The sequence below is a fragment of the Phoca vitulina genome, unplaced genomic scaffold, assembly GCF_004348235.1.
Source record: "Phoca vitulina isolate PV1807 unplaced genomic scaffold, GSC_HSeal_1.0 scaffold13, whole genome shotgun sequence".
NCBI lineage: Eukaryota > Metazoa > Chordata > Mammalia > Carnivora > Phocidae > Phoca > Phoca vitulina.
This window is the reverse complement of record NW_022589716.1, coordinates 43,872,958-44,016,608: the sequence shown is the minus strand read 5'-3', so window position 1 is coordinate 44,016,608 and position 143,651 is coordinate 43,872,958. Positions and strand designations below refer to the sequence as shown.

The 143,651-nt window shown below is 44.7% G+C and overlaps 4 protein-coding genes and 1 pseudogene across 4 annotated transcripts; 2 read left to right on the top strand and 3 right to left on the bottom strand.

Annotated features, from left to right (window-relative positions):
- Window positions 1-31,978: 31,978 nt before the first annotated feature.
- Window positions 31,979-46,298, bottom strand: CHCHD4 (coiled-coil-helix-coiled-coil-helix domain containing 4). The gene is made up of 3 exons (XM_032412233.1): window positions 46,091-46,298; window positions 39,037-39,135; window positions 31,979-33,095 (listed from the first exon to the last, which is right to left on the bottom strand). Exons 1-3 carry the CDS (start codon window positions 46,110-46,112, stop codon window positions 32,791-32,793), a joined length of 426 nt encoding a protein of 141 aa, XP_032268124.1. The 5' UTR covers window positions 46,113-46,298; the 3' UTR covers window positions 31,979-32,790.
- A 178-nt stretch (window positions 46,299-46,476) lies between these two features.
- On the top strand, window positions 46,477-64,329 carry TMEM43 (transmembrane protein 43). Its single transcript, XM_032412007.1, has 12 exons — window positions 46,477-46,674; window positions 50,893-51,042; window positions 51,938-52,072; window positions 52,730-52,824; window positions 53,637-53,686; window positions 53,959-54,028; window positions 54,847-54,917; window positions 55,773-55,894; window positions 56,178-56,252; window positions 56,752-56,853; window positions 59,812-59,929; window positions 62,244-64,329. Exons 1-12 carry the CDS (start codon window positions 46,663-46,665, stop codon window positions 62,444-62,446), a joined length of 1,203 nt encoding a protein of 400 aa, XP_032267898.1. The 5' UTR covers window positions 46,477-46,662; the 3' UTR covers window positions 62,447-64,329.
- A 102-nt stretch (window positions 64,330-64,431) lies between these two features.
- On the bottom strand, window positions 64,432-100,594 carry XPC (XPC complex subunit, DNA damage recognition and repair factor). The gene is made up of 14 exons (XM_032412157.1): window positions 100,404-100,594; window positions 94,763-94,946; window positions 92,284-92,402; window positions 82,288-82,411; window positions 81,213-81,297; window positions 79,532-79,689; window positions 78,923-79,043; window positions 75,963-76,052; window positions 74,182-75,081; window positions 72,737-72,897; window positions 69,105-69,371; window positions 68,077-68,542; window positions 67,437-67,526; window positions 64,432-66,356 (listed from the first exon to the last, which is right to left on the bottom strand). Exons 1-14 carry the CDS (start codon window positions 100,504-100,506, stop codon window positions 66,141-66,143), a joined length of 3,084 nt encoding a protein of 1,027 aa, XP_032268048.1. The 5' UTR covers window positions 100,507-100,594; the 3' UTR covers window positions 64,432-66,140.
- A 46-nt stretch (window positions 100,595-100,640) lies between these two features.
- LSM3 (LSM3 homolog, U6 small nuclear RNA and mRNA degradation associated) lies at window positions 100,641-113,617 on the top strand. The gene is made up of 4 exons (XM_032412006.1): window positions 100,641-100,818; window positions 102,225-102,335; window positions 104,992-105,087; window positions 113,307-113,617. The coding sequence occupies exons 1-4, from the start codon at window positions 100,798-100,800 to the stop codon at window positions 113,385-113,387; spliced, it is 309 nt and encodes a 102-aa protein (XP_032267897.1). The 5' UTR covers window positions 100,641-100,797; the 3' UTR covers window positions 113,388-113,617.
- Window positions 113,618-119,132: 5,515 nt separating this feature from the next.
- Window positions 119,133-119,745, bottom strand: LOC116637039 (annotated as a pseudogene).
- Window positions 119,746-143,651: the final 23,906 nt, after the last annotated feature.

Here is a 143,651-nt window from a genome sequence, read left to right as displayed (position 1 = left end):
GCCCCTCCCCACCACTTGTTCTCTCTCTCTCTCTTTCTCAAATAAATAAATAAAATCTTTATAAAAAATTGAATAGGTTTAATGGTAAGAGCATACCTCCATGTAATTTAATTAACTGAGCATATCATGTATACCATGAATATTTATTTGGAAGCCAGTGAATTCACTTATCTTAAGAGAAGTTATTCATCACTCAATAATTAAACAATTATTTTCCTTCCCAAAATGATTTTAAGAACATGATTATTCGTTTTTCAGTGCTGATTAGCACAAAAGGACTGATGGTGGCATAGCCATTGGCCACAAGAATCCGGACATAAAGATGAGAACCAGGTCTTGTACCACACCGTTCTTGAGGAAGACACAATGCAGTCCAAAAAGTACATGACCACAAAGAAACCCATGAGCAATAGAATGGTTTTGGTGGCCCCTTTTTCTGGGGATGCTTTTGGAGAAAGGTTGGTGCTCTGAAGATGCTGAGTCTGCCTCTTATGTCTATACAAGAGAATCACCATGTACCCACTTGAGAGGGCCATGAGCCCCATAAAGGTGATATCCTGGAAGGTGGACAGTGTGAAAAATACTTGCTTGAGGAAGTAATCTTGGGGCCAAAGAGAACAGGATCCAGTTACAAACAGAAGAGGGGCAGAGGTCACATTAGGGGTGGCAACAGTGGATATTATGGAGTGACTACTAACAAATATATTGTAGACCCATAGGGAAATAAAGGAACACTGGTTCTGATGTGAGGATTTATGTTTGAACTTTGCCAAACAGGAGCTTCTGGGGCTGAGGATGATGGCCTGGAGGACACTCAACAGAGAGGTGGCACAAATGCAGAGGCCCCTTATCAATTTATACAAGTACGTAAATGACTTACAATTGAAGTCATTCCAAAACCTTAGAGACCCAAAAATGTCTGTAGCTGCAAAACCCATGGTTATCAGCATCACTATATGAGTTAAGGCTAACTGAATGATAGGTAGTGGGCTTTGGCTTGTTTTCAAGAAAGAATGGGAGGATGTGGAAGAGAAGAAAGACAGTGTTGGCTGAGATCCCAATGCCAGCTTCCAAGAAAAAGACATTTCTTATGGCAATAACATCATGAAATTTGTTGTTTTCACCCATATTTATGGGGAAAAGAAGTATATGGTTAATAACTGAAGAGAAAAACAAGAAAAACGATCTTTCTCACAAATCATTACCTTCATCAATCTCAAGCAACACTACTGCTGCCATCAAAATAAGTGGGTTAATCCTGATGCTTTCTTTTTCCCCTTCAATATTCAAGTTCACCATCATACCCTTCTGGAAGCCATCCCCACCCTCTCCCACCACGGGAAGTCCCACGACTTCCCAACCATGCCTGGATTATGTATATCATCGCTGGGCTTCCACAGTGTTAGAGTTTTCCTCTACATTAAAAGTTGCCATAACTATACCTTGCCTAATTGAACTTAAGTTAAAAAAAAAAAAGAATAAACCTTGGAATAATATGCAAATAAGAAAACAAAACAAAATAACAAAATAACAAAAGTTGCCATAAAACTGAATGGGAAGAAATCAGAGAGGGAGACAAACCATGAGAGACTCTTGACTCTGGGAAACAAACTGAGGGTTGTGGAAAGGGTGGTGGGTAGGGGGATGGGGTAACTGGGTGATGGGCATTAACGAGGGCACGTGATGTGATGAGCATTGGGTGTTATACGCAACTAATGAGTCATTGATCATTACATCAAAAACTAATATGTTGCCTAATTGAATTTGAATTAAAAAAATAAAAGTTGCCATATATTGTGGAAAGCATTTCTTTATTTTTACCTTATTTTTCAGTTTTTCAAAGGGAAGGGACAATGTCTTGTGTCTGCTCTTGTGTCTGCATCATCTTGATCAAGTACTGAATACATAGTAAGAGCTCTATCATTTTGGGTGAATTTGAATGAGGATGATTGCAGAAAAGTGGAAATATGACCTTCCCAAAGAGTATCAGCTGGATAGCCTACCACATACTTGTTATCTCAGTGCTATCTCCATTCTGCTGTTTTTTTAATTGCCAAACAATTATTCTTAATACATAACAGACCAAATGCTGGTAAGTGTGGGTTCTGATGTCAGACTGTTTCCATTTCCATCCTTGATCTGCCAGTTACTTAAAGTGTATCTTGAGCAGTCAACACATCTGAGCTCCATTTACCTCCTCTGTAATATATGGACAATCCTATTGCCCTCACCTTAGAGATGTTATGAATATAAAAAAGATTAAAGTACCAAGCATGGAAGCATTTCTGGCATATAATGATCCCCATAAAAATATTAACTATTATTTTTATGATTATGTAGTTCTTTGTACATATGTCATGAGATTATTAACTCCGTTCTCTTAAGGATTTCTTAAGATTGTCCCTGCCAAAAGGAGAGAGGAGACATAACTACCAAAATAGTAAATTCATTTAACAATCTCTGTTCACAGGGCTCTGATGAAATTTTAAGTCTTCACGGAGTCCCCAAAGATAATTATATAACTTACAGATTTCAGTTCTCATGCAAGAAAAAAACTAGTTTGAACAGAGTCAAATTACTGATCATTAGCTGGAATGCATCCAAAATTTCTCTTCTCTCCATTCTTGGTCATGTGGTACCATGTGGTAAATATAATCACAACTTAACTAGATTTCAAGTCATTTCTTTTTAAGGTTTTAATTAGAAAATAGGTATCCATCCCCACCCTGAAAGACAGTTTTCCTAGATGTCCAAGATTTCATGTCTCCTTCAAGTGAGCAATGATATTTCTCTAAAGTCATGGGGCTCATGAGTAAAATTTTACTAGAAAATTTTGTGAGGAAGTGCACATGGACTATTTCCCTGTGGAATGCAGGTATGTGCCTTAATTCAAGCCTTATAAATAGGAGATACATAACATTGTGAAATGGGTCCAGGTACATTCTTGCATATTTGTCATCTGAAAACCAAGGATGTAAGGCTAACTTTTCACAGCTACTCAGAGCATTGTAGTTGGTTCTATAAGGTAAATGATTAAGGGGAATCAGAAATGTTAAGAAGCCATGAACATGGGATAGCATTTATGAATTGAGGGCCTAGGTAGATACTTGATTTGAAACATTTGGAAAATTTGGATTTTCTAAAATGAAAATGGCATAGTAGCATTAGAAATAGTTAATCTAGGGGTGCCTGGGTGGCTCAGTTGGTTAAGCGTGTGACTCTTGATTTTGGCTCAGGTCATGATCTTAACTGACTGGGCCACCCCGGTGCCCCTGAGCTAAATAAACTCTATTAGTGGGTCCTCTCTCAGCCATGCTTCATGATGCTCACCATCTAAATTGCACACCACTGGATGACAGAATAGAAACTCTGCCATCTGCAAGATGATCTAAGAGACCTTCCTCAAATAAGTCTCTGAGACATGGTTGATAGTGAGATGGTACCTGAATCACCTAATATAGCAAGCAAAAAATCTCATTTTATACCCTGGAGAAAACAAGGTGCACTCAGGGAGACTAGAGGTTCTGAGTATAATGAGATAGATCACAGAGAAAATAACAGGCAAGAAAATGCTGAAATAAGTCCCATTTGGAGATGCCACATTGTGAAAGAGGAGGGAAAGACCACATGAGCAAGTTAGGAAAAAAGAAAACATAAATGGAGTTAGAAATGTCAAAAGGAAATGTGAGCATTCATTTTGAAAATTCACCACCAGGAGCTCTTCTAGTTAATAGTGAAGGCTGGGGTACCCTCAGGGAACTAGTAACACAATTAAGATTTTCTTTAATACTCTGATCAAGGAAGCATTCGCTTTAGACGTTGTGTCATCCTGCAATTACCTAAATCATGGATATTCATGTGATACATATATCATTAAATGGACCACGAACTAGTGAAGGTTGCTAAAGTCAATGCAGTGGAGCCAATGGTCAGAAGAGAAGTGGAGAGTGTAATGGAAGGAGGAAACCCCTCCCCAGAGCCCATTGCTAGTTTGGGCATCTATGGCCTTGTAGGTGGGACAGATTACAGGGTGAAGGGAAGGGAAGGAAGAGTACATCTGTTTTCTCCTCTGCAACAAGAGCATGATAATGCATACCTCTTAGGTAGAGGTGAAATGTAAACGATAGGATTTATGTCCAGCACTTTGCAAAGTGCCTTAGATATACAAAGAGCATACTTTGCTTTGTCGTTATCATACGGGTCAACTTCACCATCATTGTCATCACTGTCATCATTTTCTACCAATTAAAGTAAAAAAGAGACAAAAAGGATCTGGATGTTGATATTGATCATGCACCATGGGCATGGGTTTGGGCTGTGGATATATTGGGCAACACGCTCTACCAATTCTAGCTGGAAAACCAAGAGAACTGTAGAGAAACAGCTGTCAGTCAGGAAAGGTAAAATTGTCGCCAGGTGGATGTCAGTGCTGTGTACTAAGATATTTGTGAAATGGACAAGTTCCAGGAGAATGAAGAAGGAAAACATGAAGAACACCGGGGCAATGGATGGCAGCTATTCTTCAACATCTAGTGAGAATTATCTGTTGTTTGAAAATTGAAATGTATAAGACCACTCACAGTGCTCACTTGCACACGGGAAATTTATAGTGCCAGGACTTTTAAATCTATTTTGAGAAAAATCAGAAGAAAAAGTATTTTTCCAAAGTATCAAAACCAGAGCCCCTTTGAGTGCTTCATCATACTTGACTGTCAGTCCTGGCAAGTCCTGTATGTGAATCTGTTTTCTAGTCAACCCAATAATGAAACAAGAGCCAAGTCTGGCTTTCTTGCTAAATAGATTTTACTTTATTTTTTAATACCATTCTTCGTTTCTTAGTAAGAAGAGAGTATAATTGATTCATATTTATCTGTTCACCATAAGTGCATAAGATATAGGCTGGGAAAAATATTCTAAAACCTACACAAAGATATCAGAGCCAGAGATGGTTCACCTGGTCCTAAATTCTGCCCCCAACGAAATGGGTTCTTGCACATCCATTGTCAATGAAAAGAAAAAGACTATCTTACAATGAATAATATACAAAAAATAATAGACAGAAATACTCTTTCTCCTTGCCAGTTTCCATGAGATTATATTCTTATGTCCTAGGTGCCAGGCAGAAAATTCACTCACTTTGTTTTACTTTTAGTGTAATTACAGACTCATTGTCAATGTCCTCTTTAAAAATTTCTTATTAGAAGCTTAAGTGCTGACATCATTAATGTGAAATTTTTGAAATTAAAGCCCTGACAAGAAAGGTCTTCATGAGAAAATACTTTTAGATATTTTTGGAATGTAGGATTAAACTCCTTTTTAAGGTGATCTTATGAAAAAAAAAAAACCCTCATTTCTTTGTAAACAGAAGTTGTTTGTATTAATTTATTTTTTAATTACACAAAGTACTAAAAGACACTTTAAAATTAATAGTTCTAATTATTTTTTGAAGATGAAACAAGCAACACTGAGTATATTTCTTTTTTTTAATTTAAATTCAATTAGCCAACTGATAGTACATCATTAGTTTCAGGTGTAGTGTTCAATAAATTACCAGTTGTGTATAACACCCAGTGCTCATCACATCACATGCCCTCCTTAAGGCCCATCACTGAGTATATTTTATTAAAACTTGGAGTTAAAACTTATTATCCAATCTGATGAATATGAGTGTGAATACAAATTGGTAAAGTTTTAGTCTAAATAACTAGATAATATAACATGTACTTAAGAATGAAATTCATTTTATTCAGAGAAATGAACAGGAACCTAAAATTAATTATTTCACATAAAAAATTAATATTTTTTTTAAAGATTTATTTATTTATTTATTTGACAGAGAGAGAGACAGCGAGAGAGGGAACACAAGCAGGGGGAGTGGGAGAGGGAGAAGCAGGCTTCCCGCGGAGCAGGGAGCCCGATGCGGGGCTCGATCCCAGGACCCCAGGATCATGACCTGAGCCAAAGGCAGATGCCCAACGACTGAGCCACCCAGGCGCCCTAAAAAAATTAATATTTTATCTTATTTATTTATTTATCAGATAGAGAGAGAGAGCACAAGCAGGTGGAGTGGCAGGCAGAGGCAGAGGGAGAAGCAAGCTCCCCACTAAGCAAGGAGCCTGATGCGGGACTCAATCCCAGGACCCTAGATCATGACCTGAGCCAAAGGCAGACGCTTAACCAACTGAGTCACCCAGGGGTCCCAAAAATCAACTAATTTTTTAAGAAAATTTCCCATTGCACGGTAGAGAAAACAATCCTCTGAGCTGTGGGAGATGGTTAGAGTTGGATGGCTCATCAGAAGCTACCAAAAACTTAACTTAGACCCAATTTGCCTGCTTCCACCACCTACCTAGGACTCTGTCCATGCACTGATTCTAAGTCTGAGGAACAAAGAGGCACTTACCCGGGTGGAGGTGTAGGGCAATCCGTGCAAGCCAGAAGAACCTGCACAGTTTAAAGGCAAGGATGTAATTAGCTTATCTCTCTGCAGGCCTGTAATTTTAGTGTCTGTAGAAAGGTGACAGGGACAAGCTGGGGAGGGCAGAACCACTAGGTCCCCAATGGGAGCATTTTACCTGTCTCTTAACTTTACTTGATTCTCTCCTGGAAAATAACAATCTGGAAAGAGCTGAGCTGAAAACTTTCTGAGTTCCCTTGCCACATCTGCATGAAGGGATCAGAAGGGTCACAATCATGGTAGAAGTTACTAAGTTCTCTTACTTCGATCCTAAAATCGAATGAGTACAATCCCATTTCAGACTTTGTAATGCCACTATACTGGAGTGAGAGATTCCTGGCGCATGATGTGAGTTCAGTGTGGCTCTGAGTGTCTTCCCTCTATAGTATGTGATAGGCACCCTCATCCCTAGATCAATTCTCCGATGGAGCATGTGGTTTCCAGGTATTATTAGTCATATATTCCATGATTTACAAGCTCACATGTTCAAGCTCTCTTTCAGTTAAATAAGATTTAAAATATCCCTTACTGACATAGGTGAAGGCAGAAAAATCCATTTGAAGCCAGTTTCTTTTCATTTTCCAGGAGTCCTTAGAGTGGCCCTAAATCTGATATAAATATGTACCCCACGCATACTGATGACCCCCAGGTCCTTTCTGAGATGGAATACAAATGTGTGCAAAGAGCTGGGAACCTTTTGCATTCCCTGCCTGAGGTACTGGGAAATCCAATCCTTGAGCCCTCCAAGGCAATAAATGAGAAATGCATCATAATGGACCAGTGTGGTGCTGACCAAAAGGATTTCCTGCAATAGAGGAACCAAATGTCAACATTCTATGAAAGGAAAAATGTCACATATCTTGATGTTGAGCAACTCTCAACTTTTGGTTTATTAAATTCGTTAAGAAGGGAACCTGAAAGGAGACAAAAATTTCTGCCCATTCAAAGAATTAAACAGAAATTAAGAGACATTTCCTGATTTAAATGATCAAGAAAATAAATCTTTACATACCTAGCTAGGCTAAATATCGACCACTAAGAATATTGGCTTAACAAAAAGTGCCATAAATCATCATGTTCCTAGTGGGCCAGGAATTGACTTTCTACACAGAAGGTAAGACTCTATAGGCCACAGAGTTGCTGTCCTACATTTCACAATTTGAATAATTATCAAGTGTTGGTTACTTATACAAAATATAGTCTTGGTATCTCAAGGATGAAGCTATGATACCTGAATAGATGGTATTTTCTATATAAACATTTTATTTAGTTCATCATAGATTCACACGCAGTTGTAAAAAAGTAGTACAGAGGGATCCCATGTACCATTTATCCAGATTCCCCCAATGGTAACATCTAGCAAACAACAGAACATCACAACCAGGGTACTGACAAGACTCTGTCAAGATACAGAACATTTCCATCACCATAAGGGTCCCTCATGTTGCCATTTTATAGCCAAATTCACTTACCTTCTTCCCTCTGCACACTCCATATCCTTGGGAATCACTAATCTCTTCTCCATTTCTCAAATTTTCTCATTTCAAAAGTATTATATAAAGGGAGTCATATAGTATGTCACCTTTTGAGATCGGCTTTCTTCACTCAGCATAATTTTCTAGAGATGCATTCAAGTTATCTGTGTGTCAAAAAATCATTCTTTTTCATTGCTGAGTAGTATTCCAAAGCATGAATGTACCACAGTTTGTTTCACTATCCATCTTTTAAATCATGTCTTGGTTACTTTTGGCTTGGGCCTATTGCAAATAAGGGTACTATAAACACTTGGGTATAGGTTTTTGTGTGAAGCTATTTTCATTTCACTGGGATGAATGACCAGGAGTGCAATTTCTGGGTCTATGGTAGTTTGTTATTGTATGTTTAATTTTTTTATAAAACTGCCAAACTGGGGCACCTGCGTTAAGCATCTGCCTTCGGCTCAGGTTGTGATCTCAGGGTCCTGGGATCCAGCCCCATGTAGGGCTTCCTTCCCGGCTGGGAACCTGCTTCTCCTTCTCCCTCTGCCCCTCCACCCCCACCCTGCTTGTGTTCTCTCTCTCATCTCTCTCTCTTTCTCAAATAAATAAATAAAACCTAAAAAAACCCTGCCAAACTGTTTTTCAGGAGTGGCTATAACATTTTATATTCCCACCAGTAATGTATGAGTGATTCAATTTTTCTGCATCCTCCTGAACATCTGGTATTTCCAGTATTATTTAGTTTAACCATTGTGAAAGATGTGTAATAAATCTCATTGTGGTTTTAATTAGCATTTCCCAAATAGCCAGTGATGATGACCATCTCCTCATGTGCGTATTTGCCATCTATATCCTCTGCAGTGAAATGTCTTTTCATGTCTTTTGTCCATTTTCAGTTTGGGTTTTAAATTTTTTTCTTTTGAGTTTTTAGAGTTTGTTTATATATTCTAATATCAGTCCTTTGTTGGATATGTACTTTGAAAATATCTTCCCACTCTGTAGCTTGTCTTTTAATCCTCTTATCTTTCACAGAGCAAAAGGTGTTTTTTCTTTTTCTTTTTTAATTTTGGAAAAATATAAAATAAAAATTTCCATTTTAACCATTTTTAGGTATACGATTCAGTGGCATTATATTCATAATATTGTGCAATTATCACCACTATTTATTTCCAAAATTTTTCCTCACCCCAACAGAAATTCTGTGCCCAATAAGCAATCACTCCCCATCCCCTCTCTTCATAGACCCTAATAACCTCTAACATACACTCTGTCTGCATCCGTTTTATTTGTTCCAGATATTCCATACAGGTGGATTCATACAACACTTGTCCTTTAGTGTCTGGCTAATTTAACTTAGCAGAATATTTTCACGATTCATCCATGTATCAGAACTTTATTCCTTTTTATGATTCAATAATATTTCTTTGTGTAGTATATACATAAAACAGAATATTATTTATGCATTCATCTGTTCATGGATTCTTGGGCTGTTTTCACCTATGGGCTATCATAAAAAATGCTGCAATGAAAATTCATATACATGTATCTGTTTGAGTCTCTGTTTTCAATTCTTTATATTCTGGGGTCTATACCTAGGAGTGGAACTTCTGGGTCATACGGTAGTTCTATGTTTATTTTTTTGAGGAACCACCAAACCGTTTTTTCAGCAGTTGCACCAATTTACATCCCCACTAGCAATATGAAGTTCCAATTTCCTGTTTCCTCACCAACACTTGTTCCTTTTTTTTTTTTTTTTTTTTAATTATAGCCATCCTAGTAGGTTTAAAGTGGTGTCTTATTGTGGTTTTGATTTGCATTTCTCTAATGACTAAAGACATTGTGATGGTTAATTTTATGTGTCAACTTGGCTAGGTACAGTGACCAGATATTTGCTCAAACATTATTCTGATGCTTCTGTGCATGGGGTTTTGGATGGGATTTACACTTAAATCAGTGGACTTTTTTTTTTTTAATCTATTTAAATTAAATTAGCCAACATATAGTACATCATTAGTTTTTGAGGTACTGTTCAATGATTCATAAGTTGTGTAACACCCAGTGCTCATCACATCACATGCCCTCCTTAATGCCCATCACCCAGTTACCCCATTCCCCTACCCCCCTTCCTTCTGCAACCCTCAGTTTGTTTCCCGGAGTCAAGAGTCTCTCATGGTTTGTCTCCCTAATTTCTTCCCATTCAGTGTTCCCTCCCTTCCCCTATGGTCCTCTGCGTTATTCCTTATATTCCACATATGAGTGAAACCATATGATAATTGTCTTTCTCTGACTTATTTCACTTAGCATAATACCCTCCAGTTCCATCCATGTCGATGCAAATGGTAGGTATTCATCCTTTCTGATAGCTGAGTAATATTCCATTGTATATATGAACCACATCTTCTTTATCCATTCATTTGTTGAAGGGCAACTCCTTCCACAGTTTGGCTATTGTGGACATTGCTGCTATGAACATTGGGGTGCAGGTGCCCCTTCTTTTCACTACATCTGTATCTTTGGGGTAAATACCTAGTAGTGTAATTGCTGGGTCATAGGGTAGCTCTATTTTTAACGTCTTGAGGAACCTCCATACTCTTTTCCAAAGTGGCTGTACCAGCTTGCATTCCCACCAACAGTGATAAGTTCTTAATAGATTTTGGATACTAACCGTTTGTCAGATATGTCTGCAAATATCTTCTCCCATTCCGTAGGCTGCCTTTTAGTTTTGTTGATTGCTTCCTTTGCTGTGCAAAAGCTTTTTATCTTGATGAAGTCCCAAAAGTTCATTTTTGCTTTTGTTTCTCTTGCCTCTGGTGATGTGTCTAATAAGAACTTGCTATGGCTGAGGTCAAAGAGGTTTCTTCCTGTGTTCTCTAGGATTTTGATGGTTTCTTGTCTCACATTTAGGTCTTTAATCCATTTTGAATTTATTTTTGTGTATGGTATAAGAAAGTGGTCCAGTTTCATTCTTCTGCATGTTGCTGTCCAGTTTTCCTAACACATTTTGATGAAGACACTGTCCTTTTTCTATTGTATATTCTTTCCTGCTTTGTCCAAGATTAGTTGACCATATAGCTCTGGGTCCATTTCTGGGTTCTCTATTCTGTTCCATTCATCTATGTGTCTGTTTTTGTTATAGTACCATATTGTCTCGATGACCACAGCCTTGTAATATAGCTTGAAATCCAGAATTGAATCCAGAATTGTGATGCCCCAGTTTTTGTTTTGTTTTGTTTTCAGAATTGCTTTGGCTATTTGGGGTCTTTTGTGGTTCCATACACATTTTACGATTGTTTGTTCTAGTTTTGTGAAAAATACTGTGGTATTTTGATAGGGATTGCATTAAATGTGTAGATTGCTTTGGGTAATATAGACATTTTAACAATATTTGTTATTCCAATCCATGAGCATGGAATGCTTTTCTATTTCTTTGTGTCATCTTCAATTTCTTTCATAAGTATTCCATAGTTTTCAGAGTACAGATCTTTTACCTCAGTTTATTCCTAGATATCTTATTATTTTTGGTGTAATTTGCAAATGGGATCGATTCCTTGATTTCTTTCTCTGCTTCATTATTGGTGTGTAGAAATGCAATAGATGTCTGCACGTTGATTCTATATCCTGCAACTTTCCTGAATTCCTGTATCAGTTCTAGCAATTTTTGGTGGAGTCTTTTGGGTTTTCTACATAGAGTATCATGTCATCCACAAATAGTGAAAATTTGACTTCTTCCTTGCCAATTTAGATGCCTTTCATTTCTTTTTGTTGTCTGATTGCTGAGGCTAAGACTTCCAGTACTATGCTAAATAGTAATGGTGAGAGTGGACATCCTTGTCTTGTTCCTGACTGTAGGGTAAAGGCTCTCAGTTTTTCCCCATTGAGGATATTAGCTGTGAGTTTTTTGTAAATGGCCTTTATGATGTTGAGGTATGTTCCATCTATCTCTACTTTGTTGAGGGTCTTTATCAAGAAAGGATGCTGTATTTTGTTAAATGGTTTTTCTGCATCTATTGAGAGGATCATATGGTTCTTATCCTTTCTTTTATTAATGTGAGGTATCACATTGATTGATTTGTGAATGTTGAACCACCCCTGCAACCCCAGAATAAATCCCACTTGATCATGGTGAATAATTCTTTTAATGTACTGTTGAATTCAATTTGCTAGTATTTAACTGAGAATTTTTGCATCCATGTTTATCAGGGATATTGGCCTATAATTCTCCTTTTTAGTGGGGTCTTTGGTTTTGGAATCAAGGTAATGCTAGCTTCGTAGAATGAGTTTGGAAGTTTTCCTTTCATTTCTATTTTTGGGAACAGTTTGAGAAGACTAGGTATTAGCTTTTCTTTAAATGTCTGGTAGAATTCCCCTGGGAAGCCATCTGGACCTGGACTTTTGTTTGTTGGGAGATTATTGATTATTGAATCAATTTCTTTGCTGGTTATGGGTCTCTTCAAATTTTCTATTTCTTCCTGTTTCAGCTTTGGTAGTTTGTAAGTTTCTAGGAATTTATCCATTTCTTCCAGGTTGCCCAGTTTGTTGGCATATAATTTTTCATAGTATTCTCTTATAACTGTTTGTATTTCTGTGGTGTTGGTTGTGATCGCTCCTCTTTCATTCATGATTTTATCTATTTGGGTCCTTTCTCTTTTCTTTTTGCTAAGTCTGGGCTAGGGGCTTATCAATTTTATTAATTCTTTCAAAGAACCAGCTCTTATTTGTTCTACTGGGTTTTTTGTTTGTTTGTTTCTATATCATTTATTTCTGCTCTAATCTTTATTATTTCCCTTCTTTTGCTGGCTTTAGGCTTTATTTGCTCTTCCTTTTCTAGCTCCTTTAGGTGTAAGGTTAGGTTGTGTATTTGAGACTTTTGTTGCTTCTTGAAGTAGGTCTCTATTGCTATATACTTCCCTTTTAGGACTGTCTTTGCTGCATCCCAAAGGTTTTGGACTGTCCTGCTTTCATTTTCATTTGCTTCCATGTATTTTTAAATTTCTTCTTTGATTTCCTGGTTAACCCATTAATTCCTTAGTAGGATATTCTTTAACCTCCATGTATTTGAGGTCTTTCCAAATTTTTTCTTGTGATTGACTTCAAGTTTCATAGCATTGTGGTCTGAAAATATGCATGGTATGATCTCGATCTTTCTGTACTTGTTGAAGGCTGATCTGTGACCTACTATGTGATCTATTCTAGAAAATGTTCCATGTGCATTCAAAAAGAATGTGTATTCTGTTGCTTTAGGATGAAATGTTCTGAATATATCTATTAAGTCCATCTAGTCCAGTGTGTCATTCATAGCCAGTGTTTCCTTGTTGATTTTCTGCTTAGCTGATCTGTAATTGGGGTGTTAAAGTCCCATACTATTATTGTATTATTATCAATGAGTTTCTTTATGTTAATTATTAATTGATTTATATATTTGGGTACTCCCAAGTTGGGGGCATAAATATTTACAATTGTTAGATCTTCTTGATGGATAGACCTTTTAATTATGATATAATACCATTCTTCATCTCTTGTTACAGTCTTTCTTTTAAAAATCTAGTTTGTCTGATATAAGTATGGCTACTCCGGCTTTCTTTTGATGTCCATTGGCATGATAAATGGTTCTTCACCCCCTCACTTTCAATTTGGAGGTGTCTTTGGGTCTAAAATGAGTCTCATGTAAGCAGCATATTGATGGGTATTTTTTAACCCGTGTTTACCCTTTCTTTTGTTTGGATCATTTAGTCCATTTACATTCAGAGTAATTATTGAATTATATGAATTTAATGCCAGAAGGATACCTCCAGGGTGCAGGTGGGACAGAGCTAGGTGTAAGTGGCTCTGGCCTGGCCTCCACGAGGTGGTGAGGTGGCTCAGTTTTGCTCCCTGAAGGCTTCCAGTGCTGATGGGCATGGCAAATATGGCTGTGCTCCTCTCTCCAGCCCCTCACTCTTCAGTGAGACCTCACAGAAGAGCAATCAATCACCCTTCTTGTGTCCTCAGTTTCCATCTGAACCCTGTGTTCACCCTGCTTTTATATCTCAGCTTTTATATCTCAGGTGCAAGACTGAGTTTCAAAACTCCAAATTTTAGGGACTCCCATGGCGTAGACCCATGCTGTTCCACTGGGGGAGGGTCTCACCATGCTTTTGCTGTTTGCTGGCCAGTCCCAGGAAAGCAGTCCCACAACCACACAGCAGTTCGCAGTTTATGGCACAACAGAGTAGAAAGCTGGTACCAAGACTGGGTGTTCTCAGCCAGCTTCCCCACTCCTATGTCTGAGAATAATGCAGCACTTCAGCACCAGTGGCTCTTCTTGCGACCCTGGGGATCCTCAGACCATCCTGTCATTCCTGGGATTCCACCCCACTTCACTACCTGAGCACCTTTAAGCCAGGCACATCCCCCACAGTAGCAAACTTCTAAAAGTTCAGATTTTGCACCTGCTGCTTATAATACTTTGCAGTAGCCTGCATAAGCAGGCTCCCTTCCTGCCATCTTACCCACAGCTATATCTCCTCCAAGAAAACTCTGTACTTCCTACCTTCCTAAAGGTGGTCACTTTCCTACTTGTATACTTGCAGTTTTTATTCTCTCAGACCTCCGATAAATTTCTTGGGTGTTCAGAATGATTTGATAATTATCTAGCTGTGTTTGTGGGACAAGCTTAGGGTCCCCCTACTTCTCTGCCATCTTAAACACCAGCATCTGGATTATAGATTTTAAATACTTGGTTTTCCTAGAAATTGACCCCTTCATTCATTTTTTATGAGAATGTGTATGTAACCTATTCCCTTCCACTATCTGCTGAGATACAAAAGAATTGGCAGGTTGTATAATGAATGTCCCACTTTGTTCTTTGCTACAAAAACATCTCCAGGGGGTGCCTGGGTGGCTCAGTCGGTTAAGCGTCTGCCTTCGGATCAGGTCATGGTCCCAGGGTCCTGGGATTGAGCCCTGTGTCAGGCTCCCTGCTCAGCAGGAAGCCTGCTTCTCCCTCTCCCACTCCCCCTGCTTGTGTTCTCTCTCTCACTGGCTCTCTCTCTGTCAAATAAATAAATAAAAAATCTTAAACAAAACAAAACAAAACAAAACATCTCCAGATTCAGTGTTTAGGCTTCTAGCTAAATTTAGCATTGTATTTGTGACAGAGCTCCTCCTCTTTTCCCATCTCCTAAGTCTACAGTACCATTTTCTGTCCTCCTACCTCTTCACAGAACACATATCAATGCCTTGCGCTAGTAAATTCCAGTAGCAAGGAAGATTATTTGCTCCACCTCTTATTAGAGTCAGCTTCATTTGTTTAACCCAGAAGTGTTTCTCTCTCTTCTTAATATAAAGATATATTCCAAAGAAGAGTCTGACAGTCAAAGAAAAGCATCACACTTCCTGAAGACATAAGCATTCCTCTTCTCCTAGTCACATGGCATTTGTATATTCCACAGAGGGGATATTTGGCCTCCCTTAACTGTGCCAGTTGTTTCTCTGTATTTCTCTCAATGGTTTTGGCATTGATTTCATGAGCATTATGTCAAGGGCATGGATTCTTATTACCCTTGGCTTCCATTAGAAATGTATATTGATAAAATTATGGGGCACCTGGGTGGCTCAGTTGGTTAAGCGTCTGCCTTTGGCTCAGGTCATGATCTTGGGGTTCTGGGATTGAGCCCTGTGTCGGGCTCCCTGCTTTAGAGGGGAGTCTGCTTCTCCCTCTCCCTCTTCCCCTTCCCTTTCTGCTTGTACGCTCTCTCTCTCTCTGTCAAATAAACAAATAAATAAATAAAATATTTTTTAAAAAAGAAATGTATATTGATAAAATTAGATGGTTATAATAGATCTTTAGAATCATTTAGTCTACCATTCTTACTGTTCACATGGAGATTCCAAGGAGAAATATATATATATGTTACATATATCATATATGCATATATATGTCATTATACATATATACAACATATATATATATATATATATATATATATATATATATATATATATATCATTATACATATATACAACTCTCTGGAGCCAAAGTTAGGTGGTGATAAATAAAAAGTCAATTGTTAAGTTTATAGTGCTTCATATATGTCATGCATTTTCCAAATACTTTTCATATATTTACTTATATATTCCTCCAACAATACTATGATGAAAGTACTATTATCATCCCCCTTTTACTCATGATGTTAATAGAAACAAAATTAGTTAAGTGAGCGAACAATGCTCACCCAGCTAGTCAGGGGTGGAATCTGGGTTTAAACAGAGGCCATCTGGATCTAGGGTACAAACTAGATCCTTCATAATTTTGCACTTCTATAATCCTTCATAATTTTGCACTTCTATAAATAAATGGTAAGAATGGTCCTGTTGGGATTGCTTACCTGGAAGATTCTTATTTCCCCTTGTCCACAATTTACATAAACAGGTTTTAGTGAATAATTGTTATGTAAGCATCAGTGTTCCAGATGCTGTGAATCCAAAGACAAATAAATCTCTGCCTTTGAGGAATTTGCAGGGGAGATAGAAAAGTAAACAAAAGCTCCCATTAAATAGGTTAATGTGTGCTATAAATAAGAGTATACGAACTATAGATTCACAGAGAAGGGTGTGATGTTAGTGCCACCATGAGGTGAAGGGGAGATACACAAAAATGATTTCCTTGGAGGCCTGAGTGAGTTGAAACTCAAATGCTGAATAAGAGCAAGTCATATTTATGTAGAATTATTGTGGTTAAAATGTTGATTCTAGAGATTGAAAAGGATGATGTGATGATTCATAGAATAATGAAAACACTACTGTTGTCAGAATCTCTTATTTTTCTTTCCAGAAATAACATTGTTTGCTTTAACATTCACATGGAACAAATGTTCCAGTTATGTTATCATTAGAAAATGCCTTTTATCTTTACGCTGGTATAGGGATCTCAGAAAACACCTCACTTCTTTTCCTCCACATTTTAGTTTTCTTTGTGGGATCCAAGCCCAAGCTCATTGACCTGACCATTACCCACTTAGCTATAATCCATATGATGATACTCCTCACCATGGGGTTCTTGGTGTCTACCGACGTTTGGGGACATGGGATATCCCAAGTGACTTCAACTGTAGAGTGATTGTCTTCCTTAACAAAGTACTGAGGGGACTCTCTATTTGTACCACCTGCCTCTTGAGTGTGCTTCAGGCTATCACCATCAGCCCCAGCAGCTCCTGGTTGGCTAAATTCAAATTTAAATCTCCAAATTCCATTTCTCTTCTTGTGGGTCCTGAACATATCCATCTGTAGCAACCTGCTCCTTTGTACTGTGGCCACACCCAATGAGACCCAGGCTAATTTTTGTTCCTTACTGAGCACTGTTCCTTTTTGCCCATGAGCTAAACAGGGGCCTGTTCTTCACACTGATGGCATTCAGAGATGTCTTCTTCATGGGTCTTATGCTCCTCTCAAGTGGATACATGATAATTCTCTTGAGCAGACATAGGCAGCACTCATAGCATCTTCACGGCAAGAGTCTCTCTCCAAGAAGCTGCCCAGAGAAAAGGGCTACTCAGACAATTATGCTGCTGATGAGTTGTTTTGTGATCATATATTGTGTGGACTTCATCATTTCATTTTCCATGGGCAAGACATGAACAAATGACCCAATCTTGGTATATATCCAGATGCTCATGGCCAATGGCCGTGGCATAGTCAGTCCTTTGGTGCTAATCAGCGGTCAGAAACAAATAATAAAAATTATGCATCCATGTTGGGGAGGAAAGGTCAAAATACAAAAAGTATTTTTGTTTAACAAAACAGCAATAGAAATATTTTAAGAGAAAAATGTTTCCACTCTCATTAGAGCAATCTTATGTTTCACAGAATTTTCTCTCTGAAAAAATTGATTAAATATGGCATTATAAATTTTCTGTCATAACATGGTAATCTTAATATATATTTGGCTAAAAAATACATTGTAGATAATTTGAGCAGTCTTTTTCTGAGAATTATGTTGTCTTTATGAAAATTCTTTTTAGGAAAGATTGTTTCTTTATCTTTTTCTTTTTAGGAAAATTCCCTCCACTCTTGGTAGTTTTAATTTCCTGTATTAAAGTATTCTGTATTTTTGCTAAAATGTATCTACATGTGGATATTCTTTCTATATTTGTTATATGTCTTATTAAGCCTCAATCCATGTAAGTGATTATCCTTCCTGGGAAGTTCTGTCTTTGTTGCTTCAAATACTTGTTCTCCTTTTCCCCAGTATTTGTGAAGTTCCAATTCAGTGTGTGTCAAACCTTATAATTTTATTTTCTGTATTCCTTAGTCTTTTTCATATTTTCCTTCATATTTTCCATATGTTCTATGAACTACATCCTGAATAATCTCTTCAGTCTAATACTCTAGTTCACTAATTCTCTCTTCAGCTGTGTTTAAACTATTTCACACATCCAATAATAGTGTATTATATATATATTTTTTTGTTCCCAAGAGTTAGCTTCATTTGTCTTTTTTAATTTGCCTGGTAGTATTTTATAATTACATATTTTCTTCATTTTTTGTATGTATGCCTCTTAAAAAACGTTTACCCTACTTAATAACCAATATCTAATATCCATGGAAATATAATTCCACTTTAGTTTTTGAGGGCTATTCTTAGCATTTTAAAAATTTAAATTATGGTTTCATATTTGGAAAATTTTAATTTATTGGGAAATTGAACATCCTAGTTGAGATGTATTTGTCCTCCTATTATATGGCACAAGTCTGGGGAATTTTCAGATTAATCTTTTGTTTAGATTTCCCAGAACTCTACACACATGGGGATAAATTTGAACTCCAAGCCAACATGAAAGCAAGATTTTGTTCCCCAAAAGAAGCCAACAAAGTGGCAGAGTAATTTCATTGTTAAACTCCTTTACTAAATTTTCCTAGCTCACATTTTTGCTAAAGACATCAATCCTTATGAACACAGGCTTTATGTAGGAGTCTTGTTCCTCCTTTCTGCCTTGTGTGGATTCATGACATTGTCTCCTGTGCATAGCTGTTAAGATCCCCATTTCTGGGTTCAATAAATAACTGAAGAGGAACCCCAGTTTCTCAGTTTCAGATCCCTCTTCATATTAGCCTGCTGAGGATTTCCCACACTTTTGTAAACTGTTACACATTTTTTAAAAGGTTGCTTTATACATGGCTTATAACACATTAGCAGTGGAAAGTTCTTCTGTGTTTCTAGTCTATTAGATTACCAGAAGAACCACTACTCGTATATGAAAAAAAAACCTTTTAGACTAACTATATAATTCTTTGTTAGGCCATAGTGTTTCATGAGAAATATCAATTTTGTGATGTCCTTACAAATGCTTCAAAAAAATTCCAAGGGATCTCTGTTTCCGTTTTTACTTCTTAATTTGGGAAATGGTATGTTAAAGACCTATTAAAACCACCACTCAGCTTATTAAAAGATGGGAGTTTATTCATATATTTGAAGCTCCTGTGCATCTTTCTCTAAGTGCATTGAAACAAAAATCAAAACAAAAAATAAAAAACTTCTCCCAAATGAATTGCTATCTTGATTATTACAATTATTTTCCTTGCTTTTCATTTTAAAGTTGTTGCCATATATGTATATGAATATATCATTAAGATATGTAGTTCCTGGGGCACCGGGGTGGCTCAGTCAGTTAAGCAGATGCCTTCGGCTCAGGTCATGATCCCAGGGTCCTGGGATTGAGCCTGGTGTCGGGCCCTCTGCTCAGCGGGAGCCTGCTTCTCCCTCTCCCTGTTGCTCACCCTGCTTGTACTCTCTCTCTCTCTGTGTCAAATAAATAAATAAAATCTTAAAAAAAAAAAAGATATGTAGTTCCTTTCACAGATTATATATGTAGATAATTCTTGGTGAAGTCCCAATAGTTTAGTTTTGCTTTTGTTTCCCTTGCCTCCGGAGACGTATATAGTAAGAAGTTGCTGCAGCCGAGGTCAAAGAGGTTGCTGCCTGTGTTCTCCTCTGGGATTTTGATGGTTTCCTGCCTCACACTTAGGTCTTTCATCCATTTTGAGTTTATTTTTGTGTATGGTGTAAGAAAGTGGTCCATTTATGGGATATAAACCAAAACAGAAAGGGTAGTATAATATCAGCTATGTACTCCATTACCCTGCTTCAAAAATATCAATTCATGGCCAATTTCATTTCATTTATAGCCACTACTCTCCCATCATATACTGAAACAAATACCATTAATAAATTACTTCATCAGTAAAAAGTCAATGTTTCTATTAAATATAGGAATTTTCCCTTTTAAACATAATCACAATATCATTATCACACCCCAAAATTTAAGGTTAATTAGATATATCATCAAATTTCAAATGGTCATATTTTCTGTATTGTGTTATATATTTCCAGTTTGTTTGTTTGAATCTGGTCCAAGTAAAGTACCTACATTGTGATTGATTGATACGCGTTTTAAAACAGTGTCCATACATCCCAAGAAAGTAGTCTGGGACAGTTTTGGTTTTTATCATTTACTTTGTTTCCTAGCACTATCCAAAGTGACTAAAGAGTTATTTTTGTATTATTATGAATTCAGAGGCTTAAACACATTTAATGTGTTTCAACAAATCATATTTATTGTCCTTACTGATGATCAAACTATCCTGTGTTTGGTATATAGAAGCCTATTCATTTTGGCTTCTGGGTCCTTTGATATGACCCTTATAGTATTTGATAGCATAGCATCCACATTTCTTGTATAAGAAGTTCCAAGTTCATCTATCTTTTCTGCCCCAGACTTGAAGTCAGCCATTTCACCAAGAGGTTCTGGGACCATTTCGTAAAAATGCTTTGTACAGACCACAATCTGGGTGCTAGCGAAATTCATTGCTATTGGGTTTGTAATTTTTTCTAGGCATTCTTTATCAAAAACTAAAAAATATTTTAATAAAAAAAATACATATGAGTTTACACTGATAATTTAAATTCGAATTAGAACTAAGGGTTTTCACTATATTTTATCAATTTTATGTATTTGTTTCTTTCTGATATTATACCATTCTTTCTGCTTTTGTTTATGTTTCAAATTTTCTATAATAAAATGTTTAAAAGTTGGAAAATGGTAAAAAAAAAAAAACAAAACACAAGTTGCAAACCAGGAGAATATATTTGTAGGACATATAATTGACCAAGAATTAATACTTCTCTAAACTTTCCAAAATTCCTAGTTCTCAAAGGCATGAACATCATTTCTCATATGCATTATCCCACATTACAATCTTATCCATTTACATATGACTTGGACTAGTTACTTCATGACATCAGAAAGGCAAGGAAGAGATTTTCTACCTTTCTGGTTCCATTATGAGATTTCGAGAGCTGCTCTTAGCTGTAGTCAGCCTATTCATGTCTGAGAAGCCCTGAGCCATGTCACCTTACTTTGGATTATTTCCCTGGGCTACTTGCCTTCTCTTGTATTTTGCAGAACCTGATAATTCATCTATTTCCCTGCATTTCTTCCTTACTTCCCTACTCATTCTAAATATATGCCATTTTCAGTCTTCCATATTTTTTCATTTATATATCTATTTATCTAAAAATATTCTTGAGCCCTTTAGTATGTGCCAGCTACTGAGTAAGGCTTTCAAGAGTAATTTTTTTTTCATTTTTATTTTTTAACAGCTTTACTGAGGTATAATTAATACACAAAAAACTACACATATTTAATGTATACAGTTTGATGGGTTTGAACATATGCATGCACCTGTGGAACCAGGATGAATTTGTGAGCAAAACACATGCAGTCACTGCCCTCATAAAGCTTATAGCCTAATAGGGGAGCCAGACGTTAATAAAATATTCACACAAATAAATGTAAAAGATAAATATGGTGAACGCCATGAAGTACAGATATAGTATTTAAAGGACAGAATATGTCAAAGGTATTATAGGAATTTTGAGCAATGGCCTATGAAGATTAGAGATATGTGTAGAAGTGCAGAATGTACGTCCCAGAAAGCATGTAGTTCATGTAGATAGACATAGGATCTAGAAATAGATGATTTGAAGAGAGAACCATCAGCTATGCCATTTTTTAGGAATTAAAAGTGAGTCAGAGAGTACAGTATATCCCTGTAGGTGAAAAGTATCTCAGTTATTCACTGCAAAATCGTCCTTCCCCCTTTCCCACTCCATGTAATTCCGCAGATTTGACTCCATCACTGAATTCATGAGGAAGACCTCTAAAAAGGTCAAAGCCAGAAAGTTTATCTCATCTACACGGACTGATTGATAGATAACCACATGAACCATCATGAGCCTATCAGGGAAATGAACTTTGTGTTAGGTTCCAAAAAAGACATTATTCTTTCTACCAGATGTACCTCTAACAAGGACATAGGAGTTGATTCAGCTGCCCGTATCTGAAGCCTGATTCTAAAGCCAATACAGAGGCACCAAGACCTCCAAACCCACCAAGCCCAAGGCTGCAAAAACAGGAAACAAAAATTCTTCAAGTGGATTACTACGTGTAATCATAAAAAGGCCTACTTCTTGCCTCAAGTTTCCAGATCTGTGCACTCTGGCTTTGAGGTAAGCAGCTCCATTTATTGAATATACAACACTGTGTGTGGCAGCATCTCAAACCCACAAGGTTTTGGATGTTCACATCCAAATTGTTGTGCAGGGAGAAGATCTGTGGGCAGGGAAGTCAAATCCATACTGAGATTATGTCTACCCCAGTGAATAAGGTATCACCTTCCCTCCCCATCCCCTGCCATGAGAGAAGAGGTCCAATACAGTCAACCTGTCACCATGGAATATTTCCATATCAAAGACTCAGCAACAACCTCTACAGATGGAAAATTGGGTGCACAGCAGAGGTGATAGCCAGATCAGCCTTGGTGAGCAGAATGTCACAGTGTTCACTCCACACAGAGCCATCTCTGCTGCCATGGCCATTTTGTGCATGGTCACAATGAATATGGAGGAAGCTGGGCAAGAAGCTAAGTGATATCCATAGGATGATGATTATGGAGAATTCCCTCTGATGTAGCTGCCTCTGGTGGGCATTTGTGTGGTGATGACTATCTTCATATTCTGCCTACCTTGCAGGATTGATCCTCATACCACCCCCCCCCCACCTCCACTGCTAAGACCTGCTGGTCACCAATTTTCCAAGACTGTTTTTTCCAAGGCCTTGATCAGCAAAGGCAAACTCTTAGCCACTGCCCACGAATCACTGTAGATCTATGCCTCAGGCCATCTTTTCTTCCATACAAGGTGTCCAACCAGATGTACCCCATGTTCTGTCTACTAGGAGTGTTTCTTTATAGCACTCTGTCTCAGAGACCATCCCTGTGTGAAGTCATAGTACTACAACGAAACACTGCCAGCTCGTGCTGGCAAATCATGGAAATCTATCCATAAATCAGGCCCTGGAATTTTTTATGTACTCTTGGCTGGTCATAGGGAAACCCCCGTGTGACTGTAGGTATGAATTGAGGGAGAGAAGGTAAAGTAGAGGAGAGAGAACCATGATTGTCTGAGCTCCCAGTTCATGAACTTTACTTGTGTCTTTCAAAACAGCTTTGGCCCAAATCAACTTATATTTATTTTACATGCATTTTTGTGATTCAGTGGATCACATTATACCCAATTCATAAGAAGTTCAGTTCACACAGCATCCTTTCTTGATCAAAACTCTTCAGAGTATAGGGATAGAGGGTACATACCTCAATATCATAAAAGCCATCTATGAAAAACCTACAGCGAATATCATTCTCAATGAGGAAAAACTGAGAGCTTTCCCCCTAAGGTCAGGAATGCGGCAGGGATGTCCACTATCACCACTGCTATTCAACATAGTATTAGAAGTCCTAGCCACAGCAATCAGACAACAAAAAGAAATCAAAGGCATCCAAATCGGCAAAGAAGAAGTCAAACTCTCACTCTTTGCAGATGATACGATACTTTATGTGGAAAACCCAAAAGACTCCACCCCAAAACTGCTAGAACTCATACAGGAATTCAGTCAAGTGGCAGGATATAAAATCAATGCACAGAAATCAATGGCATTCCTATACACCAACAACAAGACAGCAGAAAGAGAAATTAAGGAGTCGATCCCATTTACAATTGCACCCAAAACCATAAGATACCTAGGAATAAATCTAACCAAAGAGGCAAAGGATCTGTACTCAGAAAACTATAAAATACTCATGAAAGAAATCGAGGAAGACACAAAGAAATGGAAAAACGTTCCATGCTCATGGATTGGAGGAACAAATATTGTAAAGATGTCAATGCTACCTAGAGCAATCTACACATTCAATGCAATCCCCATCAAAATACCATCCACTTTTTTCAAAGAAATGGAACAAATAATCCTAAAATTTGTATGGAACCAGAAAAGACCCTGAATAGCCAGAGGAATGTTGAAAAAGAAAAGCAAAGCTGGCGGCATCACGATTCCAGACCTCCAGCTCTATTACAAAGCTGTCATCATCAAGACAGTATGGTACTGGCACAAAAACAGACACATAGATCAGTGGAACAGAATAGAGAGTCCAGAAATGGACCCTCAACTCTATGGTCAACCAATCTTTGACAAAACAGGAAAGAATGTCCAATGGAAAAAAGTCTCTTCAACAAATGGTGCTGGGAAAATTGGACAGCCACATGCAGAAGAATGAAACTGGACCATTTCCTTACACCACACACAAAAATAGACTCAAAATGGTTGAAAGACCTAAATGTGAGACAGGAGTCCATCAAAATCCTAAAGGAGAACACAGGCAGCAACCTCTTCGACCTCAGCTGCAGCAACTTCTTCCTAGAAACATCGCCAAAGGCAAGGGAAGCAAGGGCAAAAGGAACTATTGGGACTTCATCAAGATAAAAAGCTTTTGCACAGCAAAAGAAACAGTCAACAAAACCAAAAGACAACCGACAGAATGGGAGAAGATATTTGCAAATGACATATCGGATAAAGGGCTAGTATCCAAAATCTATAAAGAACTTATCAAACTCAACACCCAAAGAACAAGGAATCCAATCAAGAAATGGGCAGAAGACATGAACAGACATTTTTCCAAAGAAGACATCCAAATAGCCAACAGACACATGAAAAAGTGCTCAACATCGCTTGGCATCAGGGAAATCCAAATCAAAACCTCAGTGAGATACCACCTCACACCAGTCAGAATGGCTAAAATTAACAAGTCAGGAAATGACAGATGTTGGCGGGGATGTGGAGAAAGGGGAACCCTCCTACACTGTTGGTGGGAATGCAAGCTGGTGCAGCCACTCTGGAAAACAGTATGGAGGTTCCTCAAAAAGTTGACAATAGAGCTACTGTACGATCCAGCAATTGCACTACTGGGTATTTACCCCAAAGATACAAATGCAGGGATCCAAAGCGGTACGTGCACCCCGATGTTTATAGCAGCAACGTCCACAAGAGCCAAATTGTGGAAAGAGCCAAGATGTCCATCGACAGATGAATGGATAAAGAAGATTTGGTATATATATACAATGGAATATTATGCAGCCATCAAAAGGAATGAGATCTTGCCATTTGCAACGATGTGGATGGAACTGAAGGGTATTATGCTGAGTGAAATAAGTCAAACAGAGAAAGATATGTATCATATGACCTCACTGATATGAGGAATTCTTAATCTCAGGAAACAAACTGAGGGTTGCTGGAGTGGGGGGTGGGGTGGGACGGATGGGATGATAGACACTGGGGAGGGTATGTGCTCTGGTAAGCGCTGTGAATTGTGCAAGATTGTTGAATCTCAGATCTGTACCTCTGAAACAAATAATGCAATATATGTTAAGAAAAAAAAAAAGAAGAAGATAGCAGGAGGGGAAGAATGAAGGGGGGGAAATCGGAGGGGGAGACGAACCATGAGAGACGATGGACTCTGAAAAACAAACTGCGGGTTCTAGAGGGGAGGGGGGTGGGAGGATGGGTTAGCCTGGTGATGGGTATTAAAGAGGGCACGTTCTGCATGGAGCACTGGGTGTTATGCACAAACAATGAATCATGGAACACTATATCTAAAACTAATGATGTAATGTATGGTGATTAACATAACAATAAAAAATTAAAAACAAAAAAAAAAGAAGTTCAGTTTACTTGCCCCATGACCAGGTATCTTTCTTGCGGTGTTCATAGAAAGTGGGAACAACTTTTAAAATGGAGAGTAGTGGACAGCAGAAAAGGAGAAAGGCACAGTCTTACTCCTTATGGTCAGCACTGATTCTACTGTAGGTTTTACCAGTGGAACCCTGCAGCCATCTGTCTGCCACAAGCACCTGTGATACAGTTAGGTTTGCTGGGGCTTAAGGACCAAGAACCAGAGCAACTTGTTCCCGTTGCAGAGACCTTTCTTGTTCTGAGTCCCGTTCCAAACTGGGAACCTTATGGATTACCTCGTAAATGGATCAGCACTGCATGTCCCAAAGTAAAATATTGTTGCCTCCAAAATCCTGAGACACTCATCATTATGTCTCTTTCTTTGTTGCGGATAGTACACTATGCAGCAACTTATCTTTCACTTTCCTATGAATATCCCCATGTGCTCCAGAATCTTGGAGATTTTCTCCAAGGTGCTTGTGGCAGACAGATGGCTGCAGGGTTCCACTGGTAAAACCTACAGTAGAATCAGTGCTGACCATAAGGAGTAAGACTGTGCCTTTCTCCTTTTCTGCTGTCCACTACTCTCCATTTTAAAAGTTGTTCCCACTTTCTATGAACACCACAAGAGACAAGATACCTGGTCATGGGACAAGTGAACTGAACTTCTTATGAATTGGGTATAATGTGATCCACTGAGAAAATCTCCAGAAATCCAACCAGAAACTCCAACTATTTGACAATGCTACTGAATTTTATCTCCCACCATCTGGCACACTTCATGGTCTTAATAGGACAGTTATCTAGAGTGCTTCCTAATGCCCAATCACCAGGTCCCATTAGCATGGTGTCATGAACCAACATGATGCTCTGGTGCATATAAAGAGAAAAAGCTCCCCCCAGACTTTATTATAATACAGAGGAGGAGAATGGGTATAGCACTAGGGTAAGATAGTCAAAGTAATTTTGTCCTTGCCTTATAAATGCTCTTTTCTTATTTTATTATCAGCAGGAATGGAAAATAAAGCACATGCCTGGATCCATCCCCCAAATGCCCTGCACCACAGCTGCCTCCTCTCCACTGGCCATCACCTGTACTTGAGCCCCACCCAGGTGCTTAGAATCATAGCTCCAAATTATCACCACATGATTATATTTACGATAACCTTTGGTCATTCTCCATCACCCACTGCCAAGCAGTCAAATAGTCCCTAATCAGCAGCGTGGTGGCTCACAGGGCCACGGGATCGCTTATGTAGCTGCAAGTCTGGCTTGCTACACTTTCCACAGAGTCATCCAGAAAGGATGCAACAAGCCCAAATGGATTCAGAGTGAAGGTACATGTTGTCAGGTCCCCACGCACCTGGTCCCACAGGACGGCATGGAAATGGAGGGGCCACATGACAAATAGCACAAGTGGTGGTTTGCTCTGCCACCTAAGAGCTAACTCTAAACTCCAGCCAAGTCATTTTCGGATTCACATGGAAGCAGGAAAGCTCTTTCTGACTAGAGTTTTTCTTCTTGTTGAAAAAATGTCCTTTAGAATTTTTAAATTTTCAACAAGGCTCTATGTAAGTACTAAGATTTCATATATTTGCAAGTATTCTTGTGCCCTTTTCCCCCTAATAGTTTTAATTGTATGTAGATTCTATTGGGAGCTACCAATTACTATGAGCCCTCTGCATTTTGGAGACATTTACTCACTTTGTCTTGTTGCTCATCTATTTTGCTGATGAGAGATCCACTGTCATTTTTACTGTTACTGATTTTTTGAAAAGTCTCTTTCCCTTGTAGATATTTAAGATTTTTTTCTTTATTCTTGATTTATCAGTAGCTTCTCTACTTGTGTGCAAACTCTACCTGAGGACAAAAAAAAGTCTGTGCTGCATTCTGGTAAAGAAGCTCCCCAAATCCTGTAATTTGTGGGATTTTGCAAAGGTCCCATTATGTGGGCACGATGGATTAAACCACTGGCCACTGGTGATGAGACTAGTTTAAACTTGGTCTTGACTTTTGAAGAATTTTTCCTTTCAATGATTTTTCCTTTTTATATTTCTAAGTGTTCATTTTTTTCATATCTACTTGTATTTATTTCTGCTTGATTTTTTAAGTTTTTATTTAAATTCCTGTTAGCATACAGTGTAATATTAGTTTCAGGTGTAAAATGTAGTGATTGAACAATTCTACATATTAGTGCTCATCATAAGTATACTCTTAGTCCCCTTCGCCTGCTTCACCCATCCCCGCCCCCCTCTGGTGACCATCAGTTTGTTCTCTATAGTTAGGAGTCTATTTCTTGGTTTGCCTCTTTCTCTCTCTCTCTCGTTTATAGCAGCATTATCTACAATAGCCAAATTAAGGAAACAGCCCAAGTGTCCATCGACTGATGAATGGATAAAGATGTGGGACATACATTTACAATGGAATATTATGCTGCTTGTTTTTTTTCTTTCCTGGGATAAAATATATTTTTTAAAAGTTTTGTTGATGTATAACTGATACACTATGAACCTATTTAAAGTATGCAGTTGGATGAGTTTTGACATATGTATGCACCCATGACACCATCACAACAATTAAAATAATATATCATCACCTGCAAAAGTTTCCTGAATTGCCTCTTCCCTCCTGATCCAACCCTATCCCCAGGCAACCACTGATCTGTTTTCTTTTTTTTTTAAGATTTTACTTATTTGAAAGAGATAGAGAGAGAGAGAGAGAGAGGAGGAGCAGAGGGAGAGGGACAAGCAGACTCCATGCTGAGTGCGGAGCCCAACATGGGGCTCTATCTCATGACTCTGAGATCATGATCTGAGCCAAAATCAACTGATTGAGCCACCCAGGCACCCCTGATCTGTTTTCTATCATTATGTTTGCACTTTATAAAATTTTTATAGACATGGAAGCACACAGAATGTACTTTTTATCTGGCTTCCTTAATTAAGATTCATCCATGTTGTATCAACATTTCACTTTTTATTGCTGAGTATTCCATTATATGAATATACCATAACCATTCACTTGTTAATGGACTTTTTAGTAGTTTCCTGGTTTTTGTTATTACAAACAAAGCTACTATGAACACTCATGCACAAGTTTTTGTGTGGACATATGCTTTTATTTCTCTTGGATAAACAGGTAGGTGTGAAATGCCTGGGTCATATGGTGGGTGTATGTTTAAACTTTCTAAAAACTGCCAAACTTTCTTCCAAAATGGTTATACCATTTTGTACTTGTACCATTTGTACTTGATTCCTTTCTCCCTGTAATTGGGATTTCAATTTTTAAAAAATTGAGGTGAAATTCATGTAACATATAATTGTCTTAAAGTGTACAACTTGGTGTTTAGTGTATTCACAATATTGTCCGACCACCACCTTTCTCTCTCTAGTTTCAAAACTTTTTCATCACCCCCATATATCCCATACCCATTAAAAAATCACTTCCAATCCCTCCCTAAACCCTGGCAACTTCTAATCTGCTTTCTGTTGCTTTGGATTTGGCTATTGTAGAAATTTCATATAAATGGAATCACACAATACGTGACCTTTTGTGTCTGGCTTCTTTTACTTGGCATGTTGTTGAAGTTTATTCAACTTGTAGTATGTATCAGTACTGCATTCCTTCTTATGGCTGAATATATTCCACTATATGTATATATCACAATTTGCTTATCCATTTATCTACTGATGGATATTTAGGTAGTTTCCACTTTTGATTATAGCAAAGAGTTCTGCTATGAACATTAATGAACAAGTGACTCAATACTCATTTTCAATTTGGGGGGAATATACCTAAGGAAATTGTGGGATAATATGCTCATTCTGTGTTTAACTTTTTGAAGAAACTCCAAGGTTCCTATGTTTCCATATGCTTACCAACACTTATTTTCATGTTTGGTTTTTTTAAAATAATAGCCATCCTAATGGGTGTGAAGTGGTTATCTCATTGTGGTTTTGATTTGCATTTCCCTAATGACCAATGATGTTGAGCACCTTTCCATGTTGGCTATTTACATATCTTTAGAGAAATATCTATAGGGCCATTATTTTGGACAGCAGTAATTTGGCTATGAGCCTCCACTGACTTGAGGTAATGAGGAGTGGTTAAACATTCTTGCTTAGCATATTCTTTTTAACTATCCATTATGGAAAATTTCAAACAGATATGAAATTAGAGTGATTCAGTTAATAGTTCATAGATACCCCTCGTAGTATAAGCCCTGACAATATTGGGTTTTCTTTCCTTTTTTGTAAGGTAAGTGCCTGGTTGAAGCTTTGATTGCCTAGCCATCCACTTCAAAGATGGCAATCTCAAATAAACACATTGCCAGCCACACCATAAGGAGCCAGGCTGTACTCCCCTCTGCCCCAGGCTTAGTTTTAGGGATCCTAGTTGGTTTCTATAACTGACCACTTGGGCCACTTGTTTTTTCTCTTCCAGCACTTTAAATTCCCACTCTTATGTTTTAAATTCACCAATAAAATGTGAGCCCATGAAACCCTAGGCCCCACTCTCAACCCCAACAAAAGCATAATCCCAGGCCTGCTCACTCACTCTCTTTCTTCTCCTCCCCAACTTTCCCCCCAACCTCACTGTGTGGCACATATAATTTCAGGTCCTGTAAGTAATAAACTTTTTTTTCCCCAGTTTCCTGATGGTTACTGCTAGAGGGGATCTTGTAAACATATAATAAGAACGATAAGGGCTGGTCCAACCACAACACTGGTTATTGATAGGCTGCACCCAGCACCAACAGCCCTACTCTGTCTTCTTAATGCCCGATTTTGACAAACTATGTGCTGTTTTTCTCCCCTTTGGTTGATTAGAGGAAAAAGTCTGTCTACTTACATCACACTAACAAGTAATTTCTACAAATTGCTATTCTGGGCCTATAGCAGATCTTGAAAGTTATGTGTGAAATTATCTAATGCATGCGACTTTTCTTTGGTTCTTCCAGGTGAATGAGAAGGCTTTTATTTTTATATAAGGGCTACTTCCTAATAGTTTGGGCTATTAAAATGTTATTATTTTAATAACATTTATGGCTTACCAAAATGTTAAGTTAAAATCTATACAATCATAGAACTTACTGAGAACAAAAATGAGCAGAACAATGTTCTGCTAGAAGCTTGGCTGATATGCTGCACTGGCCTGCATCGCAAAATAACAAAACACAGACAGAAAACACTGTGTGTAGGTAGCTGGTGCAAATCACTGTGATTCTGAGTCACGGCTTCCATCTGGCTCTCACTTGCTCTCACAGAAGCTGCCTGCCATGTTATGAGCTGCCCTAAGCAGAGGCCTATGTGACCAGGAACTGAGGGAGGACTCTGGCAGATAGGCAGTGAGGAATTGAGGCCCTCAGCCCAACCACCCACAAGGAACTGAATTTTGCCCCAAACTACCTGAGTGATTTTGGAAGGCCTGTCAAGCTTTGAGATGATCACAACCCTGGCTGACACCTCGATCACAGCCTCATGAGACTCTGAGCCATGGACCCAGGTAAGCTGTGCCCAGACCCCTGACCAACAGAAACTGTGAAATAATAAATGTTTGTTTCAAGCTGCTAAGTTTTCAAGTAATTTTTTACATGGCAATAAATAATACACCAGGGACAAACAAGGTATTACTACACCCTGGCCTAAAATGTCTTACAGTTGCCTTGGGCTAGTTACTTAACCTGTGAGGGCTGCAGTTCCTTATCTTCAAGATGGGAAGAGCCTTCCCAGCCTCACAAATTAACTGTGGTATCTGTATGAAGGATCTGCTCATTGACAAAAACAACTGGCTTGCTAGGAATTCAACAGAAAATTTTAAGACTCAAACCAGCTTACCAGTATCTTCAAGGAGGAATTTTAGGGAATTTTTCATATTTCTATTTCCTTATATCCAAAATATTTGTAATTAGTAAAAACAAAGGACACACTCAATATCAGGTAAAAATCACGTTTTCCTTTAATTGACTACTTAATTCACACCATTTCTTCTCTTGGCTGCTACTTTGGTAACAATTAGGTCCCCACCTCTCAAGAACATTGCATCTAAACAGGCTGACACAGAGCCAGTGTGAACACAGGCCCCAAACCAGGGCTTCTGGAATAACAAGAACAGCAAAACCAGCCCTTCTCTTCACTCAGAAAGGGATTTTGAATTAGAGGGTCTAAAGCTCCAATTTCCAAACACAGAAAACCTGGAGCTCAACGTAAAAATGGAAACCAAAATGCATCAGAAATGAAATATAGTACCTCCTCATATACTCAAGGTCAAGATGGTTCTTGAGAAATAAGTATCTGATCAGCTGGCTTCTTGTGTTAGGAATGGCCCCACTCCAGCATTTTTAAAGGAAGCTGTTTTTGTTTCTATTTCATTTCCCAAAGGGGTATAAAAATCTACTAAAAGGGATATAATCAATCAAAATAAATCAGCTCACTCACAAGACACTCCCAAATAATGATATTTGGTTGCTGAGCATAGTCAGCACATTATTTCAAAGTGGCAAAATTCAGGGTAATCTGAGAATTCAAAAGTAACAGCTACATTTGCTGATAGATTTATGTGAGACACACATACATTTTTTCCAGTGTGTATGCAAAGGACCAAGATCCCTGATCATCAAATAAGTTATTTTGTACATTATAGTGCACAGAACAACAGAGGAAAGACACTTTCTCAGAGAATGACCAAAAGGCATTTTGCAAAAGGTTCATATCACTCTGAAGCAGAAGGACTGGAGCCCAGTGCCTTGTGGCCTTTATTAGCTTGACCCCTCCTCTTCTTTGGTTGCAGTGGCCTCAGTGGCAGCTGTCTCTTCTAAACGTTCTGCTGGCTTCTTCTCTTCCTCTTCGTCCTCCTCGTCCTCCTGGGGATAGAGGTCGGGATATTTCTGCATGCATTCCTGCATGGCCCGGAACTGGTCTACACAGTCTGACCCCTTGACATCCTCTGTGCTATAATGGAAGCAGGAAAAGGCTGACTTGAACTGTTCCCCACAGGGGCCACTGGCCATTCCCCCAAGGCACGGGCAGTTCCAGTTAATGTCTCCATTTGGCAGGATCAATCCTAGAATGGGAAAATGGGCAAGGAAAATGTGAGACAGGCTCTCAAAGGTTTCTGAAAAAGCAAAACCAAGTCCAGTCCTTGAAAGATACTTGGGAGGTACAGAACTGCTGCCTGGTAGGCCCTTGCCTACCTCTCAATTTGGATTGGGTTCCAATGCCTATGCAAACGCAGCATCCCTTGGCTTGGCTGGAGAGAAGCCACCAGTGGCAACTTTCTACCCTGATCTATATTTTGAGCCACCTCCCATGGCTCTGGCTGTGCTCCAAGAGCTAAATACTGGAAACCATTTAATCCAAAGAAGAAACCATCATTGGGTTGGTTAGCAAGGAGCTTTTTCAAAGCCCCAACACTTTAAGGAGCTGAGGTATTGATCTCCTTCTTTCGCTCTCTGCTCTGCTCCCATTCAAATGATCAGGACCAGACCACCCCCTGCCTCCAAAAAAGGCACCTTGCCCCCTCAAGCCCCTCTGGCTTTGCAACTGCTCTCAGAAGCTCAGCTCAGTGTGAGGACTGATAAGGAAGAGGCTGAGCCTTCTGCACTGGCGGGAAGATATCCAAGACATGCTGTATAAGGAAAAAGCTAGTGGCATACCAGATGGTGTGGTTCTAGTCTTATAACAGTGAAAAAACCTAGAGGGATGTTAACCATCCTAACCCAACTGCTAAACAGCACGTGTGTTTCAGGGAGGGGTGCAACTGCAGACTGACGTTCAGTTGCGATATTCTATAGGCCCCCTTACTTTTGAATTTTACACTTTCTTGTCTTTGAACCTTATTCACATCTAAATAGTATTTCCTGGTTTTCTAAAATGCTTTCAAGATGATGGCTTCATTTCCAGCTTTGTAATAGACAGGGAAATACGATTCATACAGAAGTTTCTTACATGAGTCTTTTATAGGACTGGGAGCACTCTGTAAGACTCTAAAATGCCCAGTGAAATTATACAATTTTTCACTCTAACCAAGTACCCAGGCATGGCACTCTGAGTTAGTGTCCAAAGTCCTAGGCCTAGGCTGAACCCCATCTCTTCATTCTAGCTCAGGAAACTTCAATGATCAAAAGATCTGCTGCTGCAGTTCCTTACTTGTAAAATGGGCTAACAGTGGAGATGTCAATGGATACCGCACCCCAAGCAGGTAGTTCACCACTAGACCATCAATAGCTGCTGGGCACACTCTCAAGTACCACACTATCTGCAGTAAAACACATAATCCTTTTTGACAACCTTCTTCAATCGTACTACAAATCCCAGTTTGCACAGGAGATTCTGTGGTTCAGTGGGGTCTAAGTCAGGACTACAGCCAAGGCCCAAAGGATTCCCAGATCCCAAGCTGTCTCCCCCCACATCTCACCACCTCTCCCTACACAGGCCAGCATGGTGCTAGAAACCTACAGATACACCTCAGAGATATTGTGGGTTGGGTTCCAGACACCACAATAAAGCTAGTATCACATAAAGCACATCAAATTACTTTCTTGGTTTCCCAGTGCATATGAAAGCTATGTTTGCACCAGTGAATTCAGTGCATAATAGCATTATGTATAAAAAACGTACATATATTAATTGAAAATACTTTATTGCTAAAGAATGCTAACCATCGGGGCGCCTGGGTGGCTCAGATGGTTAAGTGTCTGCCTTCGGCTCAGGTCATGATCCCAGCGTTCTGGGATCGAGCCCCATGTCTGGCTCCTGGCTCGCCTGGGAGCCTGCTTCTCCCTCTCCCTCTGCCTCTCCCCTGCTCATGCTCTCTCTCTCTCTGTATCTCTCTGTCTCAAATGAATAAATAAAATCTTTAAAAAAAAAAAAAAGAATGCTACCCATCATCTGAGCTTTCAGTGAGTTGTAAATTTTTGCTGGCGGAAGGTCTTGCCTTGATGTTGATGGCTGCTGACTGATGAAGGTTGTGGTTGCGGCAATTTCTTAAAATAAGACAACAATGAAATTTGCTGCATCAATGGACTCTTCCTTTCACAAATAATTTCTCTGTAGCATGTGATGCTGTCTGATAGCATTTTACCCCGAGCAGAACTTCAAATTGAAATCAATCCTCTCAAACCCTGCCACTGCTTTATGTCATATTCTTTTGTTGTCATTTCAACAATCTTCACAGCATCTCCACCAGATGTAGATTCCATCTCAAGAAACCACTTTCTTTGCTCATCAATCAGAAGCAACTTCTCACCTGATAAAGTTTTTTTTAACTGAAGTATAATTAACATACAGTGCTATATTAGTTTCAGGTGTATAATATATAATTCTATACCCTTCTCAGTGCTTATCAAGGTAAGTGTACTCTTAATCCCTCTCACCCGTTTCACTCCTCCCCCGGCAATCATCAGTTAAAGCTTGATCAGGAGATCGAGGCAGTTCAGTCATGTCTTCAGGCTCCACTTCTAATCCTAGTTTTCTTGCTATTTCCACCACATCTGCAGTTACTTCCTCCCCTCAAGTCTTGAACTCCTTAAAGTCCTCCACAAGGCTTGGAATCTGCTTCTTCCAAATTCCTGCTCATGGTGATATTTTGACCTCTTCCCACGAATCACAAATGTTCTTAATGACATCTAGAATGGTAAATCCTTTCCAGAAGGTTTTCAATTGACTTTGCCCAGATCCACCAGAGGAATCACTATCCATGACAGCTATATAGCTTTATGAAATGTATTTCTTAAACAGTAAGACTTGAAATCAAAGTGACTCCTTGATCCGTGGAATGCAGAATGGATGTTGTGGTAGCAGGCATGAAAACAACAATCTTGTACATCTCCACCAATGTTCTTGATGACCAGGTGCACTGTCATAGAGCAGTAATATTTTGAAAGGAATCTTTCTTTTCTGAGCAGTAGGTCTCAACAGTGGGCTTAAAATATTCAGTAAACCACACTGTAAATAGATGTGCTGTCATCCAGGCCCATCCTCAGGGCCCTAAGATTTTTGGAATGGTAAGTGAGCACTGGCTTCAACTTCAAGTCACCAGCTGCATTAGCCTCTAATAACAGAGTCAGTCTGTCCTTTGAAGCTTCAAAAGAAGGCACTGACTTCTCTCTATCTCTGAAAGTCCTAGATGGCATCTTCTTCCACTAGAAGGCTGTTTTGTCTACATTGAAAATCTGTTGTCTAGTGTAACCACCTTCATTAATGATCTCAGCACGATCTGGATAACGGGCTGCAGCTTCTACATCAACACTTGCTGCTTCCCTTTGCTCTTTTATGTTATGGAGACGGCTTCTTTCCTTCACCCTCATGAACCACCTCTGCTAGCTTCACACTTCTCTTCTGCAGCTTGCTCACCTCTCTCCGCCTTCTCAGAATTACAGAGAGTTAGGGCCTTGCTCCCCATTAGGCTCTGGCTAAGGGAACATTGTGGCTGGTGTTCTCTTCTCTCCAGACCGCTACAGCCTTCTCCGTATCAGCATTCAGCTTGTTACACTTTCTTATCATTTGTGTGTTCACTGGAGTAGCACTTTTCATTTCCTTCAAGAACTTTTCCTTTGCATTCACAGCTTGGCTAACTGTTTGGTGCAAGAGGCCTAGCTTTCAGCCCATCTTGGCTCTTGACAGGCCTTCCTCACTAAGATCAATGACTTCTAACTTTTGATGTGACATGAGAGGCTGCAAACTTTCCCTTTCACTTGAACACTTAGAGGTCACTGTCAGGTTATTAACTGGCCTAATCTCAGTATTGTCGTGTCAGGGAATGGGGAGACCCGAGGAGAGGGAGAGAGACAAGGAAGAGCCAGTCGGTGGAGCAGTCAGAAAACACACAACATTTATCGATTGAATTCCTCATCTTACATGGCTTATGGCACCTGAAACAGTTATAATAGTAACATCAAAGATCACCAATCACAGATCACCATAACATATACAATAACAAAAAAGTTTGAAATACTGCAAGAATGACCAAAACGTGACAGAGAGACATGAAGTGAACAAATGCTGTTGAAAAAATGGCACCAACAGACTTGCTTCAAGCAGGGTCGCCACAAACCTTCAATTTGTAAAAAGCGTGGTATCTGCAAGGTGCAATAAAACCAGGCCTGTATACAAATGCTGCCCTCAGAAGGCTCAAGACCAGGAAACCTGCAGAGCCAATTTCCAAATGAAACAGTAATACTAACTTTTTAAAATAATAGCCCAGGTCTGCAGGAAGTCTATGCTTCCTTATTTCTCAGGGGAAGGCATGCTAGAATGAGGTAGCTCCTCCCAGAGGGCGCTTTGGGAGCCAATTTGCATTTCAAGGGCAAAATGTAAACACACACAGACGTCAACATTTTAAATTAAGCCCAGATGCAGCAGGTTTGGAACATATAATCAAAACCCTGCAGTTCTAGTCCCTGCCACTTTCTTGGCCAGTCCTCACCTCCTCCTGGGTCCTCAATTTTCCCCCAGACCAGGTGATCTTTAAGGCCCTCCCCCAGTCTTTTTGAGTGGATGAAAATTCCTTCTGCCACCTTTCTAATGGCACTCTAAGCCGAACCAAGTGCTATCTTAGCCATAGAGCTGGGGTGCTTGGATGCAGGAGGCCGGCATGAATTGGTGGCCTACTTAGTCTGCTGAGTGATTCTGCCATTGAGAGCTCAGAACCCGGGTCCCAGAGCTCTCTGTTGTATATGCTTCTTGGTACAATCATTCACTATAAGGGGCTGCAAAGGCAAATACCTCTATGTCCAAGCAGATCTACTATAAACGACAGAAACAGGTGGGACAGAAAACAAGAAGGACGATAAGGCCTGGCAGGAACTGAAGGGGAATGCACAGGCTCAGCAGAGACGCATTCAATTTTAAAACGCCAGGAGACAAACAAAACACGGCCTGATTTGTTCTGTAGGCCTCAATAAATGTGCTTAACTAATATGGACCTCAAGAGAGGCACAACACTGGAACTGACAGGCGACTTGTTTTTCTTCGCCAGAGTGCTGATTCAAGATTATTCCCATAGCTGCCTTTCTCGTAGAATACCTGTGCCTCCCACCATTTCCAACGGAGTGCTCTCGACATGCAGCCTCGACTTGACTTTACTCTCACCCCCAGGAGCAGAAAGACGTTCTCCTTGAGAACATACGCTTCAATTAGCATCTGAAAAATTCCAATCGGGAGCCTACACTCCATGGGCTGCTGCTGCAAGCTCTTTTGACCACATTTACCACCAGTCAGCACTGGAAAGGTTGCTAATTATCATCACAGGTGTCAGAAATGGCTTTAGATTGGTCAACTGAGTACTGTTTACGATACGGACTGTTTATAAATCCTGCACACACACACACACACACACACACACTGGTCAGTCTTACACACACCAGGGAAGTTCCAGTGAGCCCAGCAGTCTAAAGCCTCTGGAATGGCATCCTAGGCCCAAAAGACCACTGACCATTAATAAGTTGTATGCAACAGTTCTGACTAGGTGAGCTGGATCCTGCCACTGGAAAATTGTCCCTCAATCTCGAGTGAGCTTTTTGTGCAGGATCCTTGCTGAAGCACCGACGAAGAGCGAGCAGACCTCACCACCTCACAGAACAAGGTGTAGGACTCTTCCGTGCCTGCTTGCTAATGGTCTGTAGATGTGGCAGAATTCCATCTGCCAGCTCAACTGAGCAAGAGGATCCCTGTCACCTTAACCCGCCTGCCACACTGGAATCCATGGCCACCCCCCAACCCTGGCGTAAAACTTCATCATCGGGAAGCATCCAACCAGCTCAGTCTGTGTAAAACTTCAGAAGAAAAAGAGACAGAAGACTTCAGTTCAGGAGAAACTTAGGTTCTGGCCTAATAGCCAGGGGAGTGCATCAGCATGAGGGCTAGAAAGCACTGTCCTTGGAGATAGTCCATGGCTGGGAAGGACACCTGAAAACCCAACCTTGGCCAGGACAAAATGGGAAAACTATTATGGACATTTTCCCCAGGAAGGGTCCGTGGGTCCCTGGGAGGCCCGTGTCACTTACCATGCTCCTCATACGGATCGTTGGGATCATCAGCCACCAGCTCTGCATTGCTTGGAGTTTCATGGTCTTCTTTGGTCACAAATATGATTCGATCCTTCCCTAGTGTTTGGAGAACAGAGGAAGAAACATTTCACTCAAGAGCAGCCAAACAGCCCCAAACCCAAAGAAGCCACAAAAAGCAAGTTTTAAGACTGTCCTACGCAAAACCCCAAAGCGAGGTGACCATCAAACTGCCCTTCCTGGATTATATCACTGAGTCTGTGTGTGGTCTAGCAGCCACTTGTATTGAGTGCCTGCACCTGGAACAAAAACTCCACCAAGGTCATGGGTAAGGAAGAAGATGCCGTATGCACCAAGGTAGGAGACAAAATGCCTGATCCAATGAAATGCAGCTGCTTTAGTCCGCAGATTTGCTGATAATAGAGTTGTGCAACAAATTCTTCTTCCCATCAAGAAAGGGGCAGTCTCATCTCAGAACTCCCCTGGCACTCGGACTGTCCCCATTATGTCCCATCAACCTATGAAGGCCTCATCAACCTGCCGCCGTCTCCCCTCCTCCCCAGGCCCAGCAGGGAGCTGCAAGCTGTCAGCCTTCAGATAATTCTAGTGGAATGAAGAAGACTCACTAGGGCCTCAGAGTGCCTGCCGCTGGGCACCCCGCTCCACTCTACTAGGGCTCGAGTGCATGTGCGCAGGGAAGGGGTGGAAGGGACAGGAAAAAGGCATGCAGGAAAAGACTTGCTTCTAGCCCTGTAAGGGTTTACCCACAGCATTCAGAATGCAGACGAAGTCTGAGGAGACTGAGAACTTTGACAAGAAGAGAGGGCAGGGATGTGGGTGCCTGGCCAGCAGCCCACCACAGCCCACTCGGCTGATGTAGCCACCGAAGTGTGTCCAAGAAGATGCCCTGTGCAAAAATATCCCAGTCACCTGCCTCTGAAAGGCTGGGGACACAGTGGTCTGAGAGTGCCCACAATCAAGACTCCCTCTGGCCTCTTGGCCCCTAATCGTGGCTAGAAAGAAGGGGTCATGGTGGTAGGGAACATTACGGAGGTTCCCCATGGTCCCCGAGGCCTGGGGAGATTTCCCGACACGTGGAATGACTGGCGGGGCGGGGGCGCGGATTTCATGAAGTGCTGATGTTAATCAACTTCTGTAACAATCTGCAGTTCGTTATGTTTTAGAACAATCACCCAACCTAAATATAATAGGCTGAGTGTTAGGGTCAGGACTGAGGCCCTGCAAGGACCAGCGTCAGGAAGCCAGCTCTTCATGTGAACCTCGATCAGGCCAGAGCCCCTGGCCGTACGTGCCTGGCTGCCAGAGGGTCCTGAGCCTCCAGGCTGGTGGGAGCCAAATGCACGCTGTGTGAGGAGAAGTTCCTCGTGGGAGGCTGCACCCGCAAAGGAACGAGAATCAGTGTTGACTGAACTGGTATGAGTGTGATCCGAGGCTTTTTATACAATAGAAGACCAACCCCAGAGTGGTCACTCAAAGTCAACCAGCCGGAAAGGGCAAGGCAGGCAGGTCTGCTGTCCGACACCCTCCCGGCTCTCTCCCCTACACCTTACAGCTGTCCGCACACCTCACCTTCCTGGAACCTGTGGCCGTCAGCTAACCACAGTCTGTCTGATATTCCTGTTGCGGTTGGGAGCACTTTGTCTTCAGCACCCCACACACTGCATGTCATCAGGTGCCCCTGCTGTTCCTGGAGGGCAGACTGAGGCCGGCCCCTCTCTGGGTCCTGTGTGTCAGCTAGCTCCTGCCATCCCATCCCTACCCTGAGAGGAGCCAGCAGGAGCCCCATTCGACGGTGGTAAGCCTAGGGCTACGGGAAGTGGATGTACCTGAGCCCACACCAGGCTGGAATTTGAACCCAGCTCTGTGTGTTTCCAAAGGCCACGCTGTGGAGATCCTTTACCCAGACCCACACTGCCCCACCCCCACCCCCAGGACACACAAGAATAAAAACAATAGCTAACACCGGGTACTTAGCATGACTCAGACACTGTCCTGAGAGCTTTGTGTGCTTGGAGCAGGAATAAACGTTTTGTACAATAAGCCCCAAGAAGCTGAGAATTAAGAGAATGTTTGCTGAGTGAATGAACAGGAGCTTTCTTCTAAGCTCCTGGGTACCCACCTGGTGAAGGGCAAGGACAAATGCAACAACCCTAGTGACTACCCATTCTCACCCAGGAGATGTGGGACAATGGGACCTCATCTGGAAGGGCATGGGAAGTGCCTTCTCCAGGTCCCATCCACATTGGCCCTTGGGCAGGGCCTTCATCAGTGGCCTGCTGTGAGTCAGCTACAATGGGGGCAGAGGCTGGGCCTGCAGAAGTTTGGCTCTCTGGGAGCTGCTGGCATTTTCTCTGATTATTTCAGTTCTTTTCCCTTTACACTTATAAAGTTCCATCACAGGCTTGTTAAGAGAAACCAAAGAAAAAGGTTTGGGCCCACACCAAGCTGAAGTATTTACGGAAGAGGATTGAGGAAAATACAGGGGCTAAAAGCAGAGCAACACCTCCAGAGAAGACAGTTCAGGGGACAGAGGGAAGGCACCCTTCTCATGCCTCCACAGGGTCTCCCACATGGGGTAACAAACAGTAAGGACAGCCGAACCTTGGCATGCTCGGGGACTGGGCCTCCAGTCCCCCCGTGGTTCTGCCGTCCTGTGACCAGCTCCTTCCTGCTTGTCAAACTAGCTCTCTCTCCATGTGCTGAAATGCAGTCCTGTCCCTGACCGTGAACCCCACAGTTGGGGTCCTCAATTCCTCTATCTGGCCAAGGCCACACAGCTGGTAAGTGTACAAGAAGAAGCTAAGGCCCGTCTGCCTGCTATTCGCGCCAAAGCACGATGCAGCCCCTCTGGGTCCTTGACTGAGGTTTGGTGTCCTTGTTGGCACCCACGTTCGGCACCCACGTTCTGTCATTACACGAGCAAAAATAGCTTCATCTGGACCATCCTTTGGATTCCAAGAGCCTTGAGAGCAAAGTCCTGGATCCTGCTGCTCCTTGCCTCTTCTACCAGTCATTTTACTTAGTGGATGTTTACTTACACATTTAAATTAGGTTGAAGTTTATCGATACCTTTAGTTGATTATGGTGACTTCACCTAAGTCTTAGAGGCTTCACTGACAGAAATGAAGTGTGGGGCGAACAGTCCCGCTGAGCTGTCTGGCAGAGAAAGTAAGGATTCCAAGCCTCCCTGAGTGGCACTTTTCCTACCCTGGATAGGTGTCTTTGTCCATTCAGGCTGCTATAACAAAATACCACCACTGAGGTAGTTCATAAACAACAGAAAGTTACTGGTCACAGTTCTGGAGGCTGCCAGTCTAAGATCAAGGCCCCAGTATGGTCACCTTCTGGTGAGGGCCCCTTCCTGGGTCACAGCAGCTGCCTTCTCGTTGTGTCCTCACAGGGTGGAAGGGGCTAGAGATCTCTCCGGGGCTTCTTTTATAAGGGCATTCATCCCAAACATGAAAGCTCCACCCTCATTCCCTAAGCACCTCCCAAAGGCCCCTTCTAATACTATCACCCTTGGAACTTTGGATTTCAACCTATGAAACTGGGGGGACACATTCGTACCATAAAACTGGGGGAAGAAGATCCCCTGGGTGATCTGACAGTGGTTTCTAAGCAGGGATGTATCTTTGCATCCCCAATCCTGGTATCCAGACGGAGCTCCTTTTGTTTCATGGACAAATAACATTAAGGGCTAGAAACCATCTGTAGAAAGAAGAGAAGCACAGCTCTAAGGCTGAGAGAGAAGACCAGCTTCGGGAGGTCTGGTTCAGTGGCATCGATATCACAGAGTTTTAGGCCTGGGGTTCAAATGTGAGCATGAGCACATAACAGCTGTGATCGCAGGCACCTTCTTGTCCCCCGGCAGCTCAGCCTCTCTTCCTCCCATGGTCAGGGCAAGAATCATGAGACTTTGCTTAAACAAAAGAGGTGAAATGAGTTTCTGCTCTCACCTGAAATCCCACTCGAAGGACAGTAATTTTTTAAATGGCATTAAATGACAAGGATAAAAGGGCCAAGAAAAGAGACAACCACAGGCTAGAGAGGTCAGTAAAGTTTGGGAAGTGGGCAAGCTGAGAGCGAGTGCTTTCTGACTTAACACAAAGTTGAACCCAAAGTCACAAGGAGGGGAAATCAGCTAGAAGAAAATCCATCCTCACCCTAGTACCCTGGTAAGGGTCAGGAATCAGGGGCCCCAGGGCCCACTGTGAAAGCAGGACTTAAAGGAAAAACTGAGAACAGAAAGTCTGATTAAACAGTTGGATACCAAGACACCCCCAATTCATTATTTTTACTCTCTGTACAGCCATCCTTGACTCCTTTCTCTCAACCTCCATCATCAAATCTGGTTGGCTCTACCTTCAAATACAGCCAGAAAGATCTGCATCCCTCACCTCCAAGACCCCATCTCCCACCACTCGCTCCCTCCATTCCCACACCTCGTTGCCTTTACTAGACACACTGGGGGCACACCTACCTCTAGGCCTGGGCCCAGGCTGTCCTCACTTCCGGGAGCTCCCTCCAGATATCCCCACAGCCACCCTCTCCCTGCTTTCATACCTCCTGCTCAGATGCCGCCTTCTCCGACCATTCCCCATCTCCCTTGGCCTGCCTTTTCTCCAAAGCACTTTTCCTCACCTAACATATTATATATTTGCTTACTCCCTGTTTCCCCCACTGAAGTATCAGCTCTTCTAGGGCAAGGATTCGTCTATTCCATTCATTGCAGTATCCCCACAACCTAGAACAGTGTCCACAACGTGGTGGGTAATCAATATTTGTTGAACAAATGAAAGGAGAAACCAAACTGAAGACCTCAGCAGAAAGCAGGAAGATAGAATGGTTCTTACCATTAAGTAGATTACAAACAAAACAAAACAAAACAAAACAACCTTGGATAAGTGGTCTCATTTCTCCCCAGAAAGGGGAGTAGGAACACGCACGGGATCTTTACATGTCAAAATCTTCAGCAGATCCAACCCAGATGGAGAGCCCATCTCTTCCCCAACGCCATGAAGCAGATGATGTCACCTGCACTCACCAGCACCTGCTCAGGGGCTGGAACACCACAGGTGTTCAATAAATGTTTGTTGAGGAACTGGAGAAGGCAGACAGCAACAGAAAAGAGGGAACTAAAGAAAGGATCAGTGTGGCACTAATACAGAAAGTGTGGGTGGTCTACAGCCAGGGAGCGAGGCTGAGTCCACGCCGTAGAACACTTGGATGTCAAAACTTCTAACCTGAAAGCTGGGTGGTGGGGGGGACCCCTGAAGTAAATTTGCTCAGGCAAGTGACTCACTCAGAACCCAGAATGAAGAGCCAGCCATGGGAAGAGCTGAGGGACAGAGGTACCAGGCAAAGGAACAACTCAGACACCAGTGTAGCTCAACAGTGATGGGGTAGTTAGAAACCAGGCTGGAGCCAGATCACGCAGGGGCTTTCAATTCTCATCCCCAAACTAAGAGATCTTTGACCCAGGAAAAGATGAAGATCCATGTTTTGGGTGGCAGATGGCAAATGCCTTTCCTTCCCAAAGAACCTGTGATTCCTAGATATCCTCACGGGCAAGGAGAGGTCTTATTCATCTGGCACAGCCTCATTATACCTAAAAAGCTCAAAATTATTTGCTAAATGAAGTAAATCAGAAACCCAGAGAAAGAAAATTAAAAACAAGAGACCTACTAACAAAGTAGTGAGGGCAGAGGACTTTTGTTCATGGCACAATTATTAATCAATAAAAATAGTACCCAGGAGAGACATCAGTGAGTATTATGGCTTTATGACCCAGGAAAGGAGTGGTTCTATTAGGAGAATGAGGTACTGGGGAAAAGGCTTGATATTTTAGATGGAGCTGTTCTCTAATTGGATGTATGACCTTGGGTAGGTCATCCCCTTCTCTGGTCTTCAGATTCCCTGAATTAAACTGAGGGAATCAGACTGACTATTCACCAAAGAATTTGAGTGACTTCCAACTCTCTTTGTAGTTTTACATTCTCATGAGTCCACCATAATTGCCAGGCACAGAGAAGATGCCCGTGAGTATCTGTTGAATGAATGAAAACCAACTTCTCATTTTACAAGATTGGAAACTGGGGCCTGGAAGGGTTAGGTGGCAGCTCAGGGACAAAAAGCTAGTTAGTAGCAGTGTGTGGGGAGGCCCTGGGACTCCAGCCAAGAGACTCCTGGGTTCCTCAGTAGAGGTAAGAACAGATGAAGCAAAGAGGAGATAGGCAGAGGAGATGGGCACTTTGTTGGAAAGGTGGGGGGGGGGGGGCTTCCCAGCAGAGAGCTCCCTGGAATCCAGCAGGCACCAGACTGAATGGTGCAGTTTCTGTGATCAGACTGATGAAGCTTGAACCCCAGCTCCAAGATATACTGTGTCAAGTACTTGCCTTAGGCCAAGTCACCTCTGTGTCTTAGGGTCCACGCTTTGGTAAAATGTGGGTAACTTATAATTATAAAAATCGCTGCGAGATCAATGAGAAAAGCCATATAAAGACTCTGGAACAGTGTCTGGTACGTAGTAGGGGCTCAGTAAATGTCCACGTGGGTGGCACTTTTACCACTCCAGCACAGCCCCTAACCCGAGTGGCAACTTTTCAGGAGGGACAGTTAAAAGGCGCCTACAAATGGAAACGGGTGGTGGGTGGTAAGAGCGATAGTAAAAACAATAAATTCCCAATTACGAGCCAAAGGAAGCGTGCTCAGCACTTCCCGTACCCCCCGGCCTAGTTCATGAAATCTCCCACGTGCTGGTCCTTCTGAGGTCCGGGTTCGAGTCTCACAGTGACCTTGGACCAGCCTCGTTCCTCCCAATCTCGGTTTTCTCATCTGCAAAACGGAGGTGGCGACCCCACCGCTCAGCCCTCCCAAGGATCCCGAAGAGGGTACCCCGGGTCGCGCCTCGAGTCTCCCGCGCCTGCAGTGGGGTCGCGGGGCGCCGGGGCCTGCGTGGCCGCGGGGGTGGCAAAATCGCTTGGCCCCTGCAGGCCCTCGTAGGCCGGTCTCCATGGCAGCCCGCCCTGCCTACCTTCCTGCCGGCAGTAGGCCATGGCTGCAGCCCCGGCGCTCAGACCTCGCAGAGATAGCGGTGGCGGCGGCACTGGCGGCAGCGCGATCACGCTGTGACCTCTTCTCAGGCAGGGCGGGCGGCTCCGAGGCCCACGCGGACCCGCCCCCTCCAGGCCTGCCCGCCGCGCGCCTGCCTCTGCGCCCTCTCAACCCTACCCCGGCCCCAGTCAGCCGGGAACTACATTTCCCAGGAAGCCGCGCGCTGGTCGGTGACTCTTCAAGGCAGTGGAACTACATATCCCGGAATGACTTGCAGTGCGCAGGCGCATCAATGAGGTACGGTGCGTGTTGCAACTTAGTGGCTAAAGCACCTGATCCCGGACTACATTTTCCAGGAGGCCCTGCGGCGCGCATGAGCAGAAAAGCTGTGGCTCACGGGGCGGCAACTTTTGCACGTCCTCCCTGATTCTAGGATTCACGGGGATTTTCGCAGCTCCTCGTCGGGCGAGAGACCGCTGGGCTCTGCACTCAGGCCGTCAACCCCTTACATAGCTGAGCAGAGCGAGGGTGAGCGCCCCGCCGGGTCCCGCCATGGCCGCGAACGTGAGTGTCTCCTGGTCTGCCGGACCCCACCCATACTTCCCCATGTCCCCGAAGGGGCCGCCTGGGTCCATCTTGCCTGCCTGCCCCTCGTCTGTGCGGCCAGCCCCATCTCCCTCTGCATGCCCTTGTTCCGGCTTTCCGGCAGCTAGCCCGTCCGTTCACCTCTCTTGGTCTGTCCGGACCTCCTCGTCGGGCCGCACGTTTGCGGGGAGGGAGACTCAGGAGCTGTTGTTCCCGGCATTGGGATCTCCTTGTGCTAGGCGCCTTCTCGCAGCCCCTCCTTTCATTATCAGTTCCCGCCTGGGCCCTTGGGCTTCTCATTTACGGGCTGTGAGAGCTGGACGCGACCTCCGAGGGAGCCAGTCCGCGGGAAGGGTGGGGAAGCCGATACCGCTCAGGTGGAGCTGTCCCATCAACTGACAGACTGGACTGTGCGGGCGGGCAGGGAGCTCCACGCCCTAAGGAAGCATGTAAACCGAGGCTGTGATGCTGCAAAGGGGTGCGGAGGAGTTAGGATGACTGTGAGAGGGAGCGTTTCCTCACTGCCCGGCCTCTTGTCCTCCCAGGTGTGTTTGGTTAGAGAGGCCATGGCTGAAGGTGGTTCCCTTCAAAAGCCTTCTGGCTGTTTGTCCCTGCAGCCAGCCTGTCTCGGGAACCTTTCCACTTAAGATTTAAGCCTAACATTCATTCAACAAACCGAACAGCACCTCCCACCAGGGTGCTGGGTGTGGGAGAGTCTGGTGACTCACCACTCCCCTCCTCTGTGAAAGTGCTTCTGGAGCCAGCCCTGGTGCCCTGCCAGCCCCAGGACACTCCCTCCCTCCTGCTTTGCTGGAGTGTCCTAGCCACTCTCCTCGGGCCTGTTACACTCTCCTTCCAGCCCCTCCTCTGTCCCCAAGAGCCCTCTCTGCCCCCCACACCCTTGGAGAGGAGGATTTATATCACTGACAGCCCTAGCGTGCTCCGCCTCAATTGGAGTTGTCTGGGAGACCTAGAAACTGTGAATGCTGCACCTAGAAAAGCCTCAGAGGTGGTCCGAGACCCAGGGTCTGCCAGGGGAGAGGACAGTCAGGAGACCAGCCTGCCCCCAGAGGTAGACTCCTGTCTGCCCCCATACCATGTTTTACAGATGGACAATTTCCCCAGTAGGTGAAGGCACTTGCCCAGCTTGGCCAGCTACTTCATGGGAAGATGCTGAAGACAGCAGGCTTTGGAGTCAGGCAGACCTGGGGGCAAATCCAGTTTCTTCCTCTTAGACGCTGTGTGGCCTTAATCACTCTGGGTTTGTGTTTCTTCGTGGGATCTGTTAGTGTGAAGTTTAAGGGAGTCAGCCTGTGCTTAGCACAGTGCCTGGTGCATAGAGGGTGCTTAATACATGAAAAAAAATCTATGTTCATAGTCTGACACAGATGGCCCTGGTGGGGAGAGACTGTCTTGGGTATATTGGCACCTGACCTTTGCCAAGGAATGTGTATGAATGTGGGTATCTTCTGCAGTCAAACCTTTGTTGAGTCATCCAGGAGCTGGGTGCATGTTTACAGGAGCCACCAGGCCCGGGGAGGAGGAAAGATCTGAAGATGGTGGGATGGAGCAGGGAGGTGACAGAATTTCTTAATTGGTATAACAGCGAAAGTGCCCTGTGACAGAGGTACTGTGAACCATCTCCATATTATATGTGAGTAAACTGGATCAGAGAGGTAGAGCAACTAACGCAGGGTTACACAGCAAGTAATTTTCAGGGCCTGTGTATCAACCTCTGTACCATCACTCGTTGCTCTGTGCTCCTTAGCCTAGAGTGCTTACTGAGGACACCTGTATGTATTCAACACATATCAAGGAGCCAACATGAAGATAAGGGGCTCAAAGATGGCCTTGAAGGGGAAGAAGAGAGGCACTGGAGGGTCGCCCTCAGGCTAGGGAAATAGTCCAGTAGTGAGATATGGGTGGAGGAAATCACCATCATCCTCCATTCCAAGACCCTCCATGTTTACTGGGATTTTGTTTTGGAATGTGGGCCGAGTGTGTCCTGTCACTACCCAGCCTACCCTTCCTGTAGACTGAGATACACCCTCCTGTGCCTTTCTTTCTTCCCTCCAAGGCCTTCCATGAGCTCCTCTCTGACGTTGGCTCCTAGGTGTATGCTGAGGGGAGGCCCAGAAGGAAGTTATGCCTTCTGGCTTCCAAGTTTGGGGCTGCGCTGCTAATAGCAGGACGGGCTCCTTTTCCTGCCACTCTCTGTAGCTGGCTCCCAGTGTTCAGCTCTCCTTACAGCCCAAGAAGTGAGGAATGAGGCTTGGAGCAAAGTGGTAGGAGAGTGGCCTCTGTTCTGTCCAGATATGAAACTTAATTCTCCCTCTTAGAGGCTGAGTGATCTGGGCTGATGACTTAACTGATGAGCCTCTGTTTTCTCATCTGTGAAATGGGGTAGCGATAGCTTGCCTGTGATTGGCCTGTGATAGACTGGAATGTTGCCGTTGTCATCATTTCGATGGTTGATGGTCACCTCCCTGCCGGCAGTGAACTGCTCTACTGATGTTTCCCAATGATATGGAAAGTTAAGACCATGTCTGAATCTAATGGACATCTGGACTCTGGCAGGCCTGGGCTGGGGACATTGGGGGACAGTCAGAGAATATGGCATCAGCCTTATTCAGGCAGAGACTAACCTGAATCTCTCCTCTGGCCCCCTGTGCCAGGGGCTTGGCTCACTCTGAGTGCACGTCTCAGAACCACTTTACACCTTTGTGACTTTTGTCAGCTTACCCCCAGCCATGGCACCAGTCTTGGTGTCAGTTGCAAAGAAAGCTGTTAACATTCCCACCCTTAGCGCCTGTACATTACGTCCTATGTCCTAGGCACTGAACTGTCTGATAATTAAGTCCTTTGGTTCTCACCAGAACCCTGTGTACTGGGTTTTTATCCCCATTTTACTGATGAGGAAATGGACGGCATAAAGGGGTCAATTGCTCACCCAAGATCCCATAGCTTGAATTGAAACCCACTCCTTCTGGCTCTGGAATTCTGCCCTTAACGATGATACTCAGTCGGCAGTGGACACACTTCAAACCATGCTTCTGTTATTGGTTGGATAAAACTTGACCCCCTGACGCTGGAGCTTGAGGCCTCTCATGAACCTGCCTGGATGTGTCTAGCTGCCCTCAGTTCCCTCCACCCAGGCCTCCCCAAACCCAGCCAGAGCAGATAGGCGGCTCTGCTCCTGGAAGCACTTCCCTCACCACTGCTCAGACAGTTCCCCCTGCTAAGGATGCCCTTACTCCAGAGTCTGCCTCTGAGATCCCAATCAAATGCCGCCTCCTCTGGGGAGCCTGCTGTGATCCCCCAGCCGGAAGGGGTCCCCTGCTTGGCACAGGATCTGCTCCTCACCAAGCACTCAGCATGGCTTAGTACTGTTTGTGCCTGCCACTCGATGGCCCTGCAGCCTGTTGTCTCCTTGCCTCACCCCTACAAGACCCTGCATGGCCCTTGGGAAGCCGAGCCACCGTTTGATGAATTGAATTAATAATATATGTCTAATAACCTCTCTGTAAAGCAGTTTGGCAGTTTCTTAAAAACACACATCGTCCCTGTGATCCAGCAATTTCACTCCTACGTTGGTATTCATTACCCAATACCCAAGGGAAATGAAAGCACAGGTCTTCATAAGGACTTGTACAGGAATGTTCATAGAAGCATTGTTTGTAAAAGGTAAAAACTGGAAACAACCAAAATACCCACCCACTGGTGACTGAGTCAACTTACGTGGTATACTCCTAGATGGAGTACTACTCAGCCATGTAAGGGAATGAGCTACCACTATACACCACAGTGTAGATGACCCTCCTCAGAATCTGGACAGAAAAGAGCTGGTGCTGTATGATGGCCCCATTTGTATCGGGTTCCATAAGAGGCAAAACTAACCTATAATGATACAAATTCAAATAGTTGTTACCACTAGGGGCTGGGGAGCAGGGAATATTGGCAGGAAAGAGGCACAAGGTAACTTTCTGTGATAATAGAAACATTCCGTATCTTGATCTGGATGTCAGTCAAGTGGGGTAAGCATTTGTCAAAGCCCCTCAAACAGTATGCTTAATATCTGTGCATTTTACTATATATAATTGAAACTCAATGAGAATAGTATACACAAATAGCAAAATTCAGTTTACTTTTTAAAAAACTAAGTTTCATTTTGATTTTTTAAAATATTTTTTTCCTCAGTATTCCAGTACGACTAACAGGAGAGAACATGTCAAAACGACGACCAACCCCCAGCCAGGCTTCTTGGAGCGGCTCAGCGAGACCTCGGGTGGGATGTTTGTGGGGCTCATGACCTTCCTGCTCTCCTTCTACTTAATTTTCACCAATGAGGTAAAATGTCTGGCATCCCTTTGTGCAGAGTGTGGATCCCTGCAGTATTAGAAAGCAAAGGCTATGAATCCAGAGGCTAGATGTGGTAACAGGGCCTAGATTTTACAACAGGTGGGGTAGGGGGGAGGGAGGGTAATGGCTCTGAATTAATCAGAATTCTTTCTCTTATGACCCATCTCATAGCTGACCTAAGTAGGAAGATGAATGAATTGGTTCACATTGCCTGAAATCCTGGGGTAGCTACAGCTTCAGGCATGGCTGGATCCAGGTGTTCATGTTGGGTCACTAGGAATCTCCATTTTTCCATCTGTTGCCTCTTTTTCTCTCTTACGGATTTTTCTTTGACAGGCTTTTCCTTTTGTGGTGGTAAAGGTGGCCCAGCAACTCCAAGGTCACATCCAACAGCTTAGCAGCCTAATCTCTTCCAAAATCAATTTAGCAACAGTTGCAGAGAGATATCTCAGTGTCCTGGCTTGTCTCAGTCCTCTCTCTGAACAAATCCCTGTGGACAGTGGACCCATGTTCTGTTTGGCTAGGCCTGGGTCACATGTTTTGGGCAGCAGTACAGAGGGGCCCATATAAACTACAAGGACTGAGAGGGGGGAGGAGAGAAGACAGAGAAAGATGGGGGAAGGGGCACACAACAGACAAGCACCAGTTGTTCCCAGCGTGGAGTAGTGCTGAGAATTAGGGGGGTGGGGTGTGCAGCAGGAAGAGGGCTACCTGGGAAAGCAGGAGTCCTTGGCTCCAGTTCTAACTGTGCCACTTGCTGGTCCTCGGTTTTCCGACTGTAAAATGGGGAGATGAGTCTCCGTGCTTCCCGTAATGCACTGCAGTAAGCACAACTGTGTTGAACCACACCTGAGTTGAAATCCTCACTCCCGTTTGCTCACAGGGCCACGCATTGAAGACAGCAACCTCCCTGGCCGAGGGGCTCTCACTTGTAGTGTCCCCCGACAGCATCCACAGCGTGGCCCCGGAGAATGAGGGGCGGCTGGTGCACATCATTGGGGCCCTGCGGACGTCCAAGGTAGGTTTGGGGATGCTCAGGGCACATTGCTCAGGGGCCAGATGCTCAGGGCAAATTGCTGGATGTTGTCTGGTTGAGGATTTTGAGCACATGGGCTCTGGCGATGGACACACGGGTGTGACTCCTAGCTGCACCACTCAACAGCTATGTGGACCAGTCACTCCCAAGTCTCAGCATCTTCATCTGTAAAATGCAGAGAGTACCTGTAACAACCTTGGGGGTGGGGGGAAGCTTTTAAGAGTTAGTGGGATTAGATAGGTAACCTTTTGGCATGGTGCTTGGCCCACGGCCGGAGCCTTACGAGGAGGTGCTTTAACAATTACGCTCTGCCGGTGTGGCTGGTGCGGGGCTGAAAGGTACTCTGGTTATCGGACCTCTCCTGTTTGAGCCCTAAATACACTGTTGTTGGCACCATGCCATCGGGCCGTGCCGCCCGAGCCGGGACCGTGAGACTCCTGGTCCCCAGGCAGTGGGCGTGAAGGACTTAGGCCAGGCAGCTTCACCTGCCTCTCCTGCCTGAAGCAGCCGTGGTAGTCTCCATCCTGTCCCTGGCCTCGGTACCTGTCTCTTGTCCGGTCCCACTTCCTCTGGCATCCTAGGCTTATGTGAGTCTTGGCCTGTATTCTGTTTTTTTGACTTGTGTGATTCTTTTCAAAGCTCTTGTCTGATCCAAACTATGGGGTCCACCTCCCGGCCGTGAAGCTGCGGCGGCACGTGGAGATGTACCAGTGGGTGGAAAGCGAGGAGTCCAGGTGAGGTGCCGGGGAGTGAAGCCTCAGGCAGGGGTAGCGGAGGTACACATGGCAGGATACCATGCAGGTGGCTTTCGATTTTGACACTTCTGAAATTTAAAGTATTAAATCTTCCTGTCGGAGAAGTGTCAGATTATCCCGAAATTCCTCATCAGTGATGTTTTGTTTGGAGGTGGCAGTAATCTAATGAGAGGGGTTCCAAGAAGGAGGGAGGATGAATTAGCCCCCTTGTGGAGGACGTCATCTGGGGATGCCCAGGATTGACACATGCCCAGATCCAGGCCGCAAACAGTGCTTTCCTCTGTGTGGCCTCTGTGTTCTTGCCCAGGCCAGAGCAGAGGTGGCCCTGGCTTACGTCCTGTCCATTCTAGCACAAGTCTGAGGGCAGGTGTCCTTAGGCAAGCAGGGGTCACTTGGAGCTGAGCGGCGTGGACTGTGAGTGAGGGGTGGGGAGGTGGCTAGGGGAGCCAGGGCAGCCGGCGGGGGACCTCCGTGGGGCTGTCCTGGCGCAGACGGTGCAGCCAGGTCCCTGAGCCCAGAGCTCAGGGCTGCAGCCCTTGGTGTGGGCCGAGTGGAGGCACATTTCAGCTCAGAATAAAAAAGCTCTTTTCTCCAGTGTGGGCCTTTGAGGGATAGAGCTGGCTGTGTGGCAGGGAGTAAGCACCCTGTCTCCCGGCTGCTGCAGACAAGGCGGCTCCTTTTGGGGATTTTGACCTGGTCGCCCCGAGTTGCTTCCAGCTGGAGATGCTTAGGGATGGGAATGCCTCTGGGGTGAGAGGCTAACTCTGGGGCTGCCTGTGCTTTCCCCGCAGGGAGTACACTGAAGATGGGCAGGTGAAGACAGAGACAAGGTACTCCTACAGTGAGTACCGGGCCCCCCCATCCCCGCACACATGTGGTCTCTGCCCTGAGCGGAGGCTGACGGCCCTGGGGAAGGCATGGAACAAGGCATCGGGAACCCTGGGTGCCAGGCCTCAGAGTCCTGCTCTTCCATCCCTCCAGCGAGGCTTCAGGAGCCGCCCCTTTGGCCCTGGAGTGGCCACGGGCTTGGATGACAGGACACAGAGCCAGTGGGCCTAAGACACATGGCCACTCTTACCATGGTCTCTGAGTTGTTCCCTCTTCCTGTGACAGACACCGAATGGAGGTCAGAAATCGTCAACAGCAGAAACTTCGACCGAGAGATTGGCCACAAGAATCCCAGGTGAGAGCTGGGTGCCCAGGCCTGACTGAGCAGTCTTGCCTGCCACTCGCAGGTCCCCAGCCTCAGCTTCCTCACCTGAGTGATGGGATTGAGTTCCTCCTGTCTCCTGAGCCGATGGAAGTGTGGGACGTGGCTCTGAGGCCAGTTCCTGCATGGGCAGCAGGAACATGGAAGCAAGACCCAACTTCCTGAGCCCACACAGGCTCCCCCCAAACAAGTCATGAACGTAAGGCCTGGACTGAGTGCCTGAAGGGACTTGCACGTCCAGCGCCAGGGAGGCATTTTGTTAACAGCCGTGGGGGTGGGAAGACAATCAAGAAGGGCTTTCAGGAGGCAGTGGAATTTGATGTGGGCCTTTGTAGGATTTTGGCAGAGGGCGGTTAGCTCAGAGACACGGGGGTGGTGAGATGGGCTTAGTGTGGAGCGTGGCTGGAGCTGTGCTAGGGCTGTTCCCCGGGGGCGGGGGGCAGGGGGGGGCTTCGGAGCTCCCTGGGGCTGGGAAGGGTCAGGGAGGGTGTGAAGTCCACAGAAGGTCCATCTGACAACGGGTGGCTGGGGAGGGACAGGCCGGTAGGGGTCTAGGCAAGGAGGTACGAAGCTCTGGGGGATAGGAGATGGGAGGAGGGTGCTCCACTCAGGCGAGGGGGACAGGTACGCCCTGGGGGGTAGGCCTGGTGAAAAGATGTCCACAGTGCCTGGGCTGGTCTGGATTTGCAGGAGCTCCCTGGGTGGGAACCCTGCCGGGCATAACCCAGAGAGACCCAGAGAGCTCCTGGCCGGCGCCCTGCTCTGCCAATAGCTCCTTCTCTCTCCCACAGCGCGATGGCGGTGGAGTCGTTCACGGCAACGGCCCCCTTCGTCCAGATTGGCAGATTCTTCCTCTCGGCAGGTAAGTCTCTGGCCCTTCACATGAGCCAGCAGCACCCAGAGGCCCTGTGCTTCTACTTGGCCGCCTCCCAGGAGCTCGGGGCCCTGCTGCCCTAGTGTGGGATGAGCCTGCACTTTCCCGGCATCGAACTTTGGGCTGGGGGCCAGAGGGAAGGCGGGTCCCCAGGAGGTGGGGGCCTTGTGTAGAACAGCCCCACCCCAGCCAGGCTCCTCTGAAACGTGGGCTCTTCCCGAGGAGAACTGCCAGGCCCTGCTGCCCGATCTGGCCAGTTGGAGCAGAGAGCCCCAGAGCCAGTGGTAGAGACAAGGCTGCCCCCCAAGGGCTCCACCTCTGAGCCCCACCTGGCATCTAGCAGTTCATTGCAGGCGACACCCCCCCCCCCCCAAGTGACTCCAAAGAGGCTTTCCAGGGACAAGACGGCACCTGGGGTGGGAGAGAAAACACATAGGCCCCAAGTAGCCAGGGTGAGGGAGGAGCGGTGGAGGCCCAGTGCTCCACCAGGATGCTCCAGGGCCTGGCTTGTCTGCCGTCTGCCCTGTCGCTCAGCTGGGGACTGCTGTGCCAGGCAGCCCTGGCCTCAAGTGCACTGCCCGCAGCCGGGGAGCCAGGCATGGACGGGTGCCTGCATCCGAGGCAGAACAGGTGCGGGGCTCAGGCTGTTCCCAGAGCTGCCGTGGCTCCCGCTGGCCGGGATGGCGGACAGGGAGGCTTCCTGGAGGAGGCGGAAACTAGAGGGGGCCGGCAATATGGAAGGAGGGATTGGAGAAGGGCACTCCCGGTGGGAAGGAGGTCAGGCTGAGGGGTGTGCAGATGTTTGTTTGCACACTACTGTTGTAACCACTGCACGCTCCTCAGGCCTCATTGACAAAGTTGACAACTTCAAACCGCTGAGCCTGTCCAAGCTGGAGGACCCACACGTGGACATCATTCGCCGGGGAGACTACTTCTACCATAGCGAAAACCCCAAGTATCCAGAGGTACGCACGGGCATGGGCTGTGCACATAGCGGAGATCAGGGCCCTGGGAGTGCTGCCCCTCGGACAACACACAGGTGGCACATTCCTGCTTGGGACTCGGATTTGGTTCAGTTGAATCTGCTTGGCCAAATGAGGTTGGAGGGGAGAAGCCTCAAGGTGATGGGAGCACCTGGGCAACGGTGTGGAGGCGGGAAGAGCGTGGGAGCTTTGGGGTTCGACGGTGCCAGGGACACAGGCCCAGGCTGGCTGCTCCCGGCCTCACTCAGCCCACTTCTCTTCCCAGGTCGGAGACCTGCGCGTGTCCTTTTCCTACGCGGGGCTGAGCGGCGATGACCCTGACCTGGGTCCAGCTCACGTGGTAACCGGCTTTCCCAGGGCGGAGCCAGGCAGGGCCTCCTACCCTTCCCCTGTGTGCGGTGCCCTGAGCACTCGGGACCCTTCCTCCAGGCCACGCGTGCACGCACCCCTTCTGCATGCGGCCGTACCTCTGAGTGGCTTTGGAACCCTGTGTGCCCCGCAGCTGTCCGGGGGCATCCGTGGGCCCCAGCTTACGGGGCTGTCCCCCTGCGGCTTTCCAGGGACCTCCTGATGAGGCCGGTGAGAGTTGTGCCGATCGCATGCAGCTTTCCTCCCCCAGCCCTAGTTTTGGCTCAGCTGCCTGACCGGGTCACCTGCAGTCCCAGCCCTAGCCCCAGGCTGCTGCGCCAGGTCCTCCCCCGAGCGTGGAACGAAGCGGCTTCGCCAGGCTCGTGGCTGGCAGGATCTCCTCACTCACTCCTGCGGTGGGCACACCGCGCGAGGGGTGCTGGGCCAGGCCGGCTGATGCCCTCAGCTCTGATGCTAAGGTCTCTGACCAGGTCACTGTGATCGCCCGGCAGCGGGGTGACCAGCTACTCCCCTACTCCACCAAGTCTGGGGACACCTTGCTTCTCCTGCACCACGGGGACTTCTCAGCAGAGGTGAGTCGCTGCTGCCCATCTGTGTGAGCGAGGGGCAGGCGTCTCCCTCCCTCCCTCTCCCTGCCCGTGGTTATTCAGTAAGCGCCCGCACGAGAGGGCGCAGCCAGCGCAGAGGCGGGGGGAAGAAACGGAAGGAGTAAGAGTCATGCAGCGGACTGTGCGGCACGAAGGATAGCAGGGGAGGCCCAGCAGACTCCTCCTTCCCAGGCTTCCCGTCTCCTGCGGGGGGTTGGGGGCTGGGGGGACACTCATCAGAAGAACCAAAGAGTGAGGACCCCCTTGTGCTGAGTGTTGTGAACCGGGGGCGGGTGCCCTGAGAAGCAGACAGGGGTACGGGAGATTGACTCTGACAGTGGTCAGGGCAGGCCTCCCTGAGTGACAGTTTGGCTGTGTCACAAGTGAAGGGAAAGGGGTCAGAGCCGGCAGCATGGGGGGTCAGGCAGTCACTGAGGCAGGAATGGGAGCATCAGGATTACTCCTGCGGATGCTGCCCAGAGAGGAGGCGGGGCTGCCCAGTGGGCAGGGGCTCCCCGTGAGGGGTGGGGGGTTAGAGCCTCAGAGTCCTGGGACTGGAGTGAGGGCCGGCACCCTGTCCCCGTCTGTAAACTGGGGGGGGTCATGCTTCACCCTTGTCCCATTCTTGTGCTGATTACAGTTAGTTCAGTTGCATGCCCTAAAACTTAGCCTCTCTTCTCTAGGCAGAAACCCTTCTCTTTTTTATTTTTTTAAAGATTTTTATTTATTTATTTGAGAGAGAGAGAGAGGGAGAGTGAGCATGAGAGAAAGAGAAAGAGAGAGCGAGTGCACGCACACCAGCAGGAGGAGAGGCAGAGGGAGAGGTGGACCCCCTGCAGAGCAGGGAGCCCGATGCAGGGCTCGATCCCAGGACCCTGGGATCATGACCCGAGCCGAAGGCAGACGCTTAACCAACTGAGCTACTCAGCCACCCCAGAAACCCTTCTCTTTAATGGAAAAATTGTTTTGTGTTGTTGATGAACACAGTGTGTCACCGGTGGGAAATTTTGTTCTTGCGTGGAGCAGGACTGCAGGACTTTTCAATCCATAAGGCATTGAGATGGAAAGGTGGTGGGGAGGGGGCAGGGCGTGGCTGTGGCCCTATGACCCTGTTATTAGGCCCTCTGCTGCCATCCTTCTCACTTCAGCCCCCAGCCCCAGGTAGTGATGGGCCCCGCCTTCTCCTTTATCCAGGACCAGGGTGTGACAGGCTGCAGCTCACCTACCCAGTTACCAGCCTCAGGGCAGGGCTGCCACCTCCCACTTGGATGGGCATGAGTCACCCTTTCCATCGGCAGCTCTCAGCGAGTTTCTAAAATTAGGAGGCCCTGCCCAAGCCTCCTTTGTCCGGCAGCTCCGGCCCCACCCCACACTTCAGCCTCCTGCAGGTGGAGGTCTGGGTCTCCCAGTTGTTTCCCCAGAGAGGAGTGGCCTCCAAGCTTCCCAGGAGGGAAGGCTCAGACTGGGCTGACGACTGTGGGCCTCCGGCACAGTGTCTGGGGTCTCTGCCAAGCAGGGAGAGAAGGCCCTGAGGTGGAACCCAAACCCTGCGAGTCAGCACACCCAGATTCTAGTCCCAGAGGCAGGAGGGCTCAGCGTGGACAAGTGTGGACACTGGAGACAGCCCCAGCTCAAGCCACACTCTGCCTTGTGTGGGCTACAGGACCTTAAGCCAGTTGTTTATCCTCTTGGAGGATAAGAATTATGATCCCTACCTTATTTGGTTGTTGTAAAGATTATGCATCCACTTATTCCGAGTCTCAGTTTCCTTATCTGTACACTGGAGATAAGTGTGTCTACCTTGTGAAGTTAGTTTGAGGACTAAGTAAAGCAATACTGGAAAGCACTGAGGACAGCAGCTAATAGATGGTAGGCAGTAAGTGTTAGCTGCTGTTACTGTTATTGTCCTAGATAATGACGGGGGGCTCTCTAAGGAAATGGCATTCACGCTGACATCAGAACAATGTGTAAGAGCTGGCCAGGCATGACTGGGGGCAAACCTGCTCCAGGCAGAGCTAGCACATGTGCAAAGGCCCGGGGGCAGGAGGAGGACCCTTGACCTGCTCCCGGACAGGCGGCAGGGCCTTGGCAGGTGGCCGTGGGGAGAAGGTGGTGGAAGCAGGGAGGCCAGTGGGGAAGAGGCTTCTGCAGTGGTCCTGGTGAGAGAGGGTGATGGTGGTGAGCGATTTGGGGAAATGGGGACACAGCATTGACAGGACTTGCTGATGGGCCGGATGGGAGGTGGTCCCTGCGGGGAGGAGCGAGCCAAGTGTGACACCCCGGTTTTGGCTTGTGCAGGCGGGAGGTGGCTGTAGCATTTGCTGAGGTGGACTCAGCAGAGAGGAACAGGTCGGGGGGATGGGGGAGGCTGCAGGGTCGGTGTCGGACGGCACAGTGGGCAGTGGAAGGCCCAGGGCTGCAGCTCGAAGCCGGGGGGGGGGGGGGCACCGGCCGGGAGGCGCCAAGGAAATGGATGGAGCTGGCAGGGAAGGCGCGAGACTGAATCCGCTGCAGAAGTGCAGCGTGCAGAGGGCAGCCCGCTGAGAAGCAGGGGGCACGCGGAGAGCGAGGTGTCCCGGAGTCACGGGAAGGGCATCCGAGGTGAAGCACCACACATGACACTGTCGGGGGGGGCGGTGAATGACCCCAGAAAGGAAGCACTGTCGTAGGGAGGGCTGGGTGCATTCCAGCTGACGCAGTGGGCCAAGGACTCCTGACCTTGCACACTGCTGTCTTCTGCCCCGTCCTGTGCTGTGCCGCTCGGGCCGACGCTTAGGCCTGGGTGGGAGAGGTGCCCTTACCTCCCCTCGTCTGCTTAGAAATGGCCAACAGCTCCTAGCTTGGCGTGGAATGTACCCCTCAGCACCTGCGCCGCCAACTGGGGAGGCTGGGGGCCCCTCAGAGACATGAGGCGTGATACCCGCCCCCCACCTTGTCCTGCAGGAGGTGTTCCATAGAGAACAAAAGAGCAACTCCATGAAGACATGGGGCCTGCGGGCCGCTGGCTGGATGGCCATGTTCATGGGCCTCAACCTTATGACCCGGATCCTCTACACCCTGGGTAGGTGTGCGGAGACAGGTCGGTGGGTGGGGGGGTGGTCCTGCTCACCCTCCTGCAGCCCGTGTGCCTTCTCCGCTTCTCACACCGCCCCTGGCCCTTTCCGGCCTGCTGCAGTGATCCTCGAGGCAGAGACCAGGCATTTGGCCATGTCCGTGTCCCACTGCACGGCACTGGGATGAATGGGCCGAGGAAGGCAGACACGAGAGACAGGTGCTTCAGGGGTGGGGGTGGGGGTGCCAGCTCCTAGGAGGGTGATACAGGCCTCGTGATCTGAGGGTCTGGTCCGTCTGGCCCCAGCTCTCCTGCTCCTTCCTAGCCCTTCACTCCACGAGTGAGTGGGCACGGCGAGGAGACTAGCCAGCCTTTTGAGCCAGACCCAGAATCGGTTACGTCAGAGCTCTGGACACCTGGGCCGTTCCCTTTCCTGTCTCAGCTTCAGTTACCTCACACCTCATGGGCAGAGTTTTGTGAATGTTTGGCAAATAGGAAACACCCCCAAACCATAATGCTTCCCTCCCCCACCCCAAGACCTGGGCTCGATTTGGGGCAGCCAACAAGTTGGAGCACAAGGCAGAGTGCTGGGCCGCTCACTTGGCCCGGTCGGCACCCGTGAGCCCAGCAGTTGCCAAGTGACCCAACCTGGCGTAGGACTGAGGCCCCGGGTGGTTGAGTAAGTGCTAGCCCCACACTGTTGATCTGGGAGCATGGCGCATCTCAGGGGACTTGCATGCAGGCCTTTACCTCATCCGATGATTGCGTCCAGCCTGTGCTGGGCCCCACAGAAACCTCTGCCCCATTTACCCTTTCCCGCTGGGAAGAGGTCTGGCCACAGTACCTCCCAGGCTAGGAGGGAAAAGCACAGTTCCTCCCCTCCAAGGCTTTCTCTGGACCGCTGAGTTGGGCTCAGAACAGCCAGCCGCATCTTGTGCACCATTTGGGAGAGATCGGAATCTGATCAGAATCCTCCATCTTCCCTTTGCACTGAGCCCCTCCTGGCTGTGTGACCTCGGGCAGGCCTTTTCCCCACTCGGAGCCTCATCCCCTATCGTGGGAGTCCGGCTCAGAGGGCCCTCTGATTCGCTCCTCATCTGGAACGCTGACGCTCAGACCCAGGACAGATGTCAGAGCGCAGAGGGGTGAGAAGTGCAGGTGGGGTGACTGGGGAAGCTACAAGACAGAAGCACTCGTTCACTCCTCTGTTCGGGCAGTAAGTACTTATTGAGTGCCTGCTGTGTGCAGGACCCTGCTCTAGACCCTGGAGACTATGCGGTGAGCAGGACAGACAAGGTCCCTGTCCTCTCAAGGCTCAGAACCATGGCTGAGAGCTCAGCTCTGGTCTCACACCGTCTTGGATTTAAATCCTGGCTCTGGCACTTTCTAGCTCCAGGACATTGGGCAAGTTGAACTGCCTGGGCCTTGGTGACCTTGTAGGAAAAATGAGGGTAAGAACAGTACCAGCCTCCCTGGGCAGGCACGAGCATTTGAGGAGATGGTCCACATAGTGCCCAATGCATGTCAATGCGCAAAAACACGAACTCTGCTTATTAGGGGGGCCAAGGTGGGCAATATGTGGGAACAGACCAAGATGAGCCAAGAGGTGGCCTGCAGGGTCCTGTAGTCATGGCAGGGCAATAGGCCTTGCTCTGCAAACCCAGTGGCAGCAGACCGCTGGGGCCTCCTGGAACTGAGGGAAGGTTCCCCCCATGGACTGACGTCAGCTACGGGATGCCAACCTGGAGGGGGTAGACAGGCCAAGGACAGTGTAAGTCCAGATGGATTCGCTGGATCCTAGACTTTACCATATTGGGCCAGTAGCCAGTGAAATCCTTGAGGTGGGGGGCCGGCTCAGGCTTATTTCCCTCCGCCCTGCACAGAGCTGGGCACAGAGATAATTGGTAATGACTTGAGTGAACAGACACCTCCAGGAATGGCCGAGGAGCCCAAACAGGCACCCACAGAAGGTTCTGCCCAGTCTCCTTTGTGAGTGTGCAGCAAATGGAATGTGCCACCATCACGGGCAGATGTCTTCTATTGGCCTCAGACTGATAGCAACATCCATAGTTTTAGAGGCGACAGGGCACTTCCACCGGCCTGCTCCCGGGAGCGGCGCGTGGGGCGAGGGGCGAGGGGCGCACGCCTTACCTGCGTCCTCCAGCTCTCACAGGAGGCTGTTTGCCTTCCGCCCCGAGCCCTCTCCTGTCCCGGACCAGGCAACACGGGCCCATCCTCGTCTACAGACGGGAATGATCTGCTCACCTCTGTGACACAGAGCGTGGTGGCCTCGGAAGCCTCACCACCTTTCTCTTCCTCACAGTGGACTGGTTCCCTGTCTTCCGAGACCTGGTCAACATCGGCCTGAAAGCCTTTGCCTTCTGCGTGGCCACCTCGCTGACCCTGCTGACCGTGGCGGCCGGCTGGCTCTTCTACCGGCCCCTGTGGGCCCTCTTCATTGGCTCTCTGGCCCTGGTGCCCATCATCATTGCTCGGACGCGGGTGCCATCCAAAAAGCTGGAGTGAATCAGGCCCCGGCACCCGCCCCACACCTGCATGATCCTCAGGATCCAGCTCCTTCCCCCGCCCTCCCCTCCCCCCAGCCCCTCTTGACGTCGAGTCAGTCTGGGTTCTGCGCCTGCTTTGCTCCTCAAGGGGCCCGACTTGGCAGTGTGCATGGAGGTCAGGTTTGGTGTTCACCGGGTCACGTCTTCCCCACCCTTTTGCTTGCCAGCGGGCGGCTCTGGAGCACAGAAGGCAGCTCTTGTCTGGCGGTGTGACAGGCCTTCTCCTTGCTTCCTTCCCTTCTCTTGGGACCGGGTGTGGCCGGTTCACGTGTTTCGCTTAGCTGAAGTCTGCAGACAGGGAGCTGGTGACACTCCGCACAGACCTGCTGCGTGGTCACTCACTGCCCCTCCTCCTTGGAGACAGGTGCCAGGGCTCTGCCCCAGCTGCCACCCGCTCCGTGAGCCCCCGGGGCCAGCATCCTCGGCTGTCCCTGAGCAGTGCTGAGCGCCAGGACAGACTAAGCGCGCACCCCCCCACACACGGGTGCCACACACCCAGTCTGGGCACAGAACCCGCCTTGGTGCTTAAAAAAGAACACCACCACTGAGGTCATTGGGAGCAAAATTGGACATTTGGTGGGCCTAAGATGGATGTTATGGTTTGGCAAGAACTTGTTCGTGTGTAGGACTTCCAAAGGTCCCATCGGTTATGTTTGCCTTTGTTACACTTCATGGGTAATCTACCCGAAGAAATTTAAAATCTTTAAATTTCAAGATTTAAAGAAACAAAGCACTGCTTGAATGATGAGCAATTCAGACTGTTACAGAAAAACTCCCTGTAATCTGTCCGTTGAAGTTAATTCAGGCACAGGAAGGTATTACACCGGGGTGTGACGTGCTGGCTTAAAAAAAGTTACCTCTGGCAGTACTCGGGGCCAGTGGGAGGCCTGAAGATGCTTCTGAAGCCAGTGTCAGCCAAGGGATTCCACTCTGGGAGGAGATGGGATTTGTACAAGGTGGAGAAAGGCATTTCCTTTCATCCTTTGGCTTCAGAAACTACCGATTTCCTTGAAGATGAATTTTGAGTTTTTAGTCAACCTTTAAGGAAGAGGCTGGAAGCTTTCTGATCCTAAGTGGGCTCCCTCAGAGTGACCCCCATCAATCTGAATCAGGAACCGGAGGCCTGACCTGAGGCTTGTGCAGCTCTCGGACCTCATTCCTTTCGTGGAGGGGTGTGGGGTGGGGGCTTTTGGGTTAGCCGCTGGGCCCCAGCACCTGCCTCTGAGTGACTCCTGTCACGTCCGCGTCTGCAGCTTCACTCCTACGTACAGTCTACCTGCACTTCACCCCGTCCCCTCTCACCCCCACTGAAAGAGCAAGTATGTTTGTCACTTTGATGGTTTAAAAGATCTTTCCTGTACCCTTTACCTTTTTATGACTTGGACTTGTTCTGCCTGGCTGGGAGCGGCTACTTTCGCAAATTAGTCAGTGGCTGAGTAAGTGATCGGAACTCCTGAAACCAGCAGCCTCACAATCTCTCGTTAGCCTGCGAGGTCTGTGGTGTGGCTTGAGATTCTTCACACCGACAACAGCCGGCCCGAGATGACTTCTCTGGACTTAAGAACTGAAACAGTATTCACTCCTGCAGTTGTCACTGAATCTCTCAACTCTTAAAGGATGCTTCTGGAAATAAATACAACTAGGTGGTAGCTACATACAAAATCTGTGGGATTTGGTTTGTGTAACTTTTCCTAGTACAGATTTTAAATTACTACGAATTTCAATAGTGTTTTTAAAGGGCAAAAGAATGTTAAGAAATATTTGAAGTCTTTGGGAAACCATGAAATTTGTATTATCTTTGTATTTTTTGAAAAAATTCAAAATAAATTTCGAAATAGCTTTTACAGGACCTTGCCGTTACTCTTTTTTTTGAAATTTCTATCTTAAACAATTCAGCCGTAGAATTAAGAACTGTATGAATTTTTAGAATTCAGTTCTTAAGTAGCTTTTAGTGGTTAAAATAGGTTTCAATTTTTCTTAAAAGGGCAACTCGGTATTTTTAGCACTTAGAAGCCTTATCTACCAAAGCCCACTTAGTTTTGGATTGATTTAAAGGACTCAAACGTCCCCCAGCTTCAGAATGCGTCAGAGGAGGTGGCTGGAGCCACAGTGGGACATCGTGTGACCCCCCACCCCCACCCCGGGCCTTAGGTTGGCACAGACCCGAGTTCCAGCGCCCAGCCTACCACGGCCTGGCTGTGTGACCGTGGCGAGTCTGCGATCTCTGGGTCTCAGCTTCCTCATCGTGAAAATGGCTTTTGTCCCTACGGCGCCGCGGCAGGGGCTCGATGAGCTCAAGCCCACGAAATGCCTGATGGACGGCCCAGCAGCTTTTCCCTTTTCCCTCCTGTTCGGAAGCAATAGGCAGCCGCTGAGGGGCCACTCTGGAGCTGACAATTTGTGTACTTTTTGTGACAAGGTTTGAAGCAGGTGATTTCCCAAAACCTGCCTTCCTTCTCAGACCTGAGGTTCTGTTCCATCACGCCTCCAATGAGCTGGGTATCTGCCCGAAGAACAAGTTGCTGACTTCCAGGACAGAGTGCGCTCTGGCGCCGGAAGCGCGAGGCCCTGCGGTTTCCATGGCGACCCCGGTTGTTTCTCCACACCAGCCTCCCAGCCAAGCTCTCGCTGCCGATGAGTCACGCCCCAAGTGTTTTGTTTGTTTCCCTTGGAGAGAACTGGCTCAGAGCTTTAATGGCTCCCGTCAAAGGTTAAGTAACAGCTCTCCTCGCTGAAACGTAGGAAGAAAAATTTCCATGTGTGGAATGAGGAGTTCCTGGTCTACCTGAGAACCAAACCTGGCCTTTAGTCTCAACACGCGCACAAATCACTCTGTCATGCAGGTGTTCTTAGCTGACCATAAATCTGGAAGAAAAGGCAGAGCTGAGTCTTTTTAGATAAATGTTTTATTTCTTCCTCAAAATGTTACAAAAGTTATTTCTCCTGAATTATCTACAATGCATAGAGCTTTTATAAACTTATCCATAATGAATAAAATCTAGCCGAACACTGATCCACTTTGACTAACATTTCTTTAACTCTCAGTGTTTTTCCTTTTCTTCCCTGATTTTAGCTCTTTGTTCCAGTCTTCTGCCACCCTGAAGCATCACTTCCAAAAAGGAGATCCCACCCCCCCATTAATCTGAGATGCCCGTCCTTCCCACCTGCTCCCCGCCACACTACGAAGGGGCAGCGTCAGGCAGTGTGAGCACACCCGGCTGAGGGGAAAAGGCCTGGCCCACAGAGAAAGGGTCCCACGTCTGCAGGAGAGGCGAAAGCACGAGGGTCTGACAGATGAAGAACTCACCTAGAAGAAGGGGCTGGTGCATTTCTAAATCGCCCAGTGGTTTCTGTAAAAAAACGGACTCACGTTTCCGAAGGTGGGCCGAGCAATGTCTAGGTGGCAGGGGAGTCTCCTGGGAAGTGTTCCGTGGCTCAAAGCATAGGACGTGGGAGCGGACAGCTTTGAAAGCCCTACCCTGGGTCTATGTGACAAGGCCCGGGGCCAGCCCAGACCCACGGCACCACCTCAGCTTGACCCCCCTGCCCCCGGCCCTCGTCCGTGGTGCACGCAGCTTCTGGGTCTTCTCAGAGGAGACGCCACCACCACCAGGGCCCTGCGTAGCACAGGGTGCGACAGGTGGCCACCCCCATCACAGCCTCTCAAAGGGGAACAGGTGGGAGGCCGCGGCCGCCTTCTCCCTCTTGGTCTTCTTAGGGCACTTTGGCTTCTGCTCTTCTTCAGCCTCTCGGTTTTGGGGCCAGGAGGCAGCCAGGATCCTTGATGCTTCTGCTTGAGAGCTGGTCCCCTCCTCTTCATCAGAAGAGAGTCCATCTCCGGCAGGTGCTTGGGGAGCTCCTGCCTCACTCTGGAGAGGGAGGGACAACGGCAGCCGGGAGTCAGCCATCAGATGGCAGGGAGCCCCGCCGGGGGGCAGTCAAGCCCCCAGCAGCAGCCTGCCCTGAGCCAGTGACTCTGGGAGGACAGGGGCACCACGTGGGGCTGGGGGAGCCTCGCACTGGGGACTCCGCCAAGCAGGTACTGGAGAACTTGCTCTGGGCTCAGGGCTGGGAAACGCAGAGATGTTTACGCAGGAGACTGCCCTCAAGGAGCATACAACCTGACCTAGGAGATCCCAGGACTGGTGCTTTGCACTTCTTTACCTCACTTCTGCACAAAAGCGCACTCATGTCTTTAACTGCCCTGGACCAGCTCTCCTTACCAAGTGCTCCGAGGAGACGCTCCCTGACTGCGGGGCCAGCTGGGCTGGGGAGCTGGGCATGGAGGGTTTAGCTGCGCGAGGTGAGAGCACGTGGGGGGACGGAGTCAACATAAAGCCTGGTGAGAGGTCACCAAAGGGATGTGAGGGAGGAGTCTGACAAAAATAGTTTGCCACTTTTAAAGGCAAACTGGCAGCAGTTCGGGGTTGGAGACGGGGAGACAATAGGTGCGGTTTTGGCTGTTCCCAGAGCACATTTCTGTGTCTGACCCAATCCTGATCTCACCACGCAGCCGCGTGGAGGGGCCTCTCTGCCCCTCTGGGAGCCCTTTGAGGACTGCATGTCAACTCCGCACAGGTTGGCCCAGGCCGGGGCAGGTGCCATGAAACATGACTTAAGTGAGCAACCCCAGGCCTGGAGGACGGCCACAGGCGCAGGGAGCCTGTCTCTCCCTGGATCGGTTTAGCACGAGATCAGACCCCTGGCAGACACCTGCTTGTGGCAGACAGGAGCAGGACAGGGATGTCGGGGTCGGGCTGGGGGCTGGAAGAGCCAGCTGAGGTGGACTCCAGGGACACCTTTCCCAACAAGGTTAGGACACAGATGTCTCAGAGACACAGGACTGTGGTGTCAAAACACAAGGCATCTCTGGGCAGAATCCGGGCCCACAGTTCTGGGTCCCCTTCTCCCACCTGGGCTTGTCTTCTTTCCAAAAGAGCCGCACTGACCTTGTCCCCATAGCGAAGCTTCAGCCTCTCCCGGATGAGCAGTCCCCTGACCAGCAGCTTCCAGTTCCCCAGGGCCCGCTTCTCTCTTTTCTGCCGGCAAAATGAAACGGAGAACACAAAATGTTAAGTACTGTCACTTTCAGGAGAAGTATCAAGATGGAATCTATGAACATATAAAGATCCAAAATAAGACTTTTTGGTTAAAAGAGTCCCTCAACCATGCCGAGTCTGTTTTAAAAGGAATGTGATTTATAAAGTGATGCACATAAAAGGCAGCAAAACAGAAGCCTCTTTTTAACTGGTAGCGACTCTAACATCTTTGAGGAGGAGGCTTGGACCACAGCAGTTCCCTTCAGCAGAGGCAGGCGTGGACGGCAGGTGCAGTAGCCCCCGGAGCCGGGGTCCAGTACACGGTGGACACGGATGCTGGATGGTGAGGTGGAGGCAGGACCCTGTTTATCCGGGGCTGGCTCCCTAGGGTGCCTTCCTCAAAGTCCGAGAGCTGGAAAGAGCTTTGGGGCACGTGGCCTCTACTGTTTTAACCCACCATCAAATGAGGCACCTGCCCCACCTGGGGGCTCGTGTTCCCCTGCCACTCTGCTTTCACACCTCAGGCCCCCGCCCTGGCCAGATGGCTCACCTCCTTCTCCCGCTTCTCAATGAGCGCCTGCTCGTTCTCCCAGGCGGCCAGGAGCACATCTTTGTATTCCTCGCAGACAATGTACCCGTCGGTTCTGTAAGCATGCAACGCGGACGGCCTCACTTGAGGCTGCCGCCTGCTCTGGCCTCTTCTCCCCCTTGCGGAGGCCGGCCAGCGGCTCCCAGGCGCCCGGAGCCCTAAAGGCTTTCCGGCGTCAGGCGCCGTGATCCTAGCCACAGCCGCTGACAGCGCCCATGCACCAGGCAGGCCTGTGGACTCTGGCACCGCGTCCTCCCCAGGCCCCCCGCCCCGGGCGGACAGAGGCCACCTAACCAGGACGTGTGCTGACCTTGCTTGCTCCCCCGCCCCCGCCCCCAGGAGACGGTTTCCATCTGGCATCAGGAGCATGCAGTTTCCCTGGTTTTGCTGCCTCTGCAGAGTCGCCAGAGTGAAAGTGTGGAAGTAAAAGGTAAAGTGTTAAGGCTGACTTGGCAAATGCAGAGTAAAACCTGGAAAATGGCCTCAACCCAACGGGGACGGCCACCGCTAGCCAACACCTGCAGACGCTCCCTGCCCCAGGCTGTGCCCGGCAAGGGGGTCCCATCGCTGTCTCCACTGCACAGCCAGATGAGCGACCCGGGAGCTGCAAACCATCTGCCTACAGCACAGTCCGGAGCCAGGCTTTCACCCGCCACACCACGCTCCCTACTTTCATCACAGACAGGGTGACTGGGACTCGGAGATGAAGTCACTGAAATCCCATGGCCAGGTGAGTGACAGGGCCAGGATTTAAACCCGGGAACTAGCTGTGTCGTGCATCCTGGAAGGCACTGACAGCTTAGGACCCCTCGCACACTCCCCGACCATGTCTAGTGGCCAAAAGTCTCACTGGGGAGGACGAGCGAGAAGGCTGCCTAAGTGCTCCAAGGAGGAGTGGGACAGACGCACCGGGCGCCTCTAGCGCAGGGCTCGGCACATTTTTCTGGAAAGGGTCCCGTGCAGCCTGTTTTACAACCCTTAAGTGTCACATGTCTTGCTTGCTCTGAAAGATCCATCTTACAAATTCCCCATTAGAGTAAGACATATTTGAATGCTTTTCGCTTCCTCCAGTCTTTCTCAAGCCAGAAAAGTCAGCCCTGGATGCCTCTCCCCACGCGCCCTCAGCAGCCCTCAGTGCCCAGGCCTCTGCCTGCAGGGCGCCCGCCGTGGTTACCTTGTAGGGCACTTCTCCCAGCCTCACCACTCTCGCCTGTTTCAGCCACGTGTCCCGGGAGTGCAGGGTATGCACGCAATCCCTGCGGGAGCCAACAGGGGGAGACACAGGACACACTCAGTTCACACCGGGCTGAAGGAGCTGCGCGCGCAGCCTCCCAGAAGGAAGGGCTCGGCCCTCGATTCTCTCCTCAGGCCCGGCTCCTGAGGGAAGCAGGGGACCTGCGGTGGGCGAACAGCTAACCTGGACTTCCTATCTTCTTGGGGATGTGTCCACTTACACTGGAACCACGAGCTACTGAGTGACCACGGAATGAAGATGCACGCCCGTGGCAGTCACGATTCCCGGCAGCCTGTGATTACAGACAGCCTCTGGCTCCGCTCTCCTTCCACAGCTAAGAGCTGTACCCGGCCTTGGAAGACCACTTTCCAAAGAGTTCCACCTGCCGTCCTCACTGAGCCTTCTCCGACAGGGCGCGCTCATCTCTTCCTCAGTTCGCAGCCCTGCACTCTGGCCAGAGAGAGGGCTCCCGCGCGCAGAGCAGGCCCTCCGGCTCCGGCCCCATCGGAGGCATGCGGTGCGTACCTCCTCGTGCCACGGCCTGGCGGGGGGACCCCGCACGAGCCACTGTCCCTTCCTGAGCCTCAGCGGCATCCTCTACCAGCCAGGGATAATGAGCTCTGTCCTCTGTGCTTTGCCGGGCTGCAGGAAGACCAGACGCTGCCCGGGTGCTGGAGCAGAGCCTGTCCTGTCAGGGCTGGCACCCCCGGCAGGCTGCACAGCTCTGATCACCCAGAGGAGCAATTACGTCACGGTCATGGTCTTCACGTGGGGGCGCGGCCGGGAGGCAGGCGGGCACTGTCAGGACGTTCAAAGGAGCACAGTGGGGAAGTGGACACAGCCCCATCAGGATAAACCTCAACTTCTAACCACTTCACACCCATGAGGACGGCTATTATCCAAAAACCCGAAAGGAAGCGTGGGCGAGGGTGGGGGAAACCGGCATTCTTGCATGCTGCTGGTAGGACCGGAAAACAAGGCAGGCATTGCGGAAAGCAGGAGGTTGAGGCTTCAAAAAGTGAGACACAGAATTACCATGCGAGTAGCGATTCTACTTCTGGGCACATACACCCAAAAGAAGTGACAGCAGAATCTCAAAGAGGTATGTGTGCACCCACGTTCGCAGCGGCACTGCTCACCACAGCCGAAAGGGGAAGCACCGCAAGTGCCCGTCCCTGGAGGCCAGTCCCCAAAGGACGAATACTGCACGATTGCATTTACATAAGGTCCCCAAAGGAGTCAAACGCACAGACAGCGGCATGGTGGCCGCCAGGGGCTGGGGGGGAGGGGGGACATCCTGTTTCATGGGGACCGAGTTTCCGCTTGGGAAGATGAAGAAGTTCTGGAGACGGATGGTGGGGATGGTTGTACGATCCAGTCAATGTACTTAACACCACTGAACTGTATGCTTACAAATGGTTACATGGCACACTTGGTTTTGTATATTTTACTACCAAAAACACTGTCTACCTCTAATGCTTTCTCCGATGACTGACGTGGTAGTCCCTGTGGACCACACCTGCTTCCTTCCCACCGGACCTGCTTTGCCTCAACCACCTGTGCCTTACGCCTGAGCCTTACGACCTCTACCAGGGGGACTGGGCCCTGGGGCCTCTGACTGCCGGCAGCTGAGGCCCTGACCAGGCCTGATGCCTCCTGACATGGAACAGAAAGCTCAGCCACAGACCCTGAACAGAGGGTGTAGGCTGGGTCCCTGCAGGGCTGCACGCAGGAAGTGGGCTGCACCCACTCAGAGCCCTTGAACCACCTACTCCTGTTATTTCCCTGTTGCCTTGTTTTCTCTCTCTTGTCCTGGTTATTAAGAATACCCTCTACTCTATTTTTTGGTCTTTCATTCCAGTGTTTTAAAAAGCCACTTCTTTTAGTTATCATTTTGTTTTGTTTTTTTGAGGCACATTTAAATTCAATTAACTAACATATAATGTATTAATAGTTTCAAAGGTAGAGGTCAGTGATTCATCAGTCTTATATAATAATAGCCAGTGCTCATTCCATCACATGCCCTCCTTAATGCCCATCACCCAGCCACCCCATCCCTCCACGCCCCTCCCCTCCAGCAACCCTCAGTTTGTTGCCTATGATTAAGAGTCTCCTATGGTTTGTCTCCCTGATTTTGTCTTGTTTTATTGTTTCCTCTCTTCCCCTATGATCCTGTTTTGCTTCTTAAATTCCACATATCAGTGAGATCATATAACTGTCTTTCTCTGATTGACTTTTTCACTTAGCCTAATACCCTCTAGTTCCCTCCACGTCACTGCAAGTGGCAAGATTTCATTTTTTTGATGGCTGAGTAGTATTCCATTGTAATTTCTTTCTATTGCTATTTTTCTTAAAAGTTCTGCTTCTATTTTTCTCTCTCACCTTAAGATTTTATTTATTTGACAGACAGAGGCACAGCGAGAGAGTGAACACAAGCAGGGGGAGTGGGGGAGGGAAAAGCAGGCTGTCCACTGAGCAGGGAGCCCGATGTGGGGCTCGATCCCAGGACCCTGGGATCATGACCTGAGCCGAAGGCAGATGCTTAATGACTGAGCCACCCAGGCGTCCCAAGATTTTTTGTTTTAGGGGCGCCTGGGTGGTGCTGTCGGTTAAGTGTCTGACTCTTTGGATTTTGGCTCAGGCCATGATCTCAGGGTCGTGACATGGAGCCCCGCTTTGGGCTCTGTGCTCAGCAGCGAATCTGCTTGAAACCCTTTCCCTCTGCCCCCACCCTGCTTGCACGTTCTCACATGTGCACGCTCTCTCTCAATAAGTAATCTTAAAAAAATTTCTTTTGTTTAAATTTTGTATATATCTTACATTCTTCTTCTAACTCTTATTCCCTTCCCCTCTTCTTTGGCCATTTTCTTTAGTGTGGATAAAATACACACAAAATGTACCATCTTAACCATTTCTAGGTGTGCAGTTCAGTGGCATTAAGTACATTCACACTGTTGAGTAACTGTCCCCACCACGCACCTCCAGAACTTTTCCATCTTCCCAAACAGAAGCCCTGTCCCCATTAAGACATCTGCTTCCTTTAATTTTCATGATCAAATCTTGTATTCCCTCCTTTTGTAGTTTTGTAACTTACATCTTAGGGGTGTATTTTCTATTGTCCCATATAAACCTGGTCATACTTTTAATTTTTCCCCCATAACTTTTTTGCACCTGCTGGTCTTTCAACCCTTGTGGTTTTCATCTTCAAACTAGAATCCCTTCTACATGTGCCCCCCATGGGACGGTGCGCGCACACACCCACACACACACACACCACACAGCTCATCCCGTTTGACAAAAGGGCTGACGTAAGCAGCCCCTCCCGCAGAAGGCCGCTAGTCCCAGGCCAGCAGGAAGCCCACAGGGCCACCCGGCTGCCTCACGCACCTGGAGTAGACCGCTTCTCCACGACAATAGCCAAGAATCGCGGCTGTCTCAGGGTAGATGGCCTCGTATTTCAGGAGATGCCTCTTCAGCGCGTACAGAGGGTGGTTCTTATATGTGCCAATGACAGTCGGCAAAGGCTGGCCCAGGTGCTTTGCCTGGAACTGCAAAGGCCAGAGAGACAACGCTGAGCATGTTTGGAAGAGGAGGTGAGGTCTGAGGCGGGCAATTCCCTCGACCACCTGGTGCAGGGAACGGTGGAGCAGAGGTTTCGTGAGCACCGGTGACTGTAACATAGCGTCTGTAGTCTGGTACTAGGCAGGTTTAGATAAAGCATGGGGTCCTGTGGCCTGTGGCAACTGTGGAAAGTCATCTAACCTACTCATTCTCGGTGCTCGGACACCCTGGCCAGCCCTAGCCCTCAGGGAGGACACACGGTTTTCCGCAGGAAGAAGGCCTTCCGTCCTCTGCAATGCGGGCCTACGTGATCCTGCTCGGGAACCTCAAACGGGCCGTTCGCGCCGTGTACCTCTCCTTAGTCCCCTGTGAGGAACACTCGTTCTCTCGGCACTTCTCTCAGGACTCTGATCTCTCAGCGGACAATTCCACTGCGGTAAGTCACATGCTAGTCATCAAGGTCTCCTGAGCTCTCCTGGCATCTCTTCAAACAGCCCCAGCAGATGAGCGCGGACTGGCCAAGCTCGGGCAGCTTCCACCTCAAATAGCCAGTCGGGACACCGTCTGCACAATTCCCACCCACCCAGTCACATCTAAGTAAGATGAACCAGGAACAGCCCCTCTCAACGCACCGGAACTGGGGAACTGCCCTGCTACGGGGGATGCTAAATAAACCCATGCTTCACCTGCCCCGACAAAGTGGGCATCATTCGTGGGCAAATCTGGGCAAATGCTGAGCTCCACCCCACGCGACTGCCGTGCACAAGGAGCTCGGGTCAGTGGGCAGTCCTAGCACACACTGTACTGCTTTAGCAGTCTGCTTCCCTGTGCGCCCTCCCGAGTCCCTTTCTCCCCAGGAGACGAGTGTTCTAGATCCAAGAAGGGATGTCCATGTGCGCTTCTGTGAGCGTGCACTCGGGGCTCAAGCGGGGCGGGGGGACAGATGGCCATTGCATTCCTGAGTTTTTTCTTCTTTCACTCAGTGCAATTTATATGATTGCATACATTATTTTAAAGCTCCAAATTTACAACTAGGCAATAACTAAAAGTATGCTGTATAACGGCTTTGAAGCCTGATAGATGTGGGTTCAAATACCAAGGCAGTTAATCTCTCAGATCCTCCATTTTTAACTGGTAAAATTAAGGCAATAGTCATCCCAGGTCTAAAGTATTGTGATAATTCCAGGGGATTACACAAAAATACCCCCACACGGGGCCGGGCATATAGAAGGGGTGCCAAGATGGGCCTTCGAGCCCACAGCAGACCTTACCTCTGAGTCTTCCTTCTTCTCCCTCTCCACCAACGGGCTCTGGTACGGTCTCAGGGTTTCAGCCCACCACTTGGCATCAACCCGGCACTTGCGGGTCGCAGTCATCCAGTCTGGGTCGTACCTCTGGGTGACATCCCGGACCCAGCCATCACCGTCGATGCCCACCACGTAGGTCATGGGCTTGGTGGCATACTTGTAACAGGCCAGAGCCTGGCCTACCACACCGTGCACACAGTCCACACACACCCACTTTTCCTCCTGCTCACAGAACACCTCTAGCCACTGGTCCACACCAGCTGCTTTCTCTCTTTCTGCCCTCTCACCATCACTGGAGATTTTCTTGCCTCGCTTACTCTTACTGCTTGAAGAGCTCGTGGATGCTGCTGGAAAGCTAGGGTGCGTGGGGTGCTGAGGGTGCGTTCCACATTGGGTCCTGGAGTCACTCTTGGACCCTGCCTTTGTCCTCTGGGGGGCTGGGGCCCTCCTCTGCCTGGGAAGGCCAGGCTCAGAATCCTCATCAGATGAATGAGGGGCTTCCCCGCTGGAGAGCTCGAAGTCAGAGCCGCTGCTGCCCTTGTCACTCCCACTCTCTTCTTTATAAGACACCCTGGAGGCCACCTGCCGCGCCCGGCCAGGCCGACGTCTCTGCGTGTCCTCCTGCCGCCCTCCCGCCTTGTGCTCTTCCCCACTGGAGGAGGGCTCTCTCCGTTTCTTCTTGGTCGCGGCTGCCTTGCTCCTCTTCCCTTTGGTACTTGGACCTCCAGGGCCCTTAGAAGACGTGGCCTCCTGTCTGGTTCCTTGGCTGGTCTTGGGTTTGGTTTGGCTTTCTGGAACTGGGCTGCAAGTTTCCAAGGAGCCTCCAGGATCTTCTGCAGATGTCTCCTTGGCAGCTTTCTTTCCCTTAAATAGAACAGGAAATTTTGTTTTTTCTCTTTGTGCTCATGATATGACAGAGATCCTATAATCTGCCAGGGCTAAGTCACTGGCTATAGAACCAGCACACACAGGATGTCCCCAGCTCAGACAGAGTCGAGCTGGCAATCCTTTAGGAATGTAAGAATGTATTCACTAAAATCTGTGGCATCTTAGCTAAGCCACAGTGTACTCTTTCCACTCTAGCGCCTGGCTCGGGGAGGGGAGTGGGGGCAGCAACGGAAACAGACCAACCTGGGTTCCATCTCCAGTTCTGCTTCTCATTCATTATGTGGTTTCAGTCAACAGTATATACGTTTATTTACATTTTCTCAAATATTTATTACTTATGTGTAAACCTCTGAGTCTCAGTTTCCTTGGCAATAATACCCACCTCGCACATAACATATCTTGCGAGCAAATACTCATGGACTTAATAAACTTGCAGCTTTAAGAATACGGAATTAAATACTCTGGACCACTAAGTTTCAGACGGTGCTGACAGCACAGCGAGTCTAGTGCTGAGCCTCCTCCTTAGATGGCAGCAGAACACAGAGTCCCTCACCCCTTACCACTCCACACGGCCAAGGAGCAGGAGAATGGGGCCAATCTGCTGCATCACAAGGCAGAAACTAACCCACCATGGAGCCAGGCCCTCCCTCGGGCCCCTCTGTGCATGCCAGGCTCAGGCTGCTGGAGGCCCACTGGTGTCCAGTCTTCCCAACACAGGGGTGAGCAAGGCAGGCTCCAAGGGGCCCACGCTCCATGAATGCCAACCCGTAAAAATAGTCCAATGACCAATTTTTTTGTTGGAAGTCTGGTAATTTCTCCCTCCCTGCTGAGCCAACTGCCTTTTAGGAGAACCCCACCTTTGCTGTGGGTAACTTCAGAGGAAGCGGCTGGAGAGACAGCACCAGTCGGGTCTGGAGCTGCAGGGCCCGGAGGATCAGTAAAAATATCTGCGGGGGGAAAAGAATGATGCATTTATCCTAAGAAAAAAATCTAGGATTTAACTAATTCCATGGTGTTTGTTGTGGTAGTTTTTTTTTATAACAGGGAAAAGTTAGAAACAACTGAACAACAGGCGCCGGGAACCCTACACAGTATTAAATATGATGCTGAAGAGATTTATCTTTGTAGAAAAATGGAAAGATGTTCACTACATATTAGATGAAAAGAGAAGTTTGGTTTTTAATGTGTAGTGTTAATTTTTGTAAAAAAAAAAAACAGCATATAAACATATATGTGTATTTAGAAAAGGACCCATTTTTGGGTTATGGGTGTTCACAGGTGATTTTTTTTTTCAGCTTACCTATCTCCTGTATTCAACATGTGTTGTAATTATGAATAAAATAAAACAAACGAAGTATCACTTTGAGAAGAAAAAGTAGAAAACATCATTATCACCAGATCTCCAAAGTCTATTCTGTTTACCATTTTCCCCACAACGAATCTTTCCACCTGAGGCTGCAGTCCTACAACTTCTGTTTACCTGTAAGGAGGGGAGCCTCCTCAGGGGAAGGAACCTCCAAAACGGCGACAGTGATAAAGCACCTGAGCAAGATCTTCCCACGCAGACCTCAGCGTCTCATGAGCTACTATAATGCCCGACTGAGAAAGCCAGAAACAGGAGGGTGTGTTTTCTGTGAGACGCTGCGTTATATCGAAAAAAATAATGACTTTTGCCTATTTCTTCTGGAGTTAAAAGCGGCTTGGTGGGGAGGATGAGAAAACATCAAAGAAACCCAAACTGAGAGACACTCTACAAAATTCCTAAGCAGTTGTCTGAAAAGTGTCAAGACAGGAAGGATGAGGGAAGACCCACAAACTGTCAGATGGAGGAGACGAAGGAGTCCCAATGGCCAAAGGCAATTCAAAGTAACCAGATGCCGACGGCCAACTGCTTTTCGATGAGGGTGCCAAGACTTGTCTCTTCAACCAGTAGTGAAGATAACACAACAAAGAGCTGGAAGAATAGTCTCCTCAACCAAGGACACCGGGACAACTAGATATCCACATGCAAAAAGGATGGAGTCGAACTGCGACCTCACATCATATATAAACATTAACTCAAAATGTATGGAAGACTCAAAATGGATGTAAGAGCTGAAACTGTAAAACTCTTAGAAGAAAACGTAAGGGGGAAAAGTTTCATGAGCTTAGATTTGGCACTGGATTCTTAGATATGACACCAAAAGTATAAGGAATAAAAGAAAAATAGAAAAAGCAGACTTCATCAAAATTAAAATTTTTGTGCCTCAACACACTTTCTCCAGAAAAGACAACCTACGGGATAAGAGAAAATATCTGCATATATCTGAGAGCAGGTTAGTATCTAGAATATAGAAGGAAACCTCACAACTGAACAATAAAAAGACGAAGAACACAACTAAAAAACGGGCATAGGATTTGAATAGGCGTTTCTCCGAAGAAGATACACGAATGGCCAACATACACATGAAGGCGATAACCATCATGAGTCCCCAGGGAAATGTAAATCCAACCCACAATGAGCTAGCACTTCACACTTACTAGGATGGCTAGAATAAAAAAGAAAAAAGGAAAATACAAATGTTAGAGAAGATCTGGAGAAATTGGAGCCCTTGTACATTGCTGGTGGGAATGTAAAATGGGGCATCCGTGGAAAAGTTTGACAATTCTTCAAAAAGTTAAATGTAAAATGACTCAGCAACTCCACTCCTAGGTATATACCTAAAAGAACTGAAAACAAGTACTCAAGTATGTACACATGTTGATAGTAGTACTCTTTACAATAGCCAAGAGGTGGAAACAACCTAAATGTCCATGAACTAACAAATACACAAAATGTGGTCTAGCCATACAATGGGATAATATGTAGCCATAAAAAGAAACAAAGTGCTGACACAAGCTACAACATGGATAAACCTTGAAAACGCTATGCTAAGTGAAAGAAGCCAGACACAAAAGGTCACATGATACTTCTTCCACGAAAAACATCCAGAATACATAAATGCATAGGGACAGAATGCAGACTGTGGCTGCCAGGTGCTGGAGGGAGTAGGATGGGGAGTAACTATTTAATGGGCACATGGTAGCCTTTTAGGGGGGGTAAAACATTTTGGAAATACACACAGGAACAGAGTTTGGGAGGATAAGTCTCTAATATTAATGCTTTTCCCTGGGTGGTGGTATTAGGGCAATATCACTGGCCACGTCAGATATCTTAGACTTTTTCAAGCCGAATCAGAAGAGAGGTAAAGATGCCAGTCATTTGGGCTTTTAAGATCCAAGAAGTCTGGTCTCTTTCCCTAAACAAACAGAGAAGCTGGGGCTCAGATATAAGTATATGTAATGAATAGGAATCTTTCGGGGATAAAGCCATATTTCTACCTCTATTTTCGGTAGACAGAACTCTCCTCACTGCACTGTTGCCGGCCAATGTCACTTCTCCAATCGGAAGGTAGGGAAAACCTTTCTGACAGATTTCAGCAGACAAGGTTTGAAAAAACATTTCCTTGGGACTTCTGAACATAATTTTTGAATAGTTAATGGAAACAATTCTAGGGCACCTGACCAAAAAGTACATGCTTAATGCCCCAGGACACCAAGCAACAGAACAAATGCAGGCTTTCCACCCCACACACTGGTCCTGAACCTGACTCCAGTGCTTACCAGCGGAATGACCCTGAGAAAGTTCTTTGGCCTCTCTGAGCTTCAGAACCTCTTTTTTATTTCACAAGCACTGAATAAGGAAGAACATGGAAAACACCGGAATGGTATCTGGCACGTGACTGCCATGGTTAGCTCACGGTCCTAGAAAATAGTGGCACCAAGAGGAATCACTTACATGGACCAACTCTTCATCATCCCGCGCAGAGTAAATAGCAAACCTCCTTTCCAACGTCGTCTGTAGACCATCGCGCTCGTTGGTTGAGAGGTCTGCATTAACTGTAAATGTACCAACGAACCTGGAGAGAAACCAGGCGTTCCCTGTGTCACAGGTCAGGGCGAAGAGGAACGCCTGCTATCCTTTTACAGCCAAGCAAATCAGACAGGAGAGTCTCAGAAGGGAATCGTGAGCCTTGCCTGCCTCTGTTCTCATCTTCCCAGTCCATGTGGCTGACCCCGGCTCACCACTGAAGACCCCAGCAGACTTCATGTCCCTGGGAGGTTCCCAGCCCCCCAGCTGCTCCGTGCACCTACAGGCCCCAGCAGACCTCTTCCCGAGTGCTCCTCACACTATCCTGATTACCTGGGGTGCATCTGTCTCCCCAGCCAGCCCAGGAGCTCTTCCAGGGCAGAGAGCATGCCTGACGTGTCTCTATCTTCAAGGCTGTGCTCAAGGCTCGGCATATAGGAACCCCTCAGGGAAGGTCTGTGGAACTGACCTGCCCCCAGCCTCTGAGAGACACAAGTCCTATACTAGGGCTTCGCAGGATGGGCCGGAGGGCCATACCATTTCACCAGGTTTGACAGGTAATAGGCATCCACGTCTTGAGGTAGCACTCTGGTAAAGCGAGCTGGGATGATGGACAGGCCAATAGCAAGCAGATCCGGCTGGCTGCAGATGTTACTTCGATAGAAACCATTTGCCAGCAGGCACAACAGGTGAACCTGGAAAGAAGGGGAAGATGGCAGGCCGAGAACTAGAAGGGTTTTTGCTGCCACACTGAGAGACGTTTTGTGGGCGGGAATCATCTATTATTTCTACACACAGGGAAGTAAAAATCCCAACATTAGCCATTTCCCAAGATCATGTTTTTCACCCTGTCTTCCCCCTAGATACTTATTCCCTCAAATAACCAAATCTCAAAATTGCAGAATACAAACTTTTTTTTTTTTTAAAGGCCTTGTCTTTTAAACATATGCTGCAGGATTTGCTCCAAAAAGATCAGGAGGAAAAGTGAGTCGGGGGAGAGAAGGGAGAGACTGCGCAAGCGCCAATAGCTGTCCAAGCTGGGGGACAGCGCGGGTTCACCAGACAGCTCTCTGCGCCCTTCCCTGGGTGCCAGGACCCAGCCTCTTCCGCTGCAGACCCCAAGGCAAGCTGGCCCCCCACCGGAGCTCCAGAGATGGTCACATGACTCCTCACCACCTCCTCCACAACCTTACATCCTTTTCCCTTCCTCCCCACCGAGGACCTCCCCATTTCAGTCAACGGCTCCGCTCTTCTCCCCTCACTTGAGCTTCCCATCTTGGAGTCATACGAACTCTTTCCTTCATTTCACCTCTTCCCAAAGCTACAAGCAGCACAGCGGTCTCACGTGCTCAAGGCCTCAGGGAGGCGGGTGTCTCGTCTCCTCACCGTCCTTGCTCCGTGCTCGTCTCATCTCCCCATTTCTGTGGCTGCTGCAGACAAACCGTCTCTTCCAGCCCTGCCAGCTCTACCCGCTCTGGCTGCCCGCTGCCCATCAGGGGGACATCCAAGCGCCCTTCCCTCACTCACAGGCCAACGCACGTACCGTCCAAGACGCAGACACACGGGCTGTCCTGCCGTGCCCTCTGCACTTGGCGCGGGCAGCCTCCCCAGCTCCGCCCTCCCCCCACCGCTCCCCGCTGGCCTTTCTCTTAAATAAAGCCGCCTTCCTCAGCCACCTGACCCACACCGGTCCCCTTCCGTGTTCTGAGTCTTGAATGTCCTGTTTTGAAGTCTGTCTTGTTCCATCTCTGAGATCAGATGCTCCTTAATGGCAGGAAAGAAGCTTTATACAAGTCTCTAACCCCACAAAGCCAAGTACCTTGCGAGGTCCATGATGCGGTTCAATAACTGCCCCCTGAAGTCAAAGACACCGTCTCTTCAGCGGTGGTGGGAACTGAGGTTATGAAACAGGTGGAGGAAGGGATGGCGGGAGAGTGCCTGTGGGTCCGGCCCTGCTTTGTGCCGGCTCTGTGCTCCGGACCTTGCGTGTCATGTTTGCTCCGTCCCCACAACCCCCTCCGAGGCAGGCACTTATCACCCCCCACCTCAAAGATGAGGAAACCAAGGCTCAGGGAGACAAAGAAACTCGCCAAGGCCACACAGTGAGTAGAGAAGCCAAACAAAGCCAGGCTTGACTGAGAAGCGAAGTTGCGTGCACCACACCGCCCTGCCTCGACAGAGAGGACACTGTCCCTTCGCCCCCTGCCCTTGCCCTTACCTTGTGCGTGTCCTCGCGGACTTCTTTACCAAAACGTTTCATCATCCTCCGAAGATAGGTCTCAAACTCCACTTTTATCCTTTCACTGCCATGCACATGGAAAAATCCGAGAATGAAGTGGGAGACTGAGCCCTGAGCCCTGAGCCCAGCCCCCAGTCCCACGTCATAGCTCCTGAATCACTCTCCTGGTTCTCCTGCCCGAGGCTGTGCTACTCGGGCACACCAGCAAGCTGGCTGTTTTCTGCTGGCTTTTCTGCTCCTTGTCACCTGCACACCTTGGCTCGGGACATTCTCCACCTGTCACGCCTCACAGCCGTGCTTTGAAACACACATCCTCCAAGGAGGCTTCCCTGCCTGTCTGACCTCCCGACTACTGATTCGGTCCTTTGCACCAGTACTTCCGTGCTAAATTGGTGCACACTCATTTGTACGGTGCTGTTCTGCTGTGTGATCTCTTTCATGCTTGTGTCCCATGCATCTGTCCTCCTCCTTCGTGCCTAATGATGTGCCCATCAATGTGCAGAGTGCACACAGAGTGGGACTCAATTCGCCAATTAACTGCCGGGCGTTGTGCTCACGTTCCCAAGCCACCAGTGGCTGCACTGGTCCTGGGGATCCTGGGATGGAGTGGGGGCTCCCTACCATAGGGGGGCACTGGCTCAAATCGCGCAGTGTAATGTGGTGCGAAAGCATTAAGTGTCAAGTTGGCCAGAGAGGGATTTGGATCTTGGTTCATCTGCTCCCTGGCTGAGTGACTCCTGAAATGTTACTTAACTTCTCTGAGCCTCCACGATCTCATCCACACACTATCTTCAAGTTTAAGTAAGACAATGGACAACCTACAGAGTCCTCGGCACACACCAGATGTTCAACACTAAGAATTTCCTCTTCCCATGTCTGCCCCAGCCAGAGAACAAACCAGGATTCTTGAACCTGGGACTCTCTCACCTAAGGCTCCTAACCACATTGGTACTCAGCCCCCGTCTCCTATGTGTTTCTCAAAAACTTGTGTTAAGTAGCAGCTCTTGCTCATTTTGTGTGACAGGAATCTAGAGACAAGGTAAGACAATCTTACCTTCTTTCCCTTGCTTTCGCCTGCTGGGGTGTTTCAATCTCTATCTCCACTGGTTTCACAGGCAGGACAGATTTAGAGAAGGCTGCATTTTCTCCCACGTCACCTGGCACAGGTTCACCAAGTTCTATCAACAATAATATTTTTTTAAATCAGTAATAATAGGGGCACCTGGTGGCTCAGTTGGTTAAGTGGCCAACTCTTGGTTTCAGCTCAGGTCATGATCTCAGGGTCATGGGATCGAGCCCCACATCAGGCTCCACGCTGAGCGTGGAGTCTGCTTGAGATTCTTCTCCCTCTGCCCCTCCTCACTGCGCTCTCTCTCTCTCAAAATAAATGAATAAAATCTTTTTAAAAAACTATTAATAATTATTATGATAGCTATCATACTGAACAAAATGGAGGTTCTGCAGGGAGTGAAGAACAGATGCAAGGTAGGAGACCCCTACTCCTACAATGCTTTGAGTATCTCAAAAATGCCACAGACTGTGCTGTTTTACATTTATTTCTCATTTAACTTGAACAACCCAGAGAAACAGCCCTTAGAGGAGGAAACTGAGGCACAGAGATACTGAGTTGAATTAGAACCACACCTCTGGTATCAAGGAACTAATGCTCACGTGTGTGTTTTAGTAGAGACAGTTTTTCTCCAAGAGAAAAAAAACCCCAAAGAACAATTTCCTATTCTGTATTACTACAATAATGCATATCATAATTTGCTTCATATACAGGCATGATTTAGTGGTCTTCCAGCCCCAACTGCAAACTTGTAATGATAAGGAATGCATCTTTTTTATCGCTTTATCCTCTACATCACTTGTAAACCCTAGCTGAAATAAACTGAATTCACTAAACTGGATCTGTGAACTTCATTAGCAAAGGCCCCTTTAAAGAGGCTCTGGGCCCAGAAGCAGTGACACCCCATTGGCAATGAACACACCTAATGCCAAGATATGGTTTCTACATACCAGTCACTAATGAATGAGCCAGGCTTTCCTGGAGAAACAAAAGTTGATTATAGGTCTGGAGCAAGAAGAATATAGGATGGGCCTGGAACATCTTCTTGTGCCAAAAAACAAAAATGTTCTCAAAAACATTTTTGAGAATGAGGCCATGTCAAAAGGGCACAGTAAGGTAGCTGGCTTAAAGGAGCTCTCACTAGCCAAATCTGGGACAATCTGAAGATCAAAAAGTATAATGATGATAACTGATAACACATGAGTTTTTAAAATATCTCTAAGTCCATAGTGATACTCAAAATAAATAAAATTCTTAAAAGAGAGAGCTCTTCTTTACAAAGTCATCTGATAAATGCGTATGAGATGACAGAATCAGAAAGTTCCATTTTGCGATGCTCATTAAAATAATCTTTGATTCAGGGGCGCCTGGATGGCTCAGTCGTTAAGCGTCTGCCTTCGGCTCAGGTCATGATCCCAGGGTCCTGGGATCGAGCCCCGCATCAGGCTCCCTGCTCAAAGAGGGAAGCCTGCTTCTCCCTCTCCCACTCCCTCTGCTTGTGTTCCCTCTCTCGCTGTGTCTCTCTCTGTCAAATAAATAAACAAAAATCTTAAAAAAAAAAAAAATCTTTGATTCAGTAAAGATAAATGCATACTAAAAACCATGAAGTAAAAAGTTACTGGAGAATAAGATATTCACACAGAATCAGAGTACCACCCGAGATGGTTAATTACAGAGGAAAAATGTACCTTTATATTGTCACAATCTACCAGAACCACATTATATGATCACACTTAGCATCACTAGTAGGACAAACTGACATTAGGAGCCTCTTAATGGATGCAGTATGAAGTACAAAAGTATGAAGTATTTTTGCAAAAAAAAAAAGTTTAACCTAAATTCAATCAAGTCTTAACTTACAGTTTATAAGAACCCAGGGGATACTGAAACACGTTTACCACCACCCTGAGGTGCTATTTATCAGACAAAACTAGAATAAGAGACATCCCACAAAGAAGAGGCCAGGACTCCTCAAAAACAGCAGTGCTACAAAAAGCAAAAAAAGATGCTGGGTGGGGTGCACTATTCTAGGCTAAGGGAGACTAAAGAGGTATAACTCACACCTTGATTAGACCCTGGATTAGAAACAAGCAAACAACAGCTATGAAGGATATTTTTGTAACATTTAGGGGCTTTTCATTTTCTTTTTTTTTTTTAATTCTATATTCTTTTTTTATTGTTACGTTAATCACCATACATTACATCATTAGTTTTTGATGTAGTGTTCCATGATTCATTGTTTGTGCATAACACCCAGTGCTCCATGCAGAACGTGCCCTCTTTAATACCCATCACCAGGCTAACCCATCCTCCTATCACCCTCCCCTCTAGAACCCTCAGTTTGTTTTTCAGAGTCCATCGTCTCTCATGGTTCGTCTCCCCCTCCGATTTCCCCCCCTTCATTCTTCCCCTCCTGCTATCTTCTTCTTTTTTTTTTTCTTAACATATATTGCATTATTTGTTTCAGAGATACAGATCTGTGATTCAACAATCTTGCACAATTCACAATGCACATACCCTCCCCAGTGTCTATCACCCAGCCACCCCATCCCTCCCACCCCACCCCCCACTCCAGCAACCCTCAGTTTGTTTCCTGAGATTAAGAATTCCTCATACCAGTGAGGTCGTATGATACATGTCTTTCTCTGATTGAGTTATTTCGCTCAGCATAACACGCTCCAGTTCCATCCACATCGTTGCAAATGGCAAGATCTCATTCCTTTTGATGGCTGCATAATATTCCATTGTATATATATACCAAATCTTCTTTATCCATTCATCTGTCCATGGGCATCTTGGCTCTTTCCACAGTTTGGCTATTGTGGACATTGCTGCTATAAACATCAGGGTGCACGTACCCCTTCGGATCCCTACATTTGTATCTTTGGGGTAAATACCCAGTAGTGTAATTGCTGGATCGTATGGTAGCTCTATTTTCAACTTTTTGAGGAACCCCCATACTGTTTTCCAGAGTGGTTGCACAAGCTTGCATTCCCACCAACAGTGTAGGAGGGTTCCCCTTTCTCCGCATCCCTGCCAACACCTGTCATTTCCTGACTTGTTAATTTTAGCCATTCTGACCGGTGTGAGGTGGTATCTCATTGAAGTTTTGATTTGGATTTCCCTGATGCCGAGTGATGTTGAGCACTTTTTCATGTGTCTGTTGGCCATTTGGATGTCTTCTTTGGAAAAATGTCTGTTCATGTCTTCTGCCCATTTCTTGATTGGATTCTTTGTTCTTTGGGTGTTGAGTTTGGTAAGTTCTTTATGGATTTTGGATACTAGCCCTTTATCCGATATGTCATTTGCAAATATCTTCTCCCATTCTGTCGGTTGTCTTTTGGTTTTGTTGACTGTTTCTTTTGCTGTGCAAAAGCTTTTTATCTTGATGAAGTCCCAATAGTTCATATTGCCCTTGCTTCCTTTGCCTTTGGCGATGTTTCTAGGAAGAAGTTGCTACAGCTGAGGTCGAAGAGGTTGCTGCCTGTGTTCTCCTTTAGGATTTTGATGGACTCCTGTCTCACATTTAGGTCTTTCAACCATTTTGAGTCTATTTTTGTGTGTGGTGTAAGGAAATGGTCCAGTTTCATTCTTCTGCATGTGGCTGTCCAATTTTCCCAACACCATTTGTTGAAGAGACTATCTTTTTTCCATTGGACATTCTTTCCTGCTTTGTCAAAGATTAGTTGACCATAGAGTTGAGGGTCCATTTCTGGGCTCTCTATTCTGTTCCATTGATCTATGTGTCTGTTTTTGTGCCAGTACCATACTGTCTTGATGATGACAGCTTTGTAATAGAGCTGGAGGTCCGGAATCGTGATGCCGCCAGCTTTGCTTTTCTTTTTCAACATTCCTCTGGCTATTCGGGGTCTTTTCTGGTTCCATACAAATTTTAGGATTATTTGTTCCATTTCTTTGAAAAAAGTGGATGGTATTTTGATGGGGATCGCATTGAATGTGTAGATTGGTCTAGGTAGCATTGACATCTTTACAATATTTGTTCTTCCAATCCATGAGCATGGAATGTTTTTCCATTTCTTTGTGTCTTCCTCAATTTCTTTTATGAGTATTTTATAGTTTTCTGAGTACAGATCCTTTGCCTCTTTGGTTAGATTTATTCCTAGGTATCTTATGGTTTTGGGTGCAATTATAAATGGGATCGACTCCTTAATTTCTCTTTCTTCTGTCTTGTTGTTGGTGTATAGGAATGCCACTGATTTCTGTGCATTGATTTTATATCCTGCCACTTTACTGAATTCCTGTATGAGTTCTAGCAGTTTTGGGGTGGAGTCTTTTGGGTTTTCCACATAAAGTATCGTATCATCTGCAAAGAGTGAGAGTTTGACTTCCTCTTTGCCGATTTGGATGCCTTTGATTTCTTTTTGTTGTCTGATTGCTGTGGCTAGGACTTCTAATACTATGTGGAATAGCAGTGGTGATAGTGGACATTCCTGCCGCGTTCCTGACCTTAGGGGGAGAGCTCTCAGTTTTTCCCCACTGAGAATGATATTTGCTGTAGGTTTTTCATAGATGGCTTTTATGATATTGAGGTATGTACCCTCTATCCCTATACTCTGAAGAGTTTTGATCAAGAAAGGATACTGTACTTTGTCAAATGCTTTTTCTGCATCTATTGAGAGGATCATATGATTCTTGTTCTTTCTTTTGTTAATGTATTGTATCATGTTGATTGATTTGCGGATGTTGAACCAACCTTGCAGCCCAGGGGTAAATCCCACTTGGTCGTGGTGAATAATCCTTTTAATGTACTGTTGGATCCTATTGGCTAGTATTTTGGTGAGAATTTTTGCATCCATGTTCATCAAGGATATTGGTCTGTAATTCTCCTTTCTGATGGGGTCTTTGTCTGGTTTTGGGATCAAGGTAATGGTGGCCTCATAAAACAAGTCTGGAAGTTTTCCTTCCATTTCTATTTTTTGGAACAGTTTCAGAAGAATAGGTATTAATTCTTCTTTGAATGTTTGGTAGAATTCCCCTGGGAAGCCATCTGGCCCTGGGCTTTTGTTTGTTGGGAGATTTTTGATGACTGCTTCAATTTCCTTAGTGGGTATAGGTCTGTTCAGGTTTTCTATTTCTTCCTGGGGTTCAGTTTTGGTAGTTGATACATCTCTAGGAATGCATCCATTTCTTCCAGGTTATCTAATTTGCTGGCATAGAGTTGCTCATAATATGTTCTCATAATTGTTTGTATTTCTTTGGTGTTGGTTGTGATCTCTCCTCTTTCATTCCTGATTTTGTTGATTTGGGTCATTTCTCTTCTCTTTTTGATAAGTCTGGCCAGGGGTTTATCAATCTTGTTAATTCTTTCAAAGAACCAGCTCTTAGTTTCGTTGATCTGTTCTACTGTTCTTTTGGTTTCTATTTCATTGATTTCTGCTCTGATCTTTATTATTTCTCTTCTCCTGCTGGATTTAAGCTTTATTTGCTGTTCTTTCTCCAGCTCCTTTAGGTGTAGGGTTAGGTTGTGTACTTGAGACCTTTCTTGTTTCTTGAGAAAGGCTGTATTGCTATATACTTGCCTCTTAGGACTGCCTTTGCTGCATCCCAAAGATTTTGAACAGTTGTGTTTTCATTTTCATTGGTTTCCATGAATTTTTTAAATTCTTCTTTAATTTCCTGGTTGACCCATTCATTCTTTAGTAGGATGCTCTTTAGCCTCCATGTATTTGAGTTCTTTCCGACTTTCCTCTTCTGATTGAGTTCTAGTTTCAAAGCATTGTGGTCTGAAAATGGGCAGGGAATGATCCCAATCTTTTGGTACCGGTTGAGACCTGATTTATGACCTAGGATGTGATCGATTCTGGAGAATGTTCCATGGGCACTAGAGAAGAATGTGTATTCCGCTGCTTTGGGATGGAATGTTCTGAATATGTCTGTGAAGTCCATTTGGTCCAGTGTGTCATTTAAAGTCTTTATTTCCTTGTTGATCTTTTGCTTAGATGATCTGTCCATTTCAGTGAGGGGGGTGTTAAAGTCCCCCACTATTATTGTATTGTTGTCAATGTGTTTCTTTGCTTTTGTTATGAATTGCCTTATATAATTGGCTGCTCCCATGTTAGGGGCATAGATATTTACAATTGTTAGATTGTCTTGTTGGATAGACCTTTTAAGTAGGATATAGTGTCCTTCCTCATCTCTTATTACAGTCTTTGGTTTAAAATCTAATTTGTCTGATATAAGGATTGCCACCCCAGCTTTCTTTTAATGTCCATTAGCATGGTAGATGGTTTTCCACCCCCTCATTTTCAATCTGGAGGTGTCTTTGGGTCTAAAATGAGTCTCTTGCAGACAGCATATCGATGGGTCTTGCTTTTTAATCCAATCTGATAGCCTGTGTCTTTTGATTGGGGCATTTAGCCCATTTACATTCAGGGTAACTATTGAAAGATAGGAATTTAGTGCCATTGTATTGCCTGTAAGGTGACTGTTACACTATATTGTCTGTGTTCCTTTCTGGTCTATGTTGCTTTTAGGCTCTCTCTTTGCTTAGAGGACCCCTTTCAATATTTCTTGTAGGGCTGGTTTCGTGTTTGCAAATTCCTTTAGTTTTTGTTTGTCCTGGAAGCTTTTTATCTCTCCTTCTATTTTCAATGACAGTCTAGCTGGATATAGTATTCTTGGCTGCATATTTTTCTCGTTTAGTGCTCTGAATTCATCATGCCAGTCCTTTCTGGCCTGCCAGTTCTCTGTGGATAGGTCTGTTGCCAATCTAATGTTTCTACCATTGTAGGTTACATATCTCTTCTCCCGAGCTGCTTTCAGGATTTTCTCTTTGTCTCTGAGACTCGTAAGTTTTACTATTAGATGTCAGGGTGTTGACCTGTTTTTATTGATTTTGAGAGGGGTTCTCTGTGCTTCCTGGATTTTGATGCCTGTTTCCTTCCCCAAATTAGGGAAGTTCTCTGCTATAATTTGCTCCAATATACCTTCTGCCCCTCTCTCTCTTTCTTCTTCTTCTGGGATCCCAATTATTCTAATGTTGTTTTGTCTTATGGTATCACTTATCTATCGAATTCTGCCCTCGTGATCCAGTAGTTGTTTATCTCTTTCTCAGCTTCTTTATTTTCCATCATTTGGTCTTCTATCTCACTGATTCTCTCTTCTGCCTCATTTATCCTAGCAGTTAGCACCCCCATTTTTTATTGTACCTCATTAATAGCCTTTTTGATTTCGACTTGGTTAGATTTTAGTTCTTTTATTTCTCCAGAAAGGGTTTCTATAATAACTTCCACGTTTTTCTCAAGCCCAGCTAGTATCTTTAAAGTGATGATTCTGAACTCTAGATCCGACATCGTACTAATGTCCGTATTGAGTAGGCAGTCGGTACTACCTCGTTTTTTGTTGAGGTGATTTTTTCCGTCTTGTCATTTTCTCCAGAGGAGAACAGATTAATGAGAGAACAAAATGCTAACAGGGTAACAACGTCCCCAGAAAATATACTCTAAACAAATCAGAAAAGACCTGAAGCCGGGGGAAAAGAAAGGGAAAGAAAGAAAAAAGAAAAAAAAAAAAAGAAAAAGATAAAAACAAACAAAAACAGAATATGATCAAATATGATCAGGCTGGTGCATAGATCAGTGCAACACACTAGATTTGGGGTGTATTTTGCTCTGTTAGAAGAAAGTGTCCCCCAAAATTTTAAGGAAAGAAAAACTTATATATGTACAAAAATAAGGGTTGATATGATGAAGGGATAGAATATGACTGTAAAGATGAAAATTATAAAAAATTTTATAAAAGGAATTGATAAGTTGTTTGAAAAAAGAAAGCAGAGGATTTAAAAAAAAAAAGAAAAAAAAAGGGAGAGAATATGATCAGGCAGGAGAGAAGAATAAAACCATACACTAGAGATTTAGGGTATATTTTGATCTGTTAGAAGAACCTATCTCAAAATTTTAAAGTGAGAACAACTTATATATATATGCCAAAAATAAGGGTAACTACTATGAAGGGATAGAATATGACTCTAAAAATGAAAAATAAAAATGTTTTTTAAAAAAGGGATTGATAAGATGTTGATTGAAAAAGGGAAAAAGAAAAATTCAAAAAAAAAAAAAGACAGTTAAAAAAAAATTAACTTTGAAAGACTAAAGAATCATGGTAAAAAAGCCATGAATTCTATGTGCAGTATTCCCCTAGCGCTGGAGTTCTGCCGTTCTCATTGATGGGTAAACTTGGTCTTGGCTGGCTGTTCTCCCTGATCTTCTGGGGGAGGGGCCTGTTGCCGTGGTTCCCAAATGTCTGTGCCGGAGGCGGAATTGCCCCGCCCTTGCCCGGTCCGGACTAAGTAATCTGCTCGGGTTTGCTCTCGGGAGCTTTTGTTCCCTGCAAGCTTTCCCTTCAGCTTTGGAGGCGGAGAGTGAAAATGGCAGCCTCCCAATCTCCACCCGGAGGAGCTGAGAACTCGGGGCCCCGCTCCTCAGTGCGCCCCCAGAGAAAAGCAGTCAGTCACTCCCGTGTCCCCGGTCTCTGGCCGCACTCCGTGCTCACCTGGCCTGTGACCGAGCATTTCTATCTCTGGCACCCGACCCCGTGTGGAGTCTCAAAACCCAGCAGATCCCTGCAGTGCGCTCCCGCTCCTCCCCGAGGAAGAAGGGGAGTGTCCCCGGATCTGCCGCTTGTTGGGTCCCTGCTGGAGGAGCAGTGGCCCGACTGTGCCGCGGATCATGGTTTATGGCAACCCCGAGCTGAGAGCCCGCGCCTCGGCTCCATCTCTGCAGCCGGCTTCCCCGCTCCGATACCTGGGAGCTCTGCCGCACTCAGACACCCCCGGTCTTTCTGTGACCCCGAGGGTCCTGAGACCACACTGTCCTGTGAGGGTTCTACCCCCCGCTTAGCTACCAGAGTGACGTCCCTCAGCGGAGCAGACTTCTAAAAGTTCCGATTTTGTGCTCCGCGGCTCTATCACTTGCCAGAAGCGGCCGGCGGAGGCCCCCGCCCCTGCCATCTATCCTCCCGAATATCGCCTCGGATTCACTTCTCCGCACGTCCTACCTTCCAGAAAGTGGTCGCTTTTCTGTTCAGAGAGTTGTTGCTATTCTTTTCTTCGATCTCCTGTTGAGTTTGTAGGTGTTCAGAATGGTTTGATCCCTATCCAGCTGAATTCCTGAGACCAGATGAAATCCAGATCTCCCACTCCTCTGCCATCTTGCTCCGCCCCCGGCTTTTCATTTTCTTAAGTGTGAAAATATTTTATCATGCAGGAGAATGCCTTAGTCTCAGGAAACGCATGAAGTATTTACAAGTGAAGTACCAGGATGTCTGCGACTCACTTTCAAATGGTTCCACAATACATATTTACAGAGAGAAAGATACATTCACTATGGCAAATGTCAGTTACTGAATCTAAGTGAAGAGTCTATGTACTACATTTCCAATGTACTACATTTTCAATCTTTTTGTAGGTTTTCAAAAATTATTTTCAAAATCAAAAGCTGGGATAAAGTTAGGCTAGACAGGAGTCAGGGATGATAACATTAGCTGCTATTTATTGTGAGCATATGATGCTTTAGGGCCATTACATTTGCAAACCTTTCTTCCTTCACTACAATCCTGCAGCCTAGCCTGTGAACAGCTCACGGTGAGCATTCAATGCTTACTGTTATCGGTGAAAAAACTCCACTCTGACGGGTGGATTTACTTGTTCACACAGCTATACAAGTGGCAAGGCTGAGCTCTGAACCCAGATCTCACTACTCTCGAAGCCCATGCGCTTTCTACAAGATGATGCTGCCTCTCTATTTCACAATCTACTCCACTGACAGCCACAAGAGGAAGAGAATATACAGCCTTCTTTGGTAACCTGGTCATGAATTCTTCCTTGCATCAAAAGCAAGTCCCTACTGTAACCTTATTTGGTCCTATTTAGTTTTAAAAGGAAACAACGGAATTGCAACTAAATGACATGACTCCAAGCAGACTCAAATGGAAAAACGGGATCACACAGCAATGATGTTTTACCTTCGACCTCTTCCCAATCATCTTCGCTTTCTTCCTCATTGTCCCCTTCACAGCTGCCTTTGTCCACAGCAGCCTCTCTCTGTGGGGGGTGTGCCTTCTTGCGGGCACTGGCGAAGTCCCTGTGTAAAGATCACAGGAGGGAAGGTGAAGAAGGCTCACACCTCCTCATGCTACATTTAAGCTAAATGGAATCCTAAGGACTCTTTCTTCTATTTATTGTGAACCTGTTGCAATTATTTAAAGATAACGGGTGAGCTCTGAACCTCATTCCCTCCATCACTGTGGGTCTCAAGGGCTCCTCAAGACGTGCTCTGATCATCAGTCTAATACTAGATGTGCTGTCAAACAGAAAGAATGCAATGGACTTACAGCCTAGAGCTGTGTGAGGGAAAACACAGCCGTGCCTGGAAGTGGTACAGGAAAAGTTAGAAGGAACCACAACAACAATGCAAGTTCCAGAAGTAAAAGCTGTGATGTGTATTATATATGCACAGGTGGACACCACATTGAAGAAGCGGGAATTCACGTTTGCCGATCATACCATGAGCCAACTCAGATGACTGTTTCTCCCCACCTCTACGATGTAAGGAGATGGAAGCTGGTAGAATTCTAACCTCAAGGTATGTGGGGATGTGTCCATACACAGGTATGTCACAAATAACAACTAAAGTATGGATAGCTACCTGGTTAAGTAGGTAACTACACAGATAAGCAGCTAGCTGAATATTGGCTGAAGATGCAATGGTTGCTAATATGTAATCCATTTTCGTAATTTCATACATAAAACGTGTTTAGAGCACAGTTACTTTTAGCTTTTGTAAGGTCTGACGTGTGGTATCAAGTAAGAACATCATCTAAGATCTGAGCTCAGACATTTAAAATAAGCGAGCCTCAGTCTTCAGCTCTAAAAATACACGCATTCTCTTTGCAACCACTTTCAACACCACAGTAACAAAAATTTCTCCTTAGAATAAACGTAGCGGGAATGTCCATGCGCTACGGATTTGACGGCAGTCAACTCTCAGCGGAGAGGGAAAGGGGGGCCCAGAGCTTTAACCGGCAACATCCTGGTCTATGTGTATGTGGATTTCTCTGGAGAAAGAATTCAACTAGTGGGGAGAGGCAACCGGGAAGCAGGAAGCTCAGAGGCGTGCATTCACAGGAAAAGTCTAAGGGAAAAGAAGAGATGACCTTGAGTACAAAATTCCCATGCTTTCTCATGGCTCCTGTCTACTGCTGGCCCTTCCCCAGGCTGCCTTCCTCGGCCAGGACTGCAGGCTGCTGGGAAAGCCAGCACTAGGACGGAAGAGTGGTTTCTGAAGGACCTACTACCTCTCTGTTCTTCCTCTTCCTCCCCTCACCACAACTTTCCTGGCAAGTGGACAGTCAAGTGTTCACTAGGCTTGCAGTCATTGTTCACCAACGTATTACTATGCATGTTCATTCAACTGCAAAAATCCTGGCTCGGTTTCTGCCAAACAAAAGGCCCCGCCCTAGATGCCACAGGGCCTACAAGAACGAACCAGGCATGGTTCCAGGCCTTGGAGAGCTTGCAGGGTAGTAAGCAGGAGTACGTGGCCTGGGCACAAATAAGTGCAAGAAATCAGAGGGGGGAAAAGGGGAAGAAACCAATGAAGACTGTCGAGTGGATGGATTCTGATCCACATCTTCAAGGTGGAAGAAAGCATTCCAGGTAGAAGGAAGAACGAGCACGATTCAGAAGTAGCAAAGTCTGAGCACGTGGCGAGTGAATGACAAGAAGTCCAGCTGGGCGGGAGCAGAGTGAACTTGAGGAGAGCAGTACAAGAGAAAGCTGGAATGGCAGGCCAATATCTTAGGTATGTAGTTATCGTTGTGCAGTAGAAGGAGCACTGGACCAGGAGTCCGAAGGCCTAAGTGTCATTTGGTTTTTGCCACCGTCCAGCTATGTAACCACAGATAAATCCCTTTCTGCCAGCTCTCGTCATCTGAGAAGTCTGGGAGGCAAACTATATACAGCTGGCCCTTGAATAATGCGTGGTTGGGGCACCAACCGCTCACAGAACTCCGCACAGAACTTTCGACTCCCCGAAAACGACTAACTACTACTAGGCTACTGTTAACTGGAAGCCTTACCAATAACTTGCAGTTGATTAACACATATTTTGTATGTTATATGTATTACATACCGCATCCTTCCAATAAAGTAAGCTAGAGAAAAGGACGTTATTTTTTAAATAATCGCAAGAAAAACCACATTTACAGTGCTTACTGTACTTATCAAAAAAACTCCATGTAGAAGTGGACCCATGCAGTTCAAACCTGGTTGGTCAAGGGCCTACTGTAATTGCTAAGAAGAATCTTACTAGCGGTCTGAGCTCCAGCTGGAGGAGTTTAAAGATCCCATCTTTTGCACAGATCCCAGAGATGAGCTAAAAGAGACTCACAGTTCCCGGAGGGCAGAATCAAGACGTGGCTGGAAGCTTTTCAGCCATCTCACCTGAACTCCTCCCCATCGCTGAGGGCTTCATCCTTCACGACCTTGGGGTTTTCAGATTTGACAGTCACCTGGGCCACTTTCTTTTTGGCTGGACCCCCAGGATCACTGCAGCCTCTCTTCCTCTTGCCTTGTGAGACTTTGGAGAGAAGGCTCCTCTTTAGAGGTTTCTTGTCTTCCAAGACATCTAGATGACCACACAGAACACGAGGTAAGGGACACAGGAAAGGCGGAGGTGGTGTGCTTTCACGGGCAAGTGATGAAAAGCCCCCTTCTGTCACCTCCCTCCAGACCCCATCTTCATCACCGGGGCACCGTCCCTGGTTTGTTCCACAAGCAGCCTCCAGCCTCCTCCTGCCTCCAGCCCAGTTTACACCCTGCACTCCAGGTAAAAACTGGCTTCCTTTATCAGGGTTTTATTCCACTCCCTCGTGGGGTAACACGGACTGCCACATGAATCCAATAAAATCTGGCTTCCAAATCTCAAATTTCAGCTAATAGCCAGGAAGGAAAAATACATTAATCTGCTAAGTAATACCTTGCTTATTTATTACCTGCCAAGACTAGTTATTTTAGGAGTAACCCACTATTAAGTGAAACATTTTGAGTTCATAAACATGTCCAAGTTTTATCACAACTTTACTATTACTAATCCATGTTTCTGCTATCTTTCAAAACCAAACCCCTGCTCAAAACATACTTCATGAAACCTTTCCAATCTAAGCCTAAAGTATATTCATATACCAACCATCTCAGCAAGTTTAGGGTTGGAAAAAGACAGTAATAATTTAAAAAATACCTTTATTTCCTTAAAAATAATTGTTGGTTTTTGTTAAAGGGAAAATTTAAAAATGCACAGGCTGCTGGCTTTAGTTAAATTAGGGTATCTAAAAGTATGGTCTGTTTCTTAACATATTAATAAATCAATTTTCAATAAAGAATAAATAACATGGCAGGGGACAATATCTTCTATTTTGCAAATATATTCATAAAAATAATTCTGAATCTGAAATAAAGCATCTTCCTTTGCCTTTGCATGACTCTGCTTCAGTTAATTTTGGAAAACAAAAATACTTTAGCCTTTTTTGAGGTTCCAAAAGCAGCAGCAATATTAACCTACCATCACATTGATTCCTTTCATTTATGGTTTGTCCTACTGACTCTACAGATAGATACTTACATTCCCCAAGAATATACTCTTGCATGGGGGAAAAGCTCTCCCTTTTGATCTAAATAAAATCATAATTTTAATAAATTTCTCATAGTAGAGGGGCATTTGTTCTAACACTAGATAAAATCACTGATTCAGTTCAGTTTCTTTAGAATGTTTTATAAAAGGAATTTATGCATTCTAATGTTTTAAACATTTTAACAGAAACACAATTTCAAAATTCTTTAGAATCTGGAGATACTTCTTATTCCAAGGCCAGAAGCTGCTTAAAGGTTTATGACTTGACAGTTTGATTAGCATGTCCTTGAAATCAGGATTTCTGGATCTTTTCACGCTTTTTAGCCCTCTATGAACAGATGTGAAACAAAGATGTGAAACACTTCATTTTTACTGAACTAGGTGGGAGGATACTTCAAAGGCACCATTTCTTCCTCACCAAACTTATTTGGTTGGTTAAAAAGCACAACTGTGTAAATTTTTTTGCTTTGAAAAGAGTTAGAGGAGTTAAAAGGGGGGCAAGAATGGAGCAAGAATGGAAACAAAAAACTGTGAATCAAAAAAATTTCCATAGTATTATTTTCATACAGTCATCCTCCCTTAGCTGTGGTTTCAGTTACCGGGGATCAACCAGTGTGGAAGCAGATGATCCTCCTTTTGACAATCTCCTGTAGGTCAATAGTAACCTAAGGCTACGTCACAATGCCTCATTCACCCCATCACTAGGCATTTTATCATCTCACATCACCGTAAGAATTCGAAGGCTGAGTACAGCACAGTAAGATATTTTGAGCAAAAGAGAACACATTCACGTAACTTCTACTACAGTACACTGTTTTAACTGTTCTATTTTATTATTAGCTATTGTTAATCTCTTACTGTGCCTAATTTGTCAATAAAACTTTATCATAGGCATGTACATATAGAAAAAAACAGCATATATAGGGTTCAGTACTATCCGTGTTTCAGGCATCCACTGGAGGGGAGGTCTTGGAACATACATCCCTGCGGATAAGGAGAGGGACTACCGTAATACCCCCAGATTTTTAAAATATGAATGCCTAACCATGACATATCATTATGTACATACATTGGAATATAAATCAGTCATCTTTTAAGACAAAGGAAAATGACCTATGATAAAATGTTAACCATGCAAAATTGTTTTTACTATAAGGTTTCCACTACTTAGAAAAACAGACTAGAAGGAAATATACCATTATTTCTGGATAGTTGTAATACTTACTTTTTTAAAAATTCTTTACATTTTTTTGGGTCCCAGAGAATCCAGAGGCTATTTCCTAGGACTCTCCAAGATCTAGAACTACCTACCCAGTCTCCTTGAGCTCAATGTGGTAATTTCAGAAAGGCAGGAATTATCACTTTGTTCTGATTGGCCTTCTACTGAGATTTTAGAATACCTGCTTAAAACTGCCAGTGGCATCTCATAGCACTTAGAATACAAACTCCTTAACTGGGTCTCCAAACTAAGGGTCCTGACCACCTTTCCCACCTCAATTCCTATTTGCCCCTCACTATGTCCAGCCAGCCCGCCAAGCTCATTTCATTTCCTCCTAAGTCTTTAAACTTATTGATTCCTCTGCCTAGAACTCTTCCCTGAGAACTTCCTTTGAATAGCTCCTTTGGGACACTCAGTAATTGGTTCAAAATATCACCTCCTCAAAAAGGCCTCCCTTGACCACCGACTCTTAGCTGCTTCTTCCCCACCATGTCAGTTTTACTACCTCTTTTACTCTTTTCATAACTCTCATCATCGTGTGAATTTATTTAACTTTTTATTGTCTGCCCTACCAACCCCTCCCCAGGGATTGTAAGCATCATGAGAGCAGGGACCTTGCCGGTCCTGTTCACTACTAGAATTTCAGTTCCTAGAATAGTCCTTAGATATAGCAGGTGCTCAGTAAATGTTTGTTGAAGGAATTAATGATTCACATCAATGAAAGCATTAACACAGAGAAGAAACATGAAGAAATTAGAGATGCCCTAATAGAAACAAGGAAATAATGTGAAAGACTGTTTTCTTTGACCCTAAATGTTGAATGCAGCCAAGTGTCACTTTCTTTGGCATGCACTGAGGTGCTGTTAGAAACTACACTGAAGGTCATCAAGTCAGTGTCAACTGTAGCCCAAACCACAACCAGATTTTTCCTCCACCCAAACACAGCAGAGATTGTAACTCTTCCTGGAAGTTGCCTTGGGAACTTACTGGTAGCTCCTCTGGCTGAGTTTCAGTGAAGCTTGGGTGCATCCTTGCCTACACCTAAGCTGAACTGATAGAAGCTAGCCCATCTGATTACCTGACACGGACCATGGCAGGAGCGTCTATCTCATTGAAAACTCACAACCACCCTGAAAGACAGTATTATGTTTCAGAGATGAGGTTCAGAGAAGAGCTTCAGAGAGGCTAAACTGTCCAAAATAATTTACGCAAGTGCATATAAACAACTACTAAGTGTTGGAGCTGCACCAACTTGGCGTCCAGATAGTGTTCAGCTGGAAGGAATGGTACCCAGGAAGGTGGAATTTCCATCAGATCACAACTTTTAATTTCTGAATTGCCACATATTCAGAATACATTCCCTCTGACTGGAATAAAAACCCTTTTCACAGCCATTTGCTGAAATGTTACCCATTCTCAAAGTCGCAGATCTAACATAACTCCTTCAGAGAGCATTTCCCAATCTCTCCAGTCAAACTTGATTATTCCTTCAGAAGCCACAAAGCCTGCTAACTTCTTCCAAGATATCACACTCTTTCTTGACTATTTTTTATAAATGTCAACACTACAGCACTCTAAGCTTCTCCAAGTAATCTCTATCTCCCATGTCAACTAGCTTGTGCGCAGCACATATTAGGTACTCCAAAAATGTTATCTGAATGAGTAAATGAATAAAATGGAACTCGTAGCATTAACTGTGAGGTAAATCACTTTCTAAGTTTAAAAATGACTTCCACTTGCCTATTTACTAATGAATGACGAACTTACGTAAAGAATCACAGGATTATTGAATCTAGCGTCATAGGAGCCCCTGCTGGTTACCTATCTATCCAGATTATTTTAGGAACCTCAGAAATCCCTTCTACAGCATGCATTATGCAATTATTTAAGATATTTATTGAGCACTTAATAAATGCAGGGAAGGAGAGAACAATATGGGACACAGCAAAAAATAAAACATGTTTTCATAAAGTTAAATTGTGGTAAGACAGGCGATCAAAAAAGAAGCAAATAAATTAACAAGATCATTACATTATATGACAAAGGCTGTGAGGGCCTGTGATAAGGAGTACCTGGGGAAGATCACCTTAGATAAAGCACTCAAAGCGGTGTGAATTCTCAAGAACAGAAGAAATCTGCCACCCTAGAGCCATGGAGGAAGGAACATCAAAGGCAAAGGCTCAAGGTGAGAAATAACATGGCATGTTTGAGGGATGGAAAGGAAACCACTAAGGAGGGTATCTGGCAAAGAAAAGAGTCATAGGAGACAACAAGAGAAGTAGCAGCACCCAAATCATGTAAGGTCTTGCAAGCCATGGTAAAGAATTTGGATTTTAGGCCAAGAGCAATGAATCGGAAGCCCCAGGTTTGAAGTAGGAACATGGCATGATCCGATTTTTTTTTTTTTTTTTTTTTTTTTAATCACTTGGGCTGCTGGGTGGGAAAACCATTGCAGGGGGATAAAGGGAAGTAGGGAGATCAGTAAAGAGGCATCTGTAATCGTTCAACTGAAAAGTGATGATGGCTTTAGGCAGGGATTGTGACCATGGAAATAAAGACAGGTGAAGAGATTTGAGATACAGACGGATTACATGTGTACGTGTAAGGAAAAGGAGGGCTTTACTTTAACAAGTGGGTGAAGGGATCATTTATTGAATGGGAAAAGGTGGGGGAAGGGACAGGTTTAAAGGGGAAAATCAAGAGTTTTGCTTTGCCTTTGACAAATATTTAAAAAACCTATTTGATATCCAGGTGGAGAAGTCAGGTTGGATCGACTCTGGAACTCTGGGGTGAGATTTAACTGAAGATATTATTCTGGGGGGCCGCACACTACAGCACTCTGATCCATCCGTCTTCTGGGGCGACAAAATAACTTGCCGTGCCTTTTTCCCTAGTCAGCCCTGTGCATCTGCAGGAGGCTGGACTGTATCCTGTGGGCAACAGGGAGCAGGAAAGAGGCTACGCGGGAGAGCCAATGGGCAGGTAGGGCTCCAGGGGAATAGCCCCGGGCGCATCACTCCTCGCGAGGATTAAAGCACAGCGACGTCGATAAGGACCAGACCAGCGACACAACCGCCTGCCTCCCCCTGCAGTCGTAACGTCGTCTCCTCCGGGCAGATGGGCACGGGGCAGCCTCTGTCCCCCACCTCCAGGAGTCCGGCCTCCCCGCTCCCCACACCTTGCCTCCTGCCCTCTTCCAGCATCTCCCCCTAAGCCCGGCTAGGTCTCGCTCTCACCCGCCTCCTTCTCCTCACGCCCGGCCATGCTCTCGCCCTTGGCCTTCCGGCCGCACGGTTCGCGTCCCTGCGGCTTCCTACCGGCCGCGCGCTTCCGAACCATATTGCCCAGGCAAGACTCCCTTCGAGAGTGACGCACCAACACCGCGGGAAGCTGAGCGCCGGCTCCGCCCCAAGCGGGGCCAGGCACGGCCACGCCCTTCCTTACAGACCTAGTCTACGCCCATGAAGCTCCGCCCCAGCCTCAAATGACCAATACAAACCGTACGAAGCAAGACGGCGCATAGCGGATTTCTTTCTCCTTCCGGCGCATGGCATTTTCGCATTTCCTGAGATAATAGTGAGGGGCTCGCGTACTCTCGCGAGAGGCGGGAAAGGGCGCAGGGTTTGAAACATGGCGGACGACGTGGATCAGGTGAGTGAGTTTTGAGGGGCTCGCTCCAAAGCGGCCTCTCCACTACCAGTCCTGGCCTCGCTAAAGGAGCACTAGGGCTCTGTGGTGTGTATGTTATAGAATTACTGTGTATTTGTTAATATGCCTCTCCCCACTAGAATGAACTGCTTGAGGGCAGGGACTGACCTCTCTATCCTAATCTAGTAGTTAGCTGGTTCTTAACAAACACCTGTTTAACTGGGGATGGGGACCAGTTCAGGTCAGGTTTGGCTCCCCCCCCCATCTAGCTTTTTAAGGCTGTAGAGCTTGTAACATTCGGTCATATACCTACACTAGCCTAATGTACTCACTGAAGAAGCTCTCCTTGAATAATCTTAACAACTCCTGGCTTCAACCGTCCCTTGCGTTTGGATGACTCAAAGTCATCTTAGCCCTGATCTGTCACAGTTCTTTAATTGGTAATAACAAGAACCATTTCTAAGTACTCTCAGATTGCCAGGTACTATTTTAAATACATTAAATATGTTGATTTAATATATTAGCGCATCTAATACTCAAAAGAATCATGAAGAGAAGATAGGGCTTCCTCATTTTACAAACAGGGAAGCTGATAATTAGAGATGGCATGATTTTTAATCTGAATTCATAAGTATCACAGGGCGCCTGGGTGGCTCAGTCGGTTAAGCCTCTGACTCATGATTTCAGTTCAGGGTGGTGAGATCAAGCCGCACATGGGGCTCTACACTGGGCATGGAGCCTGCTTAAGATCCTGTCTCTCCCTCTGCCCCTCTGTATGTGACAGCACGTGCTGTCTCATAAATTAATTAATAATACAGGTGTGAATTCATAAGTATCAGATTCAGGAGTTGAACCCATACTGCCTGACTTCAAAGCTAGTGCCTTCAACCAACATTCTATATATTCATCTTGCTGGCCAGTTGATACCCTAAACTCAACCTGACCCAAACTGAACCCATAATCTTCCTTCAAACTTTCATCTTTCCTTAGCATTCTGATTAGTGTGCGGTAATCATTAATGTTTTTCAAATCACTAAATGATATTTGAGATAAGGTTAAAGGCTCAGAGAGTGACTTCCTATAACTGAAATTGGGTCAGGCAGTTTGGATTTTGAGGAAACAAAGTACAGTCATGATTATTTTGCTGTATAACTCCTTCCTGTATATGTATGTTTCAGCCTTAATGTATATAGCACTTACTATGATCCAGACTCTGTTCTAAGCCTTCATAATGTCATTTAAGCCTCATAACAACAGTATTAGGTAGGCACTATTATTACTCACATTTTACAGGTTCGGAGACTGAGGCATAGAGGGGTTAAGTAACTTGCCCACAGTCACACAGTATAGCAATGATTTGAACACTGCACTCTCTAGTACTATATTACTAAGCCTGTTTCTTTTATCAGCAACAAACTACCAACACTGTAGAAGAGCCCCTGGATCTCATCAGGCTCAGCCTGGATGAGCGAATTTATGTGAAAATGAGAAATGACAGAGAGCTTCGAGGCAGATTACATGTAAGTAAATTTATTAAATTACCTTGAAATCAGATTATTTCCTTGTCATCCCTTCCTAACCCTACTCCTTTGAAATATAAACACTGTCCAATGTAGAGGAGTATTTTGAATGTAGATAAGAGAAAGGTAGGTCACTCGTATTTGTACAAGCCAAAGACAACTACCTTTTATTCATATTTTTTAAGAGATTTTATTTATTTATTTGACAGAGAGAGAGATAGCGAGAGCAGGAACACAAACAGGGGGAGTGGGAGCGGGAGAAGCAGGCTTCCCGCTGAGCAGGGAGCCCGATGCGGGGCTCGATCCCAGGAGCCTGGGATCATGACCTGAGCTGAAGGCAGACACTTAATGACTGAGCCACCCAGGCGCCCCTGTTCATATTTTTAACATGTTTTCTCCTAACAAAAATGATGTGTTTATTAAAGAACATTCTCATTTTTTCCCTTCTGTTTATTTGTAAATAGCATTTACTCTCCATTCTTATTTCAGTGTTCTTTCAGTTACTGATGTACATAAATTTTTTTCTTGTGAGAAAAATTAAATAGCCCAGAAGTACATAGAGTAAAAGGTGAAATCCCATTTTTTCTTTTGCTAACCACTTAAAAATGGGTCTGTCATCTTTCAGATCTTTTCTATATATTTCCACACATATACATATATGTGATCACATGCATATATTTGCACTGTATACACCACCTCTAAATAAAAATGGATCTTACTATACATCTTTTTGAGCACCTTTTTCCTTAATCTTTCTTGAAAATTATTGATCATGAGTATGTATAAGTCTCCTTTATTTTTAATGGCTGTATAGAATTTTGTATATGGTAATAGTGGTTTTTAAGATTGTTTTCTATTTCTTACTATTATAAATAATGCTGTAGTATGTATCTTTGTACATATTTTTTTGTGTATGTCTGCAAATATTTCTATAGGACTGGTCTTTGAAATGATCCTATTTATTCATAATTCATAATTATGAATATAATTCATAATTTACAATTATGAATATAATTCATAATTTATTCCACTGAATGTTTTGCCTTTTCTTGACAACTTGTTGTTTTCTTGAGTATATTGTTTTTATTACTGCCATTCTACCTTAAAGTGATTTAAAATAGCTAATATTTATTGAGCATTAATTATATGCCAAGTGCTTTTATTATAAGTATTTTGTATGGGGGCATCTGAGTGGCTCAGTCAGTTAAGCATCCGACTCTTGATTTTGTCTCAGGTCATGATCTCAGGGTCGTGGGATTGAGCCCCACCTCAGGCTCCACACCCAGCACAGAGTCTGCTTGTCCCTCTCCTGCTCCTCCTCCTGCGCTCTCTCTCTTTCAAATAATTAAAAAATAAATAAATAAATAAATACGTGTTTTGTATGTAATACCTCATTTAACCTTTATAATAATCCTATGAGGGTAGATGCTCATAGTCCTGTTTTGCATTTGAAGAAGCTCAGGCTCAGGAAGGTGAAGTTACCTGCTTAAGGTGACACAGCCAGTAAAGGGAGGGCCAGAATATGAACCTAGGCAGTCTGACTGCAGCCCTACTCTTAAGTACGCTGATTCCACCTTCCAAAGAACCTAAAGGTAAAGAACCTCCTGTATTTGGAAAGGAAGTAGGGACCTAGGGAGACAGTAGTCTTAATACGCAGCTAACTTTACGAGAAGAGGAACCCCAGGAAATGGTAGTGACAACTTTGCCAAGAAAAATAGAATTGCTTAATCATGTGGGCCAGTGGCATGTCGACAGACACCCCAGGATATGTTGTCTAAGCTCTCGGAGGCTTCTTCAGTTCCCTGCTAAACTTGATTGCCTCTATACTCAATGGCCCCCAGCCTTCTGTGTGTTTGTTTTCTGGCCCTCATGTATAGATTTTTGCTCTTGTTAGTGTGCTTTGCTACCAGTTCCCCACATGGCTGATGGGCTACTTTTATTTTGATGTGAGCTGGTAAACCATTTAACACTGTTAGAAGTAAGCCTAAGTGGGTTCTGAACAAGGCCCCTGGAGTTTCACCTTTTAGTAAAATATACGAGCTTTGGAGTTTGGATTGAGGACATCCCTGAATATCAGAATTGCAACATTTATTGATTGAGCCCACAAGTGCCAAACACAGTTTATTTTGGCTAGGTTTTAAGTGGGCAGGGTGTTGCACTACTTACTTTACATGGTGGTGTTTAGTGTAGGACAAGGGAGGGTTGAAGGGCAGTGTCTTATGCCTTTGGGAGACCACAGTACCATCATCTTAGCAGTTAAAGAATTTTATTTCCTTTACTGCCTCTTTCTTGTCATTCTGTTACAGAGGGAATTGAAAGAAGTCTACTGAGAAGTGATGGATTTGCTTTTTTTTCAGAATTAAATATTATAAATGATGTGACTGCCGTGGATGACCAGTAGGGTGGACACTTTAAAAAAAAATAATTTCAGATTATTTTGAGTAAACTCATTTTGGGCCAATATAAACAGCTTTGCATTTTTATCAGGTCAATTAAATTATCACTGGAAATAATTTGTGAAGAAACAGTGTATTACTAGCAGAATTATATTTTACTTCCATATAAAAGTTTGTGGTATAAGTATTGTGCAGAAGACCTGTTCATTGTTTCTTAATTTGATTGTTAAATTTTTTGGTCCCTCACCTTTCCACTTTAGGCTTACGATCAGCATTTAAATATGATATTGGGAGATGTGGAAGAAACTGTGACTACTATAGAAATTGATGAGGAAACATACGAAGAGATATATAAAGTAAGTCATGCAGTTCTGTTCCTCACTTTTAAAATGTCAATTGTTCTTAGTATCCAACAGCTTCTCACTACTTACAGGAAGCCTGTCATGATTTGATACCTAATTGGACTCAGTAAAGTATAGCAATCAAAAGCAAAAGCTTTGGGGTCAGACAGACCTGGTTTCCAGTCCTGGTGTGGCCATGTCCTATCTGGGGTACCTTGGGCCAGGGAATTAACTTGGCAGATTTAATTTCCTCATTCTTAAGCAGGAATACTACCACTTACCTCATAGGGTTGCCAGTATTCGGATACACGTGAGTGTAAGATGCCTATGTGTGCTAATATATGAGTAATGCTGGACAGTGTTCTTATGTTTGATGTGGATCTGAGCTGTCAATAATAAAAACTAAAACTGAGAAATTCTAAAAATACTCCTTAAAAGTAATAGTAAGCCTATTACATGTTAATGTAAGTAACATTCTTATTAACAATAACTACTAAAACAAAATGGTGAGAAGCATCTTTGTTTTACCTTTTTGCAAATTTCTTTAATGCCTGGCTTAATTGATAACATCTAGATTCTCACATCTTTCTCTGCATTTAATCTGTCATGATATGTTATAGTTGAAGAAAATACAGCCTCACAGAGAGGTAGTTAGAAAAAGGAGGAGTATTTTTTGTGGATATTTGCCTTTGATGCTATGTTAAAACTCAACAAGTGGTAGTTTCTTAAAGGTTAGTTGTGGGACGCCTGGGTGGCTCAGTTGGTTAAGCGTCTGCCTTCGGCTCAGGTTATGATCCCAGGGTCCTGGGATCGAGTCCCGCGTCGGGCTCCTTGCTCAGTGGGGATCCTGCTTCTCCCTCTGCCTGCAACGCCCCCTGCTTGTGCTCTCTCTCTCTGACAAACAAATAAAACCTTTTTTTTTTTTTAAGATTTTATTTATTTATTTGACACAGAGAGTGAGAGTAGGAACACAAGCAGGGGGAGTGGGAGAGAGAGAAGTAGACTTCCCGTGGAGCAGGGAGCCCAATGCAGGGCTCGATCCCAGGACCCTGAGATCATGACCTGAGCCGAAGGCAGATGCATAACGACTGAGCCACCCAGGCGCCAACAAATAAAATCTTTAAAAAAAAAAAAAAAAAAAAAAGGTTAGTTGCAGTGTGGCATCTGAGACCATTATCGGTGTACTTTTCATACTCTTACTCTATGCAAATTCATCGGTCTACCTTTGTCCTTTCAGTGGATCTTTTACAATGCAGGATTCTGTAACATCAGGCACTGGTCATTTGGAAAATATTAGTTTGTGGAGTTATGCAGATCTTCTGAATCTTGGCATATTTCATTGTTAAATATAAAAAGAGAACATCACAGTTAAGTCTTCTAAGTATTGGGAAGCCAGTCTCTGACTCTCCTAGAGCATAGTGGTTTAAAATGTAGACTCAGATGGTAGGACTGGATTTAAATCTTGACTCCCTTGCGTACCAGCTATTTAATTGTATCACACTACCCAATCTGTCTGTGAAAAGTGTCCTTGTCTATAAAATGGGGTCGGTAATAGGACCCACTTTATACAGCTATTGAGGATTCATTGAGAGGTTACATGAAAAGCCTTTAGATTAGCGACAGGCACATAGTAAGTGTTCAACTGTTAGCCTTTGTTGGTTTTTGTAGTTCTGCTTTATCCTGGCTTTCCTTCTGTCTTCAACCACTGCTGACTCCTTTGCAAATTTTCTTTCTTTCTCCCTGTGAACATGGGCTTTAAAATTTTGATCTACATTTTTTTTTTTCCCTCAGACATGTCATTTAGTCACTATCATATGTGATAAGCCATGAGTCCATACCAGTAATCAGTACAGCACCAAAGCTTGAGCTCTTCACAGATCTAGGCTCAAATTTTTGCTGCTGGTGATTAGTTTCATGACCTTGGGCAAGTTATAGAAACTTCCTAAGCCTTGGGGGCTTCTGTAAAATGACAACTGTGCCTGCCTCCCAGGATTATAACAAGATGCACTAAATTCGGTGTGTGTAAAGCTTTGGCATGTGGTGATTGGTGGCCATTATGATTGTGGATAAATCTGTGTCTCCAGTTTCTTTCCTTTTCTGAGCTTCACTCTTTCATATCTAGTATTCTAATTGAAAATATTTTTACTTTGGATGTTATCTTGAACTCAGTGCATCTAAAGCTAAATTGCTGGTGTTCTTCACCTTCAAAACAAGGTCATTCTCAGGGTGCCTGGGTGGCTTAGTCGTTAAGCGTCCGCCTTTGGCTCAGGTCATGATCCCAGGGTCCTGGGATGGAGCCCTGCATCAGGTTCCCTGCTCTGCGGGAAGCCTCTTCTCCCTCTCCCACTCCCCCTGCTTGTGTTCCCTCTCTCCCTGTCTCTCTCTCTGTCAAATAAATAAATAATCTTAAAAAAAAAAAAAAAGGTCATTTTCTATTCCCTATTACTGTTCATGATTTTCTGTTATTTAGACCATAAATTGCAAAATTTTCTTGGACTTCTCTTTTTCAGTCACAGTGATCAGTAAGTAATTCAGTTGATTCTTCCTTCACACTGATTTAAAGTGTCATTTTCTTTCCTATTGCCATGACTCTAGCTCAGGCACTTTCCTTTATGTCCACCTCCATTTCAGCCCATGCACAACTGACTGCCAAAGTAATTGTCCTCAAATAATGCTTTCATTTGTTACAGTCATGCTTAGAGACATTTAAAGCTTTCTATGGCCTGTAGAGCAAAGCACAAGTTCAGGCTAGGTTAAGACCCTCCACAGTGTGATTGAAACTTTCTAGTCTCCTCTCTGATGACTCCTCTGGCCACGTTGGTCCACTCACTGTCTTCAGAGTGTGCCCTCTGTTGTCCTGCTTCTATGTCTTTCCCATAATGTATCCCCTAACTGGAATGTTGCCCTTGTCTCTTTTCCTGCACAGCCTGTTTCAAGAACTGCCTCAGTCCTAACTCCTCAGTGACACTTTCTCTGACCATCTGGACCTTCTTTCTTCCTTTGGTCATCTCCTCCTTTGACTGGATCTTCCAACCTTTGGCACTGTCAGCTGACATTGATCTTACTGACTCTTCATTTCTATATCCCTTTTCATCATGTGAGCTATTTGATAGCAGAGCCCAGGACATTATTCATTCTGTTCCCCATAGTGCCATGTTAGCTATGGGTGATGAGTATATATGCAGGTTGTTAGAGGAATATGGGGGAGGGGAGGAAGTAGAGATAACAAAGTATAGATTTTCCTTTACTTACAGTAGGGTTACAGCCTTAGAAACCCACTATAAGTTGAAAATACATTTAATACACCTACTAAACATCGTAGCTTAGCCTAGCCTACCTTAAACGTCTCAGAACACTTAACATTAGCGTACAGTTGCCCAAAATCATCTACCACAAAGCCTATTTTATAATAAAGTGTTGCATAATCCATGTAGTTTATTGAATAAGGTACTGAAAGTAAAAAACAGAATGGTTTTAAGTGGATTGGTTGTTGAACCTCTTGATCACATGGCTGACTGCGAGCTGCGGCTGCTGCCACTGCCCAGCATCACGGGAGAGTGTTGTACTGCGTATTACTAAGCCCAGGAAAAGAACAAAATTCAAATTTTGAAGTACAGTTACTTGTGAATGCTTTCTGCTTTCACACCACAGTAAAGTCAAAAAATAATAAGTCGAAGAACAAAAAAAGAGATAAAAGTAGAGAGAAAATATCCAGGAAGAGAATAGAGAAAGGGGGGAAAGGAAACTAATACATGTTGAATAACTGCTGTGGGCCAAAGATTTATAGGTTTTATTACACTTAATCCAGTAACAGTGAGGCCAGCGGTGTTATTTCTCCCTTTCTAGCCCGGGAAACCCAAGTTCAGCTAGGAAGAGATATGGTAAGGATTTCCAGCGCCAGCCTAACTGGATCAAAGCCTGGTGGGTTCAGTTCTATGTATTAGGGCCTTGGGCTCAAAGTAGTTGATGGTGGAATTGATGGACAGTGAAATCTTGAAGGTAGCAGGATAGCACTAGTTCTTCTGGAGATCTCAGCAGTAGCTGAGCTAACATGGGTAGACTGCCTAGTCTATAAATCTCTAGGATCTGGCAGACCATGCTCGGTCCCTGCTGTTGTGGGCTTTAAAATCTAATTTAGAAAGTGCCCACTATACAGAAAAATTGTGGGTGCCTTGAATGTGAGCAATTAGGCAAAATAGCTTCAGAGAGATAACACTGGATACGGAAAAGTATTCTATCATAACATAAACTTACTCTAATAGTAAACAAGTGGAAACGGGAGGGGTTCGAGAACTAACCTTTGTGCCTGCTGATGTCAAGTGCTATGCTATCCATTTATATACATCATATATAATTCTAACAGCTCAGTAAAATAGGCCTAGGTTAAAGCAAATTGACATTACTATCTCCAAAAAAGTGTATAGTATGCAGTATTTCCCAAATTTATATAACCACAGTACTTTTTTCTTTTTTTTTTTTTTTAAAGATTTTATTTATTTTTTTGATAGAGAGAGACACAGTGAGAGAGGGAACACAAGCAGGGGGAGTGGGAGAGGGAGAAGCAGGCTTCCCGCAGAGCAGGGAGCCCGATGTGGGACTCGATCCCAGGACCCCGGGATCATGACCTGAGCCAAAGGCAGACGCCTAACCGACTGAGCCACTCAGGCGCCCCCACAGTACTTTCTCCTTAAGAATACATATGGCTACATAGCAAATTACCCCAAAACTTAAACGCTTAAAAGCACATACATTTATTATCTCACCATTTCTGTAGGTCAGGTATCCAGACACAGCTTAGCTAGGTCTTCTGCTTCAGAGTCTTTGATGAGGCTACACAAGGGCTGGAGTCTCATCTGAAGCTCAGCCGTGGAAGAATCTGCTTCCGATCTCACTTACATGGTTGTTGGCAGGATTCATTTTCTTGAGGGTTGTTGAACTGAAAGCCTCAGTTCCTGCCACATGGGTCTCCACTACTTGGCAGCTTGCTTCATCAAACCTAACAAGAGAGTTGGCTAGCAAGATGGAAGTCACTTTCTTATGTAACCTAATCATGATGGTGATATCCCATTACCTTTGCAGCATTCTTTTGGTTAGAAGCAAGGCATAAGTTTCACCCACACTCAAAGGGAGGGGATTTCACAAGGGTGTGAACACCAGGAAGCATGGGGATCATTAAGGGCAATTGTAGAAGCTACTTTGCCTTGGAAAATGCTGCCATGTTCATTTCTGTTCACTGAATCTCCAGAAAACTATCATTGACTTAATGGAGAATCATTGCAGATGAAGTGGATTCCATAGGAAGAGAAGGAACTTTTTAGTTCAGAAATATGACCACCGAGTAAGGAATTTGAGTAAAATGTATCAATTATTTTGATGAGCACAGACTCTTTCCCTAAACTTGCTGTCCTTGAACGAGATGCACCTTTTGCAGCTCGAAGGAAACCAGAAGGAAGTACTGCTTCATAATAGACAGCAGTCATATGACACTTGTTTCTTGGAGAGCGATTCTCAGAGTATGTTCCTTAAAGCAGGGAGCATTGGCATCACCCTTGACCATGTTTGAAATACAGACTCATGGGCCACAACCTGACCTACTAAATGAGACTCTGGGCCTGGAGCCTAGGAAACCATCTTAGGAGCTATTAAAGAGGTGATTCTTTATTCACATTATAATTTGAGAGCCACTGCCCTGAGAGAGTGTTATAGGGAAGAGTCAGATCACTCTTTCGGTTACAGTGACAAGTAAGTGTACTTGAGTTTTGTATACTAAACTTACAAGTATTACTTGAATTTTAGTGTGAGGGGTTATTTTATGTTAGTTCCAGTACCTAAGAAGCTCATAAAACATAGTTTTTACATTTTAAAAAAAGTTATGAAAACATAGCCATCATGAGCACACTATAAAGGCGCACACTGAAGACACACAAGTTGTGTCTCTCCACAATGTCAGATTATTCAGTCACAAAGCAAGGTTAACATCATTATAAAGCAGGTTCAGGATTCCAAACTCAATGACATTTCACCCCGTGATTAACTTGGCTTCTTACATGGCACACAAAACAGAACATAAGACAATCCACACGACAAACAAGATAACACAGAGGGCAGGAAGTGAACGAATCGAACGCCAGGTCAGTCTGTGGACACACAGGGGAGATAAGGCCTCGGTCTGGTCCAGGTCAGCTCTCGGCACTTGCTGCTTCTGATGTTCAGTGAAGGATCTCAGTTCTGTGTGGAGATCAGTCAGGCAGAGAGCCTTCAGCCGCAGCTACCTTTTTGAAGTGGTCAGACAGAGGGGTCCATGTTTGAGGAGTCTGACAGTTTGCTGCAAAAATCCTCCCGTTTTAAAGGGATTTAATCAGTCTCGGGCCCCTGCAGACCTCCTCCGCTTCTGCTTGTTGTCAGTCCTGGGGTGTCGTCAGCTGGTGCTGGTCTCAGCAATAATCTGGTAGCTGCAGTCCACTTAGCTGCTCGTGTCATTGCTTGACGCAGGCCCCTGCGTGACATGAGTGACTCCATCTTGCTCTCTACAACAGCTATTACTAATATTTTCTGCCTGGCAGAGAGGCAGTTCACTCTGTCAGATCTACATGTGGTCACTTGTGATATAGATTCCTAGGACTTAAAAAGGATGAATTAATTACCATTGCCCCTCCCACATCCTCTGTTGCAGAGCAGGGACAGGAAAATCGCCAAAAAAAACCTCCCTTTGGAATGGAAACAGCAGAATCCCCTGGGGATGTGTGAAATGTTCCTGTCCTGGTAGTAGAAGTAATGTCTTTTAGGTTAAGTGTGTCCTATGTGATATTTGGGACATACTTACACCAAGAAATTCTTTTCTGTTTATCTAGAATTCAAATTTAATTGAGCAATCTATATTTTTATTTGCTAAATCTGGCCACCCTAAATGGGGGCTGCAGAGTTTTCACAACCAAGTTCTTGCTTATGGTGGAAGACTGAAATAGTTTCTTTGAATGCAATTTCTTTAAAAGCTTAGGACTTCACCTGTGTCTGATCTGTTCACTTCCAATAAATTCTATGGGCCAGTAACCTCAGTCAGAGTTCTTGCCTATACATGGCCTGTCGATGCCTTTATTTCTTTGGTTTCTTCCCTCTGTTCCTCTCCCTCTCCGTCTAATTAATGTTGACCCTTCGGCCATTTGCTAAAGTAAATTTGGGTGGGAAAGCAGCACCCTTAATCTGATCCTTGCCTCAGGGCTGAGTTTGTTTAACTGAGAAGGTTTAACTGGGCTTAGTCCTCAAAGCTTTTGTTCCTGTTTATTGTCTACAGTTTGGGATCTAAAAACAGTTGGCTTTTTGAACCCTGTGAATCCTGTTTCTTGTAATCTTTGCTTGAAAACCAGCTCATTCTTGCCTGGGTTCATCTCTTATACTGCCTTGCTGAGTGCATCAGCAACTAACATTTGGCTTTTTCCAACCTCTTCCCCTAGAACCTATAGGTTTGGGAGGCCCTTAGACCAGTTTCCAAGTCATTGCAGGTAACAGTTGTACCCTACATTTTCTAAGGCATAGGAGGATTTCAGATATTCCATATCTGTTTCCTTACTGCCCAAGGCTCGACCTGTAGGCTACTGCCCCAAGGTATTCATTCTACATATGTGAGTGCAGGGCACACGGAAGCAACAGCTAATGGCTCAGCACAGCAACAGCTAATGGCTCAGCACAGCAGAATTTTATTTCTCACCCACATAACAGCCCTGAGTGGAGTTTGAGTTCAGCACGATAGCTTTCTTCCAGGTACTCAAGGACCCAGGCTTTCTCTCTCTTATGGTTCTGCCATTTCCAGAGTTCATTATCTGAGTCTCATCTAGTTACGTCGGGAAGACCACAGAGGGGCATTCATAGAATGTTAATGGGTCAGTCACTTATTTTTGTTTACTTCCCATTGGTTAAAACCCAGTCCCATGGCTGCACCTGTTTGCAGAGGAACATTAGTAATGTAGTCTAGCTATGTGCCAGGAAGAGAAGAATGGATTTTGGTAGATAGCTCCAGTCTTTGCCCCAGTTGTTGACGTCAAGGACAAACAAGTAAACAGTTAATACAGTGGTTCTTTGTGCTACAAAGGTAAGTAAGTGGTCAGGTTTTTAAATCAGTATGTGTTATGATGAATCTATGTTATTTTTTATTTTGTTTTCAAGTTTCTTTCTCAAAAAATATATACTACTACTATGTATCTGTATAAATGTGTTCTGTCTTTGTTTTCCTCTTCCAGTCAACAAAACGGAATATTCCAATGCTTTTTGTCCGGGGAGATGGTGTTGTACTAGTTGCCCCTCCATTAAGAGTTGGCTGAAACAAAGAATTTATCATGTATGGAATATAGGAGCTTTTGTATGATTGCCTCTTTAAATGTAGAAGACATTCAAAAGAGAAACCTGCGTAAATTTTGATATTAAGAAATGACCAAGGATTCTTCCACTCCTGAAACGAGTTGATTTGCGGATAACTAAAAAATTCTTAAGCTAAAGGGCATTTTAATTTTTTCCCAACCCTTTCAATAAATGTGATCACCAAGATGCAGAACTCTTTTTTTCAGGAATTGATTTGTTCTGTTGTTTTCTCAATTTCTGATTTTTTCCCTTTAAATTAAATTTGATGTTTCCTTTTTTGATATATTTTTTTAATGTGGTCTCCTGTCTTGTGACTTCTTTAAAGCAAGCACACATCTTACATTGACTTTATTTGTACACATTTATCTGTGCATCTGCTAGCTTTGAGGTACCAAGTGGAGTACTGAAAACTACAGTTTTGCCAATATGTGTCCTTCCTTTGAGTCTTCTGGGGAGGCAGTTCTTTAAACCAACAATTGGAGGACAGAGAGATTAGTGCTGATAGAATAACGCACATATAGGATGTCATAAGAGCACAGAGAAGAGCACCCAAAGAACAGGTTGAGTGGGTGGGTGGGTGTGGGGGTGCCATTGTAAATGTGGCCATGAGCTACAAAGCATGATTTCTGTTACTTCTACTTCGATTTATCTCTGAGGTCAGGCTCCAGTGGTAATATACCTGTGTGGTTCAGCTTGGTCATCTCTACCATTTTCGCCCATTTTATGACTCAAAGAACATTTTCCCACTCTTGGATCACAGACCATTAATGCTGACAGGTCTACAACAACATACCTGAGTGGCACAATAAAACAAAGTAGCTAAAAAGCCAAGCTCTTTTTATTTCTAGCTTCAGTCAGTCAGCACTTAATGCTTGAAAGGGAAAGAGGAAAGTGTATGTATGGGTTGCAGGCTCTAAAACTTTATTTATATAGGACTTAGAACCTGACATCCTCTCCTGAGTAGGTTGTACCATTTTGAACTGTAGAAAATCTGATATGTGAATGGCTTGCCTGTAAATATGCTGAATGTGTGTTTGTTAATCCATTATCCAGCACAATATGCTAACATATGCACAATATTTTAAGCCATGTGCAGGAAAGACACTTTCGGTAAACATTGTGTAAAAAGGTTTCATTTTCATTATTTATTGTACTTGTCCCTGCAAGTTAATGGAAAAGGGGGAGACAAGTGTGGGCAAGCTGACAGAGGTTTTATCTTACGTGAATAGGAGAGAACCTTCCTTCGCTTCTGCTTACCCCCACACTTTGTCCTTAGGCTTCAGTAGTCCGGGAAGTAACCTGTTTACATCAGCCTGTTCAATATGGAAAAAAATGGGACCTGTGCTTCTGGTGGTAGCAAGTGGCCGATCCTTTGGATCACCCTTTCCTAGTAGAACTCTTGCCTAGATGATGATGATGATGATGATCCAGGATGATTACCATATGTATTGAACACAGTGCGCCAGGCAAAAGCAGTCTGTGTGTGTATGCCTGTTTAATCTTTACAACAACTCTCCTGCAGAATGTTACAAGACACTGAAACTTAAAGAGCTCACGTTGCTTGCCTGTGGTCCCACAGCTAGCACGGGGCGGTAGGGTGTGAATCTGCTGGGCTCCAACCTGGGGGTTTGGGGGTGGTGGTGGGCATGCTGTGGAGACCCTGGCTCTGGGTAGTACACTGCTCCTAATGCCCACCGCAGCCATGACATGACTGGCATCTGGTCCTCTTGCTCTGCCACACCCTCCAGTTCTTTCCAGGGTTGTGTTTATTTTTAGTGGCTTCTGATATCCATGATTAGAGCCTGGATACTTCTACTCTATTCTTGGTCATCTTTCTCCTTTTTCTCCTAGAAGTGATAGATTATACTAGAACTTTCGGCAGTGAGGGCTGTTGTTCACACACCAAGGTTTCTAGAAACCTTGGGCCTTAAAATCTGACACAGCTACTGTCATATGCCAGTAAGACTCAGCTGCAACATAGAAACATCCACCCACCTCCTGGCTGCTAAGATACAGGGAGAGGGGCAATAAAAGGTCAACTGCAGGATAACCAACCAGTCTCATGTTAGCAGAGGAGAAGGAGGCAGTGTGGGTTTGGGGAGCCCTTTTGTGGTTCAGGCTACCTACCTGGAGGGTTGGTGCCGGGACTCATTCTGCAACAGGGGCAGCTCAACCAGCATCCTGACACAGCCCTCATCAAGGCTTCCCCTACAGGGCTGCACGGTGCTGCCCTCTGAGGGTTTATGCAATATGAGGGCACCCTGGAGCCATGCCTTGGACTCCCAGGCTGCACAGCACTCTTGAGCTCTGGCCAGCTGGACGGCCTGTGGTCATTGGAGCTGGTGACGAGGTTTCTGCAACATTGTGTCACATAGCTCAAGAGGAGCCTTCTGACCATCTCTCCTTTGGAAGCCTCCCAAGCAGATGCCATACCTAGATCCCTGTCTTGGTGGTTTCCTGAAGGAGATTGTTACGAATTGTCATTGCTTCCTGCAAAGGAAGATGGACAGACAAAATGTAGGACCATGCATTTATCTTTGAGATGAAATGTGCCCAAATTGAAACCCAAATAACTTGAGTATCTCAACTTAGACTAAAATCATTAGCTACAAGTGGACAATTTTCACACATTTCAAATAGTGATTTTTCTAAGATCTGCGTAAACTCAAGTATTTTTCTGTACACCAAAAGAGAAACTGGTTTCATACACCCTTTTATTACAAAAATACCTATTGCCCACAATGCTTTTAGCCTATAGTCAGGAGAGGAATGTTCCACTGGGAGCAATTGCCAGCTGTAGAGCAATGCTCATCTGTGTTGGACTGGGAAAGGAACTGAAAATTCTGGGAGTCATCCTGGCAGAATCAAGAGGCTTGGTTGGTGTTTCTGTCACTCAGTTCCAATGAACTGTGTGGGCAAGCTCTACCCTGTAGCAGATCAGGCTTACAACCTACCTGCCGATAGCACTGGTCTCCCTCTCAGTAGGTTCATGTGCTGGTCCACGGCCAGTCATCATGGTCGTGAGAATGTAGGGCTCTCACTGATGAGACCTGAGCCACACGCCCATCCTGGAACTGAGTAAGATTATCCCCACCTGAGCCGTATGGTCTGTGCGTGGACGGGGTAGTTCTCTAAAGGGAACCAGAGGAAAGGGTGGATGGGAGCTGGAGACAAAAAATGCCTGTTAGATAGAGATGACCTGTAGTCTTCTGATTATAGACAAAAGACTCCTTTGATTTACTTGATAATTGGTAAAATTTCTTGGAACACACCTTAGAGTGGAGACTATGATTTGAAGCTATTGCTCTGGAATCTAGTAGGAGGCCCTGGATCCCGAGGGGGAGTCAGTGTGGGAGGAGCTTAGGCTTGTTCCATGACTGGGCCTGATGGTAGCTGGAGTCTCCTCTGGGAGTTAGGTTCGGGACCTGCCACACAGGAGGGTATTAGGCTGAGAGGCGGTACTGAGGTCCTTGGAGCTCTGAGGCAGGTGGGTTACTTGTAGGATGTGAGTGAAGAACACTGAGCCCCACCAGACAGGTTGCTGCTTAAGAGCAGGGACCGTGTACTCACAACCCCTGGCATGGGGGCTGGCCAAGAGTGTGTCCTCAATAAATGCTGAATGAGTCACTGAGTCACAGGAAAACCAGTGACAACACTATGCGTGGAAGGGGAAAGTGGTACTTTTTTCCCTCCAGCTTTATGGAGGTATTACTGAAAAAAATTACAAGATTCATAAGTGTGCATTGTGGGGATTTGATAGATGTATACATTGTGAAAGGACTCTCACCATCTGGTTAAATGACACATCCATCACCTCATAGTTTTTTTTTGTTCTGTTTTTTTGGTCGGTTTTGTTTTTTGGGGTTTTTTTGTTTGTTTTGGTGAGAGCACTTAAGTTCTCTCTGAGCAAGTTGCAATTATACAATATAGGGTTATCAACTCTAGTTACTTGTTTTACATTAGATCCTCAGACCTTACTCACCTTATAGCTGAAGTTTGTACCCTTTAACCAACCTCTCCCTATTTCCCCCACCCCCAGCCCCTGACAAACATTTTTCTATTCTCTAAGGGTTGGACTTCTTTCTTTTAGGTTCGACATATAAGTGGTACCATGTAGTATTTGTCTTTGGCTTATTTCACTTAGCATTAACTCCCTTAAGGTCCACCCATGTTGCAAATGACAGGATTTCCTTCTTATGGCTGAATAATACACACACACACACACACACACACACACACACACATATATACATAAACACCACAACTTCTTTATCCATTCATGGCAAATAACACTTCCAAGGTGAACTTGGCACACTCTTTTCCAGATACTTGTGATGTCCTCCATAAAACTGGACAATGCTTCCCACTTTTTTGCCCTAGCCATCTTGTCTCCATTACCATTTACCTGAGAATAGCAGTATGTGCCAACTGTAGATACCTAACTAGTTATCAATTTACATGGAAAACTAACACCGAGAAATGAGGAAGCCAAGGCTGAGTGTTTTAAATTCCTTTTAGATCCATTGCTCATTTTTAATACCCAGAGCATGTAGACTCTTATTTTCTTGGCTGCTTCTAGAAGCTTGCTGGATGTGGAAGCAACATGCCCCACTGCAGTTCCTGATACTGATTACTCCAGAGGAATTCTTTTCTTGGCTCCCATCCCACCCACCTCCAAGGCTGTGGGTTTCTGGGCTCTGGGTGTTGATAGCACCTCCAAAGAGTTACCCTTGGTGGGTTGGAAAACTGACCAGAGAGTCTGGAAGTGTGGTAGAGTCATAAACCTGGCTTTAAATCCCAGCTGTGCCATGTGCCAGCTGGGCAAATTACATATGCCCAAAGGTCAGCAGTAAGGATTGGAAAGCACTTATATAAACAGCCTAGGATAGTGCCTGGAATGGCCCTTGACACATCACAGGCACCAGTTGCAAAAACCACAGAAGTGGAGACTGTATTGGAGGCCAGTTCCGTTTTCTAAGGTCATTCATTTATCTTATTCCAACTATCCCCACTCTTTTTCTCCCTAGATAGTTTGCAGGAGGATCATGAATGTGAAATAATATAATTCAATCAAAGATTGTGATCACTAAGTGCTGGGCTCTGTCAATAGAGGACTGAACAAAACAAAATGAGAACACAATGCTAAGTGCTATAAAGGACGTAGAGGGTAAGGTAACGGAGCATGAGAGTAGCAGGAGAGAAGGCAGAACATCAGAGGGCCTCAGAGAAAGGTTGTCCAACCAGGTAACATTTGAGCAGAATCTACAGAGCTAGAGGGAGCAGGCCCCATTGGGAAGTGGCAAAACAGCATTGGTCCACGCAACTGGAACCCATGCAGAGGCTCTGAGGCAAGAACAGTTTCACCTGGTCAAGGGTCAGCAAAGAGGCCAGTGGGCAGGAGGAGAGTGAGCCGAGGAGATGAGGTCAGAGAGGGACCAGATTCCGGCGACCTCAGTGGTCCAGGTGTAATTCAGCACCCTCGTTGTACACGTGGGGAGGAAGAGGCCAAGACTCAAAGAGACCCGCCCACGGCCACAAGCAAGTCCAAGCTAATCTAGTTCTAAAACCTCAACTGGAGCCACTGTGTGACTACTCCAGCAAGCACAGCTCACACTGTAGTCCCTGGGGTTGTGCAAGGTGTAATCTGTGTAGCGGTGCGGCCCCCTAACTTCTGCTCGCGTGCTATGTCACTTCCCTCTTCTTTTTCTTTTTTATCCAAAATGTGTTTATTGGGGTGGTTTCCCACTCATCTTGGTTCAGAGGGCTGCCTCTGTCTGAAGCAGCAACCTTCTGCAAGCCTTGCCTTTCCTCCTGTGGGCTGGCAGAGGAGAATGGAGCATCTATTGTTTGTGCCTGGCTACAGATGGTGGTGATTTTATACCATGCTGGGCTCTTCACATCCATGAAGTGTAGGAACTGGGGCTGGCGCTTGTGTTTTTCTTCTTCTCTTCTGGAGAGGGATGAAAGAGATCTTTGCAGGAGGCATGTTCGTGTGGGAGGTCATCACTGCCAGCAAGGTTACTCTCCTTTTCAAAGGAAGGGATCTTCCTTCTGAGTACCAGCTGCCGTTTAGACCCCATACGAGCTGGTAGCCCATGTTCACCAAGGGCAAAATGACTGTGCTCTCTTCCCCCGAATTGGGCCCTGTGGAAAAGACACAGAGTTGGAAACCAAACAGGATTCGGCTCTCTCATCTCCTGTTTTGTGAATTTTGGCAGGCCTCTCAGCCTTTCGGGCCTCCATTCCTCACCAGAAGGGAAATGAAGAGGAGAGTTTTACCCCTGAGGGGTTTCTGCTGGTCAAGCTGCTTCTAGCCAGGGGAGAGCACCTAAACTGACTTGTCTTGATTGTCAACACCAGGTGGCGCTGTGCTCTGTGCTTTTCAACTTGCTACTCTTCTTGGTTTGCATTGTATATTAATATTGGCCAGCAAAGTCTGTGTCATTTATTTTCTTAAGTCTAAACAGTTTGTGGAATTCCAACCCAACAGTATCTGTTGCTGCCAGGAGCAAAGAAGGAAAGAAAACAACATGCTGTTTAGGCCCCAGGGAGCAAGTTGTAAGGTAAAATGCCCTTCTGATTGTGCCCACATCCTGTCGAGCTAAAATGAGATTGTCGACAAGGCCACATTCCAGATGAGATGACTTTTGTCAGCACTCTGTCCTTTGCGTGTAGTTGACTGGTGGTTGGAGGGTACTTCGGTCAGGGTTTGAGGCCGGATGCTGCCACTCTGCAGAGCAAATTCCTTTACCTGCTCGAAGCCTTGGTGTCTTCGTCTGTACAGTGTCCTTTCAGGTCAAACATTGTGTGATGGAGGAAGGCCTGGGATAATTCTGTTACTGATGAAAAGGGCCCGAGTGTGGAGTTCTTGATAAACTCTTGGTAATAGTATCTGAAAGCCAACCATTGTGTGTGCTAGGTAAAGAATACAGATTTGGAGTCAAGAAACTTTGTGTTCGTATTCCAACACCACTACTTACTAGTTGAATAACGGACTCAGCCTCTCTGATCCTCTTTCCTCCTGCATGACATGAGGATCATGGCAGTGCCCACCTCATGAAGAGGGGCCAAGGTTTAACAGACATCCAAGCTCAGGGCCTGGCATGCAGTAGGAGTTCAGTATATCATTGTTTCCTTTCATTAAACCAGCGGCTCCGTGTAATGTGCTTCCTTTCTCCTCCTGCCTTTCAGGCCTCTATGGTTGGTCCATAGTGCAAAAAGACCACTCGTAAATACTTATCTGTCTTTATAACAGGGATCAAAGTCGTTTTTATGAGTCCATAGTTTCTGCCTTGCTGAGCCCACTACACTTAAAAGCTAATCTCATTGGTCTCTTCTCACATCATTTTTCCTTTATGGCTTTTCCAGGCTGAGGATTGCTAGAAACTGGGTCAGATAAAAGCTGATCACGATAAGTGTTTGGAAATTGGGTGAGAAAGACCAGGGGACATCCCTTTTGCAGAGTCTCGACCCTCCCTGTGCTTGGTTCTCAGTAGTGTTTTTCACAGTTCAACTTTAGGATATAAGAGAAATGAGTGGAACCAGCTCGGTGAACAAGGTCACCCAACATCACGAGATGATGACATCACTGTCAGCTCCTGCCCAGGAAAAACCCAGGGCTCAAATGACGGAGGGAAAGGGCAGGTCATCTTCATGGCAGGTTGACAGAGCTAGTTGCAGGCCACCATCAAATATCAGGTCCAGGGGTGTTGCTAAAAATTACCCAGGGGCCACACCTGCCTCTGCTCAGTTTGCCCTGGGCAGCCTTGCTGCCCTCACATGCTCAGGACAACAGAGTATCACCAACAGGTTTTTTTCCATTTCCTAGAAGAAAGGTTACCAACTGCCAGAATCAAAATAGAATGTGAATCGTGTCACAGGAATCCTGTCCATTCCAAGCACACTCATATTGTGCAATGGCCTTGAGGGGATAGAGCAGATAAGCAAAATCTCAAAGTTATTATCACTTTGTTGGACTTGACATCTCAGAAGGCCCCTCGCCATCCTCTCTCTCCAGGCTAGTTATGTTTCTGCGATGCTACGTGTCAAGTGAATCATGTTTTTAGTGCCCTAGAGGGACACTAGTACTTAGGTCAACCTGGTGCAAAAACCCTCATATCAAGAATCTTTATGTTAAAGTGAGTAGTTTTTCCCAACTTTGTCCATTTCCCAAGTTCGTGGTTTTATACGTTTTCTTTTCTCTTTCTTTCATTCTTGGCTTAAATTCTTCTTTATTATTCTTAATGGTATGATATAGTTTTCCATATGGTAGTGAAATACCCACGGTAAGTTTCCTGAAGAACAAATGAAAATTTAATAAATTGAAGAATTCAGTGCTTTGCAGATTTATCTTTCACATATATGATGAATATTTTTTTTTAAATTGTGGTAAAAAACACATAACATAAAATTTACCGTCTTAGCCATTTTTAAGCAGTAGTGTTAGGTATATTCACATTTTTGTGTAATATATGTCAGTTTTCTTAAAGCAAAGCACTCCTAGATGTCTTTATCAATAATTAGAGACATCCCTATCCACCAAGTCCTTTTCCAATGACATAATACTTTATTAGTGTGCCTGAACTTACCTTTCAAGGATTTCAAAAACCTTGGACAGTAATTCTAAACAAAATCCATGGGCAGTACTTAAAATATGTGTGTGTGGGGGGGGGCATTTAGAGAAGGATGTGAAGCCATTTCATACTTTATTTGTCACAATCCAAACTGATTTGGGTAGAAGGGCCTGGCAGGAGAGCTGGCCTCAACACTGTTGGATGAGGGTCATGATTAAGGCATTCAGGTCATGTCCTCCTTGCTTAAAGCCTCCAGTGGCTTCCCATCCCGCCACAGAAACCTCTGCACGCCTGACCCAGCTCATCCCCTCCTGATCCCAACCCTGCCTACCTCTCTGACCTCACTTCCTTCTGCTCAGCCACACTGGCCTCCTTGATGGCAGTTGAAAATGTCAAGCTTATTCCTTCTTACAGGCCTTTGTATTTACCCCTACTTCTTCTAGAACAATCTTCTCAACTTTTGCTAAGCAATAGAACCACTTATTGTGGTTATTATGACCTTATTGAGGTCATAACATTCTCAATGCCCAGGCCACATCCTATACCAATTAAATCATAATCTCTGAGACCTTAAAGGTCAGTATTTAAAAACAAAAGAACAAAGACAAAACAAAACAACCCAGGAATTCCGATGTGTAGCCACGTTTGAGAACCAGAGTCTAGATTAGTGGTTCTCAAAGTGTCCCAGATCAGCAATAGCAGCATCACCTGGGAATTTGTTAGATGTGCAAATTCTCAGTCCCCACATAGGGAATGAGAAACTTTGGGAGTAGAGCCCAGGAATATGTATTTTAACAAACCCTCCACGTGATTCCAATGCATGCCTTGGTTTGAGAACCATTGCCCTACATCTTTGATGCTCAAGATGTGGCTTATGGACCAGCTGTGTCAGCATCACCTGGAAGCTTGTTAGAAAAGCAGAATCTCTGATACCATCCCAGCTCATGACCTGACCAACTGAATCAGAATCCGTACTTTTAATGTTATCCCCAATGGCTCCTAGGTACATTAAAGTTTGAGAAGCTTTCTACCTCTCTCTCCTGAGAGAGCCTAGGAACAATGACACACTGGTAGCAGGAGCCTACCTGGCGCCTAAATTCTAAATCTCGGATTCTAAATACCTTTTAATATCGAAGGCAACTGGGCTCATTGGAGAAAAGGCTTATTCGAGGCCTAGTGCCAGGAAGGTGCAAGATGAGCCTGAAATATCTTGTGCCAGAAAGCAAGGAAATTCTTGAAGGATGATGGAACATGTCAGAAAGACACAGGGGTCAGTTGAAAAGGGCTCTCACTGGCCAAATCTGAGAAGAATCTGATAGTAGTGGATTATAACCTATTCAATAAAATAAAAACTGATGAGTTCGTAGTGTTATAAAGAAACAGATGATCGTATAGATCAGTGAGACAGAAGGAACAACTCTTCCTTGCAATAGAATACTAACTAATAGGTATAGAAGGAAAGATGGAGAAAGACAATCATTCGTGAATGCTAAAACTAATGGATGAAAGTTTGAGGAACAGAATGTTTATGTTCTAAAAGTACCTCCCCACACATGACTTGGTTACAGAGGGGAAAAGACTAACTTGATATGGAGAAAGCTAGCAGAGACCACCTTCACCCAACAGTCAAAGTTAACATCACCCATATTGGGACAGACCGATACCACATACCTCCTGCTGCAATGCACTGAGGAGGACATGGCATTACTTCTGCCAAAAAGGCATTAACTGAATCTACTCCTCAAGAATCATCAAGAAACCCAGGGGGAACATTCCACAAAATAACTGGCCTGCACTCTTAAGAAATGTCAAGGTCAAGAAAGACAGCAGGTAAGGAATTGTTCCAGATTAAAGGAGACTAAAGAGGCATGAGAATTACATGCAGGATGTGACCCTGGACCTGGAAAAATGTATGTAATTTCAAAAGGTTATTGTTCGAGCAACCAACGAAATTTAAATACGGATGGTGGTTATGTAAGAGAATGTTCTCATTTTAGGAAATACATCCTGAAGTATAGGGTAACAGGACCATGTGTTTGCATTATGAACTCTCAAACAGTTCCAAAAAAGCATGTGTAAAAGTATGTGTATATATTATATATTTATACAGAGGAAGAGAGGAGAGAGAGTGGGGCAAACATAAACAACTGGTGAATCTAGAAGATGAGAGTTCCTTGTACTGTTTTGGAACTTTTCCGTAAGTTTGAAATTATATCAAAATAAAAATCATGCCCCTGCCCTCGAAAAAAGACATATGGGAACAAACACCAAAATAAACCAAGGAAGAAGCAGTGTTCCAGAACACTTGCTTCCAAATTTAGTATGACTCTGTCCTTCCGGTCATTCAGGTCTCTGTTCCTCCGTTACCTTGTCAGAGAGACCCTGGCTGGTCCAACCTCCTCTAACAGAGGCCCCCACCACCACTGTCAGACCCTGTCCATCACATTACCTGCTTTCTTATTCTCATAGCACTTTGTTAGCATGTAAAATTATCCTTGTTTATGTATTTGTCCACTCCTTTATTATCTCCCCCCACTAGAATGCAAACTTCGTAAGTATAGATATTTTTTTTTTCTGTCTTAATACATCCCCCGGTATAGTGCCTAACATGTAAGAGGCACCTTGGGGGTTTATGTTAAATGAATGAACAAGCAAACAGATCTCATCTGCAGGACAAGGGGGCTCTATAATTCAAAACCCAGACTCCTTCTCAGCCCTGACACTGACAGAGTCTGGCAATGTAAGAGCTCCTGTTTAATGAGCATCTAAAATGTCCTAGGCTTTTATTTTTTATTTTTTAAGATTTTTTTTTTAGACGTAATCTCTATACCCAACATGGGTAACCCCGAGATCACGAGTCACATGTTCTACTGACTGAGCCAGCCACACGCCCTGAAAATGCCCTACGCTTTTATTGACAAGCTCTCAACCCCCACAATGATCCTGCAGCACTGGTGATGGTACCCTTGTTCCACTGATTCATTTGGCAGATGCGGACTGAGTGCCACTTGTCTGCGAGGCACAAAGAAAACACTGATTAACACAACATTCACCTGCCCTACTCCCATGTGACATGCTGCATTAGCAAGAGCTGACTGAGAAAAACCAAGGCTCAGAAAGGTTGCCCAAGTTGCTGTAGTCACACAGCCAGCACAGGGACAGCTGGGAAGGTGACCAAAATCTTGGTCCAAAGCCCAAGCTCTCCGACTGCTTCTGACAAGCTGCCTCAAGGGAGGGAAGCTGCCGTGAGTCAGTCCACTCCTCAGGTGGCTCCCTCAGAGCCACACCCCGTGTCCTGTGACCGCGACACTAATTCTCACTGTGCCCCTTTCGTCGGCACAGAAACAGAGCGTGCTATATCTTAGCCATTGCTGATTACGTTTTTGATTATTCCATGGCCTCTTGGTCCCATTTACTTCAGATAAGCAAGAGCCTGTTCTGCTTCACTGGGCAAAGGTCAAGATAAATTCAGCGTGAGAAATCATATAAGTTGGAGATGTGATCAAATAACCTTGCCAGAAAAATAACCAAAAAAGCAAAAACTAAGAAACAAAATAAAAACCCACTTCAAAAAATGTTTAATGAAGAGACGGAGCATGAAGAATTAAAACAATGTAAGGGAGTGGGAAAACTTCCTGAAGGGTGTTTAATTTTTCTTCAGCTCATTGATCCTTTCCCTCCTTGAAAGCTTTCTTTGCCAATTAATCACTCAACTCATTACCAGGCCCTGTTTCCCTGTTTATAATCTTGGGCTCAAGAATCCCTCTGTAAGGACCATAGTAAATTTCCCTGGTTAGCAGACAAATATTTATCTTAGAGGATCAATTACTATGCTGGGAGGTCTCAGATTCCTGGTATTTAGTGCATACTTTTGCCCTTGATTTGTTGGGTGACCTTCGCTTCTCTGCCTTGGTTTCTGAAGCTACACAAGGAAAACAATGTGACCCCCTGAGTCGTGTCCTGAAGTTGCTCTGGGTTCCCTGTTGGAAAGTAGAGGAGAGTATTTGGCCAAGGATATGATTTATCTATGCCCATAAATGCCCTCCTTCTTCTGGAAGTTAGCTAATTGTGTTTAGAATTGAAAATGCATTCTCTGCAGGCATCTAAAGTAGATTCCTTACGGGAATGTCCAGCGGGTGGGTGAATAAGAGACACATTAGCAGAGTTCTGTTATTCCAAAGGAAAATGTCGTATCTCCATTTTTTGTGGCCAGAAAGTTCGGAGTTGGGGACAGGGGTAGACAAGAAAACAGTACTGTTCTTTGGAACTATGACTCACAGATTGCTTACCCATGGGAAGCTTTTTTGTCGCTGTTGAGTGACCTTTCTTTAAGTGAGCCAGGCAGCTAACTGACCACTGGGTGGATGATGAAATGATCCACCTTTGGATTTAGTGAGTTCCCCATCATTAGAGGTAAGTAAGAATAGCCTGGATGTACTCTCAGCAGAGGGTGGGGTAGAGAAATTTCAAGCACCAGGAGAGAGCTTAAACTAACATTCATTCTCATCCAGCCCTGAGACTCAGGGATTTTGGTCCCTTTCAGTGTCACAGGCTCTTCTGAATAGATGGAGCTGTGGAGCAGCACATGGGGACAAAGGTGGTGACAGGTGAGATCATGGGTAAATTTGAGATTCAAATCCCTCAAAGAAAGGATGGCTTTATATCCGCTACAAAGCATGAACTAGAATTAGGATCCCAGGAGAAGAGGCTAAGTAGGGTATTGTGTATTTGAGGACACACCTTTCAATGGGGAATGCCGCATGGACCGTGGACTCTGGCCTAAAAGGAATTTGGTGTGGCCACTGAACTCCCTCTGGAGCTCCCTCTGGAGCTTTCAGCCATAGAAGCCCCATCACTGATTAGAGGAGGATCCCCGGTGTCAAAGACCTAGAGAGGGTGAGCGCAGTGGTGGAAATTGGAGCAGTATTAGCTTTTAATCAGGCACTTATTTTTAAAATAAATAACAACCACAATAACAATAAGAGTTGCCAATTATTGATCATCTGCCATGTGCAGGCATGATGCATGGTCTGCCTCACCTGCACAGTTCTTCAAGCCAGGTGCTATCTGCCTTTTGACAGACGGGGAGACTGAGGCATCTAGCGAGAGGAAGTGCCTTGCCTTGCCAATGGCAGTGCCAGTATTCAGACTCAGCCTGTCTGACTCAAGATTCATGTTCTTTCCATTGTGTCCCCAGCCTTCATTTAGAGGTAGGGATTTAAATTTAAAAAAGAAAATAAAGGTAGGAATTATTAACTCCATTTTTGCTGATAGAAAAACAACTCAGAACGTGGAGGTAATATCAGACAAACAGAAACCTGACTGGCTCCAAATCTCTGCCAGATGGCCTGTGAGGGGAATAGTTGTACTTTGTAGAATGCCAAAACTGGGGGGGGGGGGGTGACTGCCCCTAGGGTTGGCTGATCACATGCCTTCAGTCTGTGAAGGAGAACCTGACTCAGAGGTAGGAAGTGAGCAGCTCAGGGGCATGAGGCAAGGCAGTGGCAGGCGGGACAAAGAGCCCCTGTCTCCAGACTCCTGGGATGTGCTGAGTTAATTGCTTTCAGGTAGATCTGTGCTGACCACCCTCTGGATGTCTTTGGGCCTGGTAGGGATGCCCTGCCCTGAGGCTGGGATGGAGGCCTGTCACCTCAGAGGATATCCAAGAGGCTAGCGTAGTGGGGGCTGGATGTCTGACAGGGAAGCTGATTCCCTGTGTGAGGATGTGAACCAGCAGGCAGGGCCCTGGGATCAAGGTCACCAGCCCAGCAGCTGCCCATACTGGTGAACCTGGGAGAGCTGGGGGGAATCAGGTGAAGGGCAGACAACAAAAGTAGGACTCTATTTGGGGAGGTAAGCCATTGTTCTCAGCTGCCCCTGCTCATCCTGCACCTTCTTGAAAGGCTCTGCCTGTAGTGCGAGGCCTCCCTGAATCTATCTGAACTCCCTTCTCTCCTTCTGGCTGCGAGAGCCAGAATACTGACTGCTGTTTCTAGAAGCCACTTAAACGCCAGGCCCTAGGCTTGACACTCTACTTGCAAAATCTGACATTTATTTTCCAGCAATCCTGGAATCATGTGCAATCCTGTGATCATGTTGTAACTAGCTAAGGCTCAGAGAGGTTAAGTGACTTGCCCAACCTCACACAGCTGATAAGTAACAGAACCAGGATGACAGCTCTATTAAGATAGGGACTTGCTGCTGTATTCCCAACACTTGGCACAGAGTGGTCACCCAGTACACTTCATTGACGCAATGTCTGACTCCAATGCCACATACCTCACTTCCTCCTGAAAACCCCCATGATGGGAAAATTCAGATTTGAGTGAAAATGGACTTGGAGGACTTCAGTCAAGAATGAGTCCATGAAGTCCCTTCCTATAGGTACTTTTCATACTCACCAAAATATGAAAATAAAGAAAGCTCCCTGAAGAGATGTCAGTTGCATTGTGCACAATTTTGCAATTAGTAATAAGGGCTGCTATGGAATTAATTTCTTCCCCAGGCAGGTTCAATGAGTTGCCTGTTAGTTCATTTTTGCTTGTTTGCTTTCCTGCAGACAACATGCACACCACCAGGCATTTGTTTTTCCTCTCTCTAAAAGTTCAAAGCCATTATGATTTTACAACTCAGAGTCTCTAAGTCACTGTCCTCCAGCCATGAGTTTATGACTTTATATTCAACGCAGACTCTGGTGGTACAGAATGGGTAATCTATATATCCTGGAATTTCCATAAGGGAAACTCAGAGCAGGGTCAGTTTTTAATATAGCTCCCTCTGTTGCCCAGCATGGTCCAAGTTCATGAATGTTCAGTTTATTGGATCATTACCATCCATTCCACCCATGAACTCTCATTTTCAGCAACTGGAATTCTACAAATTACAACAGAACTGCATCTAAACTTTACTGACTGTAATTGTTTTTGCTTTCATGATTCAGGATGTAGTTTAGCATCTCACAGAGTCCTAAGTCAAAATAATGAGTTTTGAATTAAAACTTCTCAAAGCTGAAAGGGATCCTCTGGATCCCCTAATCTTTTCTCAAATTCTGTTTCACAGAACAACTCCCCCATAAGACAGTACACCCAGAAAGAGTTCCTGTGTCAAGTAAATTTGGGAACTCTGGTCTCTACCTCCCTGTTTGTAAGGAGTTGTAAGGCACAAGAGCAGACTGAAGTTTCCATGAAGTCCTGTAGTAAATATACTTTTGTTTAACTTTGTCCTACTCAGTGTTCCCAAAATTACTGGACCTGGGTGGGTGGGGGGTGTTATCTCCTTTTTTTCAAACTTCTGAAAAATGCCTGCTGGAAAACACTTTGGGAAACATCACTTCAGTCAAACACCCCCCTAGCACACCTACCAATTTTGTAGATGCAGAAGGTAAGGTCAAAGAGGGGAGGAAAGTGACCTGCAGTTATACATAGTTAATGGCAGAGTTAGGCCTGGAGCCCCTACATTTCTTCACTACTAGGCTCACAATTCTTATCAGCCACAGGGCCCAAGTTAGATTCGTAAATGGCTGGAACAGAGATAGCCAGGTAATAAAGTATACATTGACCCAGCTTCTACTGGACCAAATAAACTTGTTCTGAAGCTTATTGTATTGAACAAGATAACAATAGAATAAGACAGCTTTGAGTCCATCCTAACCGACTCTCTCCATTTGGAAGTACAAGGCCCTAACATGGCTACTTTACCTCTCATCCAGCTATAGATTACTTTTCAGAAAGCAGATTCGCAGTAGTTGGAAGATGGGGCAGGGCCAGTGATCAGGGATAAGAAAGCCATCACATCATCAGCCTTGTTGGAATGACTGATTATTACTGTTCATAATAGCAATCATAGCCCCTTACTGAATGGTAGCAGTTTACTTCAGTGGTGACAGTGAGCTCGGGAGCCACAAGCACTGGGTTTGAATCCATCATGGATTAATTGTGTGATCTTAGACAAGAAACTTAATCTCTCAGGGTCCCTGTTTCTCACTGTGAAAAGGAAATAATAGTAGGCCTGCATCTTCCTGGCACTGCACTCAGAGGATTTGATGCCATGATTTCTTCATAGGGAGTATGGGGTAACAAACACAATAGTTCCTGTCTTTGATAAAGAGGTTTTCCAGAAGATGCACAGAGGCTCTCCTGGCAACTATCTCTGATAAACCCTGGAGGAGTTTGAGCAGACAGCCCAGGAAGCACCTATAGGCTGTCATGCAGCAGTCATAGTGGGGAAGGGGGTGAGTAAATTAGGGCAAAGATAAGTAAAGAGTTGCTTAATCTACACAGAAGATTAAGGGCATTTTTTTAAAACTATAATCAAGGCAAAGAGCAGTTATAGAAGACAAATAGATTGTATTAAACAGGATTCTTTTCATTGGCAATTGGCAAAAAACAACTCCAACTGGCTTAGGGGGAAAAATGAGCAAGGGGGGAGCTGATTGTAGATATGACTGCATCCAGGAGCTCAAGCAAGAGCACCAGGAATCTGCCCTGCTCCAACCCTGGCTCTGCTTTACCTGCTGTTGACTCTGTTCTCAGCCAGGTGCTCCCTTCATGGTGGCAAAATGGCCACAGCAGCACCAAGTGGACATTCTACAGTTTAGCCATCCTGCCTCTTGCCCAAAATTTCCACCCAACTCCCTGGATTCATGATGGGCCTGGCCCAGGTAATGTGCCCCTTTCAATTACCAGGCCTGACTGGGCAAGCCTGAGTCACTTGCTTCCTCCTGGAATGAAGCAGATGTGGGGCTGAGACCATGGCCACATGCCTTTAGTTCCTCCTATTTCTTTCAGTTTCCTGATCCTTGTCTCCATCTTCAGCTGGCCCACACCTTTCCAGGCTTCACAACCACACCTCATTCTGGCCCCAGGTAAGAAATGGCCACATCATCTAGAGGGGTCTTCTAAATTGACTTGGGACTCTCTGTTGGCTCAAAAGTAGATTCAGGAGACACCAATTCAGATAGAGGGAGGCAGTATGGTATGTGATGCTAGGATGGCAGAGGAGTTTTTATCTTATTTGCCAATTACAATTAAGAGTGGCTGTCTTGAAGAGGATGCAGAGTCTAGACTCAGAGGGAAAGGAAGCCATGATTGATTAATAATGTCTGCCAGGAGCACTAAAGTAGGTAATTGTGGCAGACATGCCATGTATTTGCCAAGCCACATTAAAGAAACAGCATGAATCACAGAGAGCAACAGCCCTATTCATGGTCACCTTCACCTCTTAGTCCTGTGATCACAGTGCAGTGCCTTAGCCTTATAGACAATAACTGCCCATTTGCACAGTGAGGATATTTATCTTGAAGAGCTTCTAAAAGAATCAATAGAGATAGTGTACATAAGGTGCTGACCATGTTGTGCCACAAATGGAGGCTTTGGTTTTTAACAGAGGTAGAAAGTCATCCCATTTTTCCAGGGGCCCCCTCTCAAAAGTGCTAGAATTGCCGAATTGCCTATGACATCTTGGTTAGGAAGATTTTCATGGGTTTGAACTTCTTTTTTGAAAGATGCACTCTTGGTTCCTTATCCTTATCTCAACAGGCCTTGATGGTTCATTGCATCTAGGTGCAACTTCCAGCAGCCAGCATCTACTTCTCATTGCCTTTCCTGCCAACAGCACCTCAGCCAGCATCACCATATGAGAACTTACAAAGGGTCCGACTTATCTTCCTAAGATCCCACATTACCTTTCTTATACCAAGAGACCCACTTAATGGCAAAGGATGTATGACAGTGGGCACACGATCACAGAACCCGTTGATCTTCCCATGGAATGTATCCCTGGGAAGCTACTGTTGGCCTGCTAGAATGTTGGAAGGGCATCTTAAAAGCAAAGTTAAGATGCCAGCCTAGGAGTGATATTTTGTAAGATTGGGGGTGTTGTATTTTTTATTGAGGTAAAAGTCACAAAACATAAAATTCACCATTTTAGCCTTTTTAAAGTTACAATTCAGTGGCTTTTAGTACATTCATAATACTGTGCAGCCATCACCACTATCTAATTCCAGAACATTCTCATAACCCAAAAGAAGCCTCATACGCATTCAGCAGTCAGTCCTCATTTCTCTCTCTCACCCCAGCCCCTAACAACTAATTTGCTGTCTGTCTCTGTGGGTTCACCTATTGTGGACATTGTATATAAATGAAATAATACAAGATATGGTGGGGGGGTGGTTTGTGTCTGGCTTCTTTCACTTAGCATAATGTTTTCAGTGTCCATCCATGTTGAAATGGGGTCAGTATTTCATTACTTTTTATGGCCCAATAGTATTCCATTGTCTGGATATACATTTTGTTTATCTATTTACCCACTGATGAATATTGGGTTGTTTCTGCCTTTTGGCTATTGTGAGTAGTGCTGCCAAGAAATCTTTGTAGAAGTTTTTGTTTGAACATCCGTTTTCAATTATTTTGGGTATATACCTAAGAGTAGAATTGCCAGATCACATGGTAATTTTATGTTTAACTTTCAGAGGAACAGCCAGACTCTTTCCCAGGAGCTGCACTATTTTACATTCCCACCAGCAATGTATATTAAGAGCTCCAATTTCCTGATTTCTTTGCCAATATGTGTTATTTTTCATTTTTTTAAATTATAGCCGTCCTAGTGGGTGTGAAGTGGTATCTTATTGTGGTTTGGACTAGTATTTCTCTAATGACTAATGACAATGGGCATCTTTTCATGTGCTTATTGGCCATTGCTGTATCTTCTTTGGAGAAATGTCTATTCAAGTCTTTTGCCCATTTTTTTAATTGAGTTGTTTTGTTTTTGTTGTTGAGTTATAAGACTTCTTTATATATTCTAGATATTAATGTCTTTTCAGATATGTGGTTTGCAAATATTTTTGTCCCATTCTGTAGGTAACCTTTTCAACTTTCTTGATTATACTTTTTGATACACACAAGTTTTCATTTTGATGAAGTTCAATTTATCTTTTTTTCTTTTGTTGCTAATGCTTTGGTGCCATGTCTAAGAATTTATTGCCAAACCCAAAGTCATGAAGATTAACCCCTGTGTTTCCTTCTAAGAGTTTTATAGTTTTAGCTCTTATGTTTAGGGCTTGGATCCATTTTGAGTTAATTTTTTAATATTGTGTGAGGTAAGGATCTAACTTCATTCTTTGCATGTGGTTATCTAATTGTTCCATCACCAATAGTCTTGATGAAAAGACTATTCTTTCTTGGAATAGGGTCTTGGAACCCATGTTGAAAATCAGTTGAAGAGAAAGACATGTATCATATGACCTCACTGATATGAGGAATTCTTATTATGCTGAGCGAAATAAGTCAAACAGAGAAAGACATGTATCATATGACCTCACTGATATGAGGAATTCTTATTATGCTGAGCGAAATAAGTCAAACAGAAAATCAGTTGACCATGGATATATGGATTTATTCCTAGATTCTCAATTCTATTTTGCATTGATTGTTAGGTCTATCCTTATGCTGGTAAGTAGAATACTGCTTTGATTACTGTAGCATTTTAGTAAGTTTTAAAATTGAGAAGTGTGAATTCTCCAACTTTGTACCTTTCTCAAGATTGTTTTGGCTATTCAGGGTCCCTCGTAATTACATATGAATTTTAGGATCATCTCATCAATTTCTACAAATCAGGTGGTTGGAATTTGGACAGAGTTTTCACTGAATCTATTGATCACTTTGGGGAGTATTGCCATGTTTGGCTGCCTTTTTTTTCTTGACTAATTGCTCTGGGTAGAACTTCCAGTACAATATTGGATAGAAGTACTGAGGAGACATCCTTGTGTTGTTTGTGATTTTAGCGAGAAAGCATTCAGTCTTTCCCCATGAAGTATGATGCTAACTGTGGGTTTTTGATAGATGTCCTTAACTTTTCCTTTATTATGTTGAGGAATTTCCCTTCTCTTCCTAGTTTGCTGAGCATTTTTTATCATGAATGTGTGCTGGGTTTTATAAAATTCTTTCTCTGCATCAACTGAGATGATCACAGGTTTTTTTGTTTGTTTCATTCTATTAATACGGTATATTATATTGACTAATTTTTATATGTGGAACTACTTTCCCATTCTTGGGATAAACTCACTTGGTTATGGTATATAATCCTCTGTATATGCTGCTAAAATCTGTTTATTTGTATTTTGTTGAGGATTTTTTGCATCTATATTCATAGGGATATAGGTCTTTAGTTTTCTTTTCTTTGATGTCTGTGTCTGGCTTTGCTATCAGAGTAATGCTGGCTTCATAGAATGAGTTAAGAAGTGTTTCCTCTTTGGTTGTTTGGAAGAGTTGAGTGAGAAAAATTAGTGTTAATTCTTGAAACATTTGGTAGAATTCACCAATGAAGCTATCTGGTCCTGAGCTTTTCTTTGTTGGAAATTTTTAATTACAGATTTAATCTTTTTGTTTGTTATGGGTCTGTGGAGAGTTTCTGTTTCTTCTTGAGTTAGTTTTGGTAGTTTGTGTGTTTCTAGGAGTTTGTCCATTTCACTTAGATGATCTACTTGTTGGCATGCAGATGTTCATTGTTTTCTCTTATCATCCTTTTTCATTTCTTTAAAATTGTAATGTCCCTACTTTCATTTCTGCCTTTGACAGTCTGGCTCCACAGTCCAGACTCTTAACCACCATGCTCTTTGTTGTCTCCATTCGATTTTAGTAATTTGAGTCTCTCTCTCTCTCTCTCCCCTTCCTTAGTCTTGCTAAAGCTTTGTCAATTTTTTAAAAAAAATTTTTCAAGGAACCAACTTTTGATTTCACTGATTCTATTTTTCTATTCTAGATTTCATTAATCTCTTCATTATTTTCTTCCTTCTGCTTGTTTTGGTTTAGATTCTCTTCTTTTTCTAGATGGTTCATAGTGTTGTTCAAGCCTTCTATTTCTTTTTTATCTTTTCTCTAGTCATTCTATTCATTATGGAAAGTGAAGTGTTAAAATCTCCAATTATTGAACAGTCTACTTCTCCCTTTAATCCTGTCAATTTCTATTTCCTGTATTTTGGAGTTCTGTTTTTAGGTGCATATATGCTTATAATTGTTATATCTTCTTAATATAGTGACTCTTTCATAATTATATAATGTCCTTCTTTGTCTCTAGTTACAATTTTTGTCTTAAAGTCTATTTTGTCTGATCAGTATAGCCACTCCAACTCTCTTTTTGTTACTGTTTACATAGAATATCTTTTTCCATCCTTTCACTTTCAACCTATTTATGTTTTTGGGTCTAAAGTGGGTCTTTTGTAGATGGCATATAGTTAGACCAGTTTTAAAAATCCATTCTGCCGAAGTCTGTCTTTTAATTGTAGAGTTTAAACCACTTACATTTATTATAACTCCTGATAAGGATGGCCTTACTTCTGCCATTTTGCTATTTTTTTATATGTCAATATTTTTTATTCCTCAATTCCTCCATTACATTACTGCCTTTTGTGTTAGATATTTTTTAGTATACCATTTTGATTTCTCTCTCATTTATCTTACTAGATGTATTTTTTAGTTATTGTCTTAGTGGTTGCCTGGGAATGACAATTAACATCCTATTTCATAACAATCTATTTCAAGTTAATACTAATTTCAATAGCATACCAAACATTGCTCCTACATAGTTCTGTCCCCCCCCACTTCTGTTGTTATTGTCTCAAATTACATCTTCATACATTGTGTGCCCATCGATATATTTATAATTGTTGTTTTATGTATTTCTTTAAATTATATAGGAAAAAAAAAGGAGTTACAAACCACAAATACCTTAATACTGACTTTTATATTTACCCATGTAATTATCTTTACTAGTGTTCTTTATTTTTTCATGTTGATGTAAGTTGCTATTTAGTGTTTTCTCATTTCAGCCTGATGGGTCTCCTTTAGCATTTCTTGTTGAGTAGGTCTATTAGCAGTAAACTCTGTTTTTGTTTATCTGAAAAAGTCTTAATTTCTCTTTCACTTTTGAAAGTTAGGTTTCTGGATATAGAATTCTTGGTCAACCATTTTATTCCTTCAGTTCTTTGAGTATGTCATGTCACTACCTTCTGGCCTACATGATTTCTGAGGAGAAATTAGCAGTTAATATTACTAAGGAGGCCTTGTATGTGATAAGTCATCTTTCTCTTGCTACTTTTAGGATTCTACTTTGGCTTTCAGTGGTTTGATTATGTGTTTCAGTGAGGATCTTGAGGTTTATTGAGATTCTTGGATTTGTATATTCATGTTTTTCATCAAATTTGCAAAGTTTTTGGCTATTATTCAGGTATTCTTTCCACTCTTTTCTCTCTGCTCTCCTTCTGGGACTCCCATTGTACATACGTTGGTATACTTAATGCTGTACCACAGGTCTCTTAGGCTCTGTCCATTTTTGTTTATTATTTTTTTGTTTCTGCTCCTCAGACTGGGAAATCTCAACCTATTTTCAAGTTTGCTGATTCTTTCGTCTGCCTGCTCAAATATTCTGTTTATTCTCTTTCATGAATTTTTCATTTTAGTTATTGTACTTTTCAGCTTTAGAATTTCTCTTTAGTTCCTCTTATAATTTCTATCTGTGTATTGATATTCTCTATTTGTTGGGATTTTTTTTATGTTCTCAATTTTTGACCCATCATTCTCATGGTTTCCTTTCACTCTTTGAACATATTTTAAATAGTTGATTTATAGGTTTTTTTTTTCAGTAAGTACAATGTCTTGGCTTCCTCAGAGCACATTTCTGTTAATTTCTTTTTTCCTGTGTATGGGCCATACTTTCTTGTTTCTTTGCATGACCCATATTTGTTGTTGTTGTTGAAAACTGGACATTTTGAATATGATGTGGCAACTCTGGAAATCATATTCTCCTCCTTCTCTAGGGTTTATCATTGCTGCTTGTTGCAGTTGTTATTTGTGTGCTTGTTCTCCTTTCTGAATTAATTTTGTAAAGTCTATATTCTTTTTGTATACAGCCACTTAAATCTCTATTCTGTAAGCTTGTGCTAAACTAGTGATTTGACAGAGATTTCAGTGACTACATGACAAAGTATACAGATTTCTATTTTTTGCCTGGAATAATACAAAATCTCCTAGTGTATGTAAATAGACTCTGTGTGTGTTGGGCCTACCTTCAACACTCAGCCAGGCATTTCACTATTGTGCCTTGGTCTTCACTTTCTGTTATGGAGAGCCTCAAGGTCAGCCATAGGTGAGAGCTTAGGGCTTTCTCACATATTTCCTGAACATGTACCCAGACCTGGGCATGCAGATGGCCTTCTAGATTCCCAGCTATATGTGGGAGCTTTTCAAGACCCTATTCCCCAAAGTGTCTCAATCTTCAGATTTTCCTTCAGACCTTTTAGATTTGTCTATAGTTTGTCCCAACTATTATCCCTTGCCTCAAGTGGCAGCAGGTTATACATTTGCCTTTAAATATTTTTGACAAATTCCCCCTGGGTAGTCACCTCAGTCCTGAGAGTTTAATAGTAGTTGAAATAAAGACAAGTCCTTTGGATTGGTCTCTCAGGTAGCAACAAGACAGACAAAACAACCAGGATTCTTTGAGAATTAGATCCATTCTGCTCCCTTATGTACTCTGCACCTATACCAGAAATGTAGGCTGTTGTCTTCAAATTACCCCAAAGCTCTACTATCAAGATTCTGGTGGGTTTTTTTTTTTTTTCCCCTTAATTAAGCATTCTCCTGGTTGCTGTAAATTTTTCATTAATTTCTCAAGTTCCAATAAAGTTGATTCTCACAACTTTTGCCATTTTATTTCCTCCTTTTATGTAGGAATGAGATTTTATAGTTTCCTACTCTGCCATTTTCACTCTGGGGTGCTGTCTTTTAAGAGTCAATGTGTACTTCGAGGAGTGCCTGGGTGGCTCAGTCAGTTAAGCATCTGACTCTTGGTTTCGGCTCAGGTGATGATCTCAGGTTCATGGGATCGAGCCCTACATTGGGCTCCCTGCTCAGGGGGAGGTCTGCTTCCCCTTTCTCTCTCCTGCTGCCCCTCCCCCCACTCATGCACACACACTCTCTCTCTCTCTCAAATAAATAAATAAATCTTAAAAAAAAAAAAAGATTCAATGTGTACTTCGGAATAGCAGTCATTATATGGTGCTGGGGCCCCATCAGGTAAAGTACATGGGAACCAAGGAGTAAAAGTTGAAGGGTCCTTGTCACCATCATGTCCAATGACTCACTTCAGGAATCCCTGTAACTTTTGGCTCTGCTAGACTAGTAGTCTTGTTTCTGGCCATGGCTGGGTGGTGAATGGGGAGGAGGTACTTCTCCCAAGGACACCTAAAGCTATGGCTGCCCCATGTCATTTTAGGCTCCTCAGGCCAACAGAGCAGGAGGCAAAGAAAGGAGTTCCTACACTGGGAGGGATATCAGATCCTGATTATCACGAAGAGATACAGCTGCTCATAGATAATAGGATCAGGAAATGATATGCCCAGAACTCAGGGGATTCATTAGGGCTCCTCTTGGTGTTTGTCTGCCCAGAGACTACCAGTGTGGGCAATTATAGCAATTGTAGTTTGACCAGTGCATAGTGACCAGGGGCTCAGACCTCCCAGGGATGTGGGTCCAGTTACTTCACCAGACTAGCAACCTCAATATGCAGGAGTGCTGTTCAAGGGTGAGGGTTGTCTGGAATGAGTAGTGATACAAGGAGATGATGAATACCAATTATGACCTTAGAGACAATTGAAGCAGTGGGGCCTGTAGCTTGTCCCACAGACCCTTTTGTGTTCTTTGTAGAAAGTATAACTGGCAACCAGCTAGAAGAATTGGTATCAACAAGGAGTGGAACTTAATGTAGGACATCAGTGCCCCACCCATACCTCTTCAGGTCTTACCATTTTAGCCCAAGCTGCCCTGACTTCCATCTGCTAATACCTGCATCTCTACCTGGGGGCTTTCTCTGGCTGTTGGAGCCTGCTCTAACCATAAGCATGGCAGTCTAAAAGTACCAGAGTATTAATAAATACCCTACCCCAACAGCAGCCCTCAGCTGCTCCCCTCCCTGGATAGGATATCACTAAAGATATCAGGTTATCACTGTACTCTGTGCTGGCTCCCAGAGTTCCCAGTGAAATTAAGCTCTAGTTGCCTACAATGGTGACTTGTGTGATATTACCTACTTTATTGGCTCCTTCCCTCTCTATCTCAGTTCCTACTCCCCTACAAGTGCTTCCTGACATGAAATAAACTACTTGCACTCAAATCCTTGGCTCAAGATCTGCTTCTTGGAGAACCCAGGTTAAGACACACCATGTCTGTCCTCCTTCCCACAAGAAAGCTTAGTCTCTTTCTCCTGACTGAGAAAGCCACAGAGCCTTTGCACATGTTCTTCCACCTGCAATGATCTTTCCATCATTTACCATTTGGTGAATCATTACTCATCCTTCAGATTTTAGCTTTAAAGCCACTTTTCAAAAAAATGCCTCCTTCAAACCTCTAATATAAACCATTTCTCTCCATTGTTCTCTTTCAAAGGGCATTTTGCTTTTCCATTTTCTGCTTATATTGTCTCAGTATATTTATTGGTGTATTTATCTGATTAATATTTTTTTTCTTTTTTTTTTAGAGAGAAAGCAGGAGGTAGGGGCAGAGGGAGAAGGAGAGAGAGAGAATCTTAAGCAGGCTCCACACCTAGCACGGGGCCTGATATGGGGCTTAATCTCACAACCTGAGCAGAAATCCAGAGTTGGACACCTAACTGACTGAGCCACCCAGGCACCCCTGATTAATATCTTTCTTTTAAACAAAATGCACAGAACTGTTGAGATAGGCCATGAAAGTCTCCAAAGCAGATGGGTGGCAGTGATGAGGCTCTGAGTATTCAGAAGGAGGGAGGGGGCCTTGTGAGGAGCACACAGAGCTCTGAGGCCTGGCCTTTAGGGACATTGAGGTGGGGTTGGGTCAGCATTTCCAGGAAATTTGAGAGGTATCTTCTGTATTGACCCTATAAGCCCCTCTAGCTAGTGCCTCATTTCTCTGCTCCTCTTGACAGAAAAAGTCTGCAAAAAAAACTTGTTTTCACCTCCTATCTCAAATTGCTCTCCTCCCGGTCTCAAAATCAGGCTTTTATACCCATTACTTCACTGAAACTGCCCAAGTTGCTAAATCCCATGGTCAGTGGTCACTCCTCATTCTTTCTTGATTGATCAGCAGCAGTGGACAATGCTGTTGACTCCCTGCTTCCTGAAGCCCTCCTTCTCCTTCCAGATGACCACACTCATTCCCTTGGTGATCTCATTCTGCCTCGTGTAAGTCTTAAATGCTTCTTGTCAGTTGACAACTCCCAAATCACTATCACTATCTTGGGCCTCCTCCCTAGGCTCCACACTCCATGTTCAGCTGCCTGCTGGCCATCTCCACTTAGATAATTGTAGATTTTGTCAACTTTAACATGTCCAAACCAAACTCCCAATTCTCTCTTCACCCCAGCCTGCTTCTCCTGTATTTTCTCCACTTCAGCAAATGGAAGCCCCACCTGTCCACTAGCTCACGCCAAAAATCTTGGGGTCCTCCCTACATCCAGTGCATCAGCACTATAAGAGTTTCTCCTGCTCTTGCCTTCCTATAGTCCTTTCTCAGCCCTGCAGCCTGAGTGACCTTTAAAAAGGTGAGTCCAGTCAGTTCTTGGCTCACAAAACTCCAGCTACTCCCATCTACTCAGAATAAATCCAAAGTCTTACCAATAGTGCACATGGCCCTGCATGATCTGCCCCCATCTCGCTCTCCTTGCCTCCTATCCCTCTTCACTCCTCTCCCTTGACTCCAGCCCCACTGGTTTCCCTGATGGTCTTTAAATATACTACTCTCACTCCTGCCTCAGAGTTTTTGCGCTATTTCTTTCCTGCCTGCAGGACTCCCCACAGATACTTCAAGGCTTGTTCTTTTATTTCTTCAGATTTCTGCCCAAATGCCAGATTTCTTTGAAAAGAAATATGCCAAATTTCTCACTGACATATTTTCCCAGTGAGGTCAAATATCAGTGCCATGGCCATCTTCCCAGGCGGCAGTAAATCATAGAACAACAGAACTGGAAGACCTTGGAGGCTTTGCAGAGGGAGGAAATGAGACCCAGCAAGAGGACAGGACTTGCCCAAGGTCCTACAGGGAGACCTACAGTCCTTCCTGCAGGACTCCCCACAGATACTTCAAGACTTGTTCTTTTATTTCTTCAGATTTCTGCCCAAATGCCAGATTTCTTTGAAAAGAAAAAAAATATGCCCTTTGAAAGAGAACAATTTCTACTATACCTTCCTTGACAACCCCACATCCTCAGAACTTCCTATGCCTTTAATCTGCTTTGTTTTTTTTCAAAACACTTCTCACCATCTAATATTCTTTATATTCAATATTCTATTTTCTCTATATTCATTAAGTTCTATATTCTCTACATTCCACATTCTGGTTTGTTTATTACCCATCCTCTCCTCCCTGGACTAGAATGTGAGTTCCATGAAAATGGAAGCTAGATGTCTGGTTCACCTCCATAGCCCTCTAGAGCAGGGTCTGCTAAAGGAATGAATGAGGCTGCACTCAATAAACATTTATAGAGTAAATCAATGAGTAAGTGGATTTATCATTGTTCTCGTGTGGACCTTGGGAATATATTAAGGAATTTATCTAGTAATTAGAGTTGTGAACTGGGATTCTTTTTTTTTTAATCATTTGTTTGTCATGAAAATATTTTATATTCCATACGTAGCAGAGCAGCTCCGTTACTGTGATCTATTGAAAGTCAGCCGATGGGGCACCTGGGTGGCTCAGTCGGTTAAGCGTCTGCCTTTGGCTCAGGTCATGGTCCCAGGGTCCTGGGATCGAGCGCCACATCGGGGTCCCTGCGCAGTGGGGAGCCTGCTTCTCCCTCTGCTTGTGCTCTCTCTCTGTCAAAGAAATAAATAAAATCTTAAAAAAAAAAAAAGTCAGCCTGTGACACAGGGTTTATTAAAAAAAAGAAAAAAGAAAAAGAAAAAAAATATTTTATAGTTTTGTTACTCTATGGGGTTATACAAACCTTTGTATATTTAATATTATAGCTTGTTTTAGAGACAACTATGAAGTATGTGTGTGTCACAATTAATTCTAAGTACACTTTTCCTTAGGCTTTTTTTTTTAAAGATTTTTATTTATTTATTTGAGAGAGAGAGAGAGCATACATGAACTGGGAGAGGGGCAGAGGGAGATGGAGAAGCAGGCTCCTGGCTGAGCAGGGAGCCCGACTCAGGGCTCGATCCCAGAACTCCAGGATCATGACCTGAGCCAAAGGCAGATGCTTAATTGACTGAGCCACCCAGGCACCTCTTCCTTGGGCTTTTTATTTTACTTATTTTTATTTAATAAAAACATTGTTTTATCATGATGCTGTGCTCCAATTAAATTTTTGTGTGTATTATCACCTGAAAAAGAAATGACATTTTCTTTAGAGTTGAACTTAAAAATGAATTTACAGTAGCCTTCACAATGTCACACATAGTACATTTGGCTGCACGAACTTCAGTGAATTGAATTTTTAAAAACCAGTGTCATTGGAACCAAGCACTTTTCTATTTGAATCATGTAATGCCATTGATAGAAAACAATGATCATTTGGGGCACCTGGGTGGCTCAGTAGGTTGAGCGTCCCAATCTTGGTTTCTGCTCAGGTCGTGATCTCAGGGTTGTGAGGTTGAGCCCCGCACCAGCTCCGCACTGAGCATGGAGTCTGCTGGAGATTCTCTCCCTCTCCCTCTGCCCCTACACCCACCCCACACCCCTGCTCACGCTCTCACTCTCTCTCTCAAAATAAATAAATAAATATTTTTTTAAAAACCATGATCATTTAATAGTCCACAACGTTTTTTTTTTGTTTTTTTTTTTTAAGGCTTTATTTTTTTTAAGTAACCTCTACACCCACTGTGGGGCTCAAACTCACAACCCTGAGATTGAGAGTCACACGTTCTACCAATTGAGCCAGTCAGGTGCCCAACAATGTTCCTCTTCTAATGGAACTATTAGCTATCATTGTCATTTTCTTTTTCATGTGTACACAAAAAGCCTGAAACTTAAAATGAGTGAAGTTATTTTTCAAAATACAAACATTTGATATTGACAAAAAGTCATGTTTCGACTGGGATTCTACAGAAATAAATCATCTCTGACTTCCTGCTCACCCCTTTGTATGTTTTAAAGGCAGAAAAGCAAAACATTCACATCCTCAAAGATTTGCTCTACCTTAAAGCCTGGTCTTGTTTGTAGAGGGCAAAGGGGCCCTTGTTTCTCTTATAGACCTGGGTCTCTGATGCCGTCTCCCTGTAGGACCTTGGGCAAGTCCTGTCCTCTTGCTGGGTCTCATTTTCTCCCTCTGCAAAGCCTCCAAGGTCTTCCAGTTCTGGTGTTCTATGGTTTATTTCCGCCTGGGAAGATGGCCATGGCATTGATATTTGACCTCACTGGGAAAATATGTCAGATAAGGAGGCCCTGCTATCTCTGCAACCTTCATCTTCACCTCCATTCCCTCACATGAAACCCAACGCCAGAGTTTTGGGACAACCTCCCTCATTGATAAAGTGTCCCGTAACTTCTCAATGAGCCCACACACTGTAACCGCAATGATAATGGGCTATATCTGGCTCCCCGGAATCATGCCCATGTTCCACAGAGTGCTATGGCTATCGGTTATCTGCTGAGCATGAATGACCAGAGGCAGAAAAAGCACAAGGGG

Coding starts and splice junctions, on each gene's coding strand:
- TMEM43 (XM_032412007.1), top strand. Junction 51,043..51,937: donor ACTTAATTTTCACCAATGAG/GTAAAATGTCTG, acceptor GTTTGCTCACAG/GGCCACGCATTGAAGACAGC. Junction 56,854..59,811: donor ACGGGGACTTCTCAGCAGAG/GTGAGTCGCTGC, acceptor CTTGTCCTGCAG/GAGGTGTTCCATAGAGAACA.
- CHCHD4 (XM_032412233.1), bottom strand. CDS start 46,112: ATGGCCTACTGCCGGCAGGAAG. Junction 39,136..46,090: donor GGCCTACTGCCGGCAGGAAG/GTAGGCAGGGCG, acceptor TCCAAACACTAG/GGAAGGATCGAATCATATTT. Junction 33,096..39,036: donor CGATCCGTATGAGGAGCATG/GTAAGTGACACG, acceptor TTCCCATTCTAG/GATTGATCCTGCCAAATGGA.
- LSM3 (XM_032412006.1), top strand. CDS start 100,798: ATGGCGGACGACGTGGATCAG. Junction 102,336..104,991: donor AGCTTCGAGGCAGATTACAT/GTAAGTAAATTT, acceptor TTTCCACTTTAG/GCTTACGATCAGCATTTAAA. Junction 105,088..113,306: donor CATACGAAGAGATATATAAA/GTAAGTCATGCA, acceptor TTCCTCTTCCAG/TCAACAAAACGGAATATTCC.
- XPC (XM_032412157.1), bottom strand. CDS start 100,506: ATGGTTCGGAAGCGCGCGGCCGGTAGGAAGCCGCAGGGACGCGAACCG. Junction 94,947..100,403: donor GCGTGAGGAGAAGGAGGCGG/GTGAGAGCGAGA, acceptor GTGGTCATCTAG/ATGTCTTGGAAGACAAGAAA. Junction 79,044..79,531: donor CTGTCAAACCTGGTGAAATG/GTATGGCCCTCC, acceptor GTTTCTCTCCAG/GTTCGTTGGTACATTTACAG.